Genomic DNA, 141,906 nt, shown 5'->3' on the forward strand with positions numbered 1-141,906 from the left:
CATCCCAGGACCACACTTTGTCCCCAGGGCTTATTGTGACACCATGGGGATCTCCCTTGTCCCCAGGGCCCATTGTGACATCCCATGGCCCCCCTTTGTCCCCAGTGCTATTGTGAAATCCTGGGGACCCCTTTTGTCCCCAGGGCCCATTGTGACACCATGGGGAACCCCTTTGTCACTGGGGGCCATTGTGACATCCCAGGATTCCACTTTGTCCCCAGGGCTCGTTCTGACACCTTGGCGACTCCCATTGTCCCCAGGGCCCATTGTGACATCCTGGGCAACCCCATTGTCCCCAGGGCCCATTGTCACATCCTGGGGACCCCCATTGTCCCCAGGGCCCATTGTGACATTCCAGGACCCCCCATTGTCCCCAGGGCCCATTGTGACATCCACTGCACCCCCTTGTCCCCAGGGCCCATTGTGACATTCAGGGGACCCCTCTTTGTCCCCAGGGCCCATTGTGACATTCAGGGGACCCCCTTTGTCACTGGGGCCCATTGTGAAATCCCAGGACCCCACATTGTCCCCAGGGTCCATTGTGACATCCTGGGGACCCCCCCTTTGTCCCCAGTGCCCATTGTGACATCCTGCGGACCCCCCTTTGTCCCCAGGGCCCATTTTGACATTCAGGGGACCCACCATTGTCCTCAGGGCCCATTGTAGAGGTCCCAGGACCCCCCATTGTCCCCAGGGCCCATTGTGACATCCTCGGCACCCCCTTGTCCCCAGAGCCCATTGTGACATCCCAGGACCCCCCATTGTCCCCAGGGCCCATTGTGACATCCTGGGGACCCCACTTGTCCCCAGGACCCATTGTGACACTATGGGGACCCCCCCTTGTGCCCAGGGCCCATTGTGAAACCGTGGGTACCACCCTTGTCTGCAGGGCCCATTGTGACATCCCAGGACCCCCCATTGTCCCCAGGGCCCATTGTGACATTCAGGGGACCCCCCTTTGTCCCCAGGGCCCATTCTGATACCGTGGGGACCCCCTTTGTCCCCAGGGCCCATTGTGACATGCTGGGGACGCTCTTTGTCCCCAGGGCCCATTGTGACATCCTGGGGACCCTCCTTGTCCCCAGAGCCCATTGTGACATCCAGGGGACCCCCTTTGTCCCCAGGGCCCATTGTGACATCCTGGGGACCCTCCTTGTCCCCAGAGCACATTGTGACATCCAGGGGACCCCCTTTGTCCCCAGGGCCCATTGTGGCACCATAGGGACCCCCTTTGTCACTGGGGCCCATTGTGACATCCAAGGACCCCCCATTGTCCCCAGGGCCCATTGTGATATCTGGGCGACCCCCTTGTTCCCAAGGCCCATTGTGACATCCTGGGGACCCCCCCTTGTCCCCAGGGCCCATTGTGACATCCCAGGACCCCCCATTGTCCCCAGGGCCCATTGTGACATCCTCGGCACCCCCTTGGTACCAGGGCCCATTGTGACATCCTGGGGACCCCCCCTTGTCCCCAGGGCCCATTGTGACGTCCCAGGACCCCCCATTGTCCCCAGGGCCCATTGTGACATTCTTGGACCCCACTTTGTCCCCAGGGCCCATTGTGGCACCATAGGGACCCCCCCTTCTCCCCAGGGCCCATTGTGACATCCCAGGACCCCCCCTGGTCCCCAGGCCCCATTGTGACATCCTGGGGACCCCCTTTGTCCCAAGACTTCATTGTGACATCCTGGGGACCCCCCTTGTCCTCAGGGTCCATTGTGACAACCCAGGACCTTACATTGTCCCCAGGGCCCATTGTGATATCTGGGGGACCCCCTTGTTCCCAAGGCCCATTTTGACATCCTGGGGACCCACCCTTGTCCCCAGGGCCCATTGTGACATCCCAGGACCCCCCATTGTCCCCAGGGCCCATTGTGACATCCTCGGCACCCCCTTGTCCCCAGGGCCCATTGTGACATTCAGGGGACCCCTCTTTGTCCCCAGGGCCCATTGTGACGTCCCAGGACCCCCCATTGTCCCCAGGGCCCATTGTGACATCCTGGGGATCCCTCCTTGTCCCCAGGGCCCATTGTGATGTCCCAGGACCCCCCATTGTCCCCAGGGCCCATTGTGACATGCTCTGCACCCCCTTGTCCCCAGGGCCCATTGTGACATTCAGGGGACCCCCTTTGTCACTGGGGCCCATTGTGAAATCCCAGGACCCCACATTGTCCCCAGGGTCCATTGTGACATCCTGGGGACCCCCCCTTTGTCCCCAGTGCCCATTGTGACATCCTGCGGACCCCCCTTTGTCCCCAGGGCCCATTGTGACATTCAGGGGATCCCCTTTGTCCCCAGGGCCCATTGTGACATCCTGGGGACCCCTCCTTGTCCCCAGGCCCCATTGTGACATCCCAGGACCCCCCACTGTCCCCAGGCCCCATTGTGACATTCAGGGGACCCCCCCTTTGTCCCCAGGGCCCATTCTGATACCGTGGGGACCCCCTTTGTCCCCAGGGCCCATTGTGACATGCTGGGGACGCTCTTTGTCCCCAGGGCCCATTGTGACATCCTGGGGACCCTCCTTGTCCCCAGAGCCCATTGTGACATCCTGGGGACCCCCTTTGTCCCCAGGGCCCATTGTGACATCCCAGGACCACACTTTGTCCCCAGGGCTTATTGTGACACCATGGGGATCTCCCTTGTCCTCAGGGCCCATTGTGACATCCCACGACCCCCCTTTGTCCCCAGTGCTATTGTGAAATCCTGGGGACCCTTTTTGTCCCCAGGGCCCATTGTGACACCATGGGGAACCCCTTTGTCACTGGGGGCCATTGTGACATTCCAGGATTCCACTTTGTCCCCAGGGCTCGTTCTGACACCTTGGCGACTCCCATTGTCCCCAGGGCCCATTGTGACATCCTGGGCAACCCCATTGTCCCCAGGGCCCATTGTCACATCCTGGGGACCCCCATTGTCCCCAGGGCCCATTGTGACATTCCAGGACCCCCCATTGTCCCCAGGGCCCATTGTGACATCCACTGCACCCCCTTGTCCCCAGGGCCCATTGTGACATTCAGGGGACCCCTCTTTGTCCCCAGGGCCCATTGTGACATTCAGGGGACCCCCTTTGTCACTGGGGCCCATTGTGAAATCCCAGGACCCCACATTGTCCCCAGGGTCCATTGTGACATCCTGGGGACCCCCCCTTTGTCCCCAGTGCCCATTGTGACATCCTGCGGACCCCCCTTTGTCCCCAGGGCCCATTTTGACATTCAGGGGACCCACCATTGTCCTCAGGGCCCATTGTAGAGGTCCCAGGACCCCCCATTGTCCCCAGGGCCCATTGTGACATCCTCGGCACCCCCTTGTCCCCAGAGCCCATTGTGACATCCCAGGACCCCCCATTGTCCCCAGGGCCCATTGTGACATCCTGGGGACCCCACTTGTCCCCAGGACCCATTGTGACACTATGGGGACCCCCCCTTGTGCCCAGGGCCCATTGTGAAACCGTGGGTACCACCCTTGTCTGCAGGGCCCATTGTGACATCCCAGGACCCCCCATTGTCCCCAGGGCCCATTGTGACATTCAGGGGACCCCCCTTTGTCCCCAGGGCCCATTCTGATACCGTGGGGACCCCCTTTGTCCCCAGGGCCCATTGTGACATGCTGGGGACGCTCTTTGTCCCCAGGGCCCATTGTGACATCCTGGGGACCCTCCTTGTCCCCAGAGCCCATTGTGACATCCAGGGGACCCCCTTTGTCCCCAGGGCCCATTGTGACATCCTGGGGACCCTCCTTGTCCCCAGAGCACATTGTGACATCCAGGGGACCCCCTTTGTCCCCAGGGCCCATTGTGGCACCATAGGGACCCCCTTTGTCACTGGGGCCCATTGTGACATCCAAGGACCCCCCATTGTCCCCAGGGCCCATTGTGATATCTGGGGGACCCCCTTGTTCCCAAGGCCCATTGTGACATCCTGGGGACCCCCCCTTGTCCCCAGGGCCCATTGTGACATCCCAGGACCCCCCATTGTCCCCAGGGCCCATTGTGACATCCTCGGCACCCCCTTGGTACCAGGGCCCATTGTGACATCCTGGGGACCCCCCCTTGTCCCCAGGGCCCATTGTGACGTCCCAGGACCCCCCATTGTCCCCAGGGCCCATTGTGACATTCTTGGACCCCACTTTGTCCCCAGGGCCCATTGTGGCACCATAGGGACCCCCCCTTCTCCCCAGGGCCCATTGTGACATCCCAGGACCCCCCCTGGTCCCCAGGCCCCATTGTGACATCCTGGGGACCCCCTTTGTCCCAAGACTTCATTGTGACATTCTGGGGACCCCCCTTGTCCTCAGGGTCCATTGTGACAACCCAGGACCTTACATTGTCCCCAGGGCCCATTGTGATATCTGGGGGACCCCCTTGTTCCCAAGGCCCATTGTGACATCCTGGGGACCCCCCCTTGTCCCCAGGGCCCATTGTGACGTCCCAGGACCCCCCATTGTCCCCAGGGCCCATTGTGACATTCTTGGACCCCACTTTGTCCCCAGGGCCCATTGTGGCACCATAGGGACCCCCCCTTCTCCCCAGGGCCCATTGTGACATCCCAGGACCCCCCCTGGTCCCCAGGCCCCATTGTGACATCCTGGGGACCCCCTTTGTCCCAAGACTTCATTGTGACATTCTGGGGACCCCCCTTGTCCTCAGGGTCCATTGTGACAACCCAGGACCTTACATTGTCCCCAGGGCCCATTGTGATATCTGGGGGACCCCCTTGTTCCCAAGGCCCATTTTGACATCCTGGGGACCCACCCTTGTCCCCAGGGCCCATTGTGACATCCCAGGACCCCCCATTGTCCCCAGGGCCCATTGTGACATTCAGGGGACCCTCTTTGTCCCCAGGGCCCATTGTGACGTCCCAGGACCCCCCATTGTCCCCAGGGCCCATTGTGACATCCTGGGGATCCCTCCTTGTCCCCAGGGCCCATTGTGATGTCCCAGGACCCCCCATTGTCCCCAGGGCCCATTGTGACATGCTCTGCACCCCCTTGTCCCCAGGGCCCATTGTGACATTCAGGGGACCCCTCTTTGTCCCCAGAGCCCATTCTGACATCCTGGGGATCCCTCCTTGTCCCCAGGGCCCATTGTGACGTCCCAGGACCCCCCATTGTCCCCAGGACCTATTGTGACATTCAGGGGACCCCCTTTGTCACTGGGGCCCATTGTGACACCATGGAGACCCCCGCTTGTCCTCAGGGTCCATTGTGACATCCTGGGCACCCCCCATTTTCCCCAGGACCCATTCTGACATCCTGGCCATCCCCTTGCTCCCAGGGCCCGTTGTGGCACCATGGGGACACCCCCTTTGTCCCCAGGGCCCATTTTGACATCCCAGGACCCCCCTTTGTCCCCAGGGCCCATTGTAGCACCATGGGGACCCCCTTTTACCCCAGGGCCCATTGTGACATTCAGGGGACCCCTCTTTGTCCCCAGGGCCCATTGTGACATCCTGGGGACCCCCCCTTGTCCCCAGGGCCCATTGTAATGTCCCAGGACCCGACATTGTCCCCAGGGCCCATTGTGACATCCTCTGCACCCCCTTGTCCCCAGGGCCCATTGTGACGTCCCAGGACCCCCCATTGTCCCCACGGCCCATTGTGACATTCAGGGGACCCCACTTTGTCCCCAGGGCCCATTGTGACATCCTGGGGACCCCCTTTGTCGCCAGGGCCCATTGTGGCACCATGAGGACCCTCTTTGTCACTGGAGCCCATTGTGACATCCCATGACCCCCCTTTGTCCCCAGTGCTATTGTGAAATCCTGGGGACCCCTTTTGTCCCCAGGGCCCATTGTGGCACCATGGGGAACCCCTTTGTCACTGGGGGCCATTGTGACATTCCAGGATTCCACTTTGTCCCCAGGGCTCGTTCTGAACACCTTGGGGCCTCCCATTGTCCCCAGGGCCCATTGTGACATCCTGGGCAACCCCATTGTCCCCAGGGCCCATTGTGACATCTGGGGGACGCCCTTGTCCCCAGGACCCATCGTGGCACCGTGGGGACCCTCCTTGTCACTTGGGCCCATTGTGACACCATGGGGACCCCCCCTTTATCCCCAGTGCCCATTGTGACATCCTGCGGACCCCCCTTTGTCCCCAGGGCCCATTTTGACATTCAGGGGACCCACCATTGTCCTCAGGGCCCATTGTGAGGTCCCAGGACCCCCCATTGTCCCCAGGGCCCATTGTGACATTCAGGGGACCCCCCTTTATCCCCAGGGCCCATTGTGACATCGTGGGGACCCCCTTTGTCCCAAGACTTCATTGTGACATCCTGGGGTCCCCCCTTGTCCTCAGGGTCCATTGTGACAGCCCAGGACCTTACATTGTCCCCAGGGCCCATTGTGATATCTTGGGGACCCCCTTGTTCCCAAGGCCCATTGTGACATCCTGGGGACCCCACCTTGTCCCCAGGGCCCATTGTGACATCCCAGGACCCCCCATTGTCCCCAGGGCCCATTGTGACATCCTCGGCACGCCCTTGTCCCCAGGGCCCATTGTGACATCCTGGGGACCCCCCCTTGTCCCCAGGGCCCATTGTGACGTCCCAGGACCCCCCATTGTCCCCAGGGCCCATTGTGACATCCTGGGGATCCCTCCTTGTCCCCAGGGCCCATTGTGATGTCCCAGGACCCCCCATTGTCCCCAGGGCCCATTGTGACACCCTCTGCACCCCCTTGTCCCCAGGGCCCATTGTGACATTCAGGGGACCCCTCTTTGTCCCCAGGGCCCATTGTGACATCCTGGGGACCCCCCCTTGTCCCCAGGGCCCATTGTGACGTCCCAGGTCCCCCCATTGTCCCCAGGGCCCATTGTGACATCCTGGGGATCCCTCCTTGTCCCCAGGGCCCATTGTGACATCCCAGGACCCCCCATTGTCCCCAGGACCTATTGTGACATTCAGGGGACCCCCTTTGTCACTGGGGCCCATTGTGACACCATGGAGACCCCCGCTTGTCCTCAGGCTCCATTGTGACATCCTGGGCACCCCCCATTTTCCCCAGGACCCATTGTGACATCCTGGCCACCCCCTTGCTTCCAGGGCCCGTTGTGGCACCATGGGGACACCCCCTTTGTCCCCAGGGCCCATTGTGACATCCCAGGACCCCCCTTTGTCCCCAGGGCCCATTGTAGCACCATGGGGACCCCCTTTGACCCCAGGGCCCATTGTGGTACTATGGCAACCCCTTTTGTCCCCAGGGCCCATTGTGACATTCTTGGACCCCACTTTGTCCCCAGGGCCTATTGTGACACCATGGGGACCCCTCCTTGCCACTGGGGACCCATTGTGACACCATTTGGACCCCCCCTTGTCCTCAGGAGTCATTCTGACATCCTGGACACCCCCCATTGTCCCCAGGGCCCATTGTGACATCCACTGCACCCCCCTGTCCCCAGGGCCCATTGTGACATTCAGGGGACTCCTCTTTGTCCCCAGGGCCCATTGTGACATCCTGGGGACCCCCCCTTGTCCCCAGGACCCATTGTGACGTCCCAGGACCCCCCATTGTCCCCAGGGCCAATTGTGACATCCTGGGGATCCCTCCTTGTCTTCAGGGCCCATTGTGATGTCCGAGGACCCCCCATTGTCCCCAGGGCCCATTGTGACATCCTCTGCACCCCCTTGTCCCCAGGGCCCATTGTGACATTCAGGGGACCCCTCTTTGTCCCCAGGGCCCATTGTGACATCCTGGGGATCCCTCCTTGTCGCCAGGGCCCATTGTGACGTCCCAGGACCCCCCATTGTCCCCAGGACCTATTGTGACATTCAGGGGACCCCCTTTGTCACTGGGGCCCATTATGACACCATGGGGACCCCTCCTTGTCACTGGGGACCCATTGTGACACCATGGGGACCCCCCCTTGTCCTCAGGACTCATTCTCACATCCTGGACACCCCGCATTGTCCCCAGGGCCCATTGTGACATCCACTGCAACCCCTTGTCCCCAGGGCCCATTGTGACATTCAGGGGACCCCTCTTTGTCCCCAGGGCCCATTGTGACATCCTGGGGACCCCCCCTTGTCCCCAGGGCCCATTGTGACGTCCCAGGACCCCCCATTGTCCCCAGGACCCATTGTGACACTATGGGGACCCCCCCTTTTGCCCAGGGCCCATTGTGACCCCGTGGGTACCACCCTTGTCCCCAGGGCCCATTGTGACATCCTCTGCACCCCCTTGTCCCCAGGGCCCATTGTGACATTCAGGGGACCCCTCTTTGTCCCCAGGGCCCATTGTGACATCCTGGGGACCCTCTTTGTCACTGGGGCCTATTGTGACATCCCAGGACCCCCCTTTGTCCCCAGGGCCCATTGTAGCACCATGGGGACTCCCTTTGACCCCAGGGCCCATTGTGGCACCATGGCAACCGCTTTTGTCCCCAGGGCCCATTGTGACATTCTTGGACCCCACTTTGTCCCCAGGGCCTATTGTGACACCATGGGGACCCCTCCTTGTCACTGGGGACCCATTGTGATACCATGGGGACCCCCCCTTGTCCTCAGGACTCATTCTCACATCCTGGACGCCCCCCATTGTCCCCAGGGCCCATTGTGACATCCACTGCACCCCCTTGTCCCCAGGGCCCATTGTGACATTCAGGGGACCCCTCTTTGTCCCCAGGGCCCATTGTGACATCCTGGGGACCCCCCCTTGTCCCCAGGGCCCATTGTGACGTCCCAGGACCCCCCATTGTCCCCAGGGCCCATTGTGACATCCTGTGGATCCCTCCTTGTCCCCAGGGCCCATTGTGACGTCCCAGGACCCCCCATTGTCCCCAGGGCCCATTGTGATATGTTGGGGAGCCCTCTTTGTCCCCAGGGCCCATTGTGACATTCAGGGGACCCCTCTTTGTCCCCAGGGCCCATTGTGACATCCTGGGGACCCCCCCTTGTCCCCAGGGCCCATTGTGACGTCCCAGAACCCCCCCTTGTCCCCAGGGCCCATTGTGACATCCTGGGGATCCCTCCTTGTCCCCAGGGCCCATTGTGACATCCCAGGACCCCCCATTGTCCCCAGGGCCCATTGTGACATCCTCTGCACCCCCTTGTCCCCAGGGCCCATTGTGACATTCAGGGGACCCCTCTTTGTCCCCAGGGCCCATTGTGACATCCTGGGGACCCCCCCTTGTCCCCAGGGCCCATTGTGACATCCTGGGGATCCCTCCGTGTCCCCAGGGCCCATTGTGACGTCCCAGGACCCCCCATTGTCCCCAGGGCCCATTGTGACATTCAGGGGATCCCCTTTGTCTCTGGGGCCCATTGTGACGTCCCAGGACCCCCCATTGTTCCCAGGGCCCATTGTGATGTCCTTGGGAGCCCCCTCTCTTCCCAGGGCTCATTGTGACTCTCAGCGGACCCCATCTTGTCGCCAGGGCTGATTGTGACGTCCTAGGGCCCCTCTGTGTCCCCAGGGCCCATTGTGACGTCCCAGGACCCCCATTGTCCCCAGGGCCCATTGTGACATCCTCGGCACCCCCTTGTCCCCAGGGCCCATTGTGACATTCAGGGGACCCCTCTTTGTCCCCAGGGCCCATTGTGACATCCTGGGGACCCCCTCTTGTCCCTAGGGCCCATTGTGACGTCCCAGGACCCCCCATTGTCCCCAGGGCCCTTTGTGACATCCTGTGGATCCCTCCTTGTCCCCAGGGCCCATTGTGACGTCCCAGGACCCCCCATTGTCCCCAGGGCCCATTGTGACATTCAGGGGACCCCCTTTGTCACTGGGGCCCATTGTGACATGCCAGGACCCCACATTGTCCCCAGGGCCCATTGTGACATCCTGGGGACCCCCATGTCACTGGGACCCATTGTGACGTCCCAGGACCCCCCATTGTCTCCAGGGTCCATTGTTACATCCTGGGGACCCCCTTGTCCCCAGGACCCATCATGACACCATGGGGACCCCCCCTTATCCTCAGGGCCCATTGTGACATCCTGGGCATCCCCCTTTGTCCCCCGGGACCATTGTAACACCGTGCGGACCCCCTTTGTCCCCAGGGCCCATTGTGACACTGTGGGGAACCCCCTTGTCCCCAGGGCCTATTGTTACGTCCCAGGACCCCCCATTGTCCCCAGGGCCCATTGTGACACCTTGGGGACCCCCTTGTCACTGGAGACCCATTGTGACAGCATGGGGACCACCCCTTGTCCTCAGGGCCTATTGTGAACATCCTGGGGAACCTCCATTGTCCCCAGAGCCCATTGTGAGTTCCTGGAGACCCCCTTGTCCCCAGGTCCCATTGTGACATCCTGGGGAGCCTCTTTGTCCCCACGGCCCATTGTGACATCCTGGGGACCTCCTTGTCCCCAGGACCCATCCTGGCACTGTGGAGACCTCCCTTGTCACTGGGGACCCATTGTGACACCATGGGGACCTCCCATTGTCCTCAGGGCCCATTGAGACATCCTGGGGACCCCCTTTGTCACTGGGGACCCATTGTGACATCCCAGGAACCCCATTGTCCCAAGGGCCCATTGTGACATCCTGGGGACCCCTCTTTGTCTCCAGGACATATTGTGACACCGTGGGGACCACATTAGTCCCCAGTGCCCATTGTGACATCCTAGGAATCCCCTCTTGTCCCCAGGGCCCATTGTGACATCCCAGGACCCCCCTTTGTCCCCAGGGCTCATTGTGACATTCTAGGACCCCACTTTGTCCCCAGGGCCTATTGTGACACCATGGGGAACCCTCCTTGTCACTGGGGACCCATTGTGACACCATGGGGACCCCCCCTTTGTCCCCAGTGCCCATTGTGACATCCAGCCCACCCCCCTTTGTCCCCAGGGTCCATTGTGACATCCTGGGCAACCCCATTGTCCCCAGGGCCCATTGTGACATCTAGGGGGACGCCCTTGTCCCCAGGACCCATCGTGGCACCGTGGGGACCCCCATTGTCCCCAGGGCCCATTGTGACGTCCCAGGACCCCCATTGTCCCCAGGGCCCATTGTGACATCCCAGGACCCCACTTTGTCCCCAGGGCTTATTGTGACACCATGGGGATCTCCCTTGTCCCCAGGGCCCATTGTGACATCCTCGGCACCCCCTTGTCCCCAGGGCCCATTGTGACATTCAGGGGACGCCTCTTTGTCCCCAGGGCCCATTGTGACATCCTGGGGATCCCTCCTTGTCCCCAGGGCCCATTGTGACGTCCCGGGACCCCCCATTGTCCCCAGGGCCCATTGTGACATTCAGGGGCCCCCGTTTGTCACTGGCGCCCATTGTGACATCCCAGGACCCCACATTGTCCCCAGGGCCCATTGTGACTTTCAGGGGACCCCACTTGTCCCCAGGACCCATTGTGACACTATAGGGACCCCACCTTGTGCCCAGTGCCCATTGTGACACCGTGGGTACCACCCTTGTCCGCAGGGCCCATTGTGACATCCTGGGGACACCCCCTTGTCCCCAGGGCCCATTGTGACGTCCTGGGAATCCCTCCTTGTCCCCAGGGCCCATTGTGACATCCAGGGGACCCCCCCTTGTCCCCAGGGCCCATTGTGACGTCCCAGGACCCGCCATTGTCCCCAGGGCCCATTGTGACATCCTGGGGATCCCTCCTTGTCCCCAGGGCCCATTGTGACGTCCCGGGACCCCCCATTATCCCCAGGGCCCATTGTGACATTCAGGGGCCCCCGTTTGTCACTGGGGCCCATTTTGACATTCAGGGGACCCACCATTGTCCTCAGGGCCCATTGTGACTTTCAGGGGACCCCACTTGTCCCCAGGACCCATTGCGACACTATAGGGACCCCCCCTTGTGCCCACTGCCCATTGTGACACCGTGGGTACCACCCTTGTCCGCAGGGCCCATTGTGACATCCTGGGGACACCCCCTTGTCCCCAGGGCCCATTGTGACATCCTGGGGATCCCTCCTTGTCCCCAGGGCCCATTGTGACGTCCCAGGACCCGCCATTGTCCCCAGGGCCCATTGTGACATCCTGGGGATCCCTCCTTGTCCCCAGGGCCCATTGTGACGTCCCGGGACCCCCCATTATCCCCAGGGCCCATTGTGACATTCAGGGGCCCCCGTTTGTCACTGGGGCCCATTTTGACATTCAGGGGACCCACCATTGTCCTCAGGGCCCATTGTGACTTTCAGGGGACCCCACTTGTCCCCAGGACCCATTGCGACACTATAGGGACCCCCCCTTGTGCCCAGTGCCCATTGTGACACCGTGGGTACCACCCTTGTCTGCAGGGCCCATTGTGACATCCCAGGACCCCCCATTGTCCCCAGGGCCCATTGTGACATCCCAGGACCCCCCATTGTCCCCAGGGCCCATTGTGACATTCAGGGGACCCCCCTTGTCCCCAGGGCCCATTCTGATACCGTGGGGACCCCCTTTGTCCCCAGGGCCCATTGTGACATGCTGGGGATCCTCTTTGTCCCCAGGGCCCATTGTGACATCCTGGGGACCCTCCTTGTCCCCAGAGCCCATTGTGACATCCAGGGGACCCCCTTTGTCCCCAGGGCCCATTGTGGCACCATAGGGACCCCCTTTGTCACTGGGGCCCATTGTGACATCCCAGGACCCCCTCTGGTCCCCAGGGCCCATTGTGAACATCCTGGGGACCCCCTTTGTCCCAAGACTTCATTGTGACATCCTGGGGACCCCCCTTGTCCTCAGGGTCCATTGTGACAGCCCAGGACCTTACATTGTCCCCAGGGCCCATTGTGATATCTGGGGGACCCCCTTGTTCCCAAGGCCCATTGTGACATCCTGGGGACCCCCCCTTGTCCCCAGGGCCCATTGTGACATCCCAGGACCTTACTTTGTCCCCAGGGCCCATTGTGACATCCTGGCGACCCCCCCTTGTCCCCAGGGCCCATTGTGACATCCTGGGGATCCCTCCTTGTCCCCAGGGCCCATTGTGACATCCCATGACCCCCCATTGTCCCCAGGGCCCATTGTGACATCCTCTGCACCCCCTTGTCCCCAGGGCCCATTGTGACATTCAGGGGACCCCTCTTTGTCCCCAGGGCCCATTGTGACATCCTGGGGACCCCCCCTTGTCCCCAGGGCCCATTGTGACATCCTGGGGATCCCTCCTAGTCCCCAGGGCCCATTGTGACGTCCCAGGACCCCCCATTGTCCCCAGGGCCCATTGTGACATTCAGGGGACCCCCTTTGTCACTGGGGCCCATTGTGACGTCCCAGGACGCCCCATTGTTCCCAGGGCCCATTGTGATGTCCTTGGGAGCCCCCTCTCTTCCCAGGGCTCATTGTGACTCTCAGGGGACCCCATCTTGTCGCCAGGGCTGATTGTGACGTCCTAGGGCCCCTCTGTGTCCCCAGGGCCCATTGTGACGTCCCAGGACCCCCATTGTCCCCAGGGCCCATTGTGACATCCTGGCGACCCCCCCTTGTCCCCAGGGCCCATTGTGACATCCTGGGGATCCCTCCTTGTCCCCAGGGCCCATTGTGACATCCCATGACCCCCCATTGTCCCCAGGGCCCATTGTGACATCCTCTGCACCCCCTTGTCCCCAGGGCCCATTGTGACATTCAGGGGACCCCTCTTTGTCCCCAGGGCCCATTGTGACATCCTGGGGACCCCCCCTTGTCCCCAGGGCCCATTGTGACATCCTGGGGATCCCTCCTAGTCCCCAGGGCCCATTGTGACGTCCCAGGACCCCCCATTGTCCCCAGGGCCCATTGTGACATTCAGGGGACCCCCTTTGTCACTGGGGCCCATTGTGACGTCCCAGGACCCCCCATTGTTCCCAGGGCCCATTGTGATGTCCTTGGGAGCCCCCTCTCTTCCCAGGGCTCATTGTGACTCTCAGGGGACCCCATCTTGTCGCCAGGGCTGATTGTGACGTCCTAGGGCCCCTCTGTGTCCCCAGGGCCCATTGTGACGTCCCAGGACCCCCATTGTCCCCAGGGCCCATTGTGACATCCTCGGCACCCCCTTGTCCCCAGGGCCCATTGTGACATTCAGGGGACCCCTCTTTGTCCCCAGGGCCCATTGTGACATCCTGGGGACCCCCTCTTGTCCCTAGGGCCCATTGTGACGTCCCAGGACCCCCCATTGTCCCCAGGGCCCATTGTGACATCCTGGGGATCCCTCCTTGTCCCCAGGGCCCATTGTGACGTCCCAGGACCCCCCATTGTCCCCAGGGCCCATTGTGACATTCAGGGGACCCCCTTTGTCACTGGGGCCCATTGTGACATCCCGGGACCCCACATTGTCCCCAGGGCCCATTGTGACTTTCAGGGGACCCCACTTGTCCCCAGGACCCATTGTGACACTATAGGGACCCCACCTTGTGCCCAGTGCCCATTGTGACACCGTGGGTACCACCCTTGTCCGCAGGGCCCATTGTGACATCCTGGGGACACCCCCTTGTCCCCAGGGCCCATTGTGACGTCCTGGGAATCCCTCCTTGTCCTCAGGGCCCATTGTGACATCCAGGGGACCCCCCCTTGTCCCCAGGGCCCATTGTGACGTCCCAGGACCCGCCATTGTCCCCAGGGCCCATTGTGACATCCTGGGGATCCCTCCTTGACCCCAGGGCCCATTGTGACGTCCCGGGACCCCCCATTGTCCCCAGGGCCCATTGTGACATTCAGGGGCCCCCGTTTGTCACTGGGGCCCATTTTGACATTCAGGGGACCCACCATTGTCCTCAGGGCCCATTGTGACTTTCAGGGGACCCCACTTGTCCCCAGGACCCATTGCGACACTATAGGGAACCCCCCTTGTGCCCAGTGCCCATTGTGACACCGTGGGTACCACCCTTGTCCGCAGGGCCCATTGTGACATCCTGGGGACACCCCCTTATCCCCAGGGCCCATTGTGACATCCTGGGGATCCCTCCTTGTCCCCAGGGCCCATTGTGACGTCCCAGGACCCCCCATTGTCCCCAGGACCCATTGTGACATTTAGGGGACCCCCTTTGTCACTGGGGCCCATTGTGAAATCCCAGGACCCCACATTGTCCCCAGGGCCCATTGTGACATCCTGGGGACACCCCCTTTGTCCCCAGTGCCCATTGTGACATCCTGCGGACCCCCCTTTGTCCCCAGGGCCCATTTTGACATTCAGGGGACCCACCATTGTCCTCAGGGCCCATTGTGAGGTCCCAGGACCCCCCATTGTCCCCAGGGCCCATTGTGACATCCTCGGCACCCCCTTGTCCCCAGGGCCCATTGTGACATTCAGGGGACCCCACATTGTCCCCAGGGCCCATTGTGACATCCTGGGGACCCCACTTGTCCCCAGGACCCATTGTGACACTATGGGGACCCCCCGTTGTGCCCAGGGCCCATTGTGACACCGTGGGTACCACACTTGTCTGCAGGGCTCATTGTGACATCCCAGGACCCCCCATTGTCCCCAGGGCCCATTGTGACATTCAGGGGACCCCCCTTTGTCCCCAGGGCCCATTCTGATACCGTGGGGACCCCCTTTGTCCCCAGGGCCCATTGTGACATGCTGGGGACGCTCTTTGTCCCCAGGGCCCATTGTGACATCCTGGGGACCCTCCTTATCCCCAGAGCCCATTGTGACATCCAGGGGACCCCCTTTGTCCCCAGGGCCCATTGTGGCACCATAGGGACCGTCTTTGTCACTAGGGCCCATTGTGACATCACAGGACCCCCCCTAGTCCCCAGGGCCCATTGTGACATCCTGGGGACGCTCTTTGTCCCCAGGACCCATTGTGACATCCTGGGGACCCCCTTTGTCCCAAGACTTCATTGTGACATCCTAGGGACCCCCATTGTCCTCAGGGTCCATTGTGACAGCCCAGGACCTTACATTGTCCCCAGGGCCCATTGTGATATCTGGGGGACCCCCTTGTTCCCAAGGCCCATTGTGACATCCTGGGGACCCACCCTTGTCCCCAGGGCCCATTGTGACATCCCAGGACCCCCCATTGTCCCCAGGGCCCATTGTGACATCCTGGGGATCCCTCCTTGTCCCCAGGGCCCATTGTGACATCCTGGGGATCCCTCCTTGTCTCCAGGGCCCATTGTGATGTCCCAGGACCCCCATTGTCCCCAGGGCCCATTGTGACATCCTCTGCACCCCCTTGTCCCCAGGGCCCATTGTGACATTCAGGGGACCCCTCTTTGTCCCCAGGGCCCATTCTGACATCCTGGGGATCCCTCCTTGTCCCCAGGGCTCATTGTGACGTCCCAGGACCCCCCATTGTCCCCAGGACCTATTGTGACATTCAGGGGACCCCCTTTGTCACTGGGGCCCATTGTGACACCATGGAGACCCCCGCTTGTCCTCAGGGTCCATTGTGACATCCTGGGCACCCCCCATTTTCCCCAGGACCCATTGTGACATCCTGGCCACCCCCTTGCTCCCAGGGCCCGTTGTGACATCCTCTGCACCCCTTTGTCCCCAGGGCCCATTGTGACATCCCAGGACCCCCCTTTGTCCCCAGGGCCCATTGTAGCACCATGGGGACCCCCTTTGTCCCCAGGGCCCATTGTGACATCCCAGGACCCCCCTTTGTCCCCAGGGCCCATTGTAGCACCATGGGGACCCCCTTTGTCCCCAGGGCCCATTGTGACATCCCAGGACCCCCCTTTGTCCCCAGGGCCCATTGTAGCACCATGGGGACCCCCTTTGACCCCAGGGCCCATTGTGGCACCATGGCAACCCCTTTTGTCCCCAGGGCCCATTGTGACATTCTTGGACCCCACTTTGTCCCCAGGGCCTATTGTGACACCATGGGGACCCCTCCTTGTCACTGGGGACCCATTGTGACACCACGGGGACCCCCCCTTGTCCTCAGGACTCATTCTCACATCCTGGACACCCCCCATTGTCCCCAGGGCCCATTGTAACATCCACTGCACCCCCTTGTCCCCAGGGCCCATTGTGACATTCAGGGGACCCCTCTTTGTCCCCAGGGCCCATTGTGACATCCTGGGGACCCCCCCTTGTCCCCAGGGCCTATTGTGACGTCCCAGGACCCGCCATTGTCCCCAGGGCCCATTGTGACATCCTCTGCACCCCCTTGTCCCCAGGGCCCATTGTGACGTCCCAGGACCCCCCTTTGTCTCCAGGGCCCATTGTGACGTCCCAGGACCCCCCTTTGTCCCCAGGGCCCATACTGATACCGTGGGGACCCCCTTTGTCCCCAGGGCCCATTGTGACATGCTGGGGACACTCCTTGTCCCCAGGGCCCATTGTGACATCCAGGGGACCCCCTTTGTCCCCAGGGCCCATTGTGGCACCATGAGGACCCTCTTTGTCACTGGAGCCCATTGTGACATCCCATGACCCCGCTTTGTCCCCAGTGCTATTGTGAAATCCTGGGGACCCCTTTTGTCCCCACGGCCCATTGTGGCACCATGGGGAACCCCTTTGTCACTGGGGGCCATTGTGACATTCCAGGATTCCACTTTGTCCCCAGGGCTCGTTCTGAACACCTTGGGGCCTCCCATTGTCCCCAGGGCCCATTGTGACATCTGGGGGACGCCCTTGTCCCCAGGACCCATCGTGGCACCGTGGGGACCCTCCTTGTCACTTGGGCCCATTGTGACACCATGGGGACCCCCCCTTTATCCCCAGTGCCCATTGTGACATCCTGCGGACCACCCTTTGTCCCCAGGGCCCATTTTGACATTCAGGGGACCCACCATTGTCCTCAGGGCCCATTGTGAGGTCCCAGGACCCCCCATTGTCCCCAGGGCCCATTGTGACATTCTCGGCACCCCCTTGTCCCCAGGGTCCATTGTGACACTATGGGGACCCCCCCTTGTGCCCAGGGCCCATTGTGACACCGTGGGTACCACCCTTGTCCCCAGGGCTCATTGTGACATCCCAGGACCCCCCATTGTCCCCAGGGCCCATTGTAACATTCAGGGGACCCCCCTTGTCCCCAGGGCCCATTCTGACACCGTGGGGACCCCCTTTGTCCCCAGGGCCCATTGTGACATCCTGGGGACCCCCTTTGTCCCAAGATTTCATTGTGACATCCTGGGGTCCCCCCTTGTCCTCAGGGTCCATTGTGACAGCCCAGGACCTTACATTGTCCCCAGGGCCCATTGTGATATCTGGGGGACCCCCTTGTTCCCAAGGCCCATTGTGACATCCTGGGGACCCCACCTTGTCCCCAGGGCCCATTGTGACATCCCAGGACCCCCCATTGTCCCCAGGGCCCATTGTGACATCCTCGGCACGCCCTTGTCCCCAGGGCCCATTGTGACATCCTGGGGACCCCCCCTTGTCCCCAGGGCCCATTGTGACGTCCCAGGACCCCCCATTGTCCCCAGGGCCCATTGTGACATCCTGGGGATCCCTCCTTGTCCCCAGGGCCCATTGTGACGTCCCAGGACCCCCTATTGTCCCCACGACCTATTGTGACATTCAGGGGACCCCCTTTGTCACTGGGGCCCATTGTGACACCATGGAGACCCCCGCTTGTCCTCAGGGTCCATTGTGACATCCTGGGCACCCCCCATTTTCCCCAGGACCCATTGTGACATCCTGGCCATCCCCTTCCTCCCAGGGCCCGTTGTGGCACCATGGGGACACCCCCTTTGTCCCCAGGGCTCATTGTGACATCCCAGGACCCCCCTTTGTCCCCAGGGCTCATTGTAGCACCATGGGGACCCCCTTTGACCCCAGGGCCCATTGTGGCACTATGGCAACCCCTTTTGTCCCCAGGGCCCATTGTGACATTCTTGGACCCCACTTTGTCCCCAGGGCCTATTGTGACACCATGGGGACCCCTCCTTGTCACTGGGGACCCATTGTGACACCATGGGGACCCCCCCTTGTCCTCATGACTCGTTCTGACATCCTGGATGCCCCCCATTGTCCCCAGGGCCCATTGTGACATCCACTGCACCCCCCTGTCCCCAGGGCCCATTGTGACATTCAGGGGACCCCTCTTTGTCCCCAGGGCCCATTGTGACATCCTGGGGACCCCCCCTTGTCCCCAGGGCCCATTGTGACGTCCCAGGACCCCCCATTGTCCCCAGGACCCATTGTGACATTCAGGGGACCCCCTTTGTCACTGGGGCCCATTGTGAAATCCCAGGACCCCACATTGTCCCCAGGGCCCATTGTGACATCCTGGGGACCCCCCCTTTGTCCCCAGTGCCCATTGTGACATCCTGCGGACCCCCCTTTGTCCCCAGGGCCCATTTTGACATTCAGGGGACCCACCATTGTCCTCAGGGCCCATTGTGCGGTCCCAGGACCCCCCATTGTCCCCAGGGCCCATTGTGACATCCTCGGCACCCCCTTGTCCCCAGGGTCCATTGTGACACTATGGGGACCCCCCCTTGTGCCCAGGGCCCATTGTGACACTGTGGGTACCACCCTTGTCTGCAGGGCTCATTGTGACATCCCAGGACCCCCCATTGTCCCCAGGGCCCATTGTGACATTCAGGGGACCCCCCTTGTCCGCAGGGCCCATTCTGATACCGTGGGGACCCCCTTTGTCCCCAGGGCCCATTGTGACATCCTGGGGACGCTCCTTGTCCCCAGAGCCCATTGTGACATCCAGGGGACCCCCTTTGTCCCCAGGGCCCATTGTGGCACCATAGGGACCCCCTTTGTCACTGGGGCCCATTGTGAGATTCCAGGACCCCCGCTTTGTCCCCAGGGCCCATTGTGACATCCTGGGGACCCCCTTTGTCCCAAGACTTCATTGTGACATCCTGGCGACCCCCCTTGTCCTCAGGGTCCATTGTGACAGCCCAGGACCTTACATTGTCCCCAGGGCCCATTGTGCTATCTGGGGGACCCCCTTGTCCCCAGGGCCCATTGTGACATCCCAGGACCCCCCATTGTCCCCAGGGCCCATTGTGACATCCTCTGCACCCCCTTGTCCCCAGGGCCCATTGTGACATTCAGGGGACCCCTCTTTTTCCCCAGGGCCCATTGTGACATCCTGGGGACCCCCCCTTGTCCCCAGGGCCCATTGTGACGTCCCAGGACCCCCCATTGTCCCCAGGACCCATTGTGACACTATGGGGACCCCCCGTTGTGCCCAGGGCCCATTGTGACACCGTGGGTACCACCCTTGTCCGCAGGGCTCATTGAGACATCCCAGGACCCCCCATTGTCCCCAGGGCCCATTGTGACATTCAGGGGACCCCCCTTTGTCCCCAGGGCCCATTCTGATACCGTGGGGACCCCCTTTGTCCCCAGGGCCCATTGTGACATGCTGGGGACGCTCTTTGTCCCCAGGGCCCATTGTGACATCCTGGGGACCCCCCCTTGTCCCCAGGGCCCATTGTGATATGCTGGGGAGCCCTCTTTGTCCCCAGGGCCCATTGTGAAATTCAGGGGACCCCAACTTGTCCCCAGGGCCCATTGTGACATCCTGGGGACCCCATTGTCACCAGAGCCCATTGTGATATCCTGGCGACCGCCCTTTGTCCCCAGGGCCCATTGTGACATCCTGGGTCCCCCTTTGTCCCTGTCGAGGGTTAGGATTGCGGGGTGACAATCAAACCCTGGCAGATGTGTTGTCAACCTCCTCTCCCCCCCCAATTCCCCCTTTTGCCCCTCCCTCTCCCCCCTTCCCACTCAGCACAGGCGATCGGGAGGGGAAGAAGCACAGAGGGAAGAGAGCTGGAAAAGTTCAAGATGTTTTACTGATGCTACTGATAAGAACAGAGAAAATGATACAAATATACAAAACCCATCTTGTAAGTCTGAGCAACTGCAGAGCCAGCACCCAAAGTCCTGGATCAGACTCTGCAGCCAACCGGAGCTGGATTCAGTCTCTCACTGGCCTCCGTTCGCAGGGACGACCAGCAAGGTCCTCTCCTGATGTCGGCCATGAGGAAAAAAAGGGAAAAGGGGCGAGATCCTCGTGATCTCCCACTTTTATATGAAGTATTCACGTGAATGGAATGTTATTCACCGTTGGTCAGTCTCTCGATCACCGGTTTCTCGTTGCCCCTCTCGCGAGGTGTCCATCTGTGCTTGTCAATAAGTTTCCATTCCCTTGCTGGGTTTAACCAAAACATGTGTCTGGTTCTCCAGGAAAATGCAGCTGACATGAAGGCTTTGGCTGACAGGCAAATTCACTAAAAGAGAAACTTGTTTTTAACAAAACCAGGACATTCCACCCCTTATAATATGACATTCACTGAATACTTAAACCTTATCAATACAATCTATCAATACAATCTAATTAATCACTACTACTATATATATATATATACACATATGTACATATATACACAGGAGTAATTAATCAGTGGACCATCCTTTGAAAAGTTCATTAAGTTCATTTTGTCACCACAGTCTCCCAGGGCAGGGAAAATGGTCCAAGTGCATCTCATGACCCCTGTTGGTGGGTTAAGGACACCAACTTCCAAGAAGGTGTCGGGCGCCACTCGAAGAAGCCAGCGCTGGTTTCATCACCATTGTCTTGATCTGAAAGACACTTATTAAACATTGTTAGTGCGGCAATTCACATCGTACAGTTCAGCATTGCATATTTTCACCTAAAATCAAATCCCCTTGAGGTGCACACCGAACTTCTGCATCCTTAAGCATCACCCACCAGGTGCTGCCAGGTCCCTGGGCAAAAACAATCCCACGAATAGGTTTGCCTGTGCCTGAGGCAGGAGGAACCCAGACTGCCTTTCCTAAGATATTTTTCATGTGTACTACAGGGACTTTATCTCCTTCCACAGTCCATAGAATTTCTGATTGGGCAGGCCCGGCTCGATTGGTTGATCCCCTGGTGTTGCCCAACCAAGTGGCTTTTGCTAAATGTGAATCCCAGTTTTTAAAGGCTCCACCACCCAGTGCCTTTAGTGTAGTTTTTAACAAACCATTGTACCTTTCAGTTTTCCCAGAGGCTGGTGCATGATATGGAATATGATACACCCACTCAATACCATGTTCTTTGGCCCAATTGTCTATAATACTGGTTTTGAAATGAGTACCATTGTCTGATTCAGTTCTTTCTGGCGTACCGTGCCACCAAAGGACTTGCTTCTCAAGGCCCAAGATGGTATTTCGGGCTGTAGCATGAGGTACGGCAGATGTTTACAACCATCCAGTGGTTGCTTCCACCATTGTAAGTACATAACGCTTACCTTGGCGTGTTTGTGGAAGTGTAATATAATCAATCTGCCAAGCTTCTCCATACTTACACTTTAACCATCGCCCCCCACATAAGGACCCCCCATCTAAGGACGCCCCAGTTGTGCCCAGGGCTCATTGTAACATATCAGGACGCCCCATTGTCCCCAGGGCCCATTGTGACGTCCCAGGACCCCCCGTCATCCCCAGGGGCCATTGTGAAATCCTGGGGACCTCCCTTTGTCCCCAGGGCCCATTTTGACACCGTGGGTATCCCCCTTGTCCCCAGGGCCCATTGTGACATCCTGGGGACCCCCAGTTGTCCCCAGGACCCATTGTGACAACCTGGGGACCAACCTTTGTCCCTAGGGCCCATTGTGACATTCCAGGACCCCCCATTGTCCCCAGAGCCCATTGTGACATCCTGGGCACCATCCTTGATCCCCAGGGCCCATTGTGACATCCCAGGACCCCACTTTATACTGAAGGCCCATTGTGACATCCTGGGGACCCCCATTGTCCCCAGGACCCATTGTGACATTCAGGGGACAGCCTTTTTCCCAAGGGCCCATTGTGACATCCCAGGACCCCCCTTTTTCCCCAGGGCCCATTGTGGCATCCTGGGGACTCCCCTTGTCACTGGGGACCCATTGTGGCACCGTGGGGACCCCCGATTGTCCCCAGGGCCCATTGCGACATCTCAGGACCCCCCAGTTGTCCCGAGGGCCCATTGTGGCATCCGAGGACCCCCCTTTGTCCCCATGGCCCATTGTGACACCATGGGGACCCCCTTTGTCACTGGGGCCCATTGTGACATCCCAGGACCCCCTTTGTCCCCAGCTCCCATTGTGACAGTCAGGGGACCCCACTTTGTCCCCAGGGCCCACTGTGACATCCTAGGACCTCCCTTTGTCCCCAGGGCCCATTGTGACATCCGGTGGACCCCGTTGTCCGCAGGGCCCATCGTGGAACCATGGGGACCCTCCTTGTCACTTGGGCCCATTGTGACACCATGGGGACCACCCCTTTCTCCCCAGAGCCCATTGTGACATCCTGGGGACCCCCATTGTCCCCAGGGCCCATTGTGACATTCAGGGGACAGCCTTTTTCCCAAGGGCCCATTGTGACACCGTCGGAACCCTCGTTGTCCCCAGGGCCCATTGTGATATCCTGGGGACCCTCTTGTCCCCAGGGCCCATAGTGGCACCCTGGGGACCCCCTCTTTCTTCCCAGTGCCCATTGTGACATCCCAGGACCCCCATTGTCCTCAGGGCCCATTGTGACACCATGGGGACACCCCTTTGACTCCAGGGCCCATTGTCACATCCCAGGAGCCCCCTTTGCCCCCAGGGCCCATTGTGACCTCCTGGGGACCCCCCTTTGTCCCAAGGACCCATTGTGACATCTCAGGACCCCACTTGTCACTGGGGACCCATTGTGACACCATAGGGACCCCCGTTTGTCCCCAGGGTCCATTGTGACACCATGGGGACCCACCTTTGTCCCCAGGGCCTATCGTGACACCATGTGGACCCCCCTTGTCACTGGTAACCCATTGTGACAGCATGGGGACCCCCAGTTGTCCTCAGGGCCCATTGTGACATCCTGGGCACACCTCATTGTCCCCAGGGCCCATTGTGACATCATGGGGACCGCCTCGTCCCTCTGGCCCATTGTGGGACCGTGGGGACCCCCCTTATCACTCGGGACCCATTGTGACACCATGGGGACCCCCTCTTTCTCCCCAGGCCCATTGTGAGATCCTGGGGACCCCCTTTGTCCCCAGGGCCCATTGTGGCACCATGGGGCCCCCTTTTGTCACTGTGGCCCAGTGTGACACCCCAGGACCCCAGTTTGTACCCAAGGCCCATTGTGACACCGTGGGGACCCCCTTTGTCACTGGGGCCCTCTGTGGCACCATGGGGACCTCCTTTGTCCCCAGGGCCCATTGGGGCACCATGGGGACCCCTTTTGTCACTGTGGCCCAATGTGACATCCCAGGACCCCACTTTGTCCCCAAGACCCATTGTGACACCGTGGGGACCCCCCTTGTCCCCAGAGCCCATTGTGACATCCTGGGGACGCCCTTTTTCCCCAGGACCCATTGTGGCACCATTCGGACCCCCTTTGTCACTGGGGCCCATTGTGACGTCCCAGGACCCCCCTTTGTCCCCAGGGCCCATTGTGACATCCTGGGGACCCCCATTGTCCCCAGGGCCCATTTTGACATTCAGGGGACAGCCTTTGGCCCAAGGGCCCATTGTGACACCGTCGGGACCCCCGTTGTCCCCAGGGCCCATTGTGAAATCCTGGGGACCCCCATTGTCCCCAGGGCCCATTGTGACATCCTGGGGAACCCTTTGTCCCCAGGGCCCATTGTGACGTCCCAGGACCCCCCATTGTCCCCAGGGTCCATTGTGACATCCTGGGGACCCCTCTTTGTCCCCACGGCCCATTGTGAGATCCTGGGGGCCCCCTTGTCCCCAGGGCCCATTGTGACATCCTGGGGACCCCCTTTGTCCCCAGGGCCCATTGCAACATCTCCGGACCCCCCAATTGTCCCCAGGGCCCATTGTGGCACCATGGGGACCCCCATTGTCCCCAGGGGCCATTGTGACATCTCAGAACCCCCCAATTGTCCCCAGGGCCCATCAAGACATCATGGGGAACCCCTTGTCACTAGGGAGCCATTGTGACACCATAGGGACCCCCCCTTGTCCTGAGGGTCCATTGTGACATTGCAGGATTCCACTTTTTCCCCAGGGCCCGTTCTGACACTGTGGGTACCCCCATTGTCCCCAGGGCCCATTGTGTCACCCTGGGGATCCCCCATTATCCCCAGGGGCCATTGTGACGTCCCAGGACACCCCGTTATCCCCAGGGCCCATTGTGACATCCTGGGGACCCCCTTAGTCCCCAGAACCTATTGTGACATTGCAGGTCCCCCCTTGTCCCCAGGGCCCATTTTGAGATCCTGGGGACCCTCCTTTGTCCCCAGGGGCCATTGTGACATTCAGGCAACCCCTCTTTGTCCCCAGGGCCCATTGTGACACCGTGGGGACCGCCTTTGTCCTCAGGGCCTATTGTGACATCCTGGGGACCCACTTTGTCCTGAGGGCCCATTTTGGCACCATGGGGACCCCCTTTGTCACTGGAGCCCATTGTGACATCCCAGGACCCCCTTTGTCCCCAGGTCCCATTCTGACATTCAGGGTACCCCACTTTGTCCCCAGGGCCCATTGTGACATTCAGGGGACCCCTCTTTGTCCCCAGGGCCCATTGTGACACCATGGGGTCCCCCCTTGTCCCCAGGGCCCATTTTGACATTCAGGAGACCCCACTTTGTCCCCAGGGCCCATTGTTGCATCCTGGGGACCCTCCCTTTTCCCCAGGGCACATTGTTACGTCCCAGGACCCCGCTTTGTCCCCAGGGCCCATTGTGATGTTCCAGGACTCCCCATTGTCTCTAGGGCCCATTGAGACATCTTGGGGAACCCCCTTTGTCCCCAGGGCCCATTGTGACGCCATGGGGACCCCCTTTGCCACTGGGGCCCATTGTGACATCCCAGGACCCCCTTTGTCCCCAGGTCCCATTCTGACATTCAGGGCACCCCACTTTGTCCCCAGGGCCCACTGTGACATCCTAGGACCTCCCTATGTCCCCAGGGCCCATTGTGACATCCAGTGGACCCCGTTGTCCCCAGGGCCCATCGTGGAACCGTGGGGACCCTCCTTGTCACTTGGGCCCATTGTGACACCATGGGGACCACCCCTTTCCCCCCAGTGCCCATTGTGACATCCTGGGGACCCCACTTGTCCCCAGAACCCATTATCACATCCTGGGGACCCCTGTGTCCCCAGGGGCCATTGTGACATCCCAGGACCCCCCATTGTCCTCAGGGTGCATTGTGACATTCAGGGGACCCCCTAGTTGTCCCCAGGACCCATTGTGACACCATGGGGACCCCCTCTGTCCCCAGAGCCCATTGTGACATCCTGGGGAGCCCCCTTTGTCCCCAGGGCCCATTGCGACACCATGGGGACCCCCCCTTTGTCCCCAGTGCCCATTGTGACATCCTGGGTACCCCTATGTCCCCAGGGCCCATTGTGACGTCCCAGGACCCCCCATTGTCTCCAGGGCGCATTGTGACATTCAGGGGACCCCTCTTTGTGCCCAGGGCCCATTGTGACATCCTGGGGACCCCTTTGTCCCCAGAGCCCATTGTGACATCCTGGGGAGCCCCCTTTGTCTCCAGGGCCCATTGTGACATCCCAGGACCCCCCTTTTTCCCTAGGGCCCATTGTGCCGTCCCAGGACCCCCAATTGTCCCCAAGGCCCATTGTGACAGCATGGGGAACCCCCTTGTCACTGGCGATGCATTGTGACACAATGGGGACCCCCCCTTTGTCTCAGGTGCCCATTGTGACATCCTGGGGACCCCCCTTGTCCCCAGGGTCTATTGTGACATCCTGGGGACCCCCTTTATCCCCAGGACCCATTGTGACGTCCCAGGACCCCTCATAGTCCCCAGAGGCCATTGTGACATCCTGGGGACCCCTCTTTCCCCCAGGGCCTAATGTGACATCCTGGGGACTCCTCTTTGTCCCCTGGGCCCATTATGACATCCTGGGCCCCCCGTTTGTCCCCAGGGCCCATTGTGACATCCTGGTGACTCCCTTTGTCCCCAGGGCCCATTGTGGCACCATGGGGACCCTCTTTGTCACTGGGGGCCATTGTGACATCCCAGGACCCCACTTTGTCTTAGAAGGTCACTGATCGGACTACTGGTACATCCTGACTCTGCTTTCTCAATAAACATTGAAGAACACCTGGGGTTTGTTTGCTCCAAGGGAAAACTTCCCTGCCACGGTTCCTGGTTCCCGGTCCTGTTTCCCGGTCCGGTTTGGCTTCGCTATCAGAACAGCTGCTGCCTCCACAGCCGCGCTCAAAGTCCCCGTTGTGACACCGGGATGGCGGGAGAAGGGGGGTGGCGGGGGCGGCAGCGGCGGCGATTGGGGGGGGGCAGTCGGGGCTGGGCGGACAAGCGGCGGCTGCTGCGGCTCCTCAGGCAGCGACAGCAGCAGCGATCGGGGGGACGTGGGGGGGCGGACAAGCGGCGGCTGCTGCGGCTCCTCAGGCAGCGACAGCAGCAGCGATCGGGGGGACGTGGGGGGGCGGACAAGCGGCGGCTGCTGCGGCTCCTCAGGCAGCGACAGCAGCAGCGATCGGGGGGACGTGGGGGGCGGACAAGCGGCGGCTGCTGCGGCTCCTCAGGCAGCGACAGCAGCAGCGATCGGGGGGACGTGGGGGGCGGACAAGCGGCGACTGCTGCGGCTCCTCAGGCAGCGACAGCAGCAGCGATCGGGGGGACGTGGGGGGCGGACAAGCGGCGACTGCTGCGGCTCCTCAGGCAGCGACAGCAGCAGCGATCGGGGGGACGTGGGGGGCGGACAAGCGGCGGCTGCTGCGGCTCCTCAGGCAGCGACAGCAGCAGCGATCGGGGGGACGTGGGGGGCGGACAAGCGGCGGCTCCTCCGGCCGCGGCCAGGACGTGGCTTCGCCGGCACCGGGGCCCGAGACCGCGCGCTGTGGGGCTGCGGGGCGGCTGTGGGGCCGGGGGTCTCCGGGGGTCCCGCAGCGGCCGCTGTGGGGCGGGATGGGGCGGCTGTGGAATTACCTGTGGGGCACTCATGGGGCTGCTGTAGGGGTCTTAAGAGGCATGTCTGGAGCACTTATGGGGCGACTATGGGGCAGGTGCTGGGCTGCTACAGCGGGACCTGTGGGGCAGCCATAGGGCTGCTATGGGGTTGGTTATGGGTCACAGATGGGAGGGGGCAGCTGGGTGTGGCCCCGCCTACATGGGGTGGGGTCAGTGCCGAGGGGCGGGTACTGAGAGGGCACGCCCACGGGGAGCCCCTCGGGGGGGCGGAGCCTCTGTGTCACGCCCCATGGGAGGTGGTCTGGGGGTGGGCATTCTCTGGGGCACGCCCCCATGGGAGGAGCCTCTTGGGGTAGGGAGAGGGTGCGGTCAACATGGCACGGCCCCAAGGGGGCGTGGCTTAGCTCGGGAAGAGGTGGAGCCGAGAAGGGGCTGCCCGACCCGGCTCTCCAGGCGGCTCTGAGACGGAGCGGAGCGGGCCGGGCGGGGCCGGGCCGGGCACTCCCCGGGGCCTCGCAGAAACAGCGGCGCAGCGAGTCCGCTCCGGGCTCCAACGGTGCGCGCACGTGGCCGCCGAGAGCGCCCCGTGCACCTCGCAGCGCCCATTTCTGCGCATGCGCATTGGGAAGCCCTCGAGACAACCCCTCCCCCGCGGCCCGCCCCTTCTCTTCCCTCTCCGCAATCTGATTGGCCAGCTAAGCACGTCAATTTCCATTCTCTCCGCCTATCATCACCCGTCCCCGTTTGCCCTGCGCTGCGCTCTGATCCAGTGTCTATTTACACTTAAATACATTTAAACTTCCATTTTAACACTCAGGTATCTTTTCAAATTTACAGATTTTGACATATTTACAATTATATATATTTAGACTGGGATATCGATTTACATTTATTAATAAATTAAAGGTATGTATACGGGTGTGAGTGGATATATATAGATGATATTTATTACCTATTTAGACTATGTAACACGTAGTAATTATACAGAGCTCTGCCTACTCACACTTTTTTCTATTTTAAGTTCCTATCTAGATATTTTTTTCTTTTTCAAGTCCTTCACTTTTTAATCTACAAATAGATAAGATGTTTGTATTCTTAAAACCATCAACAGAAATTTTTTACATTCTAAAATCCTTTATATAACAGAGTAGAAAAGGGGTTTTATTTTAAAATCATTTTATATCTACATGAATACCATTCTGCAATATATAAATACAAACGACAGACTTCTCTCTGTTTGAAATTCTCACGCTCGTATTTACAGGGTTTAATAAGTTTTATCCTCCCCCAGGAATTTTCAGGCATTTTTGGACTGTGACCCCCTCTTTTCAGGGGGACTCCCTTTTGAGCCCCACATTGTGGGGGATTTGAGGGATTTTCTTGCAGTCAGTGAACATTGTATGGAACTGAACTGAACTGAACTGAACAGGGCTCTGAGGCCTCTGTGTCCTGCAAGAGAGCAGGAGAGCAGGAGCGGAGCAGCCCCCGTGTCTACGTGACTGTACAGCCTTCTTCAGTGTTGGAACCGAGCTGCTTCGCCTTCTGTTTGTCCACGTGCACACACACCATTCCTCACTGGAAAACAGGCAGAAACCTTTCCACACGCACCCAGGTCTGTGCACCCAGGCCTTGTCTATTCCTGCCGGGTTTGCTGGGCTCTGTCAGGCTCCTCTGGCTCTGTCGTGCTGTGACAGCCTCTGTCAGGCCCTGCCAGACTCCACTGTTCGCTGTCAGGCGCTGTCGGGATTTGTCGGCCCCTGTTGAGTTCTATCAGGCTCTGTCAAGCCCTGTTGGGCTCTGTCGCGCTTTGTCAGGCTCTGCCTGGCTTTATCATGTTCCATAAGTGCTCCAAAAACTGGATGCTCTTGCGATGCTTGTATTCACACAATTATCGCATATTCATTACAATTTGGGGGAATTTTTAGCATCAAACGCATCTATAGTAAGAAAAAATGTCATAAACCTAGGGTTAGACTGAGGTTAATAATTTCATGGTCTTTGCTGCCATCTAGCGTCCCTTAAGAGAATGCACAGAACACACATTCAGAGGGTGCCTGCAGGTATGTGCCTGTTCTTGGACGAACCTGTGCGCGAAAGCCTTAGTGCCTATAAACGTTGGTCTGTCCACATGTGAGTGCCTTGATGTCAGCTCCATTTATGCTAAAGCTGGAGCATTATCGTTCAGACGTGTGCGTGTGTGCAGTGTGCCAAACATCCACGCACGTGTTTACCCTCAAGCATGTCAGTACATTTCACGTACGCCTTTCTGTCAATAGATGGGACTGGGCACGCTTGTGGAAGTGTGCGTGTGTGTGGCCACGTGTTTGCTTACACATCAGTGTGTAGCTGCGTGTGCGTGCACGCGGTGCTGGGTGCACATACCTGGGTGCCCCACAGGTCCCGCTGTAGCAGCCCAGCACCTGCCCCATAGTCGCCCCATAAGTGCTCCAGACATGCCTCTTAAGACCCCTACAGCAGCCCCATGAGTGCCCCACAGGTAATTCCACAGCCGCCCCATCCCGCCCCACAGCGGCCGCTGCGGGACCCCCGGAGCCCCCCGGCCCCACACCCGCCCCGCAGCCCCACAGCGCGCGGTCTCGGGCCCCGGTGCCGGCGAAGCCACGTCCTGGCCGCGGCCGGAGGAGCCGCCGCTTGTCCGCCCCCCACGTCCCCCCGATCGCTGCTGCTGTCGCTGCCTGAGGAGCCGCAGCAGCCGCCTCTTGTCCGCCCCCCACGTCCCCCCGATCGCTGCTGCTGTCGCTGCCTGAGGAGCCGCAGCAGCCGCCGCTTGTCCGCCCCCCACGTCCCCCCGATCGCTGCTGCTGTCGCTGCCTGAGGAGCCGCAGCAGCCGCCGCTTGTCCGCCCCCCCACGTCCCCCCGATCGCTGCTGCTGTCGCTGCCTGAGGAGCCGCAGCAGCCGCCGCTTGTCCGCCCCCCACGTCCCCCCGATCGCTGCTGCTGTCGCTGCCTGAGGAGCCGCAGCAGCCGCCGCTTGTCCGCCCCCCCACGTCCCCCCGATCGCTGCTGCTGTCGCTGCCTGAGGAGCCGCAGCAGCCGCCGCTTGTCCGCCCAGCCCCGACTGCCCCCCCCCAATCGCCGCCGCTGCCGCCCCCGCCACCCCCCTTCTCCCGCCATCCCGGTGTCACAACGGGGACTTTGAGCGCGGCTGTGGAGGCAGCAGCTGTTCTGATAGCGAAGCCAAACCGGACCGGGAAACAGGACCGGGAACCAGGAACCGTGGCAGGGAAGTTTTCCCTTGGAGCAAACAAACCCCAGGTGTTCTTCAATGTTTATTGAGAAAGCAGAGTCAGGATGTACCAGTAGTCCGATCAGTGACCTTCTAAGGCAAAGTGGGGTCCTGGGATGTCACAATGGGCCCCAGTGACAAAGAGGGTCCCCATGGTGCCACAATGGGCCCTGGGGACAAAGGGAGTCACCAGGATGTCACAATGGGCACTGGGAATAAAGAGGGGGTCCCCAGGGTGCAACTATGGGCCCTGGGGACAAGAGGGTCCCCAGGATGTCACAATTAGCCCTGAGGACAAGGGCAGGTCCCCATGGTGTCACAATGGGTCCGCAGTGACGAGGAGGGTCCCCATGGTGTCACAATTGGCCCTGGGGACAACGGGGGTCCCGATGGTGTCACAATGGGCCCTTGGGAAAAAGGCTGTCCCCTGAATGTCAGAATGGGCCCTGGGGACAATGGGGGTCCCAAGGATGTCACAATGGGCTCTGGGGACAATGGGGGGTCCGGGGATGTCACAATGGGCCCTGGGGACAAAGAGGGGTCCTGGGACGTCACAATGGGCCCTGGGGACAAAGGGGGCTCACCAAGATGTCACAATGGGCTCTGGGGACAAAGGGGTCCCCAGGATGTCACAATGGGCACTGGGGAGAAAGGGGTGGTCCCCATGGTGTCACAATGGGTCCCCAGTGACAAGGGGAGTCCCCAGGATGTCACAATGGGCCCCGGGGATAAAAGGGGTACCCAGGATGCCACAATGGGCCCTGGAAACAATTGGGGTGTCCTGAGATGTCACAATGGGCCCTGGGGACAAAGGGAGTCCCCACCCTGTCACAATGGGCCCTGGGGACAAAGGGGGGTTCTGGGACGTCACAATGGGCCCTGGGGACAAAGGAGGTCCCCAGGATTTCACAATGGGCCATGGGGACAAGGGGTGTCCTGGAATGTCACAATGGGCCCTGGGGACAAAGGGGGTGCCCAGGATTTCACAATAGGCACTGGGGACAAGGGGGTCCCCAGGATGTCACAATGGGCCCTGGGGATGACGGGGGGTCCTGGGACGTCACAATGGGCCCTGGGGACAATGGGGGGTCTTGGGATGTCACAATGAGCCCTGGGCACAACTGGGAGGTCCCTAAATGTCACAATGGGCCCTGGGGACAAAGGGGGTCCCCACGGTGTCACAATGGGCCCAGGGGACAGAGGGGAGTCCCCAGGATGTCACAACGGGCTCTGGGGACCAGGGGCGTCCCGAGGATGTCACAATGGGCCCTGGGGACAAAGTGGGGTCCTGGGAGGTCACAATGTGCCCTGGGCACAAAGGGGGTTTCCAGGATGTCACAATGGGCTCTGGGGACAACAGGGGTCCCGACAGTGTCACAATGGGCCCTTGGGACAAAGGCTGTCCCCTCAATGTCACAATGGGCCCTGGGGACAATGGGGGTCCCCAGGATGTCACAATGGACCCTGGGGACAATGGGGGGTCCGGGGACGTCACAATGGGCCCTGGGGACAAAGGGGGTCCCCAGGATGTCACAATGGGCCTTCAGTATAAAGTGGGGTCCTGGGATGTCACAATGGGCCCTGGGGACAAAGGGGGGTCCTGGGACGTCACAATGGGCCCTGCGGATCAAGGATGGTGCCCTGGATATCACAATGGGCTCTGGGGACAATGGGGGGTCCTGGAATGTCACAATGGTCCCTAGGGACAAAGGGGGGTCCCTTGGATGTCACAATGGGGCTGGGGACAAAGGGGGTCCTGGGATGTCACAATGGGCCCTGGGGACAAAGGGGGTCCCCACGGTGTCACAATGGGCCCTGAGGACAAAGGGGGTCCCCAGGTTGTCACAATGGGCCCTGGGGACAAAGGGGGTCCCCACGGTGTCACAATGGGCCCTGGGGACAAGGGGGTCCTCAGGATGTCACATTGGGCCGTGGGGACAAAGAGGGGTCCCCAGGATTTCACAATGGGCCCTGGGGACAAAGGGGGGTCCTGGGACATCACAATGGGCCCTGGGGACAAAGGGTTCCCCAGGATGTCACAATGGGCTCTGGGGACAAAGGAGGTCCCCAGGATGACACAATGGGCCCTGGGGATGACGGGGGGTCCTGGGACGTCACAATGGGCCCTGGGGACAATGGGACGTCCTGATATGTTACAATGAACCCTGGGCACAATTGGGGGGTCCTTAGATACCACAATGGGCCCTGTGGACAAAGGGGGTCCCCACGGTGTCACAATGGGCTCTGGGGACAAAGGGGAGTCCCCAGTATGTCACAATGGGCCCTGGAGACAATGGGGGGTCCTGGGATGTCACAATGGGCCCTGGGGACAACGGGGGTCCCGACGGTGTCACAATGGGCCCTAGGGACAAAGGCTGTCCCCTGAATGTCACAATGGGCCCTGTGGACAATGGGGGTCCCCAGGATGTCACAATGGGCTCTGGGGACAATGGGGGGGTCCCCAGGATGTCACAATGGGCCCTGAGGACAAGGGGGGGTCCCCATAGTGTTACAATGGGTCCCCAGTGACAAGGGTGGTCCCCAGGATGTCACAATGGGCCCTGGGGACAAAGGGGGTCCTGGGACTTCACTATGGGCCCTGGGGACAAGGGGGTCCCCAGGATGTCACAATGGGCCCTTAGGACAAGGGGGGTCCCCAAGGTGTCACAATGGGCCCTGGGGACAATGGGGAGTCCTGGGACATCACAACAGGCCTGGGGACAAGGGGGATCTCCACCCTGTCACAATGGGCCCTGGGGACAAAGGGGGGTCCTGGGATGTCAGAATTGGCCCTGGGGACAAAGGGGGTCCCCATGGTGCCACAATGGGCCCTGGGGACAAAGGGGAGTCCCCAGGATGTCACAATGGGCCCTGCGGACAAGGGGAGGACCCCATGGTGTCACAATGGGTCCTCAGTGAGAAGGGGGTCCCCCATGGTGTCACAATGGGCCCTGGGGACAAGGGGGATCCCCAGGGTGTCACAATGGACCCTGGGGAGAAGGGTTTAGGGGGTTGTGTTAGGGGGTTGGAGGATTAGGTGGTGCAGGATTTGGGGGTGCAAGGCTGGGGGAGCAGGATTTTGCGGGGCCTGATTTGGGGCTACAGGGTCTGGGGTTGCAGGTTCCAGGGGTGCAGGATTTGGGGGTTCAGGGTTTAGGGCAGTAGGATCTTTGGGTGCAGGAGTTTGGGGTGCCGGGTTTGGGGGCCAGGATTTGGGGGTTCAGGGTTTAGGGGTGCAGTGGTTTGGAGTGCAGTGTTTTGGGGTGCAGGGTTTGGGGAAGGAGGATATGGAGGTGCAGGGTATAGGAGAGCAAGATCTTGGGGTGCAGGGCTTTGGGGTGGGGGGCTTGGTAGGGCAGGATTTGGGGGTGGAAAGTTTAAGCGGTAGGGCTGGGGGTGCAGGATTTGGGGGTGAAGGGGTTGTGGGGTGCAGGGTTTGGGAGATCGGTACGTGGGGCTGGAGGATTTGGGGGTGCAGGGTTTGGAGCAGCAGAATCTGGGGGTGCAGAGTTGGGGGGTGCAAGATTGGGGGTGGCAGGGTTTTGGGGAGCAGGGTTTAGGGGTCAGGCTTTAGGGGGACAGGGTTTGGGGGGCAGGGTTGGGAGGGATGATTTTGGGATGCAGGGTTTAGGGCAGCAGGATCTTGGGGTGAAGGGGTTTGGCGTGAAGGGTTGGGTAGGACAGGATTTGGGGTGCAGGTTTTTAGGGTGCAACTTGTGGGGGTCAGGATTTGGGGTACAGGGTTTGGGGGTGCAGGGTTTAGTGGTGCAGGGTTTGGGGGTGCAGGTCTTGGGGAGGCAGAATTAGGGTGCAAGACTTGAGGGTGCAGGGTTTGGGGGTTTGGGACATGGGGCTGGAGGATTTGGGGGTGCAGGATTTGGGGTGCAGTGTGTGGGGGTGTGTCCTGGTTTTGTTAAAAACAAGTTTCTTTTTTAGTGAATTTGCCTGTCAGCTCAAGCTTCATGTCAGCTGCATTTTCCTGGAGAACCAGACACGTTTTGGTTAAACCCAGCAAGGGAATGCAAACTTATTGATAAGCACAGATGGACATCTCGCGAGAGGGGCAACGAGAAAACTGATGTCCGAGAGACTGACCAACGGTGAATAACATTCCGTTCACGTGAATACTTCATAGAAAAGTGGGAGATCACGAGGATCTCGTCCCCTTTGCCTTTTCCCTTTTCTCCTCATGGCCGACATCAGGAGAGGACCTTGCTGGTCGTCCCTGCGAACGGAGGCCAGTGAGAGACTGAATCCAGCTCCGGTTGGCTGCAGAGTCTGATCCAGGACTTTGGGTGCTGGCTCTGCAGTTGCTCAGACTTACAAGATTGGTTTTGTATATTTGTATTATTTTCTCTGTTCTCATCAGTAGCATCAGTAAAACATCTTGAACTTTTCCAGCTCTCTCCCCTCTGTGCTTCTTCCCCTCCCGATCGCCTGTGCTGAGTGGGAAGGGGGGAGAGGGAGGGGCAAAAGGGGGAAGTGGGGGGGAGAGGAGGTTGACAACACATCTGGCAGGGTTTGATTGTCACCCCGCAATCCTAACCCTCGACAGATAATTGGCGCCCAATGTGGGGCCAGAGAACGGGGTAAATTTGGAGATTTTTGGCTTTTCTACTGCTCTGACGTACCTTCCAATTTTCTTGGCACGGTGCTAGCTCATAGAGTTGTGATACTCGCGCGTCTGTTTGATTCAGATATTATTTAGTCGTGATGATGATTCTGTGTGGTTTGGCACTGGTTTATTTCATTATACTGCAGCCGCTAATGTATTTTTACTCGTTTTTGCTTTACCTTGAAAAACCTCCAGGAGAGATTAAAGAGCAGAATGGCTCTATATTTGCTAATTGGTCAAGCGAATCTTTAGAAAGGCTGACTAACAATACTTTTGTGATTTCGCTGGGACAGTTTGCAAATGTGTTAGAGAACTTTGAATACCCTTGGAGCTTTGTAGAACTGTGATGGTGTTATCTGGTTTGCTGAATGTGTGTCAGTTTGTGTTACTGTTAAGAGAAATGAGGTTCAATAGGAGGTTTGCGTCTCTTTTTAGTCCTGAGATTTGCGGTGCGCCTTCGGAAGCTTTAGCAAAAAGCACTCCTGGCCGCTCGAGAAAAGGCAAAACAGCCAAAGCTGCTGCTGCAGCCACTGCCCCCCAACCGCGGCTTCGCAGGCTGAAGCTCCAGCTCCTCCGCATTGCTCCTCTGCCAAGGGCGCTGCAGATAACGTTACTTCTCCAGCCTCAAAGGCTGACAAGGCAGCCCCCCCGCCTTCACACACTGGGCACTGTTGCTGCTGTAACCACAGCAATCACTGTGACAGTCATTCAGACTCTGGAAATGAATCAGATGATGGTGAACCCATATCAGCATCAGTTGCTGGTTGTAAGAAAGTCACTAGAAAGACCACCCGTGCAGCAGGTGATGGCACAGGGCCAACATCAACCCAAGGGGCATCATCAGGACAGGGAGGAGATGAAGTGACCACCACTCGGTCCTTTTCTCCAGGTGAGCTGAGAGATCTGCGAAAAGACTTCAGTTGTCGTGAAGGTGAGAATATTTTAACCTGGCTGCTGCGATGCTGGGACAACGGGGCAGAAACAACTGAATTAGAAGGTGGTGAAGCCAGGCAGCTGGGATCTCTGTCAAAAGATTCCACCATTGATAGGGCAATTTCAAGAGAGTCTAATGCCGCTACTCTCTGGACCCGACTCCTGCAGCTATGAAAGTCAGATTTCCCTACAAGGAAGATTGTATATCCACGTTAGGGAAATGGAATACTATGGAGAGAGGTATCCAGTTCCTGAGAGAATGAGCTGTGCGAGAGATCATCTATCTAGGACCAAACAGCCAAGAGGGGACAGACCCAGATAGAATCAATTGTACAAAATCTATGTGGCGCAGATTTGTACAAAGTGCACCACCTGCATATGCTAAGTCATTGGCAGGAATGGTCTGGTCAGCTAGAGGTGTACAAGAAATTAATGAAGTGATTGAGCAGCTCCGGTACTTTGAGGACAGCCTTGCTGGTTCTCTACGGGCTTGTGTCTCTGCTGTGGAGAAACTGTGTGAAAAATCTGATGACCGGTTTGAAAAGCTGTTGCAAGAAATCCAAGAGCTCAGAGCAGACTCGTACCGTTCACGACCTGCACAAACCTATGTTTCAGCTGTTAGGAGAAGGCGTTTCCAATCTTGAGAGAGAGGGCAGAGACAGCCCACAAAAAGAGGTTCACTGTGGTTCTTCCTACATGAGCAGGGAGAAAACATGAACAAGTGGCATGGAAGGCCGACCTCAGAACTTCAGGAACGAGTACGTGAGATAAAAGGAAAAACTCCTAGGAAGGTGGCTGCTCCAGTTTACAAAAGGAGCAGAAGAGATTCTGATGCTCTTGAAGGAACCTCTAATTCACACCCAGAAACTGTGCAAAACAGGAATTAGAGGTGCCCTGCCTCCAACCAGGTGGAGGAAAGGGATAACAGAGTTTATTGGACTGTACAAATACTATGGCCTGGTACAACACAACCCCAGGAGTACAAAGCTTTAGTGGACACTGGTGCTCAGTGCACAATAATTCCTTCTGATTATAAAGGAACACAATCCATCAATATTGTTGGAGTGACTGGGGGATCCCAGGAGCTGACTGTTGTAGAGGCTGAAATGAGCCTAACTGGAAAGAACTGGCAAAAGCATCCCATTGTGACTGGTCCAGATGCTCCGTGCATCCTTGGCACAGACCACCTCAGGAGAGGGTATATTAAGGACCCAAAAGGGTATAGGTGGGCATTTGGTATAGCAGCTGTGGACACCGAGAAAATTGAACAACTGTCTGATTTGCCTGGTCTTTCAGATGACCCTTCTGTTGTAGGACTGCTGATGGTTGACGATCAGCAGGTGCCAATTGCTACCACGACGGTGCATCGCCGGCAATATCGCACCAATCGAGACTCTTTGATTCCTATCCAGAAGCTGATCCGTCAATTGGAAAGCCAGGGTGTGATCAGTAAGACTCGCTCACCTTTTAACAGCCCAATCTGGCCAGTGCGTAAGTCTAGTGATGAGTGGAGACCAACTGTAGGCTATCGTGGCCTGAATGAAGTTACAGCACACTGAGTGCTGCTGTGCCTGACATGCTAGAACTGCAATTTGAACTGGAGTCAAAGGCAGTGAAGTGCGATGCTACAATTGACATTGCTCATGCATTTTTCTCTATTCCTGCAGCAGCAGAGTGCAGGCCGCAGTTTGCTTTCACCTGGAGGGGCATCCAGTATACATGGAATCGCTTGTCCCAGGGGTGGAAACACAGTCCTACCATCTGCCATGGGCTGATCCAGACCACACTGGAGCAAGGTGAAGCTCCAGAACACTTGCAATATATTGATGACATCATCGTATGGGGCGACACAGCGAAAGAAGTCTTCGAGAAAGGTGAGAGAATAATTCATATTCTTTTGGATGCTGGTTTTGCCATCCCACCTGTCTCTGTTCCTCGGAAGCTTTTGGCAGAGCTCAGGCATGCACACAGCTGAGGAGAGTGGAAATTGCAATGCATCCCTGCCCTGTATTCCCTGTGGAGAGATGCAAATATTCATGTCCCACACAGAGCTGCTGGCTAAAGTGTAAAACACACCAATCTCCTTCCAAAACAGTCACTGCTTTTCCTTCAAATCACCTCTGCCTAGATAATGGTTGTTTGCTGCTGCCTGACAGAAGACAATGTTAGGTGCTCACAGCAGGGGGGTTCACCCCAGCTGAGGCCAAATCCACAGCCGCCTCTGCTCTCAGCGTCGCGGGGCAGCAAGGCCGAGCATCGCGCTCCCCTCGCAGGCTTTGCACTGGGACCACAGTCACAAGCCACAGCAAGAGCAGAGCAAAGCTCCTCTCAACCCAGCTATGAGTAAGCAATCAAGCGGTATTAAAGAAGCGATGGACAACGTCCTCGGACACACGGTGTGAACTGTGGGGTTGTCCTGTGCAGGGACAGGAGCTGGACTCGATGATCCTTGCGGGTCCCTTCCAGCTCAGGACGTTTTGTGATTCTAAGTGAATTTGTTTGCTGGGGACAGGGGAAGCCCTGAGGGTGCTCAACTCTCAGTTCACCCAGAGCCTCCCAACCAGCTCTAGCCCAGCAGTATGCAATGGGAAGAGGGACCCACGCTTTGAGATTCTCTCAAACCCACTCCCCAGCACTGGAGCTGAACAAAAAGGTCTCCGACAACCAAGCCCAAGCAGGCTCCTACCAGTGGCCGTAGTCCAGGTGCTGCCGGATCAGCGTATGGGGCTGCACTGTCCCGTAAGCGTCCACCTCGGGCATGTTGAGATCATCAATGAAGTACACGAGCTTCTTGGTACCTGGAGGGCCATAATTCCTACCAGCCTTTTTCTCCAGAGGTTTCTCAAGCATACCTGTAGGGAGGCAGAGGTGCAAAGCTCATCTACTGGGAGAGCAACTGCTGCAAAATAAAAATGATTTCTCAGCCCAGCTCAATGCTGTGCTGTGTGTAGCTACAGCGGCCCCTCAAGGAGCTGAGATGTCCCCCAGCTGCAGCTGTATGAGGAGCAGCTGAGGGGCCTGGGGGTTCAGCTGGAGAACAGGAGCTGAGGGGAGACCTTCTGATCTCTGAACTGCCTGAAAGGAGCTTGGAGCCGGGGGGGTCGGGCTCTGCTCCCCAGGAACAAGCGCCAGGAGCAGAGGAAATGGTCTCAAGTTGCACCAGGGGAGGCTGAGGCTGGATCTGGGGAACAATTTCTTCCCCAAAGGGCTGTGGGGCATTGGAACAGGCTGCCCAGGGCAGTGCTGGAGTCACCAGCCCTGGAGGGTTGGACAGACGTGGAGATGAGGTTCTCAGGGACTAGAGTGCTAGAGCTGGGTTACGGTTGGACTCGATGATCCTGAAGGTCTCTTCCAACCAAACTGATTCTATGATTCTACAGTGCAGCTGGGAGCCCTGCAGGGACCCTTGGTCAGCACTTTGGTTTGACTTAAATCAGAAAGCTCTCAACTCTTCCTTCCAAACAAAAATACAACAAACTTCGTCTGCTACAAAACATGTCTACCTCAGAGCAAACAAGAGCTTTTCATGCAAGATAAAGCCTTTTGAATCTCTTCTGCATAATTTTTTAAACGAAATCTTGCTTGCAGAGGTGGCTGTGCCAGAGCAGTGAGCGTCCCCTGCTGCCTGCCCCGGCGATGCGGCAACTGCAGCGTGGCCAGGGCAGCAGGCACTGGGCGCTGCGATGGAGAAAGGGAGATGGATGCTGTGGGCACAGAAGCCCACGAGCAAAGCTGCTGGTTTTGTGAATATATGCATCTTTTACCCTGTTAGACAAAAATAGGCGATCTCAGGGCCAAATTCCTGGACATCTTCAGAACAACCAACATGACACTTTTATTTAAATGCATCAAATAATCATAAGTTCCCTGATCTTCTCACCAGCGTTACCCAACCCTCCAGATAATGTGACAAGACTTAATTCCAACACGAGCTGTCAAATTACCACCTGGTTTCAAGTAGGGTCACGCACACGCAAAGGAAAGCACGGAGAGAACAGTTTCGCATTTCAAAGCCTTGGAAGACTTTAATTTGTTTTAGCAGAAGGCTGGGGTCATATGTTGCTCTAGCTCATAAAACGTGGGGAATATTTATAATCCTGGGCTGATATTTAATAAAAATCTCCCCACGTCGCTGCACATCATGTTCTATAGGTTATTGATTCCTCTGATTGCAGCCCAGGCAACCTTTACTGTCTCAGTAAGTGGAAAAGCAAACGGAAGCAACGCTCCTCTGCCCAGACCCCGGGTGGGTTTTCTGCCCTGTGCTTACTCGAAGAATTTGTTTCATTAGCAGTTTTGGGTTGGCAACAGACCTATAAGGTGCTATAAAGCAGCACACGGTAAGTAGCAATTCTTTGTAATTAGGGAAGACTGGCAAATGTAAACGGGACTGGGAGTTTTTTTAAGCCATTTATTATCACGTGCAAAAGTTGTTAAGGAAGATTTATATTCCGTTGGTTTGTTTCAGATCACAGGCCTTTCAAAACGCTGGGTTTTCCTGCTTGGGTGCACTGCAGACAGCTCGCCTTGCTCACCACTCAAAACGCAGCTGATTTCTTGTCACAGACAGGTGCTGCACAAAGGAATGGATTGTGCTACGAAAAATGATGAATCTTTCCTCAGCGGAGCCTCTCTCCCCGTTCAATAAAACCACAATATTTGAAATTTCTGGTAGCAAGTTAAATTAAGTGTTTCAAATAAGCATTTAATTTAAATTTAATTAGTCCCTAATTAACATATAAAATCAGCCCTTTTTGAGGTTAAACAAGTACGCAAGAGATTCATCACACTGAAATGCAATTACTGGGGATCAAGTGACATGTTCGTGGAAGTGGTATTTTAATTCAAAGCCGTATCGCACAATAATAATAAGGGGCGGTGTGTCTGTGTGAGATCCTGACACATACTCAAACCAGCACCTCAAAGAAACAGCCTGGACACCTCGTACCTTCTGGTTGGGGAGCAAGGGAGAGGGAAAAAAAGAACCCAAACAAAAAAAACCACAAGATTTATTGCAATTTCTCTGAATGACAGAAGTCAGGGCTACATCTGATGGAGGGGCAGAGGCCCAAGAGGGCACGAAGCAGAGCGAGGCCCAGGGCAAATGCCACAGAATGTGGTATTTAGTCACAATAAACTACAGAAAATCCCCAAACTGGCCCCAGGTTCAGGCAGAGAGAGTGTTGGGCTCCTTTTAACCCCTGTGCACATGGCGCTTCTGGAAGCCACAGGATGCAGGGATGGGTTGAACAACAACTCTGCTTCCCCTAAGGGCTGCATCTTATACATCTCTGCAGCAACAGGCACCTTGTCTAAGGAACTACTGGAACTCAGGTTAGGATCTTTTTTAAGTAAGAAAAAATCCAAAATTACTTTGTGCCCATGTTTTACAAATTTAAAGATGTGCCTGCTGGGGAAAAGAATAAAGCAGCCAAGTGACAAACTACACAAAAAGGGACAAATTAACTCTAAAAAATGAGCAGCAGGGATCCAGGCCAAGCAGTATAAATCATGCTTCTCAATGCAAATCTCACCACCACATCTTCATCCACACACAAGACAACTTGCTCCTCTGTGCAGGGGAAGAAAATCACTGACTCAGCCCACAGCTCATGACCAGGGACACGGTGCCAGGTCTGCCTGTACAAATAACACCTGCACACACTCGCCCATCCAGCTGGAGACAAACGGCTGCACATCCACAGAATCACAGGATCCCAGGCTGGTTGGGCTGAAGGGCCCTCTGCAGATCCCCCAGTCCAACCCCCCTGCTCACGCAGGGTCACAGAGCAGATCACACAGGTGGGTCCAGGCGGGTTTCAATGTCTCAGAGAAGGAGACTCCACACCCGCTCTGGGCAGCCTGGGCCAGGCTCTGGCACCTCCCAGCAAACAAGTTTCTGCTCATGTTCAGATGGAGCCTCCTGTGTTTCAGTCTGTGCCCGCTGTCCCTCACCCTGGCGTTGGGCACCACTGAACAGACTCTGGTCCATCCTCTGACACCCACCCTGAGATATTGATCCCATTGATCAGATCCCTCTCAGCTTCTCTTCTCCAGCTCAACAGCCCCAGAGCTCTCAGTCTCTCCCCATAAGAAAGAATCTCTAGGTCCCTCAGCATCTTTGTCCCCCACCCAGGCAGCTGGACAGAGAGACAGACAGACAGACAGACAGACAGACAGACAGCCAGACAGCTCAGCCCATTTAGCAGCTCAAGGGCATTTTGCAGAGACCCCAACACAGGGAAAACAGCAAAGGGGCACCTGGGAGGGAGGAGGGAGACTGCAGCCATCACACACTAGCAAGACCCAAAACCCTTCAGACCTGCCCCAGAAAGCTGCCGTGACTCCACGACACAGCCCCAGGTGACACAGCGTGGGCTGAGCCTGTGCTGTCACCTCTGCGAGTGGATCAGTCCCACAGGGCAACTTTAAACTCTGACACCTTCCTTAAAACACCTGCAGTGTCGGGAGCCCAGCAGAGCACAGACAGGGGCTGTGATGCTCATGGCCGTGAGCGTGTTCGCCCCAGGGCCACCTGGCCAGGAAAAACCCACATGGTGAAGGTTAAAACCTTGGTCTCACTGGTGCTGGTCCTGTAGAGGGAGTAAAGGGATTTCAGGACACTTGGGTCAGACCAAACTCCATAAAGGAAGTTATTTTGGTTTACAGTGACCCACAGCTGTTGTTCAACTCAAAACAAGCAAGGTTGTTTCATTCCTGATTAATAAATACATGTAGAAAATTATCCTCTCTCTTTAGGTCAACTGAAAGTGAAAATACCATTCCAAAATGAGTCACTTTTCAACAATTCCCTCTTTCTCTTCATCTGTGAAAAGACTACACAGCAGAACTGACCTTATCCTGGTCTCAAACTTCATCTTTCACTGATGTGCCAAAATCCTCATCAAAGATATTCTCATGGGCTTCCCCAGGTCAGAGCCTCCCAGGGTCAGCAGCCGTGTCCCCTGGGGCGGTGGGATGTGGCACCCGCTCCGTGGGAGCACACGGGGCTGCATCAGGATGCGGGGGACAGCCCAGGAACCAGCAGCACCTGCACATCCCCATTAGCACTGTCCTCACTGACAACTGGGATGCAATTCCCATCATTGCACTCTGAGGACAGCTTAGATCCCAGCCAAGCAACCCATTCTATTCAGCACGGGCTTAAATTCAAGCGTATTAAAGACACACCTCAAGTCAAGTACGAGCTGTGTGCTGTAGAGAACAGCAGCAGATTTAAGTGTGTGCTTTGCACAGCCCTGAACCAGAGTCGTGGTGTTCAGAATTCAATCCCTCATGTTGGGAAATGCCATTTTCCATAAAACCAGGAGTCTGCGGACCAGTGAGTTTCACAGTGGGATTTAAGAGTCAGTGGGTGCCAGTGCAGTGCCCACAGTGCACACCCAGCTCCAAACCCCGACGGACACCCCAGGAATTTGGTGACCTGCCAGGCAGAAGTCCCACATCTCAGCCATTGTCTTACCTTGCAGCATGGCAGAGGTGGTGTAGTAGTTAAACGGGACCTTCTTCACCACATAGGCGTCCGTATCCAGTGAGCAGAGCTTGTCCCCCACCAGCACAGACTTCCCCGTGCCGGCGTTGCCCACCAGCATCACGGGGCGCCGGCGCTCCAGGAGCCTGTCCATGAAGTACCGCACACGGACCGTCTCGGTGGTGGGCACCAGGCAAGCCTGAGAGGGGCAAAACGAGCAGGTAAGTGCACCCATCTGTGGCACCACCCCACTGCCATGTTCTGAGGAGACATCAAACTGGGAGAGCCAGGAATGAGTGCGGTGACCTGAGTTTCTAGATGGCGCTAGGAAGGGAACAATACACTGCTACCAACCATTCAAGTCAAACTATCTGTACAGACGAAACAATGACAGCGGGATGCTGAGAGCAACATCTGGATCTCCCCGCAAACACACATTTTGCTAAAATGGTAACAATTTTTACAAGTCATCTGCTCACTGTGGCACCTCTAAAAGGAAAGAAAGGCATAGCTGGCAAACGCAATTCACTACCTGCAGCAACTCTCATTTTTCGTCCAAATCATATAAACAACCCTATTTTCAGCCACGCAGAATGACGAGATGGTGTCTCAGGGACTTTGTCACTACGTTGTCCCACATCCTGCTTCTCTCTGCAGGCCAAACGCACCTCCATCCCGCACCCTGGGCACACCAGCCCTGGCTCATAGGTGTCTCTGAGCCTGCGCCTCATGTACATCACTCAGCTCTGGGAGATGGATGGAGGATGAGTCTTCACAGTCAAAGTACAGTAAAGAAAGATGGGTAATTGAGTTGTACTTCATAAAGAATGTGTCAAGGGTTTTGATTGTGGGGTGACAATACAACCATGGCAGATGTGGTGTTAGCCCCCTCTCCCCCACCTTCAGCCCCTCTCTCTCCCCCATTCCCACTCAGGACAGGTGATTGGGAGGGAAAGAAGGATAGATAGAAGAGAATTGGAAAAATTAAAGATGTTTTACTAATGCTACTAATAAGAATAGAGAAAATAATACAAAATATACAAAACCAATCTTGAAAGCCCCAGCAACTGCAGAGCTGGCACCTGAAGTCCTGGACTGGACTGTGCAGCCAACCGGAGCTGGATTCAGTCTGTCATGAGGCCTCCGTTCGCAGGGACGACCAGCAAGGTCCTCTCCTCATCTCGGCCATAAGCAAAATGGACGAGATCCTCGTGATCTCCCACTTTTATATGAAGTATTCACGTGAATGGGATGTTATACTCTGTTTGTCAGTTTCTTGGTCACCTGTTTCTCATTGCCCCTCTCGCGAGATGCGAATCTGTCCTTATCAATAACCTCACATTCCATTGCTATGTTTACCAAAACATGGATCTGGTTCTCCAGGAAAACGCAGCTGATATGAAGGTTTTACCTGACAGGCAAATTCACTAAAAGAGAAACTTGTTTTTAACAAAACCAGGACGGAATGCCATTCTTATCATGAAGTGCTTGACCTCGAATGAGACTTCAATTGAAATGCCTGCATACAGTCACTAAAATGCATGTGCTCTTCCCAGACAAAACACGTGCAAGGTTCACATACCTGTAAGGGCATTTCTGGATCAAATTCAAACTGAGGAATAAGTTTAGACCAAGGTTCAAACTTCTTCGTTTCTGGATCAATGTAGAAGTCAAAGACTGTGCCCTGAGAGGGAAACTTGATAGTCTTGAATTCTGCCACCCACCACTTGCTGAACTCCACTCTGTAGTCCACAAGCTATAAGACAAAAAGTGGAGAAAATACACTAATCTGGATCAATTAATTAGTAATGGAGAATGTTATCTATCCCAGTCCACCAGAGCGGGATTAGTCCTTAAAATATATTCCACAGCATAAAGTTCTTATCATTTTTCCTGCTATTAAGCCTAATTTTTCATTTTCTTCATTTCTGCTCATCAGTCCTATTTATTCATCTAAATAATTCATCCTCTGTGTTGATCACTCTTGGTATGTCTGAGACTAGATAGATGGATCAATTTGAAAAAGAGAAATACGTGCCTATGACTAAACAGACCGCTTGATTGATTCTTGGTGCCTACTTCTTCCAACAGACAAGGACACAACATCCGTCTACATCTGTGCTCATGGTCAGTCACAGCATGCATACCAAAGCCTTTCCTCATCAATCACACCACTCTATTCAGAGTGAGTTGTTGTCTTCTGGCTTCTTTTCAAGCCACAACGTTTCAGACAAGCAGGACTGCAGACACCAGCGTACCAAAGCAGCAGCGAGGGGCTGCCCCTTTGACCCCGCCGTGATTCTGCGCTGCCACATTCCCCTCAAAGCACCCGTTTCCTTGCTTTTCCCCATTGTATCTTTCTACACATGGAGATTTTGGAGCATCTGAATTTTTTCAACTGGGGTGACAGTTTTGCTTTAGATGCTGGGTCAGGACTCACAAAATGTGCTTAGTCCCCTCCTCTGCCCTAGGTCTCCTGTATGACATTGGGCCAGCCATTCTGCCCAAACACCTTCCCATGTGGACAATGGGAACTGGAGAGAGGTGGAGGGGAGGAGGAGAGGAAAATTGCTGTGAGAAAGATGTTTGTGAAATACCGGACGCATCATTTAGCCCGTTTTAACAGCACAGTTTGTTCCTGGGGTGTCTGCGGGTCTCTCCTCCCCATAGCCATACAATGTGGGGTCACCAACACATTGTCCATAGGCTGCTCGGCCTCCATAAGGAAACCTGGGTTTGTTGCTGAACTGAACCAAGTGTCCTCCATAAAGCCTCCTGAGCCACAGTCCCTCAAAAGACCAGTGGATTTGAAAAACACATTAATAGTATCCACGATTTTGCAGACTCATGCTATTCAGAGAGGCAGAATCCCTGTAATTCTCCATTCTCCTGTTGTTATAACTCCTCAGCAGCGGCAGCAGAGTAGCCCGCAGTGGAGCGGGACGTGCGTGGCTGCTAAAAGCTTTCCCACAAGGGTGCCCTTACCCCGCACAGCCAAACCGCCTGCAAGCGCGCTGTGCCGCGCTGCCCGCCCTCCCTGACCCCGCGGTTAAATGGAGCCACTCCAGCCCCAGCTCTATTGCCAGAACGGTGTGGAATTCAAACCACTTCCTTAATAAAAACCCCATATGGATTACCGCTAATTTCAGAGCCAGGAAATGGCAAATCTATCATCTGTTTTTATACAGGGGCCCCGCTACCCACCAACAAGCACCGAGTAGTGGGAAGCCTCCCAGACTGTTTCTCCTGACATTTCGGCCGCGAAAGGTCAGCGCGAAGGGCACCTTCGGTGGAAAGCAATAAACAGATTTTATATTGGATCATTTTTCATCAGGCTCCCCATTGCTCGGACTGCTGTGTCCTCGCACTCTCAGCTCTGACATTTACAGAGCATCGCGGGCAGTAACGCACAGCCAGGCTCCCGGCGGAGCCTCCCGGAGGGTCGCTGTGCCTGCAGCTGCTCCTGCAGCCCACCCAGAGCCACTACCGCAGGCAGGAGCCCGGCCTGATGCACCCGAGACTGACTGTGCGGCACGGGGAACACAGCGGCCAGCTGCCACAGCACCGCACACCAGCATACTTGCGCTTGTACTGCTGAAGCAAAGACAAGTAGTGCTTCCCAGGCTTTACTGTGTTTTGTTTTGTTTCTTTAAGTCATCCTAGACTGGCAACACTAAGGCTGAGTATTTCCCAGCTGGCACATGGGAAATGGAGGCTCCACAAGGACCAAGGAAGCTGGTCTCGCACAGGTCATTCAATGGTCACAAGGTGTGATGGCACCAAGTGAGCACCCAGCTGAGCTTGAGCTGTGTTGTTCAGCACTTCCTGAAGCATCTGATCCTTGGCATGGAGCAAATCTGAAGAGACCAGCAGACACTCTAGGTCTGGCGTTAAGGTACATGAAAACACACAAAGAGAGCCCTGGGAGCACTTGAGCAGCCATCAAGAACGGCAGTGCCTCCACCCGAGCTGGGGAGGGGTGTCTGGTGTTACATTCGTGGAGAGACCTCCCGCATAGTCCAGACAACACAGAGTTTGACACAAGCCCAGCGGAGATCAGACGTGGATCTCCAAGCCCTTGACAGCAGTGCAGTGTGGGCAGACCCAGACATCAGGACTACACACTTTAGATCTGAGGATAAGGCGTCCTCTGACTAGGGGATGCAACCACCCAAGAGTAGGTGTGCCCCTGTGGCCACGAAAGTCAATGGCACCTGGGGTGCCTTAGGAAAAGTATGACCAGCAGGTCAAGGGAGGTTGTTCCTCCGGCTCTGCTCTGCCCTGGTGACAAAACACCGGCTGGTTTGTGTTATGTAGCACGTCTACCTGTGCAGTCAGAAGGCTGAAAGACTGCTCCACTGATACATCCATCTGATAAATCAGTCTTAATTTGATCACATTATGCACATCCACAGGCTTCTATAAGTTAACCTTATGTTTCTCCCCAGTGAAATGCATCTGCATAAGCAAACATCCCTCCACCTTTACCACTGACCCCTCAGCTGTTCTCCGGTGGTGTTACACCCTGGATAACGAGGCCTTTCGTAAAAGGAATTGTTGTGTTTCTAGTTTATTATCACCTATATGAGAGCCCCAGGAAAACAGCATTACTGGCATAGCACTATGTTTCAGAAAGTACGAAGAAATCAAAACAACACAAAACCACACAAACAAACTGTGTGAAAGATGCTGAAGAGGCATCTTCCGTCTTACCTGATCTCGAAACATTGATCCACCAAAGGCCCAGACGGCAGCAAAGACAAAGTAAAGTTCATAAAGCTCCTTGGGACAGTCAGGAGGTGTGTTCTCCTCTGCCAGGAGACATTCAAGGAGGCAGCACAACATCTGAACCACACTCTGTTCAGGAATGGGAATAATCTTCTTAAATCTAAGGGATGGAAATTAGAAAGCAATACGTCCATCACAACCCAGGAAGACTAGAAATGCTCTTTCAGAACACTGGCATTCTGCTTGTCAGCGGTACGTGTCCTATTCCCAGGTACAATAAAGAGAACACCCATTCTCACACTCAGACCCGCTGGCACCGGCACATATACAAGTAATAACAATAATCAGAAGTTTCAAGCATTTTAAAACTTTGATCTTCTTGAAAGAAGCAGAATGGAAGACTTGCTAAAGGCAATGATTTCCTGCGAGCACGATGAGTTCAAAAGCGGTCAAATAGAGGAGTAATAAAATAAACCCTTTCATCTTGCCATTTTACATTCATTTAAGCTACACTTACAGAATTCCAAACTAATATTGTAGCTGCACTGAAGTCCTCCATAAAGTAATTATAGCTATTTGAAAGGTTGGTTCTACGATTTCTGAACTAAGCAAGCTACCAAAACACTCAGCTCAGGGTTGCCTGCAGCTAATCCCGTGGATTTCACGCTCTGAGACAATGTTCAGCAAACAGAATGGGAAACGTCCGATTGACTTTGCTACCAACAGTCAAAACCAACTTGGTCCCACAGAGAGAAGTTCCCTAGCACAATGTTTAAGTCCTGATTCCAGACCCTTCTGACACATCCCCCTTTTGGCTGACATCTCCCATGCTCACTGATTTTTCTTTTGTTTTTAAAGGAAAGTGCAACTATAGGAAGCAAGTAGAGGATGGGAGATGCTCCCTTAAGTTTTCTGGGACTCTACTTTGGCCAGTCCTCACCACAGTATGAGAAAGAGAATGGTTTCACATGATGATAAGCAAGAACCACATGACTTCCCTGTGGACACCGCTTTAAAGCCAAATCAAGCCAAGAAGCACTAGGACCCTTCCAAATACCCAAGTTCTTAATGAAAAATAACTTGTGGAGTGGGCTCAGGTCTAGCCTGACACATCAGGAGGCTGAAAAGCTTTCTCTTTGGGATCTGCCGGAATTATTTTCCAAGAGATAGAGAGTTGATACAGGAAATACAATAAAAATCAAATCAAAATCAGATGAAAACCAGATCTGACCAACACGATACAGGCAGGAGCGTCACTTTGCCCACCTCGCCCTGCTGGTTCTCTGAGCTTAAGCCAATGATGCTCAGGGCTTCCAGGGGCAAGGAGGATCATGTGCAGCACAACCCAGCGCAGCACAGCTGGGCTGGACAGCGGCAGGTGTCCCCATGCCCTCACCACGGGTGACACAATCACTCATCAGATGGTACCTTGTTCTGAGGGTGTCCAGGCAAATGGGCAGGTACTTATCAAACAAAATGGTCAGGTTGGCTCTTTCGGACTGGATCTCTCGCCTGTCGATCCAGCTGCTCACTGGAGGATTCCAGCCCAGATCCGACGGGTTGATGTACAGGATCCCTTTAGGCCCAGGGTAAGAGAGAACATATAGTAAAGACATAGCAGAAACTGTTCCTTTCTTCCAGCAGAGTTTACCAGGTACTTTCACACAACTAAAACCCTATCAAATATGATGGGACGTCCCATTACCTGCCCCCTTTTCCTGCCCCACTGCAGAGTAGAAACATGAACAGTGAAGAAACTTCACCCTTGAAACCACGGCGCTTTTCATGACCTTGCCCTAAATTCAGAACATTGTCTTGTCTGAGCAGTTTCATTGCTCTGGGCCCCATTTCCCCATGTGTAAAACTAGGGGACACCTCCATTCCCTTCTCCCATACTTCATGCACTTCTTCAGAAGATCAAGAACTCTTTGACAGATACTGTCCTTCTCCTCATAAAGTCCATCCAAAGGGCTTTGCACAACAGGAGCACTCAGCAACGCTGAAGCCATGATCACCCACCAACAGTCAGAGTGCTCTGGGTAAATCTCCAGGATGATGACAGCTCCACATGTGCATTTGGGGTCAGGATCCTCAGTTTGTCTGTCAGAAACCTGCCCTGTCCACCCACGGCCGCTGTGATCTCAGGTTGGGTACTTGCAACAGGAGTCAAGTTGGCCAACAGAAGACTGGTTAATGGCACTAGATCCTCCTGGGTTCACGGCAAATCCCAGTGCGGAGCTCAGGCCAGGACTCACCCGCTCGGGACACGGTTGCTGGGGTGGCTGTGCGCAGGTGGCTGATCTCAAACACCAACCGCATCGTTGGGTTCAGAGGGATTCTCTCATTGCTCGCCAGGGTCAGCACCTGCATTGGGCAGACAGACAGACAGACAGAATGACATCTTCCCCAGGAACAGGAACGAAAAGCATTCAGCACTTTGCACTAAAAAGCTTGGTTGCTGCCAGCACAGTTCCTTGAGGGAATGCAGCTGATTTCCAGCAGGCAGTAGAACTGTCTGCCATGACTCAAAGGAACAGCACTCCCTTCGAGCGGCGGAAAAAGGTGTGGAATTATGACCCCACCCTATTTTTGAAGGGCCTGGAGTTACAATCAGGACATCTGTGATTATCCATGAGCCCAGTTCCAGGAAGGGAAATTACAATGAAACCATGATTTGAGCTATTTCCCCTCATGCACCATTTTCTATATGTGATATTGTTTGGTGTATCTGAAGAAACACAACCGCATTATTCTAGGAGGTGTTATTTCAGCATCTGCATTTTTAGGCTGAACCATGCCATGCAGTCAAAGAATATCTCCTTCTTTAACTTATATTCATTACCTTATTATCATCCAGCACAGTATTAAGAGACTCAATCCACACTGGATCAATATCTCCATCTAGTACCATCCACTTGGGACCGTCATGCGTGATGTTGGCCAGCTCTCGCATGACTGATGAAAACAGGCCTGGGAGGGTGACAGGAAGATGGTGATGAACACTGAACTTGACACCTGCTCTAACGGTTTTCTCCAGCAACACAGTAAAAATTACTCTAATTAATGCTTTCCTCTCAAACATGCAAAACTCTATGTGCCTATACGTAAATATTACTATATCACAATACGGTTCTAGTTTGCTTTAAAGTGAAAAAAGGGTTCTCAGTTATCACTACTGAAAATGATTGCAGACCTACGCACGAGCTTCATTCCCACCGAGAATCATAAGGGATAAGAAAAATGTAGAGTAGCTACTCAAAGGCAAAAGGCGGCATGAGTTATACAATGCAGAGAAAACCACCTGAATATGCCTAGGAAATCCTTATAAATATTTTTTTGTGGCTCAAAGTATATCAGGGCAATCAAGATGCATTAAACGCTGGGTCATGGCTTTAGTGAGACTGAGGGGAGAACAAGCACAGAATGACATTGAATGACAGAACAAAATGTTGGTAAAATCAAGGAGAGAGAGGATACAGAGTCTCAAGGGGAGTAAATAATGAATGTTAAGAAGACCACGAAGGCTGGGAATAGAGCAGCAGCACTGCAGAGCAAATGAAAACTCCACAAAACTATTGCTCTCCTCTACATGTGAAAATACCTCGGGAGATGCTGGTCTTCATGAAAAAACATCAGGCAAACATTAAAAAAAAGCCTCTCTTCCAGTGAATTGTGACAAGAACTCTTTTTTTTTCTCTTTTTTTCTCCAGGACAAGCTATTTCTTTGTGATCCAGATCAGGAACAGCTGGTGGCACCATCTGACTGAAGACAAAGCTTGTGCTCAGCAAACGCAGAACGGCTCACCTGGAACAGGTGTGTGATCCCGAGACCGGGTCAACAAAAATAACGCTTCAGCGCCTCTGCCTCCAGCCAGTTCCTTACGTGTTGGACACACGCCTTGGGAACCACTCCGACATTATTAGCATCAGAAACAGTTGCTGTCTCAGGGCATCAGGGCTTCCCTCGGATACACCGCGGCAGCGGGGAGAGGAAAGCGCCTCTGTCCTGACCTTGTGCATCCACAGCACACGGCTCTCTTGGGGTTTAAAAGAAGAGTTTTGTTCTGCAAAGAACACTTTTGGGATTCCCATATGGGACCTTTTACCACCTAACATGTAGGACCTTTTCAACTTCTGATAATGTGACAGGATAAAACCGGGGAGCGGAAAAGCAGGGGCTGATCTGTAAGGGAACAGGTCACCTCTTGCTAGGCTGTGGTGAAGATTGCCTTGCTGGTCTTTGACAACATGAAACAACATTTTCAGGAATGGTTACTGCAGAAAATATCTGCCTTGAAAGCTCAGGGAGGAGTGCCACTATTTCATTTAAACCATCGCAGGCCAGAAACCACTGGACAGTCGCCTGTAAAATGTCCCTCCTGCTGTTCGGTGTCACCGCTGCCCTCGATCTGCAGCCACTGCTGCAGCCAGTCTGCACAGTTCAGGCTGTACCCTGCACGTCCCTCTGCCACTTTGATTTAGGCTCCCTAATTACAATTAGAAAGAAATTAACCTGGCATTGGAGCAAAGCAGGGGGTCGGGAAGGGTCCATGGCGGGGCCAGGGGAGGTGGGTGGCAGCTCATCTGCTGCTGTGGATGATTCATGGTAATGTCTTCCCTCACCTCCCCCACACCTCCCAAACCCGCCGCACACGTAAATCGAAGCTGCCTTTATGTATCAGTCACAACCCAACATTTCCACTCCAGATTTTCTGTAATCTTCCAGCAAGTTTGAAATGTTCCTCAGGAGTAAGCAGGATCAACAGCTTGGCAAACGCTGGTGCGCTACAGAGATCGGGCAGCCATACTGAGTGGAAAAACTGACGTTAAGGCTGCTGTGCGTGCTATCAGCAATGAAAACCTGGGGATGGGACATTTTTTGGGGTCCCAGTGCACACCACAGTGCAGGAGGGACATCTCTTCCATCACTGGTCCAGCCAACTCCCAAAACCTGCCTGCCCCACTTAGGAACTGGTAAGTGTTGGTATTAATGGGCATTAAAATTATTCTTAGGGCAATAGGATCAAGTAGGCTTATGCTATATTTCCCATGTGAAGATCAAAGAGCTAAAACATCCTGTGTATCCTTTCAACAACAAACTGTCATGTGGCTGTAGGCAGCAGACAAGCACCTGGGCTCTCAGACCTGCACATGAAGAACCAGTCACCCTGCTGCTGCTCGGGAAATTCATTAAAAACACCCGTCTTTATCTACATATTTCAGACATGAAATGACATTTACCGTCTTTCCATTCTCTTGTTGCTGGGTTAATGATGCCAAAGAGCTCATCATTGGTGACTGCCTTGGGGTTGAGGTCTGTCCAGACAGGACGTCGCTTCATTATCTGGTAAGTCCTGTTCAGGGATCTCATCACCTGAGACTTGCCCGTGCCCGCGTTACCCACCACGCAGACAGAGTGCCGGACCGTCAGCAACTCCTCCAGCTGCACCACCTGAGAAAAACACTCCCAAATTTTAGACAAAGATGCCAAACTGAAGTTCAGGTCTATCAAATAGGTCCCACTGGGCCACCTCTTTAGAAAGACGTGACCCTGAGACACAAGCAGATTTGACAATTGAGTTTGGTCCAGCCACTCTAATCACAATGGGTGAAATCCTCAGCCTGCAGATAAACTTTCAGCGCTGTTTATACTTGACAACCACCACCTGATGAGGCCCTGCTCTCCAGGGGCTACACTTTCATGAGCCTACAAAAGTTGGCCCCTTTGGAAGCCCAGAGACTGATCCAGTGCTGACTTCAGGAGCAGGTGCAGCTGCCTCAGACCCAGCACAGCTGACTGCCCTCCAGCGAGATCTGCCTGCAAGGACAATGCTGTGCAGAGCTCTCTTTGTAGAAGCAAAGCTGTCTGAGAAAACCCAAATGATTTGATGGCGATGTGGGTGTAGCAGAAGATCTCTTGGTCTTACTTTGAGCACAAAGTTGTCCTCAGCCTGCAGCCGGAGGTCCAGCACAGCCTGCCTCACAAACGACTCAACATTCAGGTCACGCTTCCGAGGCACATCCAGTGCAGGGAACAGATCCCCAATCAGCCCCATAAACACCGGCACATCATCCGTCACAATCCTGGGGATGTTGAAGTCACGAAGAGAGCGCATCAGAACCTGGTCTTCGGGTCGCTCTGGGTCATCTCGCTTGAGGGAGCCAGCAACAACTAGCACTGACTTAATGGCACGCAAGCCCCAGTCGTAGTGATCCTACACCAGAGGAAGAAAAAAAAAGAGGCATGAGTTTATGCTTAGACAGTACCATGTAGGGTGAAGAACCACCATTCCCAAACTGCCAGACTAGTAAGCAATGAAAATACATCTAAATCTGTTATTTGCATTGTGGCCAGAGACCTTCTCCAGCCTGAGGGACCTGGTTTCCATCTCAGTAGGTGAGATTCCCGTCAGGGACAGTATTAAAGAGTCAAATAATTCAGCTGTTCAGACCATCACATGGGCTCACAGTTGGCAGTAAGACAGCAGCAGGATTTGCACTCCAGAGACCAAAGCAATTTGTTTCACCTAAATCATAAAGCACCTATAGCAAGGCCAGCCAGCCCCCTGCATCTGCAGGAGCCACCAAGGTGAAAGGCTTGTGAGTCCATTATGAGGCCCCAAAGACCCAAGTTTCTCCACCCTGCCCATCACAAGATGACCAGCCTGTTTGGTCTCAGAGGAGGTCCAGGAATAAGGGGTCAGTAAAGACATTGCTGAAAAAGTACCACAAAACGGCATGAGAAGAACTCTCAAGCCAACAAACAACTGTTCATATTTCTGTCCTGTTAACACCCTCCAGAGCACAGCTCGACAGCTGACTGCTCTGTCTGGGAGGCCATGGCTTCCACCAGGCCCCTCAAGGCACAGCACCAAGTTTCTGCGACAGAGCATATCCCACCCAGCCTCATGCTGGCACAGCCAAGATCAGGTTTGTATCATCAGGAATCCTGATTCAGGTCTCCTCTGGACCCAGCTTCGATCGACACAAATAATGACAAGGAAAAATCTGATTTGCTTTGCACTGACAGTAACTCTAACAAGACCTGGAACCAGCCTAAGGCTGAACTCAGAGAGGGACACCATAAACCCTTTGCAGGCAGGAGAATCAATAGGAAGAGACTGGAAAGCAAAAGGCCACTGAATACTACCCCAAACATGGTGTCATTTAAACTCACTGAAAGGTCTCCCATTAATGCAGCTGGTCAAATGCTTTTGTCCCTGCAGATGCTCCAGTAAAGCAGTCTGAAAATTTTATTGCTCCGATGATCACCAACCCTCTCCTCCCCCAGCAGCCAGTGCAAATGCAGCCATTAAATAAAAGCTGTGAAACGTTAGCCATGGAGCTGAGCAGCACAGTGCCATGTTTCTGCTGATTTTGGAGATTCATCATACCACTCAGCCACAGAATCAGGCTCACCTGCTTGGACAGGAGCTCTTTGCAGAGTTGGTAGAGAGTAATGAACTTCCTGGCTAACACCCGGGCCTCGATGAATCCCTCAGCCACCAACATAATTTCACAGATCAGCTCAAAGTCTGGCACAACCATCGCACACGGCCTAAAATGACAGGTGAGGAGGCATCGCAGAACAAGTATTTCTTGACTACAGGTCTTACAGGCAGCGCATTTGCAGCTTCATCTTCTAGGCCTTCTTTTACGAGCCAGGTCACCCTCTGCCTTCCCCACGACAAGGGACAGAGCTCCTTTGCCCTGCCTGTGCGTGCCCAGACCCAGGCCTGTTGTGCAAGGCTTAAACTACCTGCGAATGCCCTGTGCAAGTGAATTCCCCAAGGACATGAGGTCGAGCCTGGATGTTCCAAAAGACAGTTTCTGCCAGGTCACAAACCCTGACCTGGACTCACCTGAAGAGAGCTTTTAAATTCTCAGGTAGCTCTGTTCGCCCTGCGTAACCAGGGTTCATGGTGATGAAAACGCCTACTGATGGTACTAAGTTGATGTCTTCTCCAAGAAAATGGAAGGATTTCTTCTTCTCCCGTATTGCATCCTGCACGCTCTTCACCTAGAAATCAAGACAGTACTATAGTATCAGCGTTCACTTATGAAAAACACATCAGACAACGGTGCTTCCTTCGTTACTCTTGGCCTCGTGACAAATGGGGCTAATCACTGTTTTATTTTTTACCGGCAGCATAAAGCTTTATACACTGTTTGGAGTACATCAGCATGGCAATATCAATTTCCCATCTCAGTCAAACTCTGGCAAAGCAGAAAAAAGAGCTGAAGAGAGTGGAAAGTCAAAATGCAAAGGAGTTGCAAGACTTCACACCTTTGCTCCATGAGACAATGATGAACGTGGGTCAGGAAGAGCAACTCAGGAGCGGGAAATGTCCCCAGCACTGCCTGCATTCACCTTGGCTTTTGACATCACCTGTGGGACACTGCTCAGCACATCTCACAGCAAAAACACCACCAGAGGCTCCACCATCTCTGAACCAGCCAGCCCAGCAGAGGTCTGATGTGTGAGAGAGACACAGGGCAGTACAGGTATCCACAACACAGCCAACACCCAAACGCACTCCCCAAAGTCTATCACAATATGGGCCCATTATTCCCTTTACCCATCTCACCTCTCCCCACACAGCGTTGCTCTTCAGGACATCCCAAAACCCTCCTGTGCCTGCTCCGCTCCCTGACCAGGCCCAGAGAAGGGGTAGCACCTCCCAATAAGCTTGGCCTCAGCTCAGTTGTAAACTGACCACTTGATATCACTTTTAAAGATTTTGGGACATCAGACGTTTGATTTAAAACCAAAACCAGAAGGCAGAAGCTGTAAAACCTCTCCTAACACCTTCACTCACTAATATTATATTGTTTTTTATATTTGCCTGATTGCAGCTTTGTTCTGCTCATTCCTCTCCTTCCGAAGAGTTCACCTCTCTGCAAACAGCACCTCAGCGAGGGGCAAATCTCTCTCTATTCACCGCTCTAACCTCACTACTGTTTGCCATCTCAAAGTAAAGCAATTAATCGAATTTTTCCCTGTAAGGAACCATATCGACATCAGCTGCATGAGTAAGACAGCCAATTAAACATCGCCATGGTAACACTCCTAATAGCAGCCAGGAGACACCATGATGGAATGACGGCCGTGCCGCTTTCTTCAGCTGCCACGCTCCAGCCAGGAGCGAGGGAACCATCAGCAGTTGAGTCATTCCTGGGCTTCTTTTGTTCAGCTTCCCTTTTTATTTCAAGATCCTCAAAGACTTTTTTTCAATGACAACTTTAAACTAGGACCTGACGGAAGAGAAATTGAGAGGGAATGATACATAAACTCTTGTACCTGCCTGGGGCTTCTCTGGGATGCCACATAAGGTACCAATTATGAGTGAAACAGATGAGAAGAATGAGGAGTTCATGGAGGGGTTAAGAACAATGTCTTTGACCGAAACATTTACAGAAGTGTAGAAACTTCTGAGCTTTATATCTTTCTATAACACTGAGCCCAAAAGGGAGTCCAGGAACAATTCAGCACCTCAATCAGATATTAGGATCCTAAAACACGCACTCAGCTGACAGTTGGATCCTGAAGAACTTGGGCACTTTGGCACCTCAGTTTTCTGCACTGAAGCCCCCCAAGGCTTCCCCTGTATAAAATAATGCCAGGTTTCCTCATGGGCTGGTAAGAGGAGGGGAAGGAGGACGCGAAGTGACAGATTATATATATAAGCACGAGAGCACAGGACTTTCTGGCACGATGGGGAGGCCAGTCTCCCTTCCAGCCCTTCTCCAGGGATGCTGCTGCGCTTCACACGAGACTCACCAACACAATGCACTGAGCAGCTAAACTACAGAGGAGATGAGAAACCATTCGCCAGGGGAAACACCCATGCCCAGCTGGGCACCGCTCCAATAGCTCTGTCCCAGGTTTAATCCCACGGTGTCAGGGTACCCTGGGCAAGCGCGTCAGCAAGGGCCGCAGATCTGCCCCAGATTCCAGCTCCCGAGTGTCACCAGCTGACACTGGCTTTTGGGAGCACCACGGGGCTGCACACATTCCTCCAAGGAATGGTGCCAGTTGGCCAGGAATACCTTCCAAAGCCACTTGGCAGAGCTGTCGTTACAGACACCAGAACTAAATCCACAGCCATATAGTTTTGGAGACAGGTTAAGAAAATTAATCCTGAATGTATTCCCATTTCCTGAGTATGACACACAACCTGTGCCTGACCAGGGGTGATAAGGAACCCCCAGAAGTCCAGCGGATCTGCCCCAAACACCCCTCTTCCCCTCTGTGAAAATTATTCCCTACATTGCAGACTGAGCAGCCGCAAGTCAAGGCAGCTTCTCTGTCTTGAAACGATGTGCTGCAATTATCTCACAGCAGATTAATGACACGAGTGCTTTCCTGAGGAGGAACAGGTACAGAGCCATGGTGCGTAGTGGTCTGGGAAAAGATGCTACAAAGAATTGTCTTGGCACAAATGCTGTAACTGGGGCAAGAAAAGTGACAAATATCTTTGCAGCACGTAACTGCGACATCTTGGCAGTGCTGTGATATTCATGTGATTAATCTTGAGATCTAATCCCACACCTGCCTATACACAGAACTGAAACCGGCAATATGCAATTGCCGTTTTTACCCTTGCTCCAAAGACTGCAGAATGGCTCTGCTCTGTTTGTATTTATTTATGAGTGTTTCTCCACTCACCTGTACAGCAACCACAGAAAGGACCTCAACTGAGATCCTGTTAAATTCATCAAAACAGCCCCAGGCTCCCGTCTGGGAAAGGCCTTTGTAAATATTCCCACAAGACTGGAAAAACAGAACAAAAACAAAGATTACAGGAGTGAAATCATAAATGGAATCAACTCCAGCAAAAAATTGATTTCCCAGCCTGTTTATTTATAGCAATTTACAGTCTATTGTGGGTATTTAGAAAAGTGCATGGAAACAGCAGGCACAACTCAATTATAATATTTATAGCTCTGCGCAGCTTGCCACTTTATCTGCTAATTGCACTTTCTCGATATATCTGTGCACCAGTTTCATTTAAAGGTCACTTGTGCTGAATTACTGATGGTCCCGTTTCCTGGGAGAGCCCATAAGCTAAATGAAATATGATCCGAGGCTACCAAAATCACTGTACCGTGCCAGACTGGCAGAGAGCAAGACTCAGCCTAATGATTCAGTGCTCTGTAGCGGCTGAAGGTTCACTATGTTTTGGGTTTATTCTGGGAGAGGATCCTGAGAAAACCAGGACAGGTCCCTCCCCGTGCCAGGGGCTGCCAGGCCGCGAGCACGCCGAGAAGAAACGACCAGGGTCCAACTATCAGCACAGCCTTGGTCTCAACTGAACAGACCAACATTTTTGAAGAATTGCACATGAAATCTAACTCCAGAAAGGAAGGGAAATGCATAATGAGGCAGAGAAGATAGTTCGGGTCTCTGCCTCCTGAAGAACCTTGTGCAAATCTTAGAGAAGGAACGGGAGGAGAAGGAAAAGGCATTCAGCTTAAAGGAGTGTAGCAGGGATTTGGAGAGAGGTGATCGCAGAATCCCAGCCTGGTGGGGCTGAAGGGACCTCTGCAGATCCCCCAGTCCAAGCCCTGCTCACGCAGGGTCACAGAGCAGATCACACAGGTGGGTCCAGGCGGGTTTCAATGTCTCAGAGAAGGAGACTCCACACCCGCTCTGGGCAGCCTGGGCCAGGCTCTGGCACCTCCCAGCAAACAAGTTTCTGCTCATGTTCAGATGGAGCCTCCTGTGTTTCAGTCTGTGCCCGCTGCCCCTCACCCTGGCGTTGGGCACCACTGAACAGAGTCTGGTCCATCCTCTGACACCCACCCTGAGATATTGATCCATTGATCAGATCCCTCTCAGCTTCTCTTCTCCAGCTCAACAGCTCCAGCTCTCTCAGTCTCTCCTCACAAGAAAGAAGCTCCAGACCCCTCAGCATCTTTGTCGCCCACTGCTGGACTCTGTGCAGTTATTCCTTCTTAAACTGGGGAGCCCAGAACTGGACACAACTCCAGATGTGGCATCACCAGGGCAGAGCAGAGCGGAAGGAACAACCTCCCTTGACCTGCTGGTCATACCTCTCCTAATGCACCCCAGGTACCATTGGATTACTCTCATCCTTCAGGTTTGCTCGGGCCCTGAGCATCCCCAGCCCCATGTGACCGCACTGCAGCCGAGGTGGGAGCCATACCTTGTAGTCCATCTGCTCGGAGCAGTTAAACACGTACACCATGATGCCCAGGGCTCGCCCCAAATCTTTCGTAGTCTCCGTCTTGCCAGTGCCCGCAGGGCCTGCAGGTGCTCCGCTCCTGGTCAGGTGCAGTGACTGGGTCAGGGTGATGTAACATCTTTCACAGTGAATGATGAATGAAAAAAGGAAATATGTCCAATAGGTCAACTGTGGGCTGCAGGGCAATAGCACTAGAGCATTGCACTCAGCAGAGCCTCTCCTCTGAAAAGCTGTACGTGAGCAGGGGTCATGTCTGAGCTGAAAGCCTTCTTGGCATTAATTACCACCTCTGCTCAGCTCTGTTTTCTCCAAGAGATACTCATCTTCCACCAAGGTCTGCCCAAACCTCTTCATGTCCAGCTTGTGTTCTCTCTGGATCCTCATACAACTCATGGATATTGGGCACATCTCAGGCAGTATGAGAAAAGGACAGCTTTTCTGGAAGACCTGTCACTGACAGAAACCTGCTCAGGTGGCCTATGAGTGAACCCAACTCAAAGCTGCAGCAAGTCCCAAAGTTTCTCCATCATGTTGATGATGGACACTGGGGTGGTGTCCACATGTGAGTATCTATACTACCTGTATAAGCCACAGAGGTGTAGTCAATATAGCCAACAAAACCTGATGATACCTGGGGGCTTGACGCAGCTGACTAACACAGGTGACTAGAGCCACCTGAGATGCTCTTGGTTGCTGAAATGTCACATAGGGTGGAGAGATATGACAAGGGGTCCATAGGAGACTTTTACACTTCTGGATTGGCAGCTGGAAGCCAGGTGGGACAACACAGAGTATCTCAAGTAACCCTAGGTGTCCCCACTGAGGCAACCAGGTAGATGTCTGCTTCAAGATGGGATGAAAGCTCTCTAGACTCACCAGCTTTATGGACTGTGGACATCTTGTGCACAGGAAGACACCCACAAGTGTTTTAATGTGTGAGCTGAATCCCACCCAGGGATCTGATGTACAAATTCCCCAGAGGGTACCACCAAAAACCAGATAAGAGTTAGAGCTCGACCACTGGAGTGCTGGGACATGGAGACAGAACAAGAGGGATACAGGTGTCTGAACTAAATCCATCTTTGGTTGGCATCTCTCTCTCTACCTGTGTGGCAAAGCCCAGCTATGACATTGTGTCCCAGGGACTTACCTGTCGGTCAGCGGAGTGATCACAAGCCGAGGGGTATTGCCAAGGTATTCATAGGAGTACAGGAACTGGGCGTCACAGATGTTGGCAAAGCAGTGCCGTTCCTCATCTGACCATCTGTGCCGGAGCTGTGACAGCCAAATGAAGGCCTGGGCATCGTCCACCTGCAACACACCCACAAACACCATCACAGGAAGGCCGGGGATGCCAGACACATGCAGCTCGGGGGCCAAAATAGCGACTGCTATAAAATTTTCATGGGGGATGACTGGTCCTCACTGCAAGGCAGGTGTGGTGAGGAAGGCCGCCTCCTTGCAATGCGGTGAGAAATGTCACCTCCCCATCTCCCATCAGTAAAGGGGAGGAACCAAATTAGTGACCACATTGGTGGGAGAGGAAAAAATTAATGGCCAAGAGAAAGAGCCTTACAAAAAGACTCCTGAATAGATTTAAGAAGCAGCAAGTCATGAAGAAGGTCTCATAACGCAACCAGAGTGAGAGAAGGAGCAGAGGCCATCTAGACAAGGAAGAGGTTGCAGACAGCACCAAGGAAACAGACTGGGGACAGGTGGACAAAGACAGGCATGGCCAGCGCTCTCTGCACAACCAGCAGGCAGGTCCAGATGCATCACTTCACCCCAGGCTGGACCGAGGCACCACTGAGCCCAGCTGAGCCTTGAAGACAGAAACCCTGTGAGCAGCCTGGCTGCCTCTGAGATGACACAGATGAGGGAAGAGCCACAACCCAATACATTCAGGGCATCTTCCCACCCACCTGCAAGGCTAAACACTTGGCATGGTGTCAGGGACAGGGGAGTAGTGTGGGAGAGGTGTTGCAGGAGAAGGGAGTCCCACATAAGTCCCTGTGGCCCCACACCAGACAAAGGACGCTACAAAGAACAAAGCTTGAATGCTTTTTCTTACTTTCTAAAGTCAAAACTGAGACTGAGTCCAGCAGCCTCCCAACACACCACCATCATCCACCAGCACACGTCTTGGCACCAGGACGCAGGGCCGCGCTCTCACTCCTGGTGTGAATCTGCAGCAACTACAAGTTGGTGTTGCAGGGCCATGACACAGCACAGCTCTGCAGGCTTACAGGGGCTTTCTGCACACTTACTACAAACATTGTAGAAATAAATTTAGTCATACGTCTCCCACTGAGACCGGCAGTGATCTGAATGGCCAGCGGTTGGGCCCCCTGAAGCCCCCTCTCCAGCACCCACAGAACTGTGCTGAACTGCCAACACCAACCTTCTGTGCTATCATCTTTGCCACCACATCCCGAGCACGCACGTCGATGGTGCAAATGGTCATGATTTTCTGTCTGTCGCCCTTGGAGAGCTGCCCGATCAGCATGGTAACGAGGGTGTTCAGCTGGGTCACTTGCTTCTTGTGCTATTCCTTCATCGCATTCTCGTAGCCTTCCTCCACCCTGGCAAAGGCAATCCCAGCCTCGGTTGTCCACCAGATCTGGGTGCAGCAAAGCGCCACCTAGGGAAATAGGCTGGTTCAGTATCAGGGAAAATACCAAAGCTTCCTTATGTTCAAGAGTGTCGGATCCACAGGGAGATCAAGGATGAAACATCCGTGACATGAAATTAAGTATTTTTTCATACAGCAGTCACAGCAGACAGTACAACAAGGATCTGCTCCGTGACATTCATTTAAAACACCATATCAGTGATAGACACATTTAGCAGCTAGTTATAAGTAAATCAGCACCTTTCACATGCCTGACACAGCAGAGGAGGAAGAGTTGGAGACCACGAGGTTGTCAGAGGTGCATCTGAGGGGCTCTTCACTCTTATCAGGCCTCACCACTTTGCCTTCCTGCTGCACCTCTCACTGCTCTGGCTGTACAGACTGCACTGCCCAAGCCCCTGGGCTCTGTCACCCAACCAAGAGCCCCAACCAGAGCATGGAGCTCAGCCTGAAAACTCCATCAGGAGACCGCCAGGATAAAGGACAACTCATCCTCCCTCTCTCCTGGATAGCAAGGTGGAGGCCAGAAACATGCCTGTCCACAGCTGCTGAAAGAAGGGAAGGGCAGGACTGATGGGGAACCCAAGAGCTACCTTTCCACGAGCCAGCCTGAGTGGTGATAAGAAGCAGTGGCAGATACCTGGGCAGGATAGTCAAAGAGCCATTGTTCCCTTGGTTTTTCCTCATAAGCCATGACGGCTTCTGTCATCTCATCTCTCACAGTAGCCCTCATGCTGTCTAGTACATGACTGAGCCAGACTTCAACCTGGAAAAGAGATTAAATCCCAGTAACACATTTGCTCTTCTTAAGTGCCTTTGGTAATTAGTGAAGATAGGAAATGAGGCAAGCATCTCAGTTCTCTTTAGACTGGACATGAGGGAAAGGTTCTTCACCCAGAGGTGCTGGACACTGAACAGGCTCCCAGGGAGGTGTCACAGCCCCAACCTGACAGTGTTCAAGGAGAGACTGGGCAATGTCCTCAGACACACGGGGTGACCTGTGGGGTTGTCACTGCAGGGACAGGACTTGGACTCCATGATCCTGGTGGGTCCCTTCCAGCTCAGGACATTCTATGAGTTAACCAAACCTCACAGCCTCCTTCAGACTGGGTAGATTTGGCTAATTCTGGTACTGTAGGATTAGCATCTACTTCCAGACACCAAGAACAGAAGACAGATTTTTTTCTTGAACTCTAGCTACAGGAGGAACCAAAATGAACTCCGTCAATGAATAATTTGGTCAGGTGTGTTCCACCTCCAGGCCATGACAGAATCCCTGGTGGGATGTGGGCAGTCTGCCAGCAGCAGAAGAAAGATGCTGCCAAACTTGGGAACACAATTCCTGCTGAATTTCATATTTCACAGGCAAAGCCCTCAACAAGAAGACAGACTGAACGCAGCAAGCTCCATTGCTGGGGAGCTCAGTAGCCGGTATTACGTACTTTAGCTTCCTGTAATAGACCATGCAGAAAGGTGAAACTACCAGGATAGATAAGCTGAGCAGTAGCTTGATTCTTACATTTCATACTTTCACTCGTGGTATGAAATAATGAAGACTTGAGAAACAGGTAAAAGGCCTTCTCCTGCCAAACACACCCGTGCAGAGGTACTATGGAATAGCTTAGTCTCTTTTCAGTCTGCATCCCCTCCCTCACCGAGGATATTTGTAGCAAGCTTTAAGACCAACCTTCAAAAGGTCTTAGAAAAAATCAAATTAAAAACCTAGTCAGAAAAATGGCACAGCTCTTTCTCTCACAGTGGACTGCGACATCCACGTCCCCCCTTAGTGAGGACCTATCCAGAGTGACACGAAAGGTTGTGGTGTAAGGAGGTACTAAATCACCACCTCTTCCAGCTTTTCTCATGCACCAGGGGAGAGCAGTGAAGCTCTATGACGTCTTGGCAAGGGATCTCACACGAGGGGCAGGGGAGCAGACTCCACCGGACAGTTCTGATAGACAAGGACTTCCCTCTCACCTGCCCACTGCAGTCCCAGGGCTCGCTGAAGCTGACGGACTCCTCCTCTCTACTGTACATTCCCAGGCCAACCTTGGTTGGCTTTTGCTCAGAGTCCAGCTGGAATTTCATCCTGGCCAAGCTGTCAAAGAGTTTGGAAAGATGACGTTGCACCTGCAAAACGGGTTGTGTAAATAAAGCAACCGAGATAGGACGAGCGGAATGAAGATCACTATACATGTCACAAGCAAAATCATGTTAACAAAATATCTTGGATATTTAGGTAGCACCACATCTTCTCAAATGTGGCCAACATACTGCCAACAAAAGCCTCTTGCTGTCTCTTGTAATACTTCCACCTATTTCTACGTAATTTAGAAAACAGAGATGCCTTAATAAATCATGTTTCTCCATTGGGAAATCTTCCATACAGAGCAAAAGCATAGAAAACATTGAAACACCTCATGACTCCTACCCCAAATTTCCCTACATGTAGTGATGAGAAGTCTGTAGCCATTTCTCCACCTCATCCTATTCTCAGCACAACGTGGAGTTTTCTTCACTATGAACTTTCCTGTTTTTCCACTACTAGAAACTGATTTTGTGCTAGTGAAATATCCTAAATTCTCTTTCATGGAGAAGAAAGATCTTTATTTCTGCCTAAGACCTATGATAAACAGCCCAGACCTCCTATAGAACAACCATGTTCACCAAAAGCACTCTTCCAGAAGGAAAAGAATAATTCAGTTCTTTCCTGTTCACCTCCATCTGAGTCTGCAAAGCCAACAGGGAGATGCTGTGGGCTCTCAACATCAGCATCTGCCTGCTGGGAGCTGAGCAGGTCACCAGCACTTCTTCCAGACCACTGCGTAACACACAACTGCATCACTGCGCGCCCCACGCCAATGAAGGTGAGATTCTCCTAGGATTGACGTCCCCACAGAAAGGGGAAGCTCCCAAAGCAGTCCCAGACAGGAGCTGCCTCTCTCAATTACAGCAGAGAGGTAGAAAAACTCCCATAGGGGAGATGAGAAATGAGGGAAAGGGACCTGGGGGTCCTGGGGACAGCAGGGTGACCATGAGCCAGCACTGGGCCCTTGTGGCCAGGAAGGCCAATGGTACCTGGGGTGGGTTAGAAGGGGGTGGTCAGTAGGTCAGAGAGGTTCTCCTGCCCCTCTGCTCTGCCCTGGGGAGACCACACCTGGAATATTGTGTCCAGTTGTGGCCCCTCCGTTCCAGAAGGACAGGGAACTGCTGCAGAGAGTCCAGCGCAGCCACCAAGATGCTGAAGGGAGTGGAGCATCTCCCGTGTGAGGAAAGGCTGAGGGAGCTGGGGCTCTGGAGCTGGAGAAGAGGAGACAGAGGGGGGACTCATTCATGTTTACAGATATATAAAGGGGCAGTGTCAGGAGAATGGAGCCAGGCTCTCCTCAGTGACAACCAGTGACAGGACAAGGGGCAATGGGTACAAACTGGAACACAGGAGGTTTCACTTAAATTTGAGAAGAAACTTCTTCTCAGTGAGGGTGTCAGAGCCTGGCCCAGGCTGCCCAGGGAGGTTGTGGGGTCTCCTTCTCTGCAGACATTCAAACCCGCCTGGACCCCTTCCTGTGGAACCTCAGCTGGGTGTTCCTGCTCCATGGGGGGATTGCACTGGATGAGCTTTCCAGGTCCCTTCCAACCCTGACATTCTGGGATTCTGCGTGAGATGCCCAATGCTCTGATGCTTTCAGAGAAGGAAGGGTGGAGGTGGATTTGTCCATCTAATTCTGACTCACTGACTCACAAAGAACTACAACCCTCCCTCTCATGAGCTGTGCTGCAAGTGGACGCAGCTTCTCACACACATACAAGCAGGGCCAAACCCTGGGAGGTGCTAAGTGACTCTGAGAAGCACAGGGCACTCAGCACCCCCCCAGATCACAGAATCATTTTGGGTGGAAGAAACCCTCAGGATCAAGTCCAGCCATACCCTAGCTCTGGCACTAATCCATGTCCCTAAGAACCTCGTCTAAATGTCTTTTAAACCCCTCCAGGGATGGTGACTCCAGCACTGCCCTGGGCAGCCTGTTCCCATGCCCCACAGCCCTTTCTGGGAAGAATTTTTTTACAATATCCAATCTGAACCTCCCCTGGCACAACTTGAGGCCATTAAGCGTATCTTGAGGCCATAAGCTTATCTCTTTTCAAACCGTAAGTAAACCGTAGAAACTTTTTCTTACATGTAGAAGCTTCTGGTCACAAATCCCCAGCTGCCCCTTCCCAGACCCTGTCCAGTCTGGAGGGTTCGGACACAACCCCAGCACTTGCTGCGATCCTGCTGCCAGAGCCCGAGCGCACCTGAATCTGCACAAGTTCAGCACCCAGTTCACGAGGATAATGTCATTGTGTATTTAATCCTCCTTTAGGAATCATCAGACTTTGAAACTACATTGGGAAGGCTGAGAGTGTATCTATGTATGATACTGCTTGACATTTACTTTGATTTTACTGCAAATACTTTTGAATAACAGAAAACACCAGGAATTTCTTCTTACTCAACAGAGCATTTCAACACAGTATCTTTGCTTCCTGTGTTTTTCTTTTCCTCTTCATTTTAAATATCAATCAACTATGTATTTATGATACTCTGTGGGCTGAAATCACCCAGCAGCAGACACAGATAGAAGCAGCGTTAAAGGTTAGAGGGAAACAACAGCATTTCCAAATACACATGCAAACCTGCTCCATTCCTGTGCTCACATCAATACTGAAAATGGTGGAAAGCCTGAAGAAAGTGAAAATACTCGCTACCAAAAGACAGAATTAGGACTTTGTTCATCATCCAACACTCGCCTTTTGCTGTGAACGTTTTGACTGGTTTTATGCACCAACCTCTGAATAAAAGATGCGTCCCAAACAAGGCCAAGCAGAGCTGTGCGGGGGTGGGTGGCAACCCAAGGAAGTCCTGCCTTGGCCACAGCCACTGTCTGACCACCAGCTGTCTTACCTCTTCCAGGCTGTGTTCTGCTCTTCCCCTGTGAACAGGCCATCCCAAAGACCTTTGCATGGGGGAAGGAAGAAGTGGCTGACTAGCAGATGTCTCCTCTGCCTAAAAACAGAGACGTCTCCAAGCCCTCGGTTGTCAACACTGTCACATTTGAATGATCGGTCTGTGGCTCTTTCAACAACAGATGCTGTTTGCTGGCATCCCAGCTTGGGGAACCAAGCTCAGCAACAAGGTTTGGCTGAGATCCTCAAGAAATGGTTTCCCCCAACCTCACTGTATCCCAGCAGAAACAAACCCACTGTTTTTATGGTATCAAGAACATAGCTCTGCTCTGTGCAGTGCTTTCAGAACCATCTGCAAGCATCACCAGGGACAGATGGGACAACATACGGTGTGCGCATTGCCTTTCAGAGACGACAGATGAAGGCCAGCAGTGGAAGAGTTATTGTTAATCCAAGTGAGGGTGGGAGAAAAGGCACTCAAGAAAGGATAAGCTACAGCTGAGTCCCTAGACAGCATCTTCCACCCTGACATTACTGACAGCTGGAAAATGTGAAGGTGACATAGTGCAAGGCTTACCAGCTGTGGGTTGGTGCCATTGGAAAGAATATCCAATCAATCTGCTGAAGAAACAAAGTAAAATCTGGGAAAGGCCAATCTTTTCATGTCCAAATATTCAGCCAAAGCCTTCTCACACAGGGACAACCTGGGGAGAAGAGCAGAAAAATAGAGCCCAGGACAGGCGGGTGAATATCCTTTAATGTGTCGTGCTACAGTTTGGGTTATCGAGCAGATTCTCCCCTCCCATGGGGAAATGCCAGACATGAGCTGAGCCTGCAGGCTGGTCCTTTACAGCATTTTCCAAATAGATAACAAAGCACATAGTAACTCATAGATCTCTCTCCACTCCCAAGGGTCAAACAGACAAAGAGTCAGAGAATCCTCACCAAAAAGCAGAAACACAGGTGGAAGAAGAGGCTAGAAAGGCTTTGCAGTCTGACTTACTGTTTTAGACAAGCTCTCAACTGCCACAGGTGATTTCACACTAGGATGAAAGTTTCCAAAACTGCTTTTATTCTAACGAGCACATTTTAAAGTCTGATTCAAACCTACTCAGCTTTTTGTGCTTGTGAAGCCTGAAAAGAAACTTGTTTGCTCCGTTCTAAAATGAATCTCTCAGTGTTTACATGTTAAACTGCTGCTGAGCTTTCAAAGTTCATAAATAACATGCAGTTAGTCCTCTGTGGGGAACACGGGCCTTATCTGTTTAGGAAGTAAAATTAGATCTCTATTTTAAATGGATAGTTATTACTGACACAACAGCTATCACGTTAACTTGTTAGGTGTGTTCCAGGTAGAGTAGCTCATATGTTAGGTGAGAACTGTATCCATCTCTGGACATTAAGGTCTTTCTCAGGGAGTTTAGTTATACCATCTGTGAAGGGTACACACACAAAGATAATTTTGTTAATTAAAGCACACGGGATCAGCTCTGCTGCAGATATCCCTGCTTGGACTGCTAAATAGATATTTAAGACACCAAATTTGGGGTGGCAGTGAGGCCACATGTTATTAAAACCAACTGAGTGCCTAGCTTTGTATGTGTGCAAATCAATATTCAAGATAAGAGTTTGCACATACGCAAAGCCAGAATCCACCTTGGGGGCTTCAGGGTGATGGATCATGAATAAAAAGACTCAATGTGTGAATGCAAAGAACGCACAGTCCAGAAGGAAAGCCTTGGAGCACAGGTTAAACCAACTTATTAGAGCTGATCCCAGTCTCTGACAAAATCCTGGGACTGAAGTTGTACCTACCTACTCTGAATGTCCTCCAGCTGTTGGGACAGACCTGGTTTATTGGTGGCCTCAACCACATTTGGGGTTTTCTGAGTTTCATAGGCCAGTTCTTTAAAGTCCACATCAATCCCTTCAAAGCGTTTGGAGTCCTAAAAAGCAACACAAACATGTTCATGGTAAAACATGGATTTTGTGCTAAAGGTCTCCATCCTCTGGGTGCTGTCTTTGGGTTGAGGGGAAAACCTTCTGTCCAGTGCAGACAGGGACCCCTCCACCATTCCAGAATGGCTCTTCCACTGACTTGCCTGAAACTAGTCTGCAAACAGGCACTTGCCTTCTTGTCACTGTATCCCAAAGGGGTTGTGGATAAAGTGCTCCATGCAGGAGGCAATGTCTAGGACCAACCATTTTCATGGGATTTAATTCCCCTTGGAAAACCTCATAAATCTCTCTCTCCCATGTCCAGGTGAAGTACCAAGTTTCCCTGGCTGCAGCAGCAGGAGATGCTCCCACACCGTGGAAAGGCTCCCAGCCTCATGTGAGTGCGCTCCTCCCCTCCTGCTACAGCACAGGAATCCCAACACCCATCCACAAAACGGGTACGATGACTCTTGTAGAGGAGAGCCCTTCCTTGCCTTCAATGAGGGTATGGAAACCCCATGTCAGCACCGGAGGCCCACATCAACAATTATGCTCCATATCTAACAGGGACTCTGAATTTCTGGAGCTAAACACTGAAGAATAAAGCAAGCTATGTTCAAAACATCTCTGCTCCTCCCTTCTTCCCAGGTCAGGCCTCCTAAGTGAGGCGGGACACTGAACAAGTGTTCCAAGCAGTCCAGGTAACACTTCCACGCTACCCTGTGTTCAGCCCCAGGAGCAAGGCTCCATCTGGAAGGTTGAGCCCTCCCTACACTCACGCCACAGATCCAGCTCCAGGTGAGCATCCCACAGCCTGTCAGCACATCCCCCCAGCCCTGGATGCATCCTGAGGGTGCTCAGCTACAGAGACTTTGAGCTTCAGTCTTTCTTTTACGGAAGAGAAGCTGCTGACTGAGCCACCTGTGTCCCTGGAGCCAAGAGGGCCCCGTGTCCTGGTGCATCCAGCACGGCACGGCCAGCCAGGCAGGGAGGGGATTGTCCCGCTCTGCTCTGTGCTGGGGCGGCCTCACCTGCAGCATTCACTGTGTGCAGGGCTGGGGACACAGGAGAAAAGGAGATAAAGCTACTGGAGGGTGTCCAGAGGAGGGACATGAACTTGGTGAAGGGTTCGGAGGGGAAACCGTATGAGGAGCGGCTGAAGTCCCTGGGTTTGTTCAGCTGGAGCAGAGCAGACTGAGGGCAGAGCTCATGGGGCTGCAGGTTCCTCAGCAGAAGCAGGAGGGGCAGGGCTGAGCTCTTCTCTGTGACAGTGACAGAACCCAGGGAATGGCAGAAGATGTGCCAGGGAGGGCAGTGGGACATGAGGAAAAGGTTCTTCACCCAGAGGTGCTGGACACTGAACAGGCTCCCAGGGAGGGGTCACAGCCCCAACCTGACAGTGTTCAAGGAGAGACTGGACAACGTCCTCAGACACATGGGGTGAATTGTGGGGTGTCCTGTGCAGGGACAGCAGTTGGACTTGACAATCCTGATGGGTCCTTCCAAGTCAGGACATCCTATGGTTCTATGGTTCATACCACTGCCAGACAGCTACTGAGATGCAGACAGCTGCCCAGCAGGATGCAAATGTAAATCATGATGCAATTTCATACATGACATTAGATAGCTCCTGGATATTAAGAGCTTGCTGGCACATGGTACAGCCTCAGGGCACTGGTTATCAGCACCTGTATATATTGCCCAGTGAGCGAGGTGTGCCCAGAATCATAGAATCATTTAGCTGGAGGAGACCATTGAGATCACTGAGTCCAACCATAACCTAAATCTAGTACTAAACCATGTTCCTCATCTATACATCTTCCAGGGATGGTGACTCCAGCACTGCCCTGGGCAGCCTGTTCCAATGCCCCACAGCCCTTTGGGGAAGAAATTGTTCCCCAGATCCAACCTCAGCCTCCCCTGGCGCAACTTGAGGCCGTTTCCTCTGCTCCTGGCGCTTGTTCCTGGGGAGCAGAGCCTGACCCCCCCTGGCTCCAAGCTCCTTTCAGGCAGTTCAGAGATCAGAAGGTCTCCCCTCACCTCCTGTTCTCCAGCTGAACCCCCCAGGTCCCTCAGCCGCTCCCATCACACTTGTGCTCCAGCCCCTCACCAGCTCCGTTCCCTTCTCTCAACTTGCTCCAGCACCACAAGGGCTTTCTTGGTGTGAGGGGCCAAAAACTGCCCCCAGGACACTCAGCACAGCGTGCTCTCTGAAGCAGGTGGAGGAACAGTCCAAGCAGAGCAGAGTGCAGGGTTGGAGACAGAACAGTGTGTTGTCCAGGGGTCAATGGGCTGCGCACATCCCCTCGTGGGTGTTCGTCCCACAGTGGTGCTGTCAGCGATGCTGCTCGTGAACAGGGACGGGGGTCACACAGCCAACTGTGGGTCACTCGTGAGTGAAAGGCAGGTTCCTCCACAGGGCTGCGAGTGGTCCAGCGGGGCCAGGAACAAGCTTGGAAGATTTTCTAAATAATCAAGAGAATAGGGAATAAGACTGGAAGCTGGACTCAAAGACAGCCCTGAGGAGGTCACAACCCTGAGGAGGGCATCAGTGACAACTCTGCTCAATTTTCTGAAGCTGAAGTGGGAGAAGAGCTGCTCTCCCGCTGCACCAGCACTGGAGGCAGGGAAGCGGATACTGCAAAGCTGCCTGGTCCAGCTCTGATTTGACAATTTGCACCATCTGAGTAATTATCTCCGTCTTCTCCCCTCCAAGGAAAGAGGGAACATGCCTGTATCACTGAAGGAAGCCAGCAGCCTCCTGCTCAGCCTCCAGGAACTCTGCATCTGCTGTGCAATGGTGGAGGGGAGGAAAAACAGTTTCTCAGCAGGGTTCAGGCACAACCAACAGTACAAAAACAGCCTGGGGCAACACTGGGGAAACTGCTGTAGCATTAAGGGAGCCTCCAAGAAAGCAATGCAGCAAGAGAACAGTCCTGCTTGGGGGAACACGGCAATATAGACAACCTTCTTCTGTGTAATGGAGGCTCTTCTTCAACGCTTTCCACACAGGAAAAATAGGATTTGGGATTTCATACCTTAGGAAGCTGTGCCCGTATATCTTCTGAGCCTATGAATATGCTCTCCAAGTGAGACCACGTACGCTGCACTTCGAACCAGAGAGAAATGACGGAATCTGTTGTGGACAGCTTCCTCTGCCATACGGACACTTCCTCCAAGAAGAAAGCAATACATTTGGATGTCATTAAATTCTGCAGCTGCACCTGGTTGTCTTCTAAAGTTTCTATGAGTTCCTCGTCTGACTTCAGCAACGGGATGTTCGTCCGGGGGTGAGGCTCATACTGAAACTCCATGGTGCTCCAACTCATTTTTAGCTCCTTCAGGACTTTCTCCATACTCATTTCTCGTACCGCTTTGTCCACAATGCCACGAACCTCATCCTCAAAGTTATGGAGGTTGAGCTTCAGGAGGTCAGCCAGCGCGGTGTCCGAGTCCATCACAAACCTCACACCCGTCACCTGCATCAGCTGAGTCCAGTGCCTTTCCCTAATGGCGGGATTTTGAAGTTCTGCCACAGCTTTCAGGGCCGTCAGCATGTTCTTCACCTTGCTGTCCAGCCCAGTGAAAGCATCCCACGCCCTCACCTCCTTATCCAAATTCCGAATCTCTCTTGCAAACTTTTTACACTCCAGATCCATGTTTTCCACGTTAATATCCGCCCATTTGGTGGTCTGCCAGTCATCAAGGCAAGTGCCCACAAGGGAGATCATATCCCAGAGCTCTTTGAGAAGACACAGCTCCTTTCGGCACTGCTTCAGTTGTTTATAGTCTGGCACTATGACTTCAAACAGACCAGCTGATTCATAAATCGAGGTCATGGCTGACTCCATTTGTTTAATCTCAATGTGCTTTGTATCCAGCAGTTGATAAGGCTTTTTGGGGTCAAACCTAGAAAGAAACGTTTATTCTTCATAAGTGATATTGTAACAACTTCTAAAGAAAACATAAAACAAATGGTGCCTCTGAGACACAAAGCAGACATGATACATCTATAGTACCCGTTGATGGTGCAGCCACATGGCACTGCTGACAACCCCTTTAAGCAATATTGTGCACTCAGCATCCAGATTGAATCTCTTGCTAACACCTTACAGTGTTTGCAGGGACAAAACACCCAGGGCATAACAGATACAACACCGTGAGCAGGTAGGAAATGTATGCAAGGGTTCAAGAACACATCCTCAGGACACTCCGAGATGATCCCATGAAGCTTTTCTTCCTCAGGGCTTCTCTGATGTTATAATTTCACTGTACCTGAATGGTGCTTCTTTCCGAAATCGCTCTCTGAATCTGTGTTGCTCAACATCAAACGCCGCACAGCTCTTGCGCACAACTGTCATTTCGTTCGCCTGCAGAGGAGCCACACGCTGCTTCACAGCTATCGCCAGCTTCTTTATATTGTTCCATTTTTCTGGCAGCTCCTGCAAGCAAAATTTAAATGACGGTAGGCAGTATTTGCTATTTGATATAAGATGTGACTGATCTGTTTATGGACAATCACAGAACAGGAAAAGCAACAGATTCCATGCCTAAAACTGCAAGGAAGTTTTGTTGTGATGCAAAAGCTAAACACAATTTGGGATAAAACTTATCAGTTATCCACAATTTTGAAGACGAATGAAGACTGAGACTTTAAAACTGACTGCTCTGATTGCAAAAACATGTTAAATAACTTCAGAAGAAGGGTCCCAGACCAGATCCTGGGCTCCCAGGATGGCTCGGTGGTTGAGAGAGCACAGTTCTCCTGACACCGAGCCCAGCGGGACCCAGAGCTGGCTGGAGGCAGGAGGGTGGGCTGAGGATGCAAGTTCATCAGATCGTCCGGCTTCCCAGAGCTAATTAAGAAACAGAGCCTGGGAAATTTCCAGCCAGCTCTTAGAGCAGAAGATATTATGCCAGAAGGACTTCTACAGAGCTTTCTGGGGCAAATCCCTCCAGCCTGCCTGTATAATATTAGTACTAAATAAGACAGTTTCTTTCTCAGGCCTGCATCCAAGCTGCTGGTGCACAGCACTGCTAACAATCCACCCTTTGCACCTGGGATTTTATTCAGAAAGAGATTTGATTTCTTCTCTTCTCACTAGACTTCTCGAGCCAAATCCTCACCCCAGACAGTGACACCAGCCAGGGCTCTGCTGTCCTCAAGTCCCACAGCTTTGCTCTCCCACTTCCCCAGGTACTGTGCCAGCCTACAGGAAAGACTTTGGGCTTCTTTTCATCCCAGTGCACATAGTTGAGAAGACTAATGGAGATGCACCAACACTATGCAAAGAAGCGAAATAACCTGGAGGCAGCAGAGGCGGCCAGAGCAGGGCCAGTCCCTCCTGAGGGGTCTCTTTCTGGCACTTCATGTTCCAGTCTCTGTAGAAATCACTATCCATGACCATAGCAGGGCACACATGGAGCTGCTTCCTTGTCCTTCTCATACAAACTATCAGCTCCAGCCCATCCATCTTCATGGCCATGGAGGGAGCGGTACCTGGAGGAACTTACTTTGGTTTTCCTACTGTGTACAGCAGTGAATGAATTATTCAACTATGTGTTGCTGTCACTTGCCAGAAAGAACGAAACTGTTTCGTTATCTCCTCCATCTGAATGGCTGCCCTGCATACCTCATTTCTTCTGTCAGAAAAATAAATCAGTTGTTCAAATCTACACGCACAAACAGGCACCAAGCAAGCGGCTCTTGGGCAGAGGAATCAGCAGAGCTGGGTTCCCCATAGCACCATTTTTTATGCTGAACTGAAGCTGCTGTAGCAGCCAAAACATTCATTTAATGCAGCTCTTCTGTTTTTCAGGGTGTCTGTAGGAATCCAGTTATCTTTAGGACCCTTACCCGTGTCAGATTTGGTGATACAACCATCCGTGGATCACGGCTGCACCAGCAGAAAACTGGGGGATTGCTAAACCCCGCTCAGGTCCCATCCAAGCCTGCAGCAGAGGGAGGAACTTCTCCCCAAAAAGCTCTGCCTTAAACCTGGTGTCCCACACAGAGCCCTCTGCACACAACGCCCCGTGACTAAGGGGTATCCATCAGTATGTAGCCACACGCTCCTCCACCGTAACATGGTGACTGCTGCCAGTTCCCCAAGGCTGGCTGGGCATCCCACAGGCTTTTCCAACCTTCACCTCATGGTCCCCTGTCCAGAAATGAGAAGAATTCCCCAAAGAAAAATTGATTCATCAGGGCCAGATGTGGAAAGGTGCTGAAATACTTTCATAACGTGCTCCCAGTGATGTCCTTTGGGTCAAGCAGATTGGGTGTTATAGACCTAGTGGAGGACTGAAGTCCTATGAGAAGGCGACTCCTCTGCCAACATTATCCTTCCCATCTCCACAGTTGCCAAGAACTGGCTTATTTAAAAATAATTATAATTCAAACTAATTAACAGATGTATTTGAAAACGCATTAATTTTTTTCAAGAGTAATCGCTGAGAGTTGGAGCAGGCAATTCTATGTTTTTCATACATAACAAAAGGCTTAATCTCTGCTTTAAAAGAAAAACCTCAATATAACTCCAAAATTTAGAGCTATTAAGGCACATCCCACAATAGTAAAATACTATCCACTGAGGCCCTCTAATGACAGGGAGTGGGGCTTTAAATATTCCTGCAATGCTCTTAAGCTCATACTCTTTGACGCTGGCTACTTGGCAAACCGCCGTGTCCACCGCAGCTTTTCACCCACCTCCAGTTGCTTATAGACTTCCTCCGGCAGCTCTTGCTCGTACGTCTTCAGCAGTTCGACGGTTTGCTTCAGGGGCTCGAACATGGCATCGGTGACACTGTGCCTTTCCTTAACGGCCAGGAGATGCCCCATGATCTCCACCAAACCATCATAATCGCCTTTTTCAACCTTTTTGCTCAAACCTTTGTCAGCAGTTTTTATGAACTCGTCCAGGTCAGACAAGCTGTAGAACACAAAACAGGAAAGCACCAAATGAGAGCAGTTCCTACCGGAATCATCCAGGCAGCTGGACTGGCACGGAGAGGGAAAGGCCTGGCTAACTCTGCCCATCACATGGCAACATGCTGAGGGCATCAGAACCACAGTTCATGCTCACAGGGATCCATAGATGTGGTACAGCTTCCTGTGAGGAACGGATAAATGGGTTGGGACTTCACAGCTTGGAGAAAAGGCATTTGAGGAGCACAAGTCTTACGAGGAGCAGCTGAGGGAGCTGGGGCTGTTCAGCCTGGAGAACAGGAGACGAGGGGAGACCTGATCTCTGCAACTGTCTGAAAGGAGGTTGGAGCATGGAGGGGGTTGGTCTCTTCTCTCAGGTAGCAAGTGATAAGATAAAATGGCCTCAAATTTCTCCAGGGGAGGTTCAGATTGGGTATTAGGAAAAAAATTATTCACAGAAATGGCTGTCGGGCCTTGGAACAGGCTGCCCTGGGCAGTGGTGGAGTCACCATCCCTGGAGGGGTTGGATAGACATATAGATGAGGTTCTCAGGGACATGGGGTAGTGCCAGAGTTAGGTTATGGTTGGACTCTGTGATCTTGATGGTCTCTTCCAACCAAACAGATTCTATGACTCTATCCTATGATTCTATAAGGGAGACCTGTGAGCTCGGGTCTGTGGTCTGAAGAGAGTGAATTTGAAAGGACAGTTTTCATGTCATCTCTTCCAATACAAGAATTCAACAAATGAACCTGGTAGGTTGTAAAGCTACAACAAACAGGGATTCTTCTTCGCACGCTGCCTTATTTCAGAGGGTAAGTCTCTGCTGCAGAAGGATGCAGATGTTAAAAATTCACAGCGGTTCAGAAAAGCAACCGAACATTTGTGGGAGAAAAAAAAATCCATCCAGGTCTTTAGATACAAAGGTACAACCCATGACTCTCAAAGTCCTCAGGTATGAATGGTTAGAGACAAGGAGACTATTTGGGGGAAGTTTCCCTACCTGCTTCTTGATCTCACCAGCTGCTGGACACTGTTAGCAGAGCTTGATGGGCTCCTGGATCTTTGGTCCTTTCCATTCCTCCCTTCTCAAAACGCTTCCTTTTGAAGTGCCCGCTTAAATTCTGTGGATGCTGCTGGACCAAAACAGAGCCCTAAACACTTCACCTATTAAAGACTAAACTGCTGAGTCAGGAGCTCTTAATAAGAACTCCTAAATGCCTGTTCTAACCTATGCAAAAACCTCTTTGCACAGGAATCATCGTGCTGAAAAGAACACAAGAGATCACAGCAGCCACCACACGCAGCAGCCTTCACTAGTACATATGTCTGTAAATATTTCTTCGTAAGCATCCAAGCCCTGTGGCATCCTTCAGCTGCTACTACTCAAATAAATCACCTAACACATCATCCTGCAGAGACCAGGCGGCTGAGCAGCTATTCAGAGCAGGGAACACATGTTAATTCAAAACTTACATCCAAAGCTCCTCCTTTTTGTAACCTTGAAACTGCCTCCCCATGACTGCTCATGCCAGGCAACCCAAATTACTTTTTTTACAGAGAGTGCACTCAAAAGAGCACTGCATTTAGAAACGGAGCAAGTATCTCATGGCATTAATGCAGCTTTACTGATGGCAAATTCAACAAAATAAGCATAGAGCCCTAGAAGAGATTAGATTAGTTGGACCAGGATGAACAGACAAACAGACATCCTGTCCAACACCACACAGTAGGTCGTAGGAGCATCAGCTCGCAGGATGTCGATGGTACCGAGTTCGTGGAACTGTTTGCACTTTACACACTCAGCTGGACCAGCTGCTCCCAGCAGAGACGAGGGGATGAAAGTTAGCAGAGATGCGATGGAGCTGGCAGGGGGTGTGTGCCCCCTCCTCTTGCTCCTGTATTAGCCTTTTGCTTATCAGTGTGAAATGATAAAGCCCAGCCAACACAAGAGAAACCCACTTTGGTTCTGGGAAGAAGAGGTAGAACGGTTCCTACCTGTGCATGACGTGGTCCATGAGATGCTGCTTGAACACCAAGCTCCACCGTTTAATCACATTCAGCAGAGACGCTTTGAAAGGCCGAGCATCAACTTTCATCCAACTCTGGAAAATGCTGATGGGCTCGATGCGATTCACCTCCTCATAGATCTTCTCGTAGGAGTCAATCTGCTCTCGGAACTGCTGCAGCGTGGGAGGTGACTCAGGGACCCCGTTCTCTGCATGGGCCTCGATTTCTGCCGCAGTGAGAATGTGCCCGTAGAGGAGGAACTGGCGGAAGAACTCCTTTCTGTCCTCCCCGTACAGGTAGGAGTAGTGGTCGAAGGCACTGCGGTAATCACAGCAGGCCGCCATCACGGCCTGCACACGCCCCATCAGCTCATGGCGCATGTCGGCCAGGTCAGCCATGTCCTCCATGTCAGCCTGGAGAGAAGAGGAGAGGAGCTCGCAGCGATACGGGGGCAGCGTGGCACCTCCTCACTGCCACACAGCGTGAGGGAGCTCCACAGCCACGGACCTGGTAGTGGAGGAAGCCGCTGTGCTCAGCCAGCCTGGGCACCAGCGATGAGATCCGGTAGATGTCGTTGAGAAGACCTTCCACCACGTCGTAGAAGCCATCGTTTGTGCCAGGGTCCAAGGAGGGTTGAAATATCAAATCTGGGATCACCAAATCCAGCTGCACCTCAAACAGGGGAGGAAGCCCTGCCTTGGGATCTGGTAGGGAAGAACAGAGGTGCCAGGTTATTTTTGAAGGGGAGAAAAGTGATCTAGAGCCACCACTAACATCCCACCACAAGACACACACATGCCCCACAGGGACACCAGGCAGGTGGGACACCCACTCGCTGGGTCCAGTGACATTGTGTCTGCACACAACGCAGAGGGGAGGCTGCCAAACCAGCTGGTGTTCTGGTACCCACAGGAGATACTGGAGAACAGATGAGACACAAGTGATTTAAGGACCGGAAAAATGCTGTGGAGGGAAGCCTTAAAGAGACCAGGCTCTTCAGCTAATCAAAAGGGAGTCTGAGAGCTGAACAATTACAGCGCATAAGTACTTAAAGAGGAGAAAAACAACAGGAACCAAGAGGCTCTTTAATTTAGTGGAGAAAGGCATGAAAAAATAAAACACCAACTGGTTTCACAAATGTGAAATTCTGTGCTTGTTTTTAACAAGATGGTGAGGAACTGGATGCAATTCTCCAGCTCAGTGTGCCTCCACATCCAGGAGGGAAGCGTTCTGAAGATGTGCTTTAGCTGGACACAGCTGCTCTCAGCAGAGTGACCCTCCGTGGCAGCCTTAGGCAGGAGCTCTGCTTTGGTGACCCCTCTCCTCACTCCTCAGTGATGGAGGTTTTTCTTTCATGTCTTTCATCCACAGAACCAACTCTTGAGACTCTCCACAAACGAAAGGTTGTGTCACCTTGATGCTTTGTGCATGGGAGGTCAGGAGATGGCTGATGCCCAAGAACAGACTTGGAATGATGCCTCAATTTTGTCTGTTCACAAATCCCAGCAAATGGTGCACAGTCATCTCTGTCCCTTCCCTTGAGCAAGGCTTTGCTCCAGTGACCAGGGGACAGAGTTACCCTCTGAGTCTGGAGGCTCCTCCAGCACTTGCTGTAGACAATGCAAGAGGCAGAGTAGAAAGACCACCACAAGTCAAAGCACAAAACAGAAACTTCCTTTTGGTGAGACTGAAGATGGTATCACGGCCAGAGCTGAGGAACCAGCAGTTACCTGTGTTTTCGAGGAGGTACTTGAGTGAGCACTCAATGGCAGTGAAGAATCCATCCAGAACTATCTCATCCACGTCATCCACATAGGCCTTCCAGATGTCAGATGCTGGGTCTGCAAGTAAGAGGCTCTGGTTTTCCTGGAAGAAAAAGACGACACTTTGAAATACAGCGGGGCTGAGTCTGTCCTACAAGAGCTGCCCACAGCTGAGGACTCATGGCAATGAGCACACAGGTACCAGCCCTGCGGGGGGAGAGAAACCAGACAGACGGATGTTGCTGCTGGTAGCATGGCCACAATTTTCTCCTTCTGTCAAGGGCTGCTTTGTCATCTGAAGCAACTCAAAATAATCACAAGGTAAAAATGGAGTGCGTGAGAGACTTAGCAGCCCTGCAACCTTCTCCTCCCTCTTCTCTGAGGCCAAAGGGCTCAAGGGTGCTTTGCAGACCTGGGCCAAAGGCTCATCCCAATGCATGAAGCCTCAGTCCTTGTGGCCTGTATAATGTTACCTCGGGTGGATGAGTCCTTCCAAGTGGACTGCTTACACCTCTGCCCTACAAATGGTCATCTCAAAACAAGAGAACTTTAAAATTCAGAAAAGGGTTTTTAAATAAACCAAGTGAAAATAGTTAAAGATTGGGATCAGAAGACAAAGGGTTGGCTTACAGCCTCCCTTCTCAGCTTATTGCGTTCCTTACCTCCAGGCAAGTTCACAGTCAGGAAATTCACGGTTTTCTAGGCCACAGAATGGCCCCATCCTTCTTGCGTCTCCTCTTCCACACCCACAAGACCAGCCTGGGTATCCATCCCCTGCACCTCCCAGGCTCTGCCGTGATCCTGTTCCGGCCTTGCTATGCCCTCTGAGGGCTCTTTCTCCTAAGCCTGCCAGGGGCTCTCAACACAGGCACGGGCTCAAAAAAAACGTAAGGTCCGGCTTGCAGTCTGCTGCCAGGGGTTCAAAGCTGGCTGTATTTCATCTCTGGGGACACAGGAGAGGGTGCCATTCCCAGTGGCATGGCAGCTTGGCACACATGAGATCATAGAATCATTCTGGTTGGAAGAGACCCTCAAGATCATCGAATCCAACCATAACCTAACTCCACCACTAACCCATGTCCCTAAGAACCCCATCTGTACATTTGTTAACACCTCCAGGGATGTGACTCCACCACTGCTCTGGGCAGCCTATTCCAAAGCTTCACAATCCTCTCTGTGAATTATTTTTTCCTAATATCCAATCTGAACTTTCCTTGGTGCAACTTGAGGCCACTTCCTCTCATCCTATCTCTTACTACTTGGGAGAAGAGACCAACCCCCTCCATGCTCCAACCTCCTTTCAGACAGTTGCAGAGAGCAAGAAGGTCTGGCCTCAGCCTCCTCAAGATAGAGTGGCATTGCCAATTGGGCTTGAGTCAACCCAGAGTTGCTGCTCCCCAACTTTACACATCAACGCTGAGTGATTAAACTGTTAACAGAGCAAGCCAGGGCTCTGGTGCCTTGCAGACTCACCTCCACATTTTGCTGACACAAGAGAAAGGGGAACTTCACAGGACTGAACACTATGGGAATGCCCATTTGAAAGCACCACCCCCTCTTCACCGTCCCATGCCCTTGTATTTGACAATGCCCCCTTGTCACTGGTGTTCTACTGAACCTTTACTCCAGAGGCCTCATCCTGGTGCAAAAGGGCAATGCAAGCCAGCATCTCACTGTCCTGCCTGTGCTTGTGGGTGCACGTACCCAAACTCTCTGTGCTCTTCTCTCAGCAGCCTCAAGACTCACCTGCTCAAAAGAAGACCTGAACACCCAAGGGAAACACAGCAGACCAGCTCTTGGCCCCTTTGCTGCTGTTCCTCCAGGTTTGACCAGCACAGCAGGACAGAGGCATGGGGACATCCTATTTTGGGCCACGGTGCCTTTCCCTCCCCAGGACCTTCATGCTGCTTTGCAGTTGGTCCTGCCCTGTGAGCCACCAGAGCAGCGGTGCCAGCCCTTCTGCCTTGGCCACAGCCCCATGTTCTCTCCGGTCAATTTAGGAAGTGTTCCCATCTTTTGGGTGTAGCTGGAGGTGGTTGAGCCTGTCACAGCTGTAGCAGCAGGACAACGTGGGCATAGTAAAATCCTCGCCGTGGGTTCAGAGGGTACAGAAGTGGGTCAGAAGCCCAAGGCTGAGTGCAGACAGTGAAGTAAGGTGAGCAACAAGGGCTCAGTGTCCCAGAGAGGGTCAGCCCAGTCTCTCCAGAGTCCAAGGCCAGATGGTGACCCTCAGGAGTGGGCTGGACCTAAAATCCATCTGCCTTCCAGCCAAGGTGCTGTCCCTGACACGCTAAAACCTCTGGGCAGGTGAGGCGCAGAGATTTGGGCTTTCTCCTGCTCTGCAAAGAGGACTCTCAGCTCTGGCAAAGCCACTGGAAAAAACCCAGGGTTCAGACAGCAGCTTTTTTCTTGTTACTCAGCTTCTCCCTGGACTGACAGCGTCACCTCCTGCTCCCACAGAGGAACAACAAGCCTAAAGCAGAAAGGTCAGCCACAGCCAGCTGCCTCTCCATTTTAAGGTGAATATTTCGGAGGAGTTTTTCCTCTGAGCAGGATCCCAAAGCCTGATGCACGACTCCCCTCTAGTGGCTTCACAAGAACCAGGACTGGGAGCCAGACTGGGCTGCATCGGCTCCCACTCCTGCTCCAAACTCGGTGCCTGGTCAGCAGCCCCGCACACTCAGCTGTACCAGCTCACCCATCAAAGTATTCCTTCATCAACAACAGGTAAGTTTTTCAAATGAGTTAAGGGAGTTAATTTTAAGGTGAAGCAGCTCTGGACATTTTCACCAGAGCGGAGAGACACCCAGAGCCTATGAAGAGTCAACAAACCCCTGGAGAAGGTCCCCCCTCACCTTCACCAGCAGATGAATCCTCTGCCCTGACTCTCGGACAAGGCTGTAACGCCGTTCCAGGCGGCCCTGACAGTCCTCCAGGCTCAGCAGCGATTCTCTTTCACAATCTCTTCTCACAAATATGGGCGACGCCCACGATCCCACGATGGTCTGGATCTCCTCAACATTGTTTTTGGCTTTCTGTATCCTCTGCTCGAGGTCATGGACATCATCCATCACCATGGAGATGTGATCCCAGACACCTGGTAAAAAATGAGATGATTGACTACTTTTTTTCAGAGCTGCATGGCCAAGCTCTTGTGCACTCTCCATAAGACTTTTCCCCCACGGTTTCATGTATTTCTCACCCATCATTAACACAAGAGACTTACCACCTCAACCAAAAGAGTCACTTCTAGCTCCCTCCTACCCCAACAATCCATGGTACAGCTGCAGCCTCTGTTTTCTGCCAGGAGCACCAGCACCGTGGGGACGTCTGACACTTCCCCCTTTCCCGTACCCAGATTTAATCTGCTACCAGAGAGAGAACAAGGACAACAGGCTGAGTGTTCCTGCCACTGTCACTAGAGCAGGGACCCACAGCCCCACAAACACAGGCTGTGACAGCCCAAGGTACCAGCGAGGGCTGCATTTAGATTCAGGGAACTTCATCTGCAGGAAAGTCCCTTCATCTTTGTGGTGCAATGGAGAAAGAGTTTTTCAGCATGAGGAATTCTGCTTTGCAAGTTCCCAAGGGAGGACACTTGTTCCTGTTCATAGCACAAGCCTGATGACAGAAATATATATTCCAACAGCGAGCAGTTTGCTTTCACCAAGAGGAAACAAATTGTCTTCCTCCATTCTGCTTTGCAGTTAAAACTGATCAAGCAAGAACACTGGTTAAATCATCCCAAAGTCACGGTGCACAAACCTCACCACTAACCACAGTATTTCATCTGGCTGGAAAGGATAACGAGGTGGCCCTGGCCCCCACCGGGAGAAGTCTGTCCCAAGCCAGATGGCTGGGCCAAGGGGTCCCAGTCCCTGCACAACTCAGGGAGAAAGCAGTGCCTTGGGGACACAGGGACATGACCACACAGTGGGTCACTTGGGCTGGCACGGGCAGGGAGCAGACTCTTCAACCCCAGCCTTGCCAGCTCTCACAAACCCCAATCTTGCCGTTTCCTCAGCATCACTGCTTACAGGGCAGCCTCTCTTCCCCAAAAGCCCAGAGGGAAGCTGAAGGGATCAGGATCCTGTCCCCAGCCCAAGCAGATCAAGGTAAGATGGGAAGGAGCAGGCAGGCTGGGGGCTGCCCTTTGTCTCCCCAGTGCTGGCTCTGCTGGAGAGTCCCCTGCCCTGCTGTGAACTGTCACTGGGAACCAGGTGGATGGAGGCTGGGGACATGGGAGGAATCTGATGAGACCCAAGTGAGCAGGTTAACCATGAGCAATGTGCCCTGTGGCCAAGAAGGTTGATGGTACCTGGGCTGCGTGAGTAGGAGTGTGGCCAGCAGGTCGAGGGAGGTGAATCCTCCCCCTCTGCTCTGCACTCGTGAGGCCCCATCTGAGTGGTGTGTCCAGTTCTGGGCACCCCAGTTTAAGAAGGACAAGGAATTACTGGGGAGAGCCCAGCGGTGGCTACCAAGATGCTGAGGGGTCTAGAGCATTTTTCTTCTGAGGAAAGGCTGAGAGAGCTGGGGCTGTCGAGCTGGAGAAGAGAAGCTGAGAGGGATCTGATCAATGGGATCAATATCTCAGGGTGGCTGTCAGAGGATGGACCAGACTCTGTTCAGTGGTGCCCAGCACCAGGGTGAGGGGCAACGGGTACAGACTGAAACACAGGAGGCTCCATCTGAACATGAGCAGAAACTTGTTTGCTGGGAGGTGCCAGAGCCTGGCCCAGGCTGCCCAGAGCGGGTGTGGAGTCTCCTTCTCTGAGCCATTGAAACCCGCCTGGACCCACCTGTGTGATCTGCTCTGTGACCCTGCGTGAGCAGGGCTTGGACTGGGGGATCTGCAGAGATCCCTTCAGCCCTCACCAGTCTGGGATTCTGTGAAATCCTGTACGGCCTCTTTTGCCCTAACACAGAGCTAGCTCACCCTCCATCTTCCAGTTGAGTGTTTCTTCTGCCTTCTTCAGCTTCAAGTTAATATCCCACAGCTGCTCCTGTATGAGAGGGTATTCGACCTCCAGGACTGTCTTCAGGACCTTGTTGTATCTGTTCACCATCAGCTCCAAGCTGGCCGCCAGCTGCCGGTATGACTCCTTGGAGGAATAGATTTCTGCTGCCGTGGGTGGGATGGCTCCCAGGCGGCTGCCAGACAGGTAGCTCAGCTCCCTCAGCACCGACACCAGCTGCAGAAACAAGGCAGAGAGCTGAATGTGAGACAATCCTCCCCATTCACCTGGTAGACACCCTCCCGTCAATTCTGGGGATCTTAGGGGGTTCCTGCTGTTTTATTCACAAAGCAGTACGCTCTGAGAAGGGCCTGGACACCTCCTAGTCCAGACCATCTCCCTCCCATTGATCTTTGCCTCTGATTTGCTTCCCAATCAAAGACATATAGCTCTGTTAACTACCCAGCCAGCAAACCCTGTGCAGCCTCTAAAAGCCATGATGATCTCTGGTCTTCTCAGCTATCCTCATCAATACAGTCTTTCAGCAATACTGTGCCTGCAGGAGGAGGCACAACCAAAAGCATCTTTGAGTTGTGATGGAACGGGATTGAGTGGGTTATTAAACTATAAACCCAAGTAGAAGTGAGTCCCTGCAACAAACGGAGCAGCAAGGTCTTCCAACGCAATATATCACTTCTAAGACAAAAAAAAAAAATCTTTGCTCAGTTTAGTGGCTTGTGAGAGGGAAAATGCTCCTGAAACGGCACATTTTGGCTGGGTGACAGAAATTCAGTATATTGTATGGGCAATGGCAGGGGTGAGGAGTATCTACAATACTAAAGTGACTATGTCCACAATGACAAGAAGAGGAAAGAAAGACGGAGCGCAGAAGGGTGAAGGGAGCAGTTTGAGGAGGTGGATGGAAGAGGATGGGATGGGAGGAAGGGAAAAGCAGGGGATTGAGGGAGCAGGAGGCCAAGTGAGATAGAACCAAACTCCCCTCCCTTTTATGCACTGGAATGTCTGAGACATCCCCACCATGGTGTCAAGGATGTCTTACCCTCTTTCCCTCTCCTCCATGGAAGGTGAGCTCTGGAAGATTCTTTAATGTTGAAGGGTTGCAAATACATCCTCCCTTTAGGCAAAATGAGGTGCTCCTATCTGCTCTGAAGGGCATGAAGGGGCTGCTAAGCAGGCACCTGAGGACATGAGGCAGTCCTCAGTACGGAAAGCTGAGAGCAGCGCAGAAGCACTCAGAGACTGGAGCTGAGAACATGCTCAGCACGTCACAGGCTCCAAACCCTGGCACCAGGGTGAAGGGTGGAAAACATCCCCTGGGGCCATTTGCTTCCCACCTTAGCAAGGAGATTCCAAGGAGCTGGACAAATCCTTTGTCTGAGAGCCAAGCTGGAATGAGCTCTGGAACCTCAACACTTTTCTCTAACAGCAGCAAGTCCCAGGGAAAGGGGGAAGTGTTTGATGTTTTCCCAGGCCCCTGAGATTCAGCACCTCCGCAGCAAATGGCATTTCACATTTGAGAGGCCCCAGCTCTCATCAGGCCCCAGCACCTTTGAATCCACCTCTGCACTCTGCTGGCTTGGACCCTGCCTCTGCTTTGGGCAGGGGGATGGTCAGGCCTCCCTGTGCTGGAGAGGGCAGCCCTAGGGAACAGAGACCTACTGGAAGCCTCCTGCACCACAATTAAGGAAATCCAACAGCCACAACACTGAAGTAACAAAACAAACCTTTCCTGGGATTTTTATACCCTTTCAGGAAGCTCAGATTTCAGGTAAACATAACACGAACCCACGTCTGTAGGATGATGCTCCTACGCTCCCCACACCAGCGTCAAACCAACCTGCTCTGGAGATGTTGACACCAGTTAACATCTGGCTACTCACAGACTTTCTGGCTTTAATTACAATCTGCGCTGCTTAAACTGTAATCCTGATATTTTACCAGGAGACAGAGCCCACAAAGGGGATGGTTAATTCATGTCACCCGTAACAGATGCTCCAGGGACCTCAGCAGAACAGATCTAGTAGCGATCCCACCAGACTTGCCATGCACGGTGGGGCACAGCTTGGAGACGTGCCCTCCAGCAGACAGGAAAGCTAGTTCTTACCTGGGGATCAAAAGTAACTGTGATCAGTTTGGTTTCTGGATCTCGCCGGATAAGCGGTTGAGTAAGGTTGTACTGTGATTTTCCAGAGACTGTCTGGGACCAGTCTGCATAGAGCTTCTCCTGATACCTGCCGAAAAACAAACAAACAAATTAAAACATCCACCACGTAGCTGCCAAGCCCGCACACCAAGACATAGAACCAAATAAAAGCCAAGTCCACTTCTGAGGGCTGAAGAACATCAAGGAATATTTAAAACCCACCCACACCACCTCCATAAAGATCTTGGCTTCAAAGACAAACACCTGAAAACCAGTGACAGCATCAAGTCAGGAAAACAAAGATCCCCCAAGTACCATTCTTAGCAGAGGATTCAAATTTGGGGACAAACATTCAAAAGCTCAGAGCAATCAGTTCAGTTTTAGCATCAAACATTAAGATATTAAGTGAGGTGCAACGAATCCCACTCCCACTTGTGGAATACACACATTACAGCCACGGTAAGTACACTGTGAATGGGCACAAGTGGATTGAGACTTCTGGTCAGCTCAGGTTTTCTACCACAGCATCTCCTACATCCAAAAGAATCTCGTTCCAACATTTCTGCTGGGCTGCACAGCCCCTGTCCCTCCCATGCAAACTTCTCATTTCAAGATATCACAGAAAGACTGTGGTGTGTAGCAAAGGATTCCTCCTCCTCTCTCATCACAAAATTCCTTCTGGCTTAGAAAGAGACATTCTCAGGCCCTGGGCTTGCAAATGTGCTGAAAGGTGGTTTAGAGAAGGAGAAGGAAATGGCCTCAAGTTGCACCAGGGGAGGTTCAGACTGGATATTAGGAAACATTTCTTCCCCAAAGGGCTGTCGGGCATTGGAACAGGCTGCGAGGGCAGTGCTGGAGTCATCATCCCTGGAGGGGTGGACAGACGTGGAGACGAGGTTCTCAGGGACACGGGGCAGTGCCAGGGTTGTGTTAATGGATGGACATGAGGGTCTCTTCCAACCAAAACAATTCTATGATTCTATAAGGTTTGGCTTTTTTTCATATAGTTACAGTCATGCCTGAGCCACCACTTACCTGTCGAGCAGCTGGATCATTTCTTCATACTTCTCTATCACCCTTCCTCCTTCAGCAGAGTCCAAGCAGCTGGTGGCACAACAGACAAGCTCAGCGTTACATTTAGCCCTGTGAGGCTGCAGTCTCTATTTACCCCTTCCCAAAACCACCCACCACCTTGCAGGCAGAGCCTGGCTGGGGATCTTACATTCCAACCCCACCATATCGCCCAAAACCATTTCACTGCACAAAAGCTCTCCAAGCCCCAGTGCGCCCTTTTGCGGGTGTTTGCATGGCAACTGGCAAATGAGAACCACGTCCTGGGGGAAGAACAAGGGCCCAGAGCTGCTGGAGGAACACTGGTCTCCGTAACATACTCAATGCTCCGGTGTTTGCACAGAGCAGGGCAACCTCTGCTCACCAGCCACCACTTTCTGAGGCCAAAGAGGCACAGAAAGAAGCAGAGTGTGGCTCCCGGCAGATGAAGCTCTTGGCGGTGCCCAATTCATGCCCCTCCAACCGAAGAGCAAAGGTGTCCCAGAGTGCGGGAGGCAGAGCCCTGGCCACGCTGCCAGGGCTGTACAGCCCAGGGAACAGCAGGCCAGAGGAATTCTTATCATGCTGTCTTTTCCCCACTGTTTCATCTACAATATCCAAGTTTTCCTCAAGATGGTTGTTGATTTTGGAGGACATATTGACAAAACTTGAATTAACTTAACCAAAAGCTGGAAAAAAGGAGCGCCTGAGCAGTCACCGCTGGGCAAGTGCTGAGAAACCTGCTGGAAGTAAACAAGTCCTCTGAGCAAATCCAAGTAAATCCCAGCAAAACCACTTTTGCTTCTCCTTTTTAATCCTTTTTCCCTTTCAACAGCATCATGTCACCACCGTTGCAGAGCATGTTATTAACTACTCTAAACAGAGGACAGAAAATCAGTGTGAAATGCAGATCTGGGTCCTTCATGGTGGACAAAAATTTGCCATTTAGGTTCAAATCAGACATGAGAACTTGGGCTCTGTGCTGGGAACAGCCCAAGAGTTTGTTTCATTGCACCAATGTCTTTGCTGCTGCAGAATAACTGTGCACTTAAAGACACTTAATGGCAAGATACAGTGAGAGAAGGTTACAAACATGGTACAGTGACGGTCAAGTTATTTTGGTCAAGTACATTAAAAAAGTGGATCCATTTACACAGAATCCTGACCAGCACACGTGAAGCCATTCCTGTGAGCTACCAGGTGCAGTCCCTAGAACACCCTCAGTTGTCATAAGTCCAACACTGCCTTGCTTACAGAGCTCTTAAATGTTGTCTCATGTGGTGCCAGCTGTGAGTATGAGGCCATACTTCCCTGACACCATCCGTTATAACAAGCATTTGGGTGATAATATACCAGCATTGGTTTCTTTCCTTGATCTTGGGAGATGGCTCCTTTGTTTAACACTGAGGAAGTTTTCTTCTGCCCAACAAAATGCTCGTCTGCTCCCCAACATGCAAACCCAGCTCCATCGATCCATCTCAGCTGAGTCCAGCCCAGCACTTCTCTGCTATTCACAGTTTGGATGATGCCAGAACCAGGACTTGCAGCTGAGGAGGTCCTGGAGAACATGCTGAGTGGGATTGCAGCAGGAAAGGTTCTGATACCTCTTTCAATTGCAACCCGGGAACTATGTCTGAAAGCTGAATAGCCCACTGTGCCTCTTAATCGCTTCAAAACAAATCCAGTTAATGAGTTTCTTAAAAAAAATAATGATCACAAGGAAGCTGAAAAGCACCAGTGCAACCACTTCACACCTCTCTGACTAAGAATTATTTCAGCTATAACCATGGGATAATGTTCACCACAGAAAGAAAATCAGATTGATTACAGAGAAGATAGCAAGGTGGTCATAAAGCAACTTAGCTGGAACAGACACGCACAGATGTGGGATGTGCCTGAAGTGATCAAACGGCACCTGGATTCGCGCTCGCAGCTCCTGCGCCCAGCGCAGCGCTCCAGCCACCGGCGGCATGTTCTTGTGCACAGGGGGGATCCTGGGGAGGGCACATTGGAACAGCGTTTGACTGAACACTGCACTTGTAACCCCAAAGATGCAACAACAGAACCTCATTTGCAGAAAACTGCTCTGATTTCCCAGCTTCCTTCCTTAAATCCAACATCTGCCACACTGATGTAGGTCTGTGACCAAGGCGAGTGCCTCTGGATCTTGAATAAGGAGCTGAGATCGAACGAGAAGCCCAGACTATGTCCAAACCTGAGCTGATGTGAGGTGTCCCTTGCCTGGGACACATTCCCCGCCCCTCACAAACACTGACATAGGGATTTCTGACCAGGAGTTACTTCTGTCCGCCTTATCTAACAGCCACAGAACAATAACCACAAATTCACAGCAAATGATTCTCTCCATGATTCTCTCCAGTCCAGGACTTGTCTCGTTCCAGTATGATCTTTCTGAGGCAAGTAAATGGGTTATTGTTCAAAATGACACACTTGAATCCTCATAATCTGATAGAAATCCACCCATTCCCCCCTGTGCCAACAGTCACGGGGAATAATAAACTTGGAAAAGGCTGATTAAACCCTTGGTTACAAAGTCCCACTCGCATACTTTGCATTTTAAGCATTGTAAGGGAAACAAAATAAATTCATTCTGAGGAGCACATGAGTGGGTTTGCAGGTCCCATGGGGTGTTGGAGGCAGCACACAAATGTGGAGAGAAACCTCCTGGCACAGCCTCGCTGGGAGAAAAGCTCAGCATGTGTCTCCATTCCCAGTCACATATCATGCATACACATTTGAAAAAGGGTATTTTTACTCCTAACCAATTATTTGCTTTAATACTAAGAACAGAGCTTTCCCAGGCATTTCCATTGCCACTAGGAGCTACAGAGGCTGAAAACATCTGCAATTTGTAAAGTTTTGGGTTCCTTAGAAAAATAAATCATTTCCCCCCCAAATTAATCTCAATCAAACTCCCTGTAAAACCCATTTTACTCAGCACGTTCTACCTACCGAGCTTCAGCTCTGCCTGGATGTGCCGGGAGTAGATCAGCCTGGCGTGGTCCAGGGCCCTGCTGAACATGCTGATGAGGACGGAGTATTTGCCAGCAGCATCTGCAGCGACTACCGGTCGCTCCAAAAGGCTCCCGAACATGTCCAGCAGCTGTTGGGGTGAACACGCAGGAAAAGAAGAGGGGAAAAATTTACAACCCCGACTCCTGCAGAGAGATCAGCTGGGACCTTCCTCCCCAGCCCAGAGGCTTCAATACTGTCCGCGCCGATGGGCACTTTGGAAAAAGGAAATTTGCTCCCTTTGTTACGGGGCCTCTCCGACTTTCTCTGGGGTTGGACCACATTCCAACTGTTGTTCTTCAAATGCTTCAAGATTTTCTATTTTTTTCAAAAAACTTACAAAGATAAACACTGTCACTTGCTAAAGGCTTTTCTACAAATGCTTATATTGATTTTTTTAAAAAAATACCATTTATTATTTCTGCAAGATAGATTAATTGATAAATAAACCAGCTTTGTTTCTAGAAAACCTGTTTCCAAAACTGAAACAGATCCATGTATTAATAATATTAACAAATTGATACTAACAATATCAATTCTCACCAGGAAATCCTAGAAAAAGCATGATTTCCCCCAACTTGCAGAGAGAGACACAAATATATCTCCTGGCATCCAAAAGCTTTGTGAGGGACCCACCAGCCTGAGCATCCCAAACCAAGAGCAGCCCAAAAGCTACAAGTCCCACTGTCCCACCAGCAAACACCAGCCCCATGTGCCTGTGGCTCCAGCACTGCCTGGTCTCCTCAGCGTGATTCTCACCGAGCCGGGTGCCCTGATTTCCCTTTTAGGGAAGAGCAAGGGAGCGATAAACAAACCTTGAAGGCGTGGTCCAAGTTGGAGGCGTCATCAAAAGCCTGGATGAAAATGGTGCCCAGCCGACGGTCCATGTCTTCTACTTTCTGCTGGAAACCAAAGGCATCCTGCTCAAAGTCCTGCACAAAGGCAAAACACAAGCTGTGAGGCTGCAAGATGGCACTAGGAAGGTACCTGTAACTCCTCGATCCAGAGATGCCCTCTCTTATTCACCGTGAACTAAGCCACGCCTCTGGCCAATCTTCAGCCATCGCAACGTGGCAAAGTCCTCACGAAGCTTGAGAACATTTCTGTGCTGTCCCATGGCTGAGATGTTGGCCCTTTCTCTGGGAGGGACCCTTTGGTCCTGAGGGCTTTCCACAGCCCACATGGCACTATCTTCAGCCTACAGGCAAGATGGACTATTTCCACACCCTCTCCCCCACCACTTGGCCTGAAGACCACACCATCATCCAGAAAACCCACGGATGCACCTGCTGAGTCCCAAATCCAACCTACTTTCAAGTCAAAACAAGCCTGTGGTTCCATGGTGAGCTGGTTGTGAGTGAGGCAGTTTCAAAACACTCGCACAGGTTGCCCAGAGAGGCTGTGGAGTCTCCACACTTGGACATAGGTAATCTTGGAGATATTTCACCTGACCAGTCACAGTCCTGCTCTGGCTGAGCCTGCTTTGAGCAGGGAAGGTGGACTGGGTGATCTCCAGAGGTCCTTTTCAAACTCAACAGTACTGGGTTTCTGTAATTTCCATCATCTTCTTGCACTGCTTTTCTTGCTTCCATTGTAATAAATCCTTTGAACTTCAAGAGTAACATCTATATTTGTTTTCCTACACGTAAAAGAGTCCAAATCAAAGACTGAACTTGACAGTCCGTGACAGTCCTTCTGTTCTAGCTTGGACAAAACCACTAAAAATGAGGTCATGTGTCTCTTTTCCAAAGGACAAAGTGCAAGGAAATAGCTTTTACTATTGCTACTGCTGAGCTCCAGCAGATCCAGATGCCATGTTTTAGCTAAAAAAAACGGCTCCAGCAGTGGCAGAGGGTGCAAAACTAGAGCACTGAAAGAACAAACATGACTCAGAGTCACACAAATGGCCATGGGGTCACCAAACCCAAGCCACCTCCTGCAGAGCCACTGTCACCTCTCCTCTGTGCCTGCCCTGCTGAAGGAGGGGTGCTATGGAGCAAGCAGCTTTCCAGCAAGAAACACTGGGGACGTGCCACCCCCTGCAGAGATGTACTGGGAGCTGCAGGAAGCAAAGCACGAGCCACCCATCCCCACACCAGGCAGGTCCCAGAGGGCTGGGAATATTCCTTTAATTAAAGCACTACTGACAATAAAATAGAGCATCCTTGAATTCTGAGAGCCCCAGATGCCATGTGTTCATCTAGGCAGGAGCGAACACATCCCAGAGATGATCTGAGTTGGCCCTCATCAGGCAAACTACCTTGTTTTTCCAAAACTAAGACAGAGTCTTATATTAATTTTTGCTGCAAAAGATGCTTACTTTTTTACATGTATAGCTGCCTGGACCCTATTTAAATTGACTTTTTTATGAACTGTAACTAGGGCTACTTTTTTGAATAGGGTTCATATTTCAAGCATCCTGAAAAATCATGCTATAGCTTGTTTTCGGGGTAGGTCTTATTTTTGGGGAAACATGGTAAATACCAAGAGCAGGAAAGCAAAGAGATGTGGGTGTTGGTATAGCTCTTATACCTCAGCAAGCACCATGTACAGCAAAAGCTTGTGCATAACTCATGGAAATCCCAGTTTCCCAGCTGCACTGATCTAAGGTGCTGATCTAGCAAGATATGTTAGATATAGACGTGCAAGAAGTCCCAAATCTCTGCAGGAAAGGCCAGCGGCTCCCTGTTCCCTCCAGTACCAGATCAGATCATAATGAAAGGAGGAAAGAGCTGGGAAGAAGAGAGCAGGAAACTGCTGCTTTGGAAACATGCACATGTTCCTGATGTTCCCGCAAACTGGTCCCACCTACCGTGTTGGTCAGGTCAAGACAGTCATAGGTTCGCTCTGAAAACACCTTGTATGCCTCCTGGAATTCCTCATACATGTCCAGGACCTGCTGGCCCAGGGTCTTCCCTTTAATCCCACTGAATTCAATTTTCTCCAGCTTCATCAAGTCCAAGGAAGTTGCCAGGAGATCCTTCAAAGTCAACGGAGGGAGACACAGGTCATGATGTTGACAAAAGAAGATGACGACAGTTGTCACGACAGAGTTGCACTTGCTGAGGGACCTTCCCAAGCACAGCGCTGGTGCTCAGGCTGGGTGGCAGGGATGGGAAGGGGGGAGCCTGATCTGCCTGTCCTGAGCATCAGTGGCTGCTCATAACACGTCCCTGCCCAGTGAGACCTGCTGCAGCCACTAGAAATACCATGACAACTGTAAAATCGCTTTTAAGGGTATTTAAAGGACAGATCCAAAGCAGGATATGAGACTCTTATATGTCATCCAGCATAGCTAAGAATCCCAATTTTATAGGTATTAACCAAGGACAGATTTCTAATATTTACAGGTACCCAAACTGTCCAAAGCTCCTGCGCAGTCAAACCTCCACGTGTCCAAGTGGCTGTTGCAGCACCTGCCCCGCTGGCCCTCTCTGCTGAGGTGGCACACGGGTCCTTCCCTTCCCTTCCCATCCTCTGCAGCCTGGCAGTGTCACCTCTTGGGAAAATGTCCCGCTCCCCCAGTGGTGGTGGCAGCACTGGGCAGCTCTGCTGCCATCCCACCTCATCTGTCTCCCTAGGTAGGGCCAAGTAAGGGCTGGTTGAACATCCATTGTCTCAGAGGACCAGGAGAAATGTGCACAGGAATGTACTGGTGGCCACCCTCTGCTTGCACTTGTCCTGGGGCCACCCGAGCAGGGCAGCAGGTTTTACCACAGACACGTAATGTGAAACAGTGCAACGAACCGAAGGAAAGGGATCCTTCCCTCTTCACGTGCTCATGGGCTACCCATGCACCAGTGTAACTGCAGCTTTTATGAAAATTCGAAAACAAATGCACATATGCATTCATATTCACTTTGACACACCAGCACATCCGCTTGAACAAATACCTAGTAAGGCAAAAAAATAATGTGGAAATACCAGTTGTCCCTTGCTTTGTCTTGCAAGGTTGCTTGAAATGAAGTGATGAGGGGAAATTGAGACGGAGAGAGATGCAGCAGTTTTCCTCATTAACAGGCTGGTGTGCACTATGCTTTTAATTATTGTTTTACAGCTCTACTCCGCAGGCTCTCCCTCTGACTCCAGATACTGCAGCTTCTACTGTCCCTGGAGTGTGGGACAGCCACGGAAGGAGGAAACAGACACTGGTCAAAACGCACAGTGCCCCAGCTCAAAACCTCCCCACTGGCTTTTGTCTGCAGCCCATATCCACAGTGTGCCCATGGCATCCATGGAATCCCAGCAGTCAGTGCCCCAGAGCCTTTACAGGGTCCCAGTAAACCTGTCACCAACACTGTCCTCATGATAACCTGCAGTTATTCCTGTGTCTATTTATATTCCTCTCTACACTGACCAGCATAATTTGGTTTATTTCACATCAAACCCTACTGGAAACCATCATTATGAATACTTTTAAAATAGGCACCAGTCATGACAGTTTTCAACATAGTTAATTAAGGAACACATAAAAGTATATGGCACATTTAAAGCAGTAAAACTGCAAACACCAGCAACCTGTACACTGGCCATCCAACCCTACACACTGAGAACGCAGCAACAATCAACAAAGAAATTCATTTGGGATGTGTGTGGAGAGCAGATGAATGTGTGTGGTTAGCCACGTGAGAGATAACAGGTACATGCAAGGTCTGTACAAGAGGTACATACAGTATCTGTATAAGAGGTATATACAGTGTCTGTATAACAGGTACATATGGTGTCTGTATGTCTGTGGTCTCCAGACACAGCCATGTGGTAAGGAGAGCATAGGGAGCTCCCACATTCACACTCAGACCTGCTCTCTGCAGAACATCTCCTGTGGCTCAAGGAGCCCTCGGCCACACTGGGAGCTCAGGGATGACACCCCAATGTCCCTGCCTCAGGTGACAGATCTGGCAAACAGGGACACCCCTGAGCCACAGCACCCCAGTTTGATGGGCTATGAGGATGCGAAGGGACAACCTGGTGAGGAACGTGTCCCTGCTCCTCCCCAGGCCCACGTGGCACAGCCAAGGGGATCCTGCCATCTGGCCTCTCCAAGACAGGCAGGACCCAGCTCTAGGGTGTCATAGAATCATAGAACCATTTCAGTTGGAAGAGACCCTTAAGATCATTGAGTCCAACCATAACCTAAATCTGTCTCTGATGGCACCAGGAGACCTGGGAGATTACATTGCTTTATTTACAGCTGTGCAAACCACACCTCCAGTAATCCTCCTTTTCTTGCCCCAACAGGAGCAAGGAGTCCAACGGGACTCCTGAGAGCAAAAAACACACCTATCAACCTGACCAGCTTACATATGCACTGAGCAGGACATAGTAAAACACAGTCTTAGACTCGCTGTAACAGGAGACCTAACAGCAAAAGAGTGGCCCCGTTCCCTGGTATCAGGTGAAGCTATAGAAAGGAAAGATGCCAGCAAGTGATCTCCTGGCTACAGAGTTCTCCTGACGCTTTGCAATGTTTTTCGAGACCAGAGTCTCACCTCCACCATCTCCAGTCTCTTCAGGAAGGTGTCCAGCCTCGCAAACACCATCGTGGAGCTGAAGTCCCACTCCCTCACTTCTTGGCCTGGTTCATAATACATGTGCAGTTTTTCCCTTCTCTCCTCAAATGCCTCTTTGAACATGTTCAGGATACCGAGCACCATTCGCACCTTGCCCAGGCTCTCCTCCATGTCCCCTTTCAGAAGGTCTTCTGGAGACAGGTACACCAGGGCCTGGAAGAGCAAAATCACACCTGAGAGGTCACTTCTGCCATCATGGAAAACAAGGACTTCTTGTGTTGAACACATTTGAACCTGTTTATTAAGTTAAATGTTGCCTAAAGAATCGCTTTTCCAGGGAAGGACAATAGGAAGAAGGGGAGAGGGGACACAGGGGACTGCAAACACAGGCATCACAGCCACAGACCTGCTCAATGAGAAGGTTGCAGATCTCCTGGAGCAGCACCACTATCCGCACGGGCATGTTGTAGTGCTTGGAGGTGACCCAGATCAAACACACCACGTGGAGCAGGGGGAGCAGGAAAGGCTTCACCTCGCTGAACTCAACCCTCTCTACGTCTTCCAAGCGGCGCTTGAGGGGTGTCAGGTGCAGGTGAACGTCCTGAGCTTCAGTCAAAGCTGTGTTGAGAGACGTGAGAAGCGGTAAGAACCACCCAGCTGCGGTGTGCTGGGTTCCCAGCTAGGTGCTGGCCTCACCACATGGAAAAGTGCCTGGGAAAAGAAACTGTCCTGACAAGCACTGAGCACCCTCAGCCACCTGTGTGCTGCAGGTCACTCACTCGTGAACATCACTCACCTGCGGCAGTAACCAGAACAGAAATAAGCTGATGTGATGGCAGGGGACAGGGAGCTGGGACAGGGCTTCGTGGAGAGCCTGAGTCCACAACTGCTAAAAAGTCACACGGAATTTGCCCAACAGCACCAAAAATACAGTGCTGCCATGGCTGTGAGCCATGGCCTTGCTGTACAGCACGACAGGCTGTACAGCCTTGGCCTGAGCCCTTTTTAGCTCAGTTTTGGCTCAAGCAACTCCTTGTCCAGTGGGCAGATGACGACGGCCCCACTAGTCCTGACTGTAATAGAAAACCTGTCAACAGTAAAGCAACTGATGTCTGACTCGTCGAAAGCTTTAGCTTAGCTCTGTACAGCTGTGTGGTTTTACCCTGAAGAATTACCCCAGAGCGCAAGCATTAATAAAACCAGATCGTTGTGCAATTAAACCTGTGGACCAACAAGAAGTGACAGAAGTGCTTGAATGCATGCAAAAATAACCCCTAAGGCCCAAGACCAAGGAAGAAGAGACTCCCACTATCAGCATCACCCTCCCAGCAAATCCACCAACAGCAGCCACACCAGTACAATGCCAGGGAAAGGGGCAGAGACTTAAAAGCAGGTGCACACAAATCTGAACTGCGCTGTAATGGAAATTAACAATTATAGTCCAAATTATCCAATTAGGGTTAGTATCGCTGTAGCCGGATTAAAACCAAATATTTGTTGTATTTTGATTAAACCCTTAAAGTATTAATTAGTTTAACAATGAACCCTTGGCTCCTTATATAAGGGGTGTTTCTCCAGCCCATTTAAACTGCACAATGCAGAGTGTGACACAGATCCTTAAGAGATTCAATGTTTGCACGTGAAGTGGTGAAGAACAGTGTTTTCTGCCAGCACGTGCACAGCTAACACAGTCTAGATGGTTTCATTGTGCCAGAGAGCAGCTGGGTTGGACATGGATGTCCAGCTGTGTTGGTCTGCAGGGACAGACCAGCACGACTACACTGTTTTTCACTACAGACAGGGATTTGCAATATTTCCTTGGGCTGCGCTCAACTCCCCTAAGCAAAGCAAAGCAAGGAAATTCGGGCTGCAGTGGCCAAAGCCTGAGAAGCAGCGCTCTAACAAAGCAGTCTTAGGTACAAGATCTGTCCTCTTAGTCTGAACTCCCGTTCCTGCATAATAACACCAGAGGAGCTGGTGGAAGTTGAGGTGAGTCCTGTTAGAGTAATGCAAACACTTTATTACAGCAGAATAAATTCCCAAACCCATTCACCCTGAACTTTGGCAAGAGTCTGGCTCAACAGACCAGCGATGGAGCTTGTCCCAGCCTGGAAACAAAAGCCTAGACTCAAGCACAAGCAGCCCAGTCTCAATTCACAAACTAGAAAGATTTGGCTTGAAATCAGTCACACCAGGCCATGAAGAAAGGCCAGAAGCCAGCACTGTGGTAAAGTTGCCCCAGCATCTCACCTGCCTCAACATCCATTAGCATGGTTTTGAAGGCTGGGATGTAGCTGCTCTCAACTCTCTCCAGCAGCTCCATCATGTTCCTGACCTTCCTCGTTGTCAGCTGGTTGTAAATGCATTCCAGGTCATCACACCTACAGCAACCGAGACACAGAATCACAGAATCCGTTGGTTGGAAGAGACCCTCAAGATCGAGTCCAACCATAACCTAACCCCTGGCACTGCCCCGTGTCCCTGAGAATGTCATCTCTGTGACTGTTCAACCCCTCCAGGAATGGTGACTCCACCACTGCCCTGGGCAGCCTGTTCCAATGCTTCACAACCCCTTCTGGGAAGAAATGTTTCCTAATATCCAACCTCAGCCTCCCCTGGCGCAACTTGAGGCCGTTTCCTCTGCTCCTGGCGCTTGTTCCTGGGGAGCAGAGCCCGACCCCCCCTGGCTCCAAGCTCCTTTCAGGCAGTGCAGAGATCAGAAGGTCTCCCCTCAGCTCCTGTTCTCCAGCTGAACCCCCCAGGTCCCTCAGCCACTCCCATCACACTTGTGCTCCAGCCCCTCACCAGCTCTATTCCCTTCTCTCCACTCGCTCCAGCACCTCAAGGTCTTTCTTGACCTGAGGGGCCCAAAACTGATTTGAGGTTTGGCTTCCCCAGCGCTGAGTACAGTGGGACAGTCATTGCCCTGGGCCTGCTGGCCACACTGTTCTTGATGCACACCAGGATGCTGGTGGCCATGTTACCCACCTACACTGGGCCATCAGCTGTCCCCCAACATCATCTGTTTCCCCTGGGCCTGATTCAGGGCTTCCTCCAGCTACACATGGACTGTGGAAATGGGAGAAAGCTGCATGAGGCACAGACAAACCCTACAGGACAGAAAGTGCTGAGTTCAGCATGACAGCAGCTCTGCTACTGACAGAACATCGCTGACAAAAAGCCATCGTGTTTCTGCAGGCATTAGCAACAGCTCTCCAGCCAGCAGGGCTTTGCCCCGAGTCAGCCTGAACCAGTACAGCACAAAGGTTTTCAAAGGGCAGGAGGAAATACCACTCCCAGGCTCCTGAGCATCTAAAGCCCCTCTGGCCCTGACAGATGAACAGCAGCCAGCTGAGATGCACCATTTCCAGACAGCCCCCAGCAGGTGTCCATCAGCAATTACTCCTGTGGATGGCTCCTAGTGAACAGTGACGAAAGAGTGCCCAGAGCGGGTGTGGAGTCTCCTCTGAGACATTCGAACCCGCCTGGACCCACCTGTGTGATCTGCTCTGTGACCCTGCGTGAGCAGGGCTTGGACTGGGGGATCTGCAGAGGTCCCTTCAGCCCAACCAGCCTGGGATCCTGTAAAGGGCATTTCTGAAAAAAGTCCCTTGAGGTGTAGCCCCTGTGGTGGGGCTAAGTTAAAACACAGCCAGCTGCCCAGTGACCTCCCAGGCACTTTGCAGATCATGATGATTTTCTGTGCGGGAGCAATTTTCCTTAGTTGAAGCCTACATGAACCCCAAGTGGCCTGTTCTTCTCAACTCATGGAATTAGCAGCTCCACCACCAGCACTCTCCCTCTACACAAAACCAGCACCACAGGGCACCGTGCACTGGCCAGGCTGCTCTGGGTACCTGTTCTTCCAGAACTCCAGCTCCACCTTCGGGTTCGGATTGCTGCCTTGCAGGAGAGGCTCTGAAGACTCTTTCTTCAGTGCCTCCTGGATCTGGTGGCTCCAGTCTATGACGGCCGACTCCATGGCATACACCAGAGATTTATCTATCCGTTCCATGCTGTAGTAAACAGAGTACGTGATTAACTTTGTTGATGTGCATTGCTCAGTTGGATCTACTTCCAATGGCCGTGTGGGCAGCTGGATTTTACAGGGTTTCACATTTCAAAACCACAAAACAATCAAACCCCGTAAGATTTTGTCACTGGTTTAATATAGGAATTACACTCTGGAGAAAATGGCTGAATGTCTGCAGCAGTGTGGGCAACAACACTGTTCATAAAGTGAATGGTGGAAATGAAGAGCCAGTCGCCACCTCTCTGCACAGCCAGTCATTGTCACATCAGATCCATTCAGGTTCAGGATCTGACCTGGAGACTCACACATCCAGCAAGATTCTCTCTCCCCATACCATTCTCCCTCAAAATATTCTACATCCCTGCAGTCATTAACTCACTTAATTCAGCAAGAAACACCACCAAGTGGGCTGGGAAGCTGAGGACAGGTCACCCCACTGCCTTGGAAGCAGTAACTTCTCACAAAATCCCACCCGCACCACGTCCTGTCTGAGGAGTGATTCATTCCACTGCACCCACACATCTCCTGGGGTTCCACAGGGGCACGCACGCAGCCCAGACACGATGACAACTTGATGTACAAACGCATCTGCTTCTCTGGACCTTCCAGAACCTGTTATTTTGGGGTGGTACTCACGATTTCTCATTTTCCAGATCAATGTCCTCAATTCCCTCTGAGCCAGCTGGGAGAGGCAGCAAGGTCTTGCCGTCTACTTGGCCAACAACTGTGAAAATGGTACTTTTGAGGTTGTGGACATGACGCACGATGTCTTGTGACACCACTTGTGGCCAGCCCTGATGGTTCTTCTTGTTCGTTAGGATGGGCACGATCACCTACAGCGGGAGTCACGGAAGACCAATGGAGAAAAAAGTGCAGCAGGAGACGGACAGGCCACCAGGCTCTGAGGTCTGTGCTTGGCCAACCCTGGAGACCCATATTCATTGCTGTCTCAAGCAGTTCCCATGTGAAATAGAGGCAGCTGATGATGAATGGGCATCTCTACAGGCCCACTTTATACAGCAGAACACCCTTTTCCCCAAATCCAAGCAGCCAAGGAGGGTGGAAGCCAGTAGGCAAAGTGAGCAGCCCCATCCCCAGGCTCTCCCAGCCTTTCAAGCCCGCAACTGGAGATGGCCCCATGGGCTGCTGTCCCTTGCCCTCACAACTGTCCCCGGTGCTTGGTCCCCATGTCCCTGCCCATGGGCACAGCCGTCAGGCTGCCCTTTGAGCCTGCCAGGGCTGGGCTGAGCTCAGTGTGCTGCAAGGGAAGGTCTGCTGGTACCCCCTGGGATACACTGGTGGTGAGGGTCCCCCAGGTCCCAGCTGCAGCCCACCAAACAGGAGCTTTGCCTTTATCAGCACTTTTACTGACCCGGCAGCATGGGGTTGTGGGGCTGGTCGGGGTTTGCCCAGATTTGAGCTGCTTTTGGCTTGTTTGAGCTGTGACAGCAACACCGTGTCTGTCACCTATCCTGGCTGGCTCTGCACTGGGACCAGCCTGTGGCAACAGCCTAACAAAGCCAGGTTGTCCCTAGTGACAAACAACAGCCCTTTGTGTTACTGGACTCAGGGTGGGGGTAGGGGAGGGGGGGGAGGTGACTAAAGGCATAAAAATAGCTGCAAATGGACATAAAATTGAAACGGAATAAAGCAGCTCAGCACCTCCATGGTGCTGTCCCAGGATGCTGAAGACTCTTTGGAACTGTGGCTGGCTCTGTAGACCCGAAGAAGACCCGACCAGCCACCTTCGTGCCCAGGGAGCCGTGGGAAGGGGGAGCACAACCCCAGGGAACACACGGGCAGGTGCTGACGAGTTCACCTTCAGCAGTTTTAGCTGCATTATTAGCAAGATGTGTCTCTATTACTTAAAGCATGTGGACTGCTAATGCCAGTGATGTTGTAACCAGGCAAATGATAGCCGTTCATTTTCTTTCTGACTGTTAAAATGATAACTGGACTCAGGATGAAGCCCCAGCCCACAGAGCAGGTGTGTTCCCTTCGGCACCGCAGGAGTGAAGCAACAAGTGGACAAGGTCACCAGCTGTGACCCCTCACTGAATAAAGACAAAGTGTGGGCAGAGGAACACACGACCCCAACCCCAGGAAATTCAAGACCTTTTTCACCTTCACGCAGACCCACCCCATCTGCCTGACCCAGCATCACCGCTGCTTTTGCCTTCAAGTGAAGCTTGAGAGGAAAATAGGATGAAAACCAGGCACAATCTGCTCCCTGCAGAAATACTGCATGTCTGCACAGGGGAGAGCAAAGCCTGCAAACACACAGCTGGGACGCACAATCCCGGCTCCCAAAGGCATTCAGAAAACAGGATTTAACAGGATCTGCCAAAGTGTTCCTACCCCACCATCTACCCATAGCAGACGGTGCTTGCAATGCTATTGGCCAGCCGTGATGCAAAACCACTGTTTGTGCAGACTTCGCAAGACCACGGGGCTCATCAAAACAAAAGCTCCCCGTATAAATAATGTGTTTTCTCACAAAACCAGGATAACCAGTCTGGCAGCCTGCTCTTGGGAATCCAATCTATCAGTCACCATCTTAATATACCAAACATCATGATCAGAGCTTCTCAAATCCAGCAGCTCCTCTGCTTTCCCATTACAGCCTCATTCCTGAGACTTCTCCAGGTGAGGAGCCATCAGGAATAAACCGAAACAACATTGTCTAGTTCAGGCTAATAACACAGCAAAGCAAAAGCACTCGAACCTCTTGACGATCTCTTTAAGAAAACATCAGCCCACCTGAGATAACCCGACACTGAGCTACAGGAGGCTCCTGAACATCACAAAACACTTTTTCACTATGAGAGTAATCGAGCACTGGCCCAGGTTGCTCAAAGAGGTTGTGAAGTCTCCATCCTTAGAGATAATGAAGAGCTACCTGGACATGGCCCTGGGCAACTGGCTCTGGATGGCCCTGCTTGAGCAGGGGTTTGGAGTAGGTGACCTGCAGATGTCCCCTCCAGCACCTGTGGGTACATCAGTCCCACAAGGACCCCACTGATAGACAGAGCTGATGTGGATCAGCATTCAGGTGGTTTATATGAGTTCTAAAGCCGTCCATGGTACTGCAAAGGGCAGAGTTAAGGGTACAAGTGCATCAGCAGAGAAGGGAGGGAGGCCAAGGAGCCTGTCTGTAGGAGGGGACACCTTCCCCGCTGCCATGTGCGAGGGGCACCCGGTACTCATGGGTGCCAGGGCTCCCTCTGCACCTCCGGGGCTGCCCAGGCCTCACAGGATCCCAGCCTGGTTAGGTTGAAGGGATCTCTGCAGATCCCCCAGTCCAAGCCCTGCTCACGCAGGGTCACAGAGCAGATCACACAGGTGGGTCCAGGCGGGTTTCAATGTCTCAGAGAAGGAGACTCCACACCCGCCCTGGGCAGCCTGGGCCAGGCTCTGCCATCTCCCAGCAAACAAATTTCTCCTCCTGTTGAGCCTGCCCCCGTGGCCCCTCATCCTCACCTCCTCCACGAGGGCGGCAAAGTGCCGCAGGGCATCGGCGGGCAGGTCCCCGCAGAGCAGCTCCCCGGGGCCGGCGCCGGGGGCCCGCAGGAAGAACAGCCCCTTGCGGCGGGCGGCGGGGGGCGGCGGGGGCGGCCCCAGCTCCAGCTCCCCGGCCGGGCCCCGCCAGAGCAGCAGCGCCGGCCCCGCCGGCCCCGCCAGGAAGCTCCGCAGCAGCGGCCCCGCCGCCTCCCCGCCTGCCCAGCGCTCCCAGCGCTCCGCCGGCACCCCCAGCCCCCGCGCCGCGCACCGGCACAGCCGCTCGGCGCCGGGCACCGGCTCCACCGCCTGCTCCATCCGGCCGGCACCGGCGGGTGTTGGCGGGGAAGAGCCGCGTTGCCCGGGGGAAGGGACACTGCGAGGAGCCGGGGGCGGGCCGGGGCGGGACCCAGCTCGCCTGGGAGACGCAGCTGCCCCGGGCAACCACGGGTATCAACACAAGCTGGGGATGGAGGGCCTGAGAGCAGCCCTGCAAAGGACTTGGGGGTGCTGGGGGATGCTCCCTCTGGGGGGGGTCTGGATACCACTGGATCCACCTGGGCACCCCCAAAGTGGCTTTTTAGCACTTATTTTTCTCCTGAAAAAGCAAACACAGTGGGGCTTTCTCCCACCTGGTTTGGCCTTTAGGAAGGGAAGAGCAGAAGAAGGGGCCTTGGGGACTAGAACCACTACGCAAACATTTGATTAGGGAGACAGGAGCTAGAGATTTGTCTGTCACGGTGGAAGAGGTGACAGCAGTGTGATCTTTGCCTCCAGACTAATCCCAAAAATATGCCCAAGCTAGAAATGGGTCAAATGGGGAAAGGGAATGGTCCTGGACCACAATGGCAAACTGATTGTTCAGAACTCCCAGGAAAAGGGGGGTACCGATATTTGTTGGTATTAACTGATGTTTTTTCAGGTTGGCCAGAAGCGTTCCCTACCAGGACAGCAAAAGCTTAGGAGGTGACTACAACACTGATACACAAAATAATACCAAGGCTTGGAGGCCCAGCTGTTAGATCCTCTGATTGAGGGCCACATTTTACTGACGAGTATGTGAAGTCTTTTGCAGAAAACTTTGAAACCATAATAGGAAGGTCCATTTCAAGACCCCCTGACTGCTCCCAATATCAGAGAACAGAATGCCTGGATTCGCCATTCTAGAGTGAAGAAAGCCTGCGAAACACCACGGAGGGTAACCCGGGCGCAACCTGGAAAACTCTGTTTTTCACAGTCACCTTTTGGTCCTTCTGGGGGACCAGCCTGGGTGGTGCTTCCCGCATTGGGAAGAAGAAACCCAAAAGAACAAACAAGTAGAATTTTTGGTAGATATGGGGGCAACACTAATGAAAACCTGGATAGAAGAAACTCCAACCCCATGATGGGAGGGGCCTTTTTCTTGTTTTGTTAACTACAGAACCAGCCGCTGCCCCCACCCTGAAGCACGCAGGCTGTTGTCCCACACTGCCAGCACCACCCCCCTTCTTTTAGCAGGATCATTTTATCTGAGCATGGCAGTGGCCCTAAAGGCACTTGCTTTGATAGAGCTGTCCAATAAGGTGTTGAACAAGTCCTCGCAGACACGCAATGATGTAGCACGCTATAGAAATCAGTGCTTCTGTTACTTCGATTAAAGAAGTAATTTCTCTCAATATTCCAAACCAAGATTCTAACAATCCCATGAGTGGACTATCTACACCTGAATTCTCAGCCAATTCTTCTGCTGAAGCTGTGGCTAGACATATATCACCTTTTTCTGCCAACATCGTATCTGGGACCATGTTATTTTCCCATGCCATTCTACTAGTAGCATCTAATTGCTTGGTGATTCATTTAACTGCTTGTCTAGTATAACTTATAAATAAATGTTATTTATCCCGTCTACATTCTTGTTTGTAGTTACCTACCAAAACAAAAAGGACTCAGAACCCGCAGCTAACTTGACTTCTTGCTTTGTGTTCCTTGGGGACTCCTCTGGGGACCCCAATCTAATTGAAATAAACCCTGTCATCAGAGGAAAGCCCTCAACTCCTTTTTCTGTTGCCCTGATGGATCACAGCGTTCAAATGCCAGGGTAAAAGGAATTTCCAATTGTACGACGTCACAGGTACCTTCCCAGTGGGGGATAAAATGGAATGAAGTGTCATCTTCCCACAGTACCACCAAAGATCCACTCAAGAAGCATTTGAGGACATATGAGGACCAACTTCCCGTGTCTCTGCACACCTACTCATGTTCCTAGGAACTTGGTATCATTCCTGCCGCGTCGTGAGAGACAGGCAGTATGATTTCCAATTATTCCTGAAAATGCCAGGGGAATTTTGATATTTTTCCCTGCAAAGCTGGAAACAGTAGGGAGAGAGTATGACACGACTTATTTCTCCATGCCGTAGAGTCTTGGCATAAGGCTAAGACGCACTCCATCCCCTGTCAATCTTCGCTCCACCCCAGAGGGAAGGGTACCACTTGGGCCACAGGCCTTCCTGCTGCACAGGCATAGCAATTGCTCGTTTAGGCTTTGCACCATATATTTGATCCATTCTACCCAGGCATTTGTACCTCCATATATTTTGAACCTTCCCAGGGCATCTTTTCTACTAATGTCTATTTGTGATCCATAAACCCCACTTACTGAATCATCTGCTCTCTGTCTTGCAATTAGCAAAGGGTTGCACTGCAGAGACTCACATCCTGGGAGAGACTGTCCTTTAGACAGGGTCATTTTTCTTTGCAACTCTATAACCGTTCATTGCTCACTGTCCATCCCCTAAACTCTGTGCTCCAAATAACACTGTACCAGGAGGGGCAATGAGAGCACAGGCGGCGGCTTTCCCCGGCCCCAACCACCGCCTGCCCGCCCCAGTCCGCCGCAGCGAGCCCGGCCGCCCATCCCCGCCCAGAGTTCCTCCCCACCCCCCGCCCCGGCCTTTCGCCAGCGAGTTCGCCTCCCCCCCGGGAAGCCGGGGCGTCCCTGCCGGCTCCGTGCCCGGGGTGGACGGCGGGGGGGGGTGGACGGCGGGGGGGGGGGTGGACGGCGGGGGGGGGGTGGACGGCGGGGGGGGGGTGGTCGGCGGGGGGGGGGGGTGGACGGCGGGGGGGGGGGTGGACGGCGGGGGGGGGGTGGACGGCGGGGGGGGGGGTGGACGGCGCGGGGGGGGGGGGCACGCGGGCGTCCCGCGGTTTCTCAGCCCCGCTGTCGGAGGCCTAACCCCCTCACCTGCCCGTGCTGCCGCCTCCCGCGCTTCTTCCTCGGTGTCTCGCTCGCTCGGTCCCTCGGCCCGCTGCCCGCCCCGGCCGCGGGCTGAAGAAGAAACCGACCCCGCCAGCGGCTTTGCCTCCCCCCGGGGAGGCATAGAGACACCGCGTCCCCGTCCCCGTCTCCCCGTCCCGGCCCGCCTGCCTCCCTGCCTACCCGCGCGCGGGGTTCCTCGGCCGATCGGCAAGACGCTCCCGCGCTGGCCTCCCCGCGACCGCCCGCCCGGCGGGCTTGACTCCGAGCGACTGACCGTTGGGCACCTGGCGGGGGGCAGGGGGCCGGTTGCCGGGCGGCGGGGAGAGCGCGCATGCGCGGCGCGCGCAGTTGCCGACCCCCTCCGGCCCTTCCCGCGGGTGGGCCGGAGGGGGCGGGGGGCAAGGCGAGGGCGGGAGAGACCGCGCTTTGGGGTGCGGGCGGGGGGGGGGTGTTTGTGCTCGCCGTGCAGTCTGAGCCGGAACACGAAGTGAAATCATACGGCGGCGGCGGCGGCAGGTGCGGGTGGGGGGCACGACGACACCACCACGACCCCGCCGCCCCTGCCGAAATAAACCCCCACCAAAAAAAAAAAAAACACCGCCACGAAACCCGCATCCCCACGCCACGCGCGAGCCCCGAAACTCCAGACACGGACTCGCCGAGCGTGTGCACGGATCGCGAGGGTCGAAAAGCTCGACTCGTAGAGTCGCGTACACTGTCCCGCAGCCACCCGCGAGAGGCTCGCTCGGTCGCGTCCAGCTCCTGTCCCTGCGTAGGACCAACCGCCCCGCCGTTCCGGTTCAGTCCTTGCCCGCCGGTCCCACTTACTTAGACTAAGCCTAAAATGCACAGATCTCTCCATAAGGATGGGTTTTATACTCTACTTCCACAATCTGCTGGCAGTACAAAAGAATAAGCGGCAGATCTCCTTAGGCTGAGTCACGGTGCTTTGCTCCTAAGACCATGCATACCATGGGAATATTTCAGCTGCATGTCCCACCCCAACCCCAGAGAGCAAGAGCTCCAGGAACAGGTGGAGAAACAGGGAAGAACACTGCAGTGCTTCTGAGAAATAAAGCAAGGACAGAAAGGCAGACGGGCATGCTGTGGAACCTTCTCCTTACCCGACTGTGCTGCTGCCACTCATGAAATGACACTGTAGAGCAAGTGCTTTTAGCACCTCTTTTGTGTTTCACGTTCCAGGAACCCTTCCCCTGGAGGTCCAGCTGCTGAGGTGGAGACTCAGGACCTGGACCCCATGGCTTCGGGGCAGAGGCTCTGATGGAGAGGAGAGGAGACCAGGGGTTGCACTGGGAAATGTGTCTGCACTGCAGGGGATGTGAGAGAGGTTCCTAAATCCCATCCCCAGCATTTCTGGTAGCAGTTAACTCTTCCTGCCCATGTCTGTGCTGCCTGCAGCTGTGTCTCTGTCCCTGGGTCTGCTCCCTGTCCGTGTCACAGACCCCGTCCCACCCGCTGTGTGCTCAGCTCTGTCCTGCTCACACCTCCTGGCACTGCCCAGGGGCAGCTCTGCGTGTGCAGGGGCTCAGGAGCAGCTCAGACAAGTCCTAACGAGAACTGGGGTCTCAGTGTCTTCTCCAAAGAGAGAAATAAATCCCCATCTCCCACTGCACACCCAGACAACCAAGAGTGGAAAACTGAAAGCACAGACTCCTTCCCTTGCAGCTGTTCCTGTCTTGATGTCCTTGTTCAGAAGGACCCTCTGCCATGTCTGTGGAGTTGATCTGGAGCTCTGAGCAGCCCTGACCCACACAGCACCCTCCAACCCCACAAGGTCCCTGCCTGCCCTGCCGGGGGTCGCTCCTTCCCCCCACAGCTGCTGCCATGGGATCTCCCCGGGCAGGCTGAGCGCTCACCCTGGCAGGCGGCAGAGTCCCTGCCCTGGCACAGCCCTGGGGTGCAGGGACCCTGCTCTGCAGGACAGCCCTGGGCACCCCTGGGTGCTCACCCGGCTTCACAGCTGTTCAAAATTGAGGTGCAAGATCCCCCACCTTACAGATCCCACCAGCTGTGCCTGTGCCAGTTTTAGGAGATGCCTCCAGGAGCTACAGCTGCATTGCCCTGCACCCAGAGACTTACCATGGCAAGGGCTGCAAAGGTTTCTCCTCCAGTGAGCTCTCAGTCATCCTCCCAGTCCTGACCACCTTTAATCTCTCTCTGCCTTGCTCGTCTCCCTGAGATCCCCAGGCAGAGCCCTCAGCCCTGCTGCGTGTGCAGAGGAGCTGCTCCTGGGCAGAGCTGTCTCTCTGCAGCGCTGCCGCTTGCCAGGAGCTCCCTCTGTCCCAGGAGCCCAGCCCAGATCAGCAGCACAGGAGCAGCCCAAGGCGCTTTAATGACCCCTCTGGTGGGTTTGGTGCTGAGTCCATGAACCTCAGACCCTGAGGGCAAGTTGAAGAAGTCAAACTCAGATCTAAACTTCAAAGTTTCCTGTAATGTTAATGAATCCCACTGAGGGACACAACTGAGAAACCATCCCCAGGGCAGCTGGGACAGAAAACTTGAAGCAGAACAAAGGGTAAGCATGTGAAAGGTGGCTCTGATGCTGAGTAAACCTGAATGTGTTTCATTAACCAAAGGGCCAAACCCTGACTCCCAGCCCTGAGAAGGCAGATCCTGTCCCTCCCACGTTGCCCAGGGCCCTTCCTGGACAGTGTGATGTGGGACTGTGCAAGGCCAAGGGCAGGACTATGGTCCCACACCTCCCAGGTTCCTGGCTGGGGACAAGGAGGCCATGAGGCCCCTGTGCTGGAAGGACAAGGTGTCTCCTCACAGGCATCAGAGGTGCAGACAACAGCCATAGCCAAGGGGAGAAGGAGCTCATGTCTGTTGGGGCTTTCAGCCTCTTTACATCCCGTGATCATCTCCACCACAGCCTGTCCTGTGCTGTGGCATCCCCTGCACCTCTCTCCCTGCAGGCTGCAGACATCCCCCCTGCTGCCCCACCTTGCTCTTGTCTGAGCATCTTCCTCCCTTTGCTGAGATCTCTGCATCCTCCCCAGCTGCTCCTTGAAGCACAAAGCCTTGGGCTGATGCAGACTCCCTCTGCTGACCTGCTCCACCACAGCACTGCCCTTCCAGTCACATTCCTTTCTGCTCATCTCCAGCCTGGACCTCCCCAGCTGCACTTTGGGCCATTATTTCTTCATCTTGTCAAAATTCAGAGTTATCTGATGGTAAATACCAGATGCGTGAAGTTGTGCCTGGGGACAGACAATGTCAGCTGAAGGCTGAGGAGTCAGCATGAGAGGGCAGAACAACATGGGCAGTGTTGTGGTGACTGGACATCAACTACAGGATCCCTGATCAGGAAGAGGAATTAGATGAGGCCTCGTTCAGACAAATGAAAGAAGCCTCATGTTTCCAGGGCCGTGTCCTTGTGGCAGACCTTAGACATCCCAGTCTCTGCAAGGTACCAGCCATCCATGAGGGGTTGGAGCTCATTGACATCATCTTCCTGACACGGGTGACTGAGGAGTCAGTGAGGTGAGGTGCCCTGTGGGACTTCACACTTACAAACCACAAAGAGTTGGTCAGGATGGAACAGTCAGGGATGGGAAAGTGGAGCTGAGGCTCCTGGGAGATGATCACAAGGCCAAGAGCAGGATTTCAGGAGAGCAAGCTCTGGCCTGCTGAGGGACCTGCTTGGGTCCTATAGGATATGACCTTGGTGTCTGCAGTGCTTTTCTCTCACATTTCCTCCCTCCTCTCTCCCACCTGCTGTTGTGCAGCGTTTTTTACCCTTTCTCAACTACAATATCCCAGAGGTGCTGCCAGCATCACTGAGTGGCTCAAATTTGGGAAGGAGTGGATCCATCTTGGAGCCAGCTGAAATCGGCTCTGTCTGACATCGGTCAAACTCCTGTACTTGCCCTGACATTCACTGGCCTGGCGAAGTGGCAGGTGCCAACAGTCCAAAGGATCTTGGGCCAACTGCTCGACAGAGCTGCCTTGTGGGCCAGTGAGGGTGATCTTCACCTGGATCTGGAACTGGGAAACAAGGAAACCCTGGTGAGGGATGTGAACATCAGTGTCCACCTTGGCTGTTGTGACCATGACACAGTGGGGTCCCAGGCACCAGAGGGGAGGGAGGAAGGCCAGCAGCAGAGCACAGGCTGGTGGGCTCCAGAGGAGAAGACTTTGACGTACTGGGGGCTGGTGGGCGACGTGGTGACATGGAAGTCGGTCTGCAGGGTGAAGGAGCTCAGGAGACATGAGAAGCCTTACAGGACAGCCTGCTCCAAGCTCAAGAATGATCTCTGCAAGTACCCATGAAAAGAAGCATTTATGTCATGAGGCTGCTTGTCTGAACTGATGGAGCTCCAGGGCACAAAGGCAGCACACAGGAGGTGGGAGCAGGGGAAGCTGCAAAGGAGGAATTTAGAAACCTTGTCCATGGATGTGGGGATGATGCCAAAGCTGCCCTGGACTTGATACCCGAAGGGGAAGCACAGTAAGATGTGCTGATACAGCTTCCTTACAGTAAGAGAATAGACAGGGTGATCGTGGGACTGCCGCTGAACTTCCTAAGAGTAGAATCAGACAGGACTGGGGTACTTCATGGCTTCTTTGCCTCCATCTTCACCACCAAGGTCTCCTGGGACTTTGTTCCTGATAGCAGGATTCTGGAGAACACCCAGCAGCGGATGGGGCTCAAGTCAGGGGTGACCTGAGCAAACTCAGACACCATTACAGAACAGGAGATGGGTCACTTGACCAGCTCCCTGAACACAAGTATCACTGTGCTGTGGCACCTGAGATTCCCAGGAACACCCACCTTGTTGGTGCAGAGGAGTGTGATTCCTCCAGAGGTGGCCTGGCCTATCCCCTCCCTCATAAAGTGATTTAGGCACCTTCTTTTGTGACATTTTCAGTCTTTATCAGGAGATGCTACACATCAATATGAACCGGAGGCTGCTGCTACCACCTGTTCTGGAAAGGGAGGGAAGGGCAAGCAGAGGAGGATATAGAAGTAATGGGGCTTTACCGCTATTTCCTGTGGAAATGTTCTCTGTTTGGCTGTTCCTGAAATCTCCCTGATCATCCACACCAGACTTGAAGCCTTTAGGAAAATGATGCACAGAGCCTTGGCTTGTAAGAGCATTTTCGGTTCTTTATAGAAGTACTTTTAGAAAGGCCAGCTCTGTCACAGCAGTGCCCATTGCCTGTCCCTGCCTGCGCTCACAGCACTGACACACAGCAGGACGGGGACCAAGCTGCCAGAGCACTCAGGCCTTGCACCAACACAAGGGATGAGAAGGAGAGTGGGGGAGTGGAACCAGAACAGCTCTGGAAGAACAAGCGCTGGTGCTCCCTGGCAGGGCTGCCATGCTGGACATTTTTCGCCCTTCTCCCACACACAATAACTCTCCCTGAACCTCCAGAAAAGCCTTGGAGGAAGAATATCAGTGAAAAACATCACTGCAGAGCCTTTTATTTTGTTTAAATACACAGAGAGCATGGCTCCATATTTATACAGCCAGTGGGTTTAAAAGGAAAAGAAGACAGTGAGTTAGAAAGGAGATGACTAAAATATCATGATTTATTAAAAAATAAACACCACCACCACACACACACACAGGTCTGGGCCTCTAATAAGTTCCATTAAAACTGTTATCCATTAAAGAGAAGATGCTGAACACTTTATTATTTTTGAAATGCATCCCTCCATCAGTTTCCACAGGGCATCCTTGAGCTCCTGGTTCCTCATGCTGTAGATGAGGAGATTCAATGTTGGAGGTGCCACCGAGTACAGAACAGAGACCAACAGGTCCAGGATGGGGGAGGAGATGGAGGGGGGCTTCAGGTGGGCAAACATGGCAGTGCTGAGAAACAGGGAGACCACGGCAAGGTGAGGGAGGCAGGTGGAAAAGGCTTTGTGCCGTCCCTGCTCAGAGGGGATCCTCAGCACGGCCCTGAAGATCTGCACATAGGACGCCACGATGAACACAAAACACACAAATCCTAACCAGACACTGACCACCAGAAGCCCAAGTTCCCTGAGGTAGGTGCCCGAGCAGGAGAGCTTGAGGATCTGGGGGATTTCACAGAAGAACTGGCCCAGGGCATTGCCCTTGCACAGGGGCAGTGAAAATGTATTGGCCGTGTGCAGCAGAGCATTGAGAAACCCAGTGGCCCAGGCAGCTGCTGCCATGTGGACACAAGCTCTGCTGCCCAGGAGGGTCCCGTAGTGCAGGGGTTTGCAGATGGCAACGTAGCGGTTGTAGGACATGATGGTGAGAAGAAAAAATTCTGCTGAAATGAAAAAGAAACACAGAAAGAGCTGTGCAGCACATCCTGCATAGGAAATGACCCTGGTATCCCACAGAGAATTGGCCATGGACTTGGGGACGATGGTGGTGATGCAGCCCAGGTCGAGGAGGGCGAGGTTGAGCAGGAAGAAGTACATGGGGGTGTGGAGGTGCTGGTCCCAGGCTATGGTGGTGATGATGAGGCCGTTGCCCAGGAGGGCAGCCAGGTAGATGCCCAGGAAGAACCAGAAGTGCAAGAGCTGCAGCTCCCGCGTGTCTGTGAACGCCAGGAGGAGGAACTGGGTGATAGAGCTGCTGTTGGACATTTGCTGCCTGTAGGCATGAGGACCTGTGCAAGGAGGAAAAGACAGTGACGGTTTTGATGAGACTTCTCTGGGAAAAAGCCAAAGCCATTTCTCACAGACCCTCCCACAAAGAGACCCATTTTTTTCTTTTTCCAGGAGAACGTCCTGGCTGGAGGCCTCGTGTGTGCTTGGTGAGTGTGCAATGAAGAGCAGGGTCTCTGCCCAGGGGCTCTTGAGCAGTCAGCCTGACCCTGTGTGATTGGGTGGGCAGGGGCCAGTCCTGGGGTTCGGCTTTGTCAGCTGGAACCGCTCCTGGTGCAGAAGGGACTGTCAGCATCTGTACCCCCAGGCCTGAGAAACTGAGTTGGAGAGGTCTGGTGTTTCTACATCTGCTTCTGCCCTCCCACCCTGGGGAGTGTTGTTGGGTGTCAGAAGCCCTCAGCATTTCTCCTGCACTCAGGGAGAACAGAGTGAGTCCTGTGAGACCAGAGGATGCCTGTGGGTCAGTGCAGAGTGAGGGCAGCTGCTCTGTCCCTCTGTCCTGCTCCAGCTGCCCTGGGCTGGCACCTTTCTGAGGCAGAGGCTGATCACACTCCCATGTTACCCTGAAAAGCCACCAGGCACTGCTGAGAGCAGAGGGATCCACCACAGAGAACAACATGTCCAACCTTTCCCAAGGTCTCAGCACCCCACGTTTAGCCCAAGACACACATGGATCAGTCCCCAGCCCCACAGACTGCATTGCCCACACCCCACAGGTCAGAGCAAAGCTGGGACACGTGTTCCCATGGACACACCTGCAGGAAAGGACCCACAAGATCAGGCTGTGACTCTGCAGCTGAAACTGCCATCCCCAGAGAGCCTGACAGCAAGAACAAGATCCCAACAGCAGTGACCCAGAGCAGGGGAGCAAGAAGGACAATGCGGTGAGGGTGGGTGTGAGAGAGGCCAGGGCAGAGGCAGCCGGCACTCAGACAGCGTCACCCTTCCCCAGCTGTGCAGCCACCTCCCAGACACCAACACTGCCGGGCAGCTGCTCTCAGCCCCTGTGCTCTGCAGAGGAACTGGAGCTCTGGCTGCACAGGAGCTGCTCCATGCCTTGGAGCCCCCGGCCCTGAGGGCAGAGGCTTTGCTGGGTGGGACAGGAGGCCAGGGGGCTGCTCACAGAGGGATCTGCACTGCAGGGGATCACAGGGACTTTTCTCTGTTCTCCCTCCCATAACAATTCGGGGTTTAGTTTCCTCTCATTTCTGATCATTTCCCTGCTGCCTGGAGATTCTCCCCCTGGGAGGTGTTTCCCTGTCCATGTCTCTTCCCTGCCAGTGCTCACAAACCCCATCCCACCCTCTGTGCCCTCCCCCTGGCCCTACAGATCCTGCCTGTTCACAGGGCACTGCCTGGGGGCATCTTCCTGTTTGCAGGCTGGAAAACAGGACAGGTCAGACTAGGCTGAGGGGTCCAGCAAAGGCGATGCAGGTGCTGTGCACAGGCAGAGGGGTGGTGAAGGGATGGTATGAGCCTTCTGGCAGATGTGCTGATCACTCAGAGCTGCAGTTCAGGAGTCTCAGTGACTTGTTTAAGCATGAGAGCTCATTTTCATTTTATCTTTTCCTGCACCCCCACCCCTTGGGAGAGGAAACTGAAAAGACAGGCTCAGGAAAGCTCCTTATCTGTGTGGTAATCCTTGCACTGATCTTGTCCTTGAGGCATCCTCTTGGAAAAATGCTGGGGGTGATCTGGAGCTGTGAGCAGTGCTAACCCACACAGCACCCTCTCCACAGCAGAAACACATTTCCTGCCCTATAGGGTTTGCTCCTTCATGCGACAGCTTCTCCTCTCAGTGTTGTTGGGATCACCCTGGGCAGGCTGAGCGCTGACCCTGGCAGGCGGCAGAGTCCCTGCCCCGGCACAGCCCTGGGGTGCAGGGACCCTGCTCTGTAGCACAGCCCTGGGCACCCCTGGGAGCTCCCCCTGCAGTATCCATCAGCAGAAGGTGCCATGATGCCCTTCCCCACTGACAGTGCCGCAGGGAAGCCCTGCTCTGGAGTGTGTTCTTCTCTACAACAGAGATACTGTGAGAGAGACCTGACAGATCCTGCAAACTGAGTCATGTACCAGCTTTAGGAGATCCCTCCAGGAAATGCATGATGCACAGAGACTTACCGTGTTAGGACTGTGAAGATTTGTCTCTCAGTGAGCCCTCAGCAACGAACCACCTACATTGCCTTTCCCCTCTCTCTGCCTGGCTCCTGTGCCCTCGGTGCTGCAGGCAGAGCCCTCAGCCCTGCTGCGTGTGCAGAGGAGCTGCTCCTGGGCAGAGCTGTCTCTCTGCAGCGCTGCCGCTTGCCAGGAGCTCCCTCTGTCCCAGGAGCCCAGCCCAGCTCAGCAGCACAGGAGCAGCCCATGATGTCCCTTTCTCTGTCCCCTCTGGGCTCCCTCCACGTACCCCTGGGGCTCAAGAGGCACATCCTTTCAAACAGCCTCAAGTGATCAGTGATTCTCTCTCCTCTGAACAGACACTTCTTGCCAACATTGTGTTCTCTGTATTAAAAAATAAATCAGTATGAGAATCATGTTTTTTTGTCCCATCATTAGGCAGGACACAAGGAATGTTACAGCAAATTATCAAATTTCTGTAAACTGTGGATGGGAATTTCTTCATTTGAATGAGTTTAAGCATTATATTCTGGTTTTATACTCCTAGGTCTAGAGAGACATTCATCAATCTTTGGCCATGTCATGTCTGTGCTCTGAGGCAAAGCCTTTGCACACATGGGCTCTTGGACACTTGGTACCAGGTTTCCTGTGGCAGGTCAGAGCTGGGCTGGTGCCACAGCTGGGGTGGTTCAGCCCAGATGTGAGGCAATGGCCTCAGCCAGGGACCTGCCTGGGGAGCTGGAGCTGTCAGTGCTGCAGACAGAGCTGTGACACGGGTGGAATGAACTGCCAGGCAGGGTGGCAGAAGTGAGTTCATCTGGTCTGCAAGGACAGCAGCCTCCAAGCACAGGACAGCCCAGATCAGAACTCAGTCTGGACCTCTAAGGCAATTCAAGGGCCCATAATGAGCTGTTACTACTGCAGGAACAGTTAAAGGAGAAACAAAGACACTGTGTGGCCACTGATGAATATAAGAAGAGTAGGAGGGAAGAATCCCTGTGTCCTCTTGTTCTTCCGCTTCACCAGCAAGGTCTACCAGGCCTCTGTGACTGGAGGCAGAACAACCAGCAGTGGATGGGATCAAGTCACGGGCCACTGGATCTAACTTTCCAGCCTATGGGACAGCAGGGGCAGCATCCCAGGAGCTGAGACAGCAGGACGGTGTCACATTGAGGCCACTCTCCACCATCTTGGAAAGCTCATGGAGACTGGGGGGACTCCCTGACCACTGGCAGCTCTCACACAGTGTGTGCACTTTTCAAAATGGCCAATGGGTGAGCAGGGGAACTAAGGGCTGTGCCCCAGAACATGTCCACTGGGACCCCATTTCTGGGTGTCTGGAAGAGAAGGTGACGGGGTTTACCCAGGGCAGGTTGTGCCTGTCCATCCTCTTTGTTTTCTGTGAGGAAAGGACAGGGTTTGGATGTGGGCAGAGCAGCTGTTATTATTATTATACTCCCCCAACACCATAGTTTGTATTGCATTCCCTGCTGCACTTGGTACCTGACTCGTGGAGCCCGGACGGTTCGGGCATTCATTTTTCCAGTGTCCTTCCTCCTTACAATAAGCACATTGATTTATACCAAGCTTTACAACAGGTCTTAAAGGAGTTCCCTGAACATTCCGAAAACCGCACCCTCGGCCGCCTCTGGTTCCTCTACCACGGGCTTCCATTCCTATTCCCCTGCCTTGCCCTTGGAGCAGGGCCAACAAGTCTTGCTGAGAACGCCTCGACTGTTCCTTTTCTCTATTATTATAAACTTTCCAGGCTGTTTCTAACATAACATCCAGATCTCGTAGTTGTGCCCCCTCCAGTTTCTGTAATTTCTTCCGAATGTCATCCTGAGACTGTCCCAAAAAGACTAAAGCCAACTGAACCCTTGCTTGTTCCGTTTCAATATCTAAATCCGTATACTTCTTTGCAGTTTCTTTTAACCTTTCTAAAAAGGTTGAAGGGGATTCATTCTTTTCCTGCCTCACATTATACAATTTTGACCAATTCATTTGTTTCGGCATAGCAGTCTGAACACCGATCAATAACCAGTCCTGATATCTCCGGAGGAGAAGCTGACCACCCCCAGTATTATAATCCCATCGGGGATCCTCTTTTGGGAAATTTTCATCAACATTACCGCCCACTGTTCCATTCCGAATATCCTCCCTTACTCTATCTCTTGCTACCCGTATAACCATATCCTTTTCTGTAGAATACATCGAAGTGTCAAGAATCACTTGCAAATCATCCCAATCAGGATTCTGCGTTTTAATTATCATTTTAATTACCCTTGCAACCTTGTCTGGGTTTTCCTGGTAAGGACCAGCTGATTGTTTCCAGATCACTAAATCTCCTGGCGAAAACGGGACTTTTACATAAACCGGCTCTCCCCCCACTCCTACTGCTTGTCGCAGGGGTGCTATTACATTTGGCAGTCCACCCCCCTTTTGGGCTTCCTTTCCTCTGTTCCTAGTTCTGTGGGATATTGGTGTGGTTGTTACTCCTTTTACACCAGTTGCTGCCCCCACATCCCCACTGGGATCAATATCACTTTCAGTAAGACGCACAGGTGCCGAGGGTTTAAGGGGTTTAGGTGCAGAAGGTTCAGTTTCTGAAGGCGCAACATCGAGACCCGGCAGATCTAATTTTAAAGCGTTACCGCTACTGTTCTCTACAGCCAAACACGTCATGCATTTCTGTTCTGCCGTACAGCCCATACATTTATCATTAGTACCGCTCCTCCGCACTAACATTAACCCACATTCCTTCCTCCAGTCCTGTTTTTGTACAAGATAGAAAAAGAGATCCACGTACTGTACCTCATCCCATTTACCTTCCCTTTGACAAAACCTCATGAATTCACTAATAGTTCCAGGTTCTAAAGTACCCTCCGGTGGCCACCGCACTTCATTAGGCAAGTCATACTCAGGCCAGCAGTGAGTACAATATTCAATTAATTTCTTTTTACTCATTGATTGTCCAAATCCACCCTCCTTCCAATGTTTCAACAAACAGTCCAATGGTGACATCTTTGTATCGCTCATATCAACACAAAAGGGTAACACACAGACGATTAACACAGAAAGGTAACACACAGATAACTTTACCAGAACAGCAGTAAAGACGGATCAAACCACCAGTTTCAACAGCAAATACAGATCAAATTGCTAAAACTGTAGACCAGGTCCTGAACAGCACAGATAACCAGATCAGGTGAGCGCAAATAACCAGACCAAACCAGGTGCCGAGCCTGCGGCGTAAATAACCAGAACCAGAACCAGATGCCGAACCTGCAGAGGTTTCCCTCGGTCTAACGGACGGCGGCCTGGGCAATACCCCGGGAGCTCCCTGCCCAACCGAGCGTGGCTTTCGCCGCGTCTGACCGGCAGGCTACCAAATGCCTGACCAGCAGGCTACAGGACCAGAACAGAACCAGACCAGATGGGTACCCAATAATCCAGGGAAAACAACAGATAAAGCACCTTCTTACCAATCAGAGGTCCGTCGTGAGCAGCGGAGAGCCGGTCGCGTCCGATGCACTCCCCAAGAATACCTCGGTGCTAGCCAGAGCAGGATCGAGACGCGATCCATCTCAGCAATGCTCACGAGGTCCCATCTGGGTCGCCAAAATGTCAGCAATCAGGACACACAACCACGGACGTAGTTCTATGCGGTGCTTTATTTCAGCGCTGGGAAACCAGGGGTTCGCACCCAAAGCTGGCTTCAAACAGCTGATTCAGACCATACCTTATTATACAAGTTGGTCACATACATATTCATTACACCCCTGACAACCATTAGCATATCCCACACCTATTCTAGCACAAACTGTCTATCTAAAAGATGCTATAATTATCAGTTATTTTCTACGGTACCAACTTTAAAAGAATATATCGTAAATCTATGTCCACCTTAAGAATAAGGCTCGGTTACAGTTACCTGCCTTATAAGAATATACCATAAATCTATGTCAGCTTTAAGAACAGAGTTTGGTTACTGATTACAAGAGTTCTATGGCTACAGGGCTGGTTGCCATCCTAATATTAATCCAACTGTAAGAGATCCAGCGATATTCAGGGAAGACCCATCCTGTCCTGTTCCATGGAAAAAAAAATCATTTTGTAAGGTCGATTACTATCACTGGGGTTCCCGCACGCCGGCTTTTGGGATCCGGCGCTCGGACAAAACCCATCCCCACCCCTGCAGGAAACACCGAGAGCGCGGCTGCAGCACGTTAGCGCCCCAAAACCCCCAGGCTGCCCCATAGACACCCTAGAGATCCCCCCAGGGATCTGGGCATGGGCTTGGGGACAGCGAAGCGGGGACGGAAAGAGCCGAAGTAAGGACGGAAAGAGCCGAAGCCGAAGGCGCAGGGCGGAGAGAGATGAAGCGGGGACGGAAAGAGACGAAGGCGGCGAGGCCGGAAAGAGCCGAAGCGGTTACGGAAAGAGCCGAAGGCGCAGGGCGGAGAGAGACGACGAGGAGGCGGAAAGAGCCGAAGAGGGGACGGAAAGAGCCGAAGGAGCAAGGCGGAGAGAGACGAAGAGGAGACGGAAAGAGCCGAAGGTGCAGGGCGGAGAGAGACGAAGCGGGGACGGAAAGAGCCGAAGCAAGGACGGAAAGAGCCGAAGGCGCAGGGCGAAGAGAGACGAAGCGCGTACGGAAAGAGCCGAAGGCGGCGGAAAGAGCCGAAGGGTAACGAGCAGGGGCGGCACCACCCGAGCGTTGCCGGGGCGAGCCGAAGAGGAGGCGGGGAGAGCCGAGCGCTTCCGAACGGCGCCGAGGAGCGTGCAAGGATACCCGAGCGGTTCCGAACGGCACCGAAGAGGAGGTGGGGACACCCGAGCGGTTCCGAACGGCGCCAAAGAGGAGGCGGGGACACCCGAGCGCTTCCGAACGGCGCCGAAGAAGAGGCGGGGACACCCGAGCGCTTCCGAACGGCGCCGAAGAGCGTGCGAGGACACCCGAGCGCTTCCGAACGGCGCCGAAGAGGAGGCTGGGACAACGGCGCCATCTTGGCCGTCACGGAGCTGGAGGTCGTTAAGGAGCTAATTAGCGCTAATGAGGGGATGGGGCTGATTGAGGAGCTGGATTGAGGTTAATGAGGTCGGAAAGCAATTAATGAACATCTGGAGAAGCAGCTCGTTAAGGAACCCAATTAATGAACACCTAGAGAAAAGCCGCTCGTTAAGGGCTGAATTAATGAGTGGGGGAATCTGCTCATTAATGAACCCCGTGGCTCGTTAAGGGCCAACGCTTAATTAACGTAGTAACCAATAAACTCAATTCCTAAAGAGCGGGAGCCGCTAATTGGTGGGGTGGGGGTAATTAACCCATCGACCCCCCAGAGAGCACCCAGGCGTCCGGGGCGTGGCCTGAGGGCGCCCCGCCCCCCGGCCGCTGATTGGCTGAACGATAAAGAGCGTGACTCCGCCCCCTCCGCGAGGCCCCGCCCCCTCCCGGCTCTTAAAGCGACAGTGACCCCAATAATTGATTGTTTGGGGGGTTGTCCCGGAGTTCGGGAGGGACCCAGGAGTGCCCCAAGGGAGCCAGGAGTTCGGGAGGGACCCAGGAGTTCCCCAAGGGACCCAGGAGTTCAGGAGGGACCCAGGAGTGCCCCAAGGGACCCAGGACTGAGGGAACGACCCAGGAGAACCCCAAAAGATCCAGAGGTTCGGGAGGGACCCAGGAGTTCAGGAGGGACCCAGGAGTTCCCCAAGGGACCCAGGAGTTCCCCAAGGGACCCAGGACTCAGGGAGGGATCCAGGAGTTCCGCAAGGGACGCAGGAGTTCGGGAGGGACCCAGGAGTTCCCCAAGGGACCCAGGACTCAGGGAGGGACTCAGGAGTGCCCCAAGAGACCCAGGAGTTCGGGGAGGGACCCAGGAGTTTGGGGAGGGACCCAGGAGTTTGGAAGGGACCCAGGAGTGCCCCAAGAGACCCAGGATTTCGGAATGGACCCAGGGGTGCCCCATGGGACTCAGGAGTTCAGGAGGGACTCAGGAGTGCCCCGAGGGACCCAGGAGTTCGGGAGGGACCCAGGAGTGCCGCAAGGGACCCAGGAGTTTGGGAGGGACCCAAGAGTTCCCCAAGGGACCCAGGAGTCCGGGCAGGGACCCAGGAGTTCCCCAAGGGACCCAGGAGTGCCCCAAGGGACCCAGGAGTTCGGGAGGGACCGAGGAGTCGTGCGTGTGGATGAACAGAAGGGTGTTGGGGTTCTCCAGTGGGTTGGGGGAGACATAGAGTGCCCCATAGACCCCCATAAGTGACCCATAGTGCCCCATAAGTGACCCATAGAGCCCCATCAGTGCCCCATAGAGCCCCATAAGTACCCCAGAGAGCCCCATCAGTGCCCCATAGAGCCCCATAGGTGACCCATAGTGCCCCATAGGTGACCCATAGGGCCCCATCAGTGCCTCACAGAGACCCATAAGTGCCCCATAGCGTCTCCGCACTGCCCCATAGGGCCCCACAAGTGACCCATGGAGCCCCATTACTGCCCCATAGAGCCCCGTAAGTGCCCCACAAATGACTCATGAGCCCCATAAGTGACTCTTAGCGACCCACAAGTGCCCCCTAAGTGCCTGTTAGTGACCCCCAAGTGCCCCATGGAGCCTCATAAGTAACCTATAGTGCCCCATAAGTGCCTTTTAGTGACCCCCCACGTGCCCCATAGCGACCCACAAGTTCCCCATACGTGCCCCATAGAGCCCCATAAGTGACTCACAGAGACCCATAAGTGCCCCATAGCGTCTCCCCAGTGCCCCATAGCGCCCCACGAGTGACTCATGGAGCCCCATAACTGCCCCATAGAGCCCCATAAGTGACCCATAGTGCCCCATAAATAACTCACAGAGCCCCATAAGTGACCCATATAACCCCAAAAGAGGCCTATACTGACCCACAAGTGACTCATGGAGCCCCATAAGCAACTCATATAGATCCACAAGTGCCCCATAGCGTCTCCCCAGTGCCCCATAGTGCCCCACAAGTGACTCATGGAGCCCCATAAGTGCCCCATAGAGCCACATAAGTGACCTCTAGTGCCCCATAAGTGATGCATAGAGACTGGGTCCATCCCGAACTCCTGGGTCCCTTGGGGCACTCCTGGGTCCCTCCCTGAGTCCTGGGAGATCAGGGAAGGGACCCAAAGAAAGGACCCAGGCGTCCGGGAGGGACCCAAATAGGGGACCCAGGCGTCCAGGGGGGAATCAAATCCGGGACCCGTACAGGGATCCGGGGGTCCGGAAGGGACCCAGGAGTGCCCCAAGGGACCCAGGAGTGCCTCCCTGAACTCCTGAGTCCCTTGGGGTACTCCTGGGTCCGTCCCGGACGCCTGGGTCCCCTATTTGTGTCCCCCCGGATGCCTGGGTCCCCTCCCATAACCTACAGTGCCCCCTACATGACTCATAGTGCCCCACAAGTGCTCCATGGAGCCCCATAAGTGACTCTTAGCGACCCATAAGTGCCCCATAAGTGCCTGTTAGTGACCCCCAAGTGCCCCATAGCGACCCACAAGTTCCCCATTAGTGCCCCGTAGAGACCCATAAGTGACTCATAAGTGGCTCATAAGTGACCTAGTGCCCCATAAGTGACCATAGAGACAGGGTCCCTCCCGAACTCCTGGGTCCCTGCGGCACTCCTGGGTCCCCCCGGACGCCTGGGTCCGCTCTATGGGTCCCCCCGGACTCCTGGTTGCGGCACTTATGGGGCTCTATGAACCACCAGGTGTTCCATGTCCATAATGACCCCAGGAACGCCCGTACATGTTCATAAAGTGAGTCTCAGGTCACCATTTCCATAGCCCCTCCCTGGCCCTCCCCTGTTCGCCTGCGCAGTGGCACTGGGTGAATTTGAGGAGGGGTCCTTGGGGTCTTTGGATGAAGGCTCCTTCAGCTTCCTCACAGTGGATTTGTACCTTTGGCTCATTATGAGGAACTGGCTGGAACCCAAGCGGCCAAACCGACTGAGACCAGACTGTCACCCACTTTTTGCTGTAAATCCTGGCCATCTCGTCTCCTCAAGGTTGCAGCTGGTGCTGTGGCGATCTCGGCATTTGATGAAGTCCTGCTCTTTTTAGCACAATCGGTTACATACAGCTCTAAACTAGATATTCATTATGTGGCTTAGAATGTTAGCTTGTTAGTAGGCCCTTACTATGTAGTTGCTTAACCCTTAAAACGTTAGTTCCCTCTATCAATATAACTTCCTAAACGAGCTTCATAATATTTTACACAGAACTTAACCACCTTTTTCCTTTTTCCAGGTTCAGAGTCCGTGCCTCATTTGGTTGTATCTGTGCACTCTGAACATCTCAGCACGGATCACAACCGCACTTCCCACAAGGCCCAAGTCTCAAGGCCTCTCCAGACCCCCTCTGCTGGCAGCACAGCCGCTTCCCGCACTAACGGCACCGCAGTGCTGAGCGAGGGGAAACAGCTCAGGCGAGCAGGAGAGCTGCGTGTGAGGAAGAGATCTTTCTCTTTCTCTTTCATCTTTCTCTTGCTCCAAGTCTGCCGGGGGCAGCAGAGTCTGCCGGGGCAGCTAGAGCTGGGTTGTGGTTGGGCTCGATGATCTTAAGGGTCGCTTCCAACCAAGAAGATTCTCTGATTCTCTGACAGACGTGGGCTACGCTCGGGGCTCTCGCCAGCTCCGTGCTCGCACCCTGTCCCGTCACCGTCCTGTCGGACAGTGTGGGCTGGGCCCGCAGCGGCGCTGAGCACATGCGGGGCAGTGGGTGTCACCAAGTGACGTCACAAAGGGCCCCACTGTGACCCTGTGCCTGGGCAGGGAGGGTCAGGATGTCCCTTGGGAGGCACAGGCCAGCTCAGCCCTGGGCACCTGGCTGCTGAGTTTCCATCCCAGTTTCTAAAAGCTCCAGCACCCATTGCTCTGAGCAGAGTCTTGAACAGTCTGCTGCACCGCTCCATGTTCCCAGCGGCTGGTGCATGATGGGGGTGTCACAGACACACTCAATGCCACGCTCCTTGCTCCAGGCGCCTATGGGGATGTTGCGGAAAGGATCCCGCTATCTGGCTCTGTTCTCTCTGGGCTGCCAGGGGTGGCAGATGCACTCGATCCCCAATCACCCCCAGCCAAACCAGAGCAGTTTGGTCCAGGCTCCAGAGGAGGGAAGGGGCTGAGCCGTAACCAGGCCAAGAACTCCTGCCAGGAGACCCACGGGGAAGCAGAAGAGCAGATGAGCACTGGTGATTTGTGAGCGCATGAGTCTCAGACACACTTTTCTTACTGTGCGTAACGTGACTACGAGCCTATCACTTCACTCCATAAATACGACAGCCTGGATGAGCCCACTGTGAGCTCTCCCTGCTAAATAAGTGAGCTGTGTGGCAATGGTTTTGCTACTCAGAGATAAGTTTAATATTAATCATTTACCTTAAGTAGATGCACACTAAATATAATCAATTCTTTTGGGACATAAGGTGGTATGATTTTTAATATACTCTTTGCTTTTGTTACTTGGTAAGCTGGATTTGCTAAAATTTTAGGCTGCGAAGTTCTGCTCATATCTACAAAAAGCAACTACAAACTACACTGATCACTTACAAGACAAGGCCCGTATTGCACTTCACCGAGAAGAAAGGAATTTGCGTCCAGGCAAAACAGCACCTGCAAGGCTCTGGACAAGAAACAATGTCTACAGCTCAACACAGCAAAGCCCACGTGGAATCAGAGAAGTTTGCCACTGGAGCTTTAAACAGGGACTGCAGGGCGAACGGTTATCAGGGAGAGAAGAATCCTGACCGTGTGCTCCGTGAACGGGTACAGGCACCTGCAGAGAAGGTCAGCAGCACTGGGCTTGGCGTATTTCCCCCATTCAGTGAACGATAGAGTGAACCTGCCACGGAATTCACAGTATCACAGTATCACAGTGTGTTTGGGATTGGAAGGGACCTCAAAAGATCATCCAGTCCAATCCCCCTGCTGGAGCAGGAACGCCTAGGAGAGGTCGCACAGGAACATGTCCAGGCGGGCTTTGAATGTCTGCAGGGAAGGAGACTCCACAACCTCCCTGGGCAGCCTGTTCCAGTGCTCTGTTACCCTCACTGAGAAGAAGTTCTTTCTCAAATTTAAGTGGAACCTCTTGTGTTCCAGCTTGATCCCATTGCCCCTTGTCCTATCATTGTTTGCCACTGAGAAGAGCCCGGCTCCATCCTCGTGGCACTCACCCTTTATATATTTATAAACATTAATAAGGTCACCCCTCAGTCTCCTCTTCTCCAAACTAAAGAGCCCCAGCTCCCTCAGCCTTTCTTCATAAGGGAGATGCTCCACTCCCTTCAGCATCTTTGTTGCCCTATGCTGGACCCTCTCCAGCAGTTCCCTGTCCTTCTGGAACTGAGGGGCCACAACTGGACACAATATTCCAGGTGTGGTCTCACCAGGGTGGAGTAGAGAGGATGGAGGACCTCTCTGACCTACTGACCACCCCTCCTCTAATACACCCCAGGTACCATTGGCCTTCCTGGCCACAAGGGCCCAGTGCTGGCTCATGGTCATCCTGTTGTCCACCAGGACACCCAGGTCCCTTTCCCCTACACTGCTCTCTAATAGGTCATTCCCCAACCTATACTGGAACCTGGGGTTGTTCCTGCCCAGATGCAGGACTCTACACTTTCCCTTGTTAAATTCCATCAGGTTATCCCCCGCCCAACTCTCCAGCCTGTCCAGGTCTCTGGATGGCAGCACAGCTTCCAGTGTCAGCCACTCCTCCCAGCTTAGTGTCATCAGCAAACTTGCTGATCGTACACTCAATTCCCTCGTCTAAATCATTAATGAATATATTGAATAATATTGGCCCCAGTACTGACCCCTGAGGCACTCCGCTAGATACTGGCCTCCAACTGGACTCCGCACCATTGACCGCCACTCTCTGGCTTCTCTCTTTAAGCCAGTTTGCAACCCACCTCACTACTCTATTGTCCAGACCACACCTCCTCAATTTAGCTGTGAGGATGCTGTGGGAGACTGTGTCAAAGGCTTTACTGAAGTCAAGGTAGACCACATCCACCGCTCTGCCATCATCCATCCACCTTGGTACATTCTCATAAAAGGCTATGAGGTTGGTCAAGCATGACTTCCCCTTGGTAAAGCCGTGCTGACTGCCCCTAATGACCCTCTTATCCCTGATGTGCCTTGAGATGGCACCAAGGATAAGCTGTTCCATTACTTTCCCAGGGACAGAGGTGAGGCTGACCGCTCTATAATTACCCGGGTCCTCCTTCTTGCCCTTTTTGAAGCCTGCAGTGACATTTGCTTTCCTCCAATCCTCGGGCACCTCTCCCGTTTCCCAAGACTTGGCAAAAATGATGGATAGCGGTCCAGCAATGACTTCAGCCAGCTCCCTCAGCACCCGCGGGTGCATCCCATCTGGACCCATGGATTTATGGATGTCCAGACTATTTAATTGTTCCCTAACCCAGTCCTCATCGACTAAAGCAAACTCCTCCATTGACCTGGCTTCATCCGGGGTCTCAGGGGTACAGGGTTCCCCAGGACAGCCTCCAGCGGAGTAGACAGAGACAAAGGTGGCATTCAGCAATTCTGCCTTCTCTGTGTCTTCTGCCACCAGGGCACCCACCTCATTCATCAGTGGGCCTACATTGCCTCTGGTATTAGTTTTATCTGCTATGTATTTGAAAAAGTTCTTCTTGCTGTCCTTGACCCCTCTCGCCAGCTGTAATTCTAAGGAGGCCTTGGCTACCCTAGCTGCCCTCCTGCATCCTCTAACAGCAGCCTTATATTCCTCCCAAGTGGCCAGCCCCTGCTTCCATGACCTGTAAACTCGCCTCTTCTGCTTGAGCATACCCAACAGATCCCTATTCAACCACGCAGGCCTCCTGGCTCCCTTCCTCGACTTCCTACGTGTGGGGATGCTCTGATCCTGAGCATGGAAGAAGCAATCTCTGAATGCAATCCAGCTCTCTTGGGCCCCTTTTCCTTCAAGCAGTCTTGCCCATGGGATTTCCCCCAGCAATTGCTTGGAAAGGCCGAAATTAGCCCTGCCAAAGTCCAGGGTTGCAATTCTACTTGCTGTTCTGTTCCTGCCACACGAGATGCTGAACTCCACCATCTCGTGGTCACTGCAACCCAGGCAGCCCTCGACCTTTACTGCTTCGACCAGACCCTCTTTGTTAGTGAGGATGAGATCCAGCAGTGCACCTCTCCTGGTCGGCTCCTCCACCATCTGCATGAGGAAGTTATCATCAATGCGCTGGAGGAACCTCCTGGACTGTGGCTGGCTGGCTGAATGGTCCTTCCAGCCATTAATAAATACTGGCCATCATTAATAAATACTGATCGCCATTAATAAATACTGACCATCATTAATAAATACTGATCCTTATTAATAAATGCTGATCACCATTAATAAATATTGATCCTTATTCATAATGCTGATCATCATTAATAAATACTGGCCATCATTAATAAATACTGATCATCATTAATAAATACCAATCGTTATTAATAAATACTGACCGTCATTAATAAATACTGATTGTCATTAATAAATACCGATCGTTACTAATAAATACTGACCACCATTAATACATACTGATCGCCATTAATAAATACTGACCATCACTAATAAATACTGATCGTTATTAATAAATGCTGATCACCATTAATAAATATCAATCCTTATTAATAATGCTGATCATCATTAATAAATACTGACCATCATTAATAAATGCTGATTGTCCTTAATAAATACTGACCATCATTAATAACTACTGATCGTCATTAATAAATACTGACCGTTATTAATAATTACTGATCACCATTAATAAATACTGATCGTCCTTAATAAATACTGACCATCATTAATAAATACTGATCACCATTAATAAATACTGACCATCACTAATAAATACTGATTGTTATTAACAAATACTGATCACCATTAATAAATATTGATCCTTATTAATAATGCTGATCATCATTAATAAATACTGACCATCATTAATAAATGCTGATTGTCCTTAATAAATACTGACCATCATTAATAAATACTGATTGTCATTAATAAATACTGACCATCATTAATAAATTCTGATCGTCATTAATAAATACTGACCGTTATTAATAATTACTGATCACCACTAATAAATACTGATCATCATTAATAAATACTGACCATCATTAATAAATACTGATCGTCACTAATAAATACTAGCCGTTATTAATAATTACTGATCACCATTAATAAATACTGATCATCATTAATAAATACTGACCATCATTAGTAAATACTGATCATTAGCAAATACTGAGCTCAAGGCTCAAGTTGGGCTCCAGGTCAGGCTCCAGGCTCAGGTTGGGCTCCAGGTCAGGCTCCAGGCTCACGTTGGGCTCCAGGTCAGGCTCCAGGCTCACGTTGGGCTCCAGGTCGGGCTCCAGGCTCAGGTTGGGCTCCAGGTCGGGCTCCAGGCTCAGGTCGGGCTCCAGGCTCAGGTTGGGCTCCAGGTCGGGCTCCAGGCTCAGGTCGGGCTCCAGGCTCAGGTTGGGCTCCAGGCTCAGACTGGGCTCCAGGCTCAGGTTGGGCTCCAGGCTCAGGTCGGGCTCCAGGCTCAGGTTGGGCTCCAGGCTCAGACTGGGCTCCAGGCTCAGGTCCAGCGCTTCCCCGCAGAGCAGCCCGGGGCTCTGGGCAAAGCCACGCAGCTCGTCGCCCAAGGGAAACAGGTCCATGGTCACCGGGCTCCAAACACCCCGGAGCAAAAACCAGAGCGGCCCCAGGACACCCGGGCTCCCAAAGAGCCTGGAAAAGGGACACAAAGAGTTAAATTGGGGGGGAGTGAAGTGGCTGCTGATGCTGAGAAACCCCCGGGGGTTCGGGGCTGGGGGGAAAGGGGGGATCTGTATGAAAACTGCTCTGGGGAAAAGGGGGGAAGGGGTTGGGCTGCACGGGAATGGGAAGAGGGACGGGAAAACGGGAGAGGGAAACGGGGAAGAGGGAAAAGGGGGGAAAGGGAAAAGAGGGAAAAACGGGGGAAAGAGGGGAAAAGGGGGGAAAGAGGGGAAAAGGGGGAAAAAGCGAGGAAAGAGGAAAAAGGGGAGAAACAGGGATAAAGGGGGGAAGAGGGAAAGGGGGGAAAGAAGGGAAAAGAGGGAAGAGGGAAAAGGGGAGAAAAGGGGGGAAAGAGGAAAAAGAGGGAAAAAGGGGGGAAAGGGAAAAAGGGGGAAGAGGGAAAAGAGGGAAAGAGGGGGAAAGAGGAAAAAGAGGGGAAAAAGGGGGCAAAGAGGGATAAAGGGGAAAGAGGGAAAAGGGGGGGGAAGAGGGAAAAGAGGGATAAAGGGGGAAAGAGCAAAAAGGGCGGAAAGAGGGAAAAAAGGGATAAAGGGGAAAAGAGGGAAAAAGGGCGGAAAGAGGGAAAAGAGGGATAAAGGGGGAAAGAGGGAAAAGGGGGGGAAAGAGGGAAAAAGGGAGAAAAAGGGGGAAAAGAGGGGGAAGAGGGAAAAAGGGGAAAAAGGGGGGAAAGAGGGATAAAGGGGGAAAGAGGGAAAAGAGGGAAAAGGGGGAGGAAAGAGGGAAAAAGTCTGTGGGGGGATTGATGGCGGATCCGCCCCAGCCCCGGGGTCTCTCCTGGAGGGGAGGGACGGGGGGGCTCCAGCGGGGGTGCTGAGGAGATGAGGGGACACGAGGGACACGAGGGGACGATGAGGGGACCCGAGGGACGCGAGGGGACCCGATGGGACACGAGGGGACATGAAGGGACACGAGGGGACATGAAGAGACACGAGGGACCCGAGGGGACGCGATCTCCTCACCCGGCGTTTCCCGCCCCGGCGCTTCCCGCCCGCCGGCGCCGCGGCCACGCCCCATCCCCACCGGCCACGCCCCTCCCCACCGGCCACGCCCCTCCCCGCCCGCCACGCCCCCTCGCCGGCGTCACGTGCCGGGGGTGTGTGGCGGGAAAAGGCGGGAGGGAGGAGAGGGAGGCGCCGCCGTTTTGGTGGAGGTTGTGAGGGGGACTGGGGGTCGGCGTGAGGGGCATTGGGGGTCGGTGTGGGGCGAGGAATTGGGGTCGGTGTGAGGGGCATCGGGGGATCGGGGGGGGACATTGGGGGTCGGTGTGAGGGGGGGCATTGGGTGTTGGTGTGAGGGGGGGATTTGGGGGGCAGTGTGGGGGTGGGGATTTGGGGTCGGTGTGTGAGGGGGAATTGGGGGGCGGTGTGGGGGAGGAACTGGGGTCTGTTGTGGGGGAGAAACGGGGGGTTGGTGTGAGCGGGACATTGGGGGTCAGTGTGGGGGGAATTGGGGGTCGGTGGGGGGGGCTTGGGGGCTCGGTGTGAGGGGGAATTGGGGGTCGGTGGGGGGGGAAGTTGGGGGTTGGTCTGGGGAGGATTTGAGGGGTCAGTGTGGGGAGGATTTGGGGGTCGATGTGAGGGGCATTAGGGGTTGGTGTGGGGGGCAGGAACTGGGGGTCGGTGTGTGGGGGGCGTTGGGGGTCGGTGCGAGGGGGAATTAGGGTCCAGTGGGGGGGATTGGGGGTCGATGATTGAGGGGGGAATTGGGGGGTCGGTGTGGGGGGGATCAGTGCAGGGGGGGCCTTGGGGGTCGGTGTGAGGGGGCATTGGGGGTCAGTGTGGGGAGGAATCAGGGTCGGTGTGGGGGGGGGCATTGGGGATCAGTGTGGGGGGAATTGGGGGTCGGTGTGGGGGGGAATTGGGGTCTGGCGTGGGGGGGGCATTGGGGGTCATTGTGGGGGGAATTGGGGCTCGGTGTGGGGGAAAAGTTGGGGCTCGGTCTGGGGAGGATTTGAGGGGTCAGTGTGGGGAGGATTTGGGGGTCGATGTGAGGGGCATTAGGGATTGGTGTGGGGGGCGTTGGGGGTCAGTGCGAGGGGGAATTAGGGTCCAGTGGGGGGGCATTGGGGATCGGTGTTTGAGGGGGGAATTGGGGGGTTGGTGTGCGGGGGCGGCCTTGGGGGTCGGTGTGAGGGGGCATTGGGGGTCAGTCTGGGGAGGAATTGGGGGTCGGGGGGGCATTTGGGGGTCGGTGGGGGGGAGCTGGGGGTCGGGGTTTGGGGGGAGCTGGGGGTCGGGGTGGGGGGTGGATTGGGGGTCGGTGTGAAGGGAATGGGGGGGGCATGAGGGGAACGGAGGCGCAGAAACAACTTTACAGCCTCCGGAGCCATGAACCTCCACACCCCGCAGGGCTCCAGAGCAGCTGCGTTCGTTTCGCCGTCGGGCGCAAGGGGAGCGATGGTTCCACCCCTCGTGCGCCGCTCCGAGCGGCAGGAGCTGCGTTTAAATACAGCGAGGTGCTCGTGTCCCAACGACCCCGGAGCGCCCGCACACATCCAGAACCTTTCCCGCTCATCACTGCCGTAGTCTCCGCCTGGACGCCCCCCGTTCGCCTGCGCGGCGCCACCTGGTGCTCTGGAGGAGGGCTCTTTGGATGAAGGCTCCTTCAGCTTCCTCAGGTTTGGCTCCTTGTGTTGAATGGACTGGGACCCAAGCTCCAGGTCGGTTGAACCCAGCCTGGCGCCCCCTTTTTGCTGTAAATCTCGGTTCTCTCGTCCCCTCGAGTTCACAGCTGGTGCCGTAAAACTCCTGATCCTGGCACTGCTGGGTTCTGGTTTCCTTACCATGAGTTCACCTAAAGCTCTGAACTAAGGGCTCGTGTGGCTCAGCCCTAAAGTGTTGGCTCGTTAGTGGGCACCCAATTATGTTTTGTTAACCCTTAAAATGTTCGTGCCCTCTATCAGACCCAGGAGTTCGGGCGGGGATTCAGTTCAGGAGGGACCCGGGAGTAACCCTAAGGACCCAGTAGTTGGGGGGTGTCAAGGGTTAAGATCGTGAAACTGTGGGGACCCCTAATGTCCCCAGGGGCCATTGTGACATCCTGGGGACCCTGCATTGTCCCCAGGGTGTTGTGACACCATGGGGACCCACTTTGTCCCCAGGGCCCATTGTGACGTCTCAGGATCCCCCATTGTCCCCAGGGCCCATTGTGACATGCTGGGGACCCCAAATGTCCCCAGGGCCCATTGTGACATTCTGGGGACCCCCTTTGTCCCCAGGGCCCATTGTGACATCCCAGAACCCCAATTTGTCCTCAGGGCCCATTGTGACATCCTGGGGACCCCCTTGTCCCCAGGGCCCATCGTGGCACCAAGGTGACCCCCCCCCCCCTAGTCCCCAGGGCCCATTGTGGCACCATGGACACCCCCTTTGTCCCCAGGGCCCATTGTGACATCCCAGGACCCCACCTTGTCCCCAGGGTCCCTTCTGACAGGGTGGGGACCCCCCTTTCTCCCCAGGGCTCATTGTGACGTCCCAGGACCCCTCGTTGTCCCCAGTGCCCATTGTGACATCCTGGGGACCCCCCTAGTCCCCAGGGCCCATTGTGAAATCCGGGGAACCCCCTGGTCTCCAGGGCCCATAGTGGTACCGTGGGGACTCGTCCTGTCACTTGGGTCCATTGTGACACCATGGGGACCCCGCCTTTGTCCCCAGTACCCATTGTGACATCCTGGGGACCCCTTTGTCCCCGGGGCCCATTGTGACATCCTGGGGACCCCCCTTTGTCCCCAAGGCCCATTGTGACACCGTGGGGACCCCACTTCTTTCCAGGACCCATTGTGGCATTCTGGGGACTTCCTTTGTCCCCAGGGCCCATTGTGACATCCTGGAGACCCCCTTTATCCCCAGAGCTCGTTGTCGCACCATGGGGACCCCCTTTGTCACTGGGGCCCATTGTGACATCCCAGGACCCCCCATTGTCCCCAGGGCCCATTGTGACACCGTGGGGACCCCGCCTTTTCCCCAGGGCCCATTGTGACGTCTCAGGACCCCCTTTGTCCCCAGGGCCCACTGTGGCACCATGGGGACCCCCTTTGTCCTCTGGGCCCATTGTGACATTCCAGGACCCCACTTTGTCCCCAGGGCCCATTGTGACAATTAAGGGACCCCCTTTGTCCCCAGGGCCCATTTTGACATCCCAGGACCCCACTTTGTCCCCAGTGCTCATTGTGAAATTCTGGGGACCCCCCTTGTCCTCAGGGCTCATTGTGACAGCCGAGGACCTTACTTTGTCCCCAGGGCCCATTGTGACATCCCAGGACCCCCCACTGTCTCCAGCGCCCATTGTGACATCATGGGGACCACCCTTTTTCCCCAGGGCTCATTGTGACGTCCCAGGACCCCTCGTTGTCCCCAGGCCCCATCGTGACATCCTGGGGACCCCCCTTGTCTCCAGGGCCCATAGTGGCACTGTGGGGACTCATCACTTGGGCCCATTGTGACATCCCGGCGACCACCCTTTGTCCCCAGGGCCCATTATGCACATTCAGGGGACACCCCTTTGTCCCCAAGGCCCATTGTGACATCCTGGGGAGACCCCATTGTCCCCAAGGCCCATTGTGGCACCATGGGGACCCCCTTTGTCCCCAGTGCCCATTGTGACATCTTAGGACCCCACTTTGTCCCCAGGGCCCATTGTGACATCCTGGGGACCACCTGTGTCCCCAGGGCCCATTGTGACATCCCAGGAGCCACCATTGTCCCCAGGGCCCATTGTGACATCCTGGGGACCCCCTTGTCCCCAGTGTCCATTGTGGCATCCTGGGACCCCCGTTGTCCCCAGGGCCCATTGTGGCACCATGTGGACCCCCTTTTTCCCGAGGGCCCATTATAACGTCCCAGGACCCCCCATTGTCCCCTGGGCCCATTGTGACACTGTGGGGATCTCCTTTGTCCCCAGGGACCATTGTGACACTGTGGGGACCCCCTTTGTCCCCAGGGCCCATTGTGACATCCTGGGGAATCCCTTTGTCTCCAGGGCCCATTGTGACGTCCCAGGACCCTGCTTTGTCCCCGGGGCCCATTGTGACATCCTGGGGAACCGCTTTGTCCCCAGGACCCATTGTGACGTCCCAGGACCCCCCCTTGTCCCCAGGGCTCATTGTGATGTCCCAGGATCCCCATTGTCCCCAGAGCCCATTGTGATGTCCTGGGAACCCCCTTTGACCCCAGGGTCCATTGTGACACCATGGGGACCCCCTCTTGTCCCCAGGGCCCATCGTGGCACCGTGGGGACCCCCTTGTCACTGGGGACCCATTGTGACACTATGGGGACCCCCCTTTGTGCCCAGGGCCCATTGTAACATCCTGGGGACCCCCTTGCCTCCAGGGCCCCTTGTGACATCAAAGGATCACCCTTTGTCCCCAGGACCCATTGTGACATCCCAGGACCCCACTTACTCCCCAGGGCCCATTGTGGCACCATGAGGACCCCCTTTGTCACTGGTGCCCATTGTGACATCCCAGGACCCCCCATTGTCTGCAGAGCCCATTGTGACACTATAGGGACCCCCCTTGTCACTGAGGACCCATTGTGACACCATGGGCACCTCCCCTTGTCGTCAGAGCCCATCGTGACATCCCAAAACCCCCAATTGTCTCCAGGGCCCATTGTGACATCCTGGGGACCTCCCTTTCTCCCCAGGGCCCATTGTGACGTTCCAGGAACCCCCATTGTCCTCAGGGCCCATTGTGACATTCAGGGGACCCCCTTTGTCTTCAGGGCCCATTGTGACACCATGGAGACCCCATTTGTCACTCGGGCCCATTGTGACATCCTAGGACCCCCCATTGTCCCCAAGGCCCATTGCGACATCCTGGGGACCCCCCCTTTGTCCTCAGGGCCCATTGTGACATTCAGGGCACCCCTCTTTGTCCCCAGGGCCCATTCTGATACCATGGGGACCACTTTGTCCCCAGGGCCCACTGTGACATCCTGGGGACGCCCTTTGTCCCCAGGGCCCATTTTGACACCATGTGCACCCCCCTTTGTGCCCAGGGCCGATTGTGACATCCTGGGGACCCTCTTTGTCCCCAGGGCCCATTGTGACATCCTGGGGACACCCCATTGTCTCCAGGGCCCATTGTGAACATCCTGGGGACCCCCTTGTCCCCAGGGCCCATCGTGGCACCGTGGGGACCCCCCGTTGTCCCCAGGGCCTATAGTGACACTGTGGGTACCCCCTTTGTCCCCAGTGCCCATTGTGACATCCTGGGGACCCCCCTTGTCCCCAGGGCTTATTGTGACATCCTGGGGACCGCCTTTGTCCCCAGGGCCCATTGTGACATCCCAGGACCCCAAGTTGTCCCCAGGGACCATTGTGACACCGTGGGGACCCCCTTTGTCCCCAGGGCCCATTGTGACATCCTGGGGACCCCCTTGTCCCCAGGGCCCATCGTGGCACCGTGGGGACCCCCCGTTGTCCCCAGGGCCTATAGTGACACCGTGGGTACCCCCTTTGTCCCCAGTGCCCATTGTGACATCCTGGGGACCCCCCTTGTCCCCAGGGCTTATTGTGACATCCTGGGGACCGCCTTTGTCCCCAGGGCCCATTGTGACATCCCAGGACCCCAAGTTGTCCCCAGGGACCATTGTGACACCGTGGGGACCCCCTTTGTCCTCAGGGCCCGTTGTGAACATCCTGGGGACCCCCTTGTCCCCAGGGCCCATCGTGGCACCGTGGGGACCCCCCGTTGTCCCCAGGGCCTATAGTGACACCGTGGGTACCCCCTTTGTCCCCAGTGCCCATTGTGACATCCTGGGGACCCCCCTTGTCCCCAGGGCTTATTGTGACATCCTGGGGACCGCCTTTGTCCCCAGGGCCCATTGTGACATCCCAGGACCCCAAGTTGTCCCCAGGGACCATTGTGACACCGTGGGGACCCCCTTTGTCCTCAGGGCCCGTTGTGAACATCCTGGGGACCCCCTTGTCCACACGACCCATCGTGGCACCGTGGGGACCCCCCGTTGTCCCCAGGGCCTATAGTGACACCGTGGGTACCCCCTTTATCCCATGAGCCCATTGTGACATCCTGGGGACCCCCTTGTCCCCAGGGCCCATTGTGACACCATGGGGATCACCTTTGTCCCCGTGGCCCATTGTGACATCCCAGGACCCCGCGTTGTCCCCAGGGCCCATTCTGACATCCTGGGGACCCCCCTTGTCCCCAGGGCTTATTGTGACATCCTGGGGACCCCTTTGTCCCAGGGGCACATTGTGGCACCATGGGGACCCCCTTTATCCCCAGGGCCACTTGTGACATCCTGGGGACCCCCCTTGTCCCCAGTGCCCATTATGACATTCTGGGGACCCCCTTTGTCCCAGGGGCACATTGTGGCACCACGGGGACCCCCTTTGTCACCGGGGCCCATTGTGACATCCCAGGACCCCAAGTTGTCCCCAGGGCCCATTGTGACACCATGGGTACCCCCTTTGTCCCATGGGCCCATTGTGACATCCTGGGGACCCCCTTGTCGCCAGGGCCCATCATGGCACCGTGGGGCCCCCCCTTTGTCCCCAGTGCCCATTGTGACATCCTGGGGACCCCCCTTGTCCCCATGGCTTATTGTGACATCCTGGGGACCGCCTTTGTCCCCAGGGCCCATTGTGACATCCCAGGACCCCAAGTTGTCCCCAGGGACCATTGTGACACCGTGGGGACCCCCTTTGTCCTCAGGGCCCGTTGTGAACATCCTGGGGACCCCCTTGTCCCCAGGGCCCATCGTGGCACCGTGGGGACCCCCCGTTGTCCCCAGGGCCTATAGTGACACCGTGGGTACCCCCTTTGTCCCCAGTGCCCATTGTGACATCCTGGGGACCCCCCTTGTCCCCAGGGCTTATTGTGACATCCTGGGGACCGCCTTTGTCCCCAGGGCCCATTGTGACATCCCAGGACCCCAAGTTGTCCCCAGGGACCATTGTGACACCGTGGGGACCCCCTTTGTCCTCAGGGCCCGTTGTGAACATCCTGGGGACCCCCTTGTCCACACGACCCATCGTGGCACCGTGGGGACCCCCCGTTGTCCCCAGGGCCTATAGTGACACCGTGGGTACCCCCTTTATCCCATGAGCCCATTGTGACATCCTGGGGACCCCCTTGTCCCCAGGGCCCATTGTGACACCATGGGGATCACCTTTGTCCCCGTGGCCCATTGTGACATCCCAGGACCCCGCGTTGTCCCCAGGGCCCATTCTGACATCCTGGGGACCCCCCTTGTCCCCAGGGCTTATTGTGACATCCTGGGGACCCCTTTGTCCCAGGGGCACATTGTGGCACCATGGGGACCCCCTTTATCCCCAGGGCCACTTGTGACATCCTGGGGACCCCCCTTGTCCCCAGTGCCCATTATGACATTCTGGGGACCCCCTTTGTCCCAGGGGCACATTGTGGCACCACGGGGACCCCCTTTGTCACCGGGGCCCATTGTGACATCCCAGGACCCCAAGTTGTCCCCAGGGCCCATTGTGACACCATGGGTACCCCCTTTGTCCCATGGGCCCATTGTGACATCCTGGGGACCCCCTTGTCGCCAGGGCCCATCATGGCACCGTGGGGCCCCCCCTTTGTCCCCAGTGCCCATTGTGACATCCTGGGGACCCCCCTTGTCCCCATGGCTTATTGTGACACCCTGGGACCGCCTTTGTCCCCAGGGCCCATTGTGATGTCCCAGGACCCCCCATTGTCCCCAAGGCCCATTGCGACATCCTGGGGACCCCCCCTTTGTCCTCAGGGCCCATTGTGACATTCAGGGCACCCCTCTTTGTCCCCAGGGCCCATTCTGATACCATGGGGACCACTTTGTCCCCAGGGCCCACTGTGACATCCTGGGGACGCCCTTTGTCCCCAGGGCCCATTTTGACACCATGTGCACCCCCCTTTGTGCCCAGGGCCGATTGTGACATCCTGGGGACCCTCTTTGTCCCCAGGGCCCATTGTGACATCCTGGGGACACCCCATTGTCTCCAGGGCCCATTGTGAACATCCTGGGGACCCCCTTGTCCCCAGGGCCCATCGTGGCACCGTGGGGACCCCCCGTTGTCCCCAGGGCCTATAGTGACACTGTGGGTACCCCCTTTGTCCCCAGTGCCCATTGTGACATCCTGGGGACCCCCCTTGTCCCCAGGGCTTATTGTGACATCCTGGGGACCGCCTTTGTCCCCAGGGCCCATTGTGACATCCCAGGACCCCAAGTTGTCCCCAGGGACCATTGTGACACCGTGGGGACCCCCTTTGTCCCCAGGGCCCATTGTGACATCCTGGGGACCCCCTTGTCCCCAGGGCCCATCGTGGCACCGTGGGGACCCCCCGTTGTCCCCAGGGCCTATAGTGACACCGTGGGTACCCCCTTTGTCCCCAGTGCCCATTGTGACATCCTGGGGACCCCCCTTGTCCCCAGGGCTTATTGTGACATCCTGGGGACCGCCTTTGTCCCCAGGGCCCATTGTGACATCCCAGGACCCCAAGTTGTCCCCAGGGACCATTGTGACACCGTGGGGACCCCCTTTGTCCTCAGGGCCCGTTGTGAACATCCTGGGGACCCCCTTGTCCACACGACCCATCGTGGCACCGTGGGGACCCCCCGTTGTCCCCAGGGCCTATAGTGACACCGTGGGTACCCCCTTTATCCCATGAGCCCATTGTGACATCCTGGGGACCCCCTTGTCCCCAGGGCCCATTGTGACACCATGGGGATCACCTTTGTCCCCGTGGCCCATTGTGACATCCCAGGACCCCGCGTTGTCCCCAGGGCCCATTCTGACATCCTGGGGACCCCCCTTGTCCCCAGGGCTTATTGTGACATCCTGGGGACCCCTTTGTCCCAGGGGCACATTGTGGCACCATGGGGACCCCCTTTATCCCCAGGGCCACTTGTGACATCCTGGGGACCCCCCTTGTCCCCAGTGCCCATTATGACATTCTGGGGACCCCCTTTGTCCCAGGGGCACATTGTGGCACCACGGGGACCCCCTTTGTCACCGGGGCCCATTGTGACATCCCAGGACCCCAAGTTGTCCCCAGGGCCCATTGTGACACCATGGGTACCCCCTTTGTCCCATGGGCCCATTGTGACATCCTGGGGACCCCCTTGTCGCCAGGGCCCATCATGGCACCGTGGGGCCCCCCCTTTGTCCCCAGTGCCCATTGTGACATCCTGGGGACCCCCCTTGTCCCCATGGCTTATTGTGACACCCTGGGACCGCCTTTGTCCCCAGGGCCCATTGTGATGTCCCAGGACCCCCCATTGTCCCCAGGGACCATTGTGACATCCTGGGGACCCCCTTTGTCCCAAGACCCCATTGTGACATCCTGGGGACCCCGCCTTGTCCCCAAAGCCCATTGTAACATCCTGTGGACCCTCTTTGTCCCCAGGGCCCATTGTGGCACCATGGGGACACCCTTTGTCACTGGGGCCAGTTGTGACATCCCAGGACCCCACTTTGTCCCCAGGGCTTATTGTGATACCATGGGGACCCCCCTTGTCCCCAGGGCCCATTGTGACATTCAGGGGGACTCCTCTTTGTCCCCAGGGCCTATTGTGTCATCCTGGGGATCTCCCCTTGTCTCTAGGGCCCATTGTGAGACTGTGGAAGACCCCCTTTGTCCCCAAGTCCCATTGTGACGTCCCAGGACGCCTCGTTGTCCCCAGGACCCATTGTGACTCCATGGGAACCCCCCCTTGTCCCCAGGGCCCATTGTGACATCCTGGGACCCCCCTTTGTCCCCAGTGCTCATTGTGAA

General features: G+C 54.0%; 5 protein-coding genes across 6 annotated transcripts; 1 reads left to right on the plus strand and 4 right to left on the minus strand.

Annotated features, from left to right (window-relative positions):
- Positions 1-39,252: 39,252 nt before the first annotated feature.
- On the minus strand, positions 39,253-109,022 carry LOC139826096 (dynein axonemal heavy chain 9-like). Of its 2 annotated transcripts, XM_071801039.1 has the most exons (13): positions 108,792-109,022; positions 102,515-102,711; positions 101,703-101,861; positions 100,096-100,226; positions 98,252-98,463; positions 97,825-98,058; positions 95,148-95,315; positions 93,151-93,267; positions 92,276-92,426; positions 91,183-91,296; positions 89,288-89,356; positions 88,214-88,340; positions 39,253-39,338 (listed from the first exon to the last, which is right to left on the minus strand). In XM_071801039.1, the coding sequence occupies exons 1-11, from the start codon at positions 108,942-108,944 to the stop codon at positions 89,325-89,327; spliced, it is 1,668 nt and encodes a 555-aa protein (XP_071657140.1). In that variant the 5' UTR covers positions 108,945-109,022; the 3' UTR covers positions 39,253-39,338; positions 88,214-88,340; positions 89,288-89,324. The 2 variants fall into 2 exon arrangements, with proteins under 2 accessions (XP_071657140.1, XP_071657141.1); XM_071801040.1 differs by lacking the exon at positions 91,183-91,296.
- LOC139826097 (dynein axonemal heavy chain 9-like) lies at positions 50,642-54,188 on the minus strand. The gene is made up of 3 exons (XM_071801041.1): positions 53,948-54,188; positions 51,549-51,676; positions 50,642-51,070 (listed from the first exon to the last, which is right to left on the minus strand). The coding sequence occupies exons 1-3, from the start codon at positions 54,075-54,077 to the stop codon at positions 50,906-50,908; spliced, it is 423 nt and encodes a 140-aa protein (XP_071657142.1). The 5' UTR covers positions 54,078-54,188; the 3' UTR covers positions 50,642-50,905.
- Positions 54,340-62,250, minus strand: LOC139826104 (dynein axonemal heavy chain 9-like). The gene is made up of 6 exons (XM_071801050.1): positions 62,066-62,250; positions 60,877-61,033; positions 59,376-59,480; positions 56,569-56,726; positions 56,126-56,264; positions 54,340-54,921 (listed from the first exon to the last, which is right to left on the minus strand). Exons 1-6 carry the CDS (start codon positions 62,248-62,250, stop codon positions 54,406-54,408), a joined length of 1,260 nt encoding a protein of 419 aa, XP_071657151.1. The 3' UTR covers positions 54,340-54,405.
- LOC139826105 (dynein axonemal heavy chain 9-like) lies at positions 63,299-81,315 on the minus strand. Its single transcript, XM_071801051.1, has 12 exons — positions 81,302-81,315; positions 81,101-81,255; positions 79,878-80,074; positions 79,359-79,783; positions 77,142-77,364; positions 74,708-74,874; positions 73,471-74,341; positions 70,310-70,440; positions 69,072-69,198; positions 65,525-65,677; positions 64,188-64,313; positions 63,299-63,556 (listed from the first exon to the last, which is right to left on the minus strand). Exons 1-9 carry the CDS (start codon positions 81,313-81,315, stop codon positions 69,108-69,110), a joined length of 2,274 nt encoding a protein of 757 aa, XP_071657152.1. The 3' UTR covers positions 63,299-63,556; positions 64,188-64,313; positions 65,525-65,677; positions 69,072-69,107.
- Positions 109,023-121,635: 12,613 nt separating the features above from the next.
- On the plus strand, positions 121,636-126,910 carry LOC139826106 (uncharacterized). Its single transcript, XM_071801052.1, has 3 exons — positions 121,636-121,650; positions 121,741-122,373; positions 125,603-126,910. The coding sequence occupies exons 1-3, from the start codon at positions 121,636-121,638 to the stop codon at positions 125,759-125,761; spliced, it is 807 nt and encodes a 268-aa protein (XP_071657153.1). The 3' UTR covers positions 125,762-126,910.
- Positions 126,911-141,906: the final 14,996 nt, after the last annotated feature.

The sequence above is a fragment of the Patagioenas fasciata genome, chromosome 35, assembly GCF_037038585.1.
Source record: "Patagioenas fasciata isolate bPatFas1 chromosome 35, bPatFas1.hap1, whole genome shotgun sequence".
Classification (NCBI taxonomy): Eukaryota; Metazoa; Chordata; class Aves; order Columbiformes; family Columbidae; genus Patagioenas; species Patagioenas fasciata.

Coding starts and splice junctions, on each gene's coding strand:
- LOC139826106 (XM_071801052.1), top strand. Junction 122,374..125,602: donor TGGCCGTCACGGAGCTGGAG/GTCGTTAAGGAG, acceptor TCCTTTTTCCAG/GTTCAGAGTCCGTGCCTCAT.
- LOC139826104 (XM_071801050.1), bottom strand. CDS start 62,250: ATGGTGTTTGTGGGTGTGTTGCAGGTGGACGATGCCCAGGCCTTCATT. Junction 59,481..60,876: donor CCGAGCAGATGGACTACAAG/GTATGGCTCCCA, acceptor CTGTTTTTCCAG/TCTTGTGGGAATATTTACAA. Junction 56,265..56,568: donor AATTTAAAAGCTCTCTTCAG/GTGAGTCCAGGT, acceptor CTGTCATTTTAG/GCCGTGTGCGATGGTTGTGC.
- LOC139826097 (XM_071801041.1), bottom strand. CDS start 54,077: ATGAGATCCCTGAACAGGACTTACCAGATAATGAAGCGACGTCCTGTC. Junction 51,677..53,947: donor AACAAGAGAATGGAAAGACG/GTAAATGTCATT, acceptor TCACCCTCCCAG/GCCTGTTTTCATCAGTCATG. Junction 51,071..51,548: donor CTGTGCTGGATGATAATAAG/GTAATGAATATA, acceptor TGCCCAATGCAG/GTGCTGACCCTGGCGAGCAA.
- LOC139826096 (XM_071801039.1), bottom strand. CDS start 108,944: ATGCGCGCTCTCCCCGCCGCCCGGCAACCGGCCCCCTGCCCCCCGCCA. Junction 101,862..102,514: donor GATCTGGAAAATGAGAAATC/GTGAGTACCACC, acceptor TGTTTACTACAG/CATGGAACGGATAGATAAAT. Junction 98,464..100,095: donor GCTAATGGATGTTGAGGCAG/GTGAGATGCTGG, acceptor CTCTCAACACAG/CTTTGACTGAAGCTCAGGAC.
- LOC139826105 (XM_071801051.1), bottom strand. Junction 80,075..81,100: donor GTACCTCCTCGAAAACACAG/GTAACTGCTGGT, acceptor CTTCCCTACCAG/ATCCCAAGGCAGGGCTTCCT. Junction 77,365..79,358: donor ATGGACCACGTCATGCACAG/GTAGGAACCGTT, acceptor TGTGTTCTACAG/CTTGTCTGACCTGGACGAGT.